General features: G+C 38.1%; 4 protein-coding genes across 7 annotated transcripts; 3 read left to right on the forward strand and 1 right to left on the reverse strand.

The window, feature by feature from the left end:
- Positions 1-33880: 33880 nt before the first annotated feature.
- Positions 33881-61412, forward strand: LOC127434961 (prickle-like protein 1). 3 transcript variants are annotated; one of them, XM_051688025.1, is made up of 9 exons: positions 33881-34113; positions 34571-34728; positions 54201-54383; positions 56406-56519; positions 57311-57445; positions 58397-58600; positions 58734-58920; positions 59011-59856; positions 59954-61412. In XM_051688025.1, the coding sequence occupies exons 3-9, from the start codon at positions 54213-54215 to the stop codon at positions 60835-60837; spliced, it is 2541 nt and encodes an 846-aa protein (XP_051543985.1). In that variant the 5' UTR covers positions 33881-34113; positions 34571-34728; positions 54201-54212; the 3' UTR covers positions 60838-61412. The 3 variants fall into 3 exon arrangements, with proteins under 3 accessions (XP_051543985.1, XP_051543984.1, XP_051543983.1); XM_051688024.1 differs by lacking the exon at positions 34571-34728; XM_051688023.1 differs by lacking the exons at positions 33881-34113; positions 34571-34728 and adding an exon at positions 51618-51824.
- Positions 61413-61605: 193 nt separating this feature from the next.
- On the reverse strand, positions 61606-86187 carry LOC127434977 (periphilin-1-like). 2 transcript variants are annotated; one of them, XM_051688051.1, is made up of 12 exons: positions 86015-86187; positions 85777-85911; positions 85512-85564; positions 85168-85232; positions 84843-85034; positions 84679-84743; positions 75671-75805; positions 75373-75548; positions 74045-74080; positions 70557-70633; positions 68550-68681; positions 61606-62551 (listed from the first exon to the last, which is right to left on the reverse strand). In XM_051688051.1, coding segments are annotated over exons 3-12 (1074 nt in total). In that variant the 5' UTR covers positions 85513-85564; positions 85777-85911; positions 86015-86187; the 3' UTR covers positions 61606-62356. The 2 variants fall into 2 exon arrangements, with proteins under 2 accessions (XP_051544011.1, XP_051544010.1); XM_051688050.1 differs by having other exon boundaries at positions 61608-62551; positions 84679-84746; positions 86015-86186.
- Positions 86188-86837: 650 nt separating this feature from the next.
- LOC127434986 (zinc finger CCHC-type and RNA-binding motif-containing protein 1) lies at positions 86838-92921 on the forward strand. The gene is made up of 8 exons (XM_051688078.1): positions 86838-86973; positions 87078-87176; positions 87307-87335; positions 90129-90240; positions 90327-90434; positions 91365-91474; positions 91606-91678; positions 92397-92921. Exons 2-8 carry the CDS (start codon positions 87093-87095, stop codon positions 92535-92537), a joined length of 657 nt encoding a protein of 218 aa, XP_051544038.1. The 5' UTR covers positions 86838-86973; positions 87078-87092; the 3' UTR covers positions 92538-92921.
- A 1917-nt stretch (positions 92922-94838) lies between these two features.
- On the forward strand, positions 94839-121314 carry LOC127434991 (YY1-associated factor 2-like). The gene is made up of 4 exons (XM_051688082.1): positions 94839-94979; positions 95274-95399; positions 115000-115152; positions 120182-121314. The coding sequence occupies exons 1-4, from the start codon at positions 94954-94956 to the stop codon at positions 120423-120425; spliced, it is 549 nt and encodes a 182-aa protein (XP_051544042.1). The 5' UTR covers positions 94839-94953; the 3' UTR covers positions 120426-121314.
- Positions 121315-131928: the final 10614 nt, after the last annotated feature.

The following is a 131928-nucleotide window of genomic DNA, read 5'->3' on the forward strand; positions in this document are numbered from 1 at the left end:
TGAGTGACAGACAGGTAACTTGTTTCTCTACAGATTCCTTGTTCCTCTTGGATGAGTTGACTCATCTCCAGTAATCCAGCTCTAATAAAGACAGGACAATTATGTTCATTAATGCAGAGAGTTTTATTCTTCCTAAATTGTCTGTTAGACCAATACTAATGCATCATTGATAATTGTATCAATGATGTCTGTACACTCATAAACATTCTGTAACATGGATATTATTTATTTCTTTTACAGTTAAATGTATGCACACTAATAATATAGTTTCAAAAGGCCTCTTTGTTAAAGAGACCAACATCTTTTCTGATAGAAGTATGGAAATAGCTGAAATGTGAAAATCTTCTCACCCCAATGGCTTTGGCAAAATCTGTGGTCATGGTTAACAGTGTTGGTGATTTGAAATCCATATCCAAAACAACTTGTGGCATCAATGCAACAGAATCCTTAAAGAGAAGAAGGGTGAAGAAATGCAATTAATTACAGCAATTAAAACATTGTTCTGAATGTCTTCAACATAAACGCATCGCAACAAACATGCCTAAAGGTGAAGGCCCCAGTCTTTGTTCATAAATAACTTCTCCACTAGGAATGCTGTGCATGAATCATTTCAGGGGCAAAGAAAGATCAGAGTGCTACTTGAAAAATGTGATGTTGTAAAGCACAGACGTACAGATCTTGACAGGAGTGGGCTGCACCACAAGTGTCTGCCAAGGGACTTACTGTAAAGTGCCTGCACACACGCACATACAGTCACAAAAAGTTCACTATGTGAATATGAGAAACCCCCTTCAAAATCTGAATGATGTACCGGTATATGAAAATCGCATGTCTAATCTACTTGCATGCTTATTTAAAAGTGACAAGTTACAAAGGAGAGAATATTTAGACTAACGAAACACTTTGGTTTGGATAAGAATAAGTTCAAGAGAAACATCGTGCAGGGCCTGTGTAGCTCAGCGAGTAAAGACGCTGACTACCACCGCTGGAGTCGCGAGTTCATATCTTCCAGGTCGCGAGTTCGAATCAGCCAGGTCTCCTAAGCAACCAAATTGGCCCGGTTGCTAGGGAGGGTAGAGTCACATGGGGTCACTATAATGTGGTTCGCTCTTGGTGGGGCGTGTGGTGAGTTGTGCATGGTGCTGCAGAGAATAGTGTGAAGCCTCCACATGCGCTATGTCTCCATGGTAACGCGCTCAACAAGCCACATGATAAGATGCATGGATTGACGGTCTCAGACGCGGAGGTAACTGAGATTCGTCCTCTGCCACCCGGATTGAGGTGAGTCACTACACCACCACGAGGAATTAGAGCGCACTGGGAATTGGGCATTCCAAATAGGGGAGGAAAAGGGGAGGAAAAAAAAGAAGAGAAACACCCTAACCAAACTAGAATGATCAAGTGCCCACACTTGCACAGAAAGAAAAAGAGAGAGGTGTCAGTTAAGCCTATTTTGCCCTCCTTGAGCACTGAATTAGTATTTAATATTCAGTAACTTCAGAATCCTGTGGTATTTGGTTAGCCTGCAGATAGTTATTAGTGGGCACGTGTCCTCTATACTGGGGGTCTGACCTAACTCCAGCTGTAAATCAATACAGTGACTGAGAGAGAGGTTCAATACTGCCTCATCATGGTGGTTTCAAGTTCATATTGATCTGTAGCCACCCAGATGCTCTGTGGTGAGAGTTTAAGCCCCATGTCATCTCTTATAACAAACTTGCCACAAGACTAACTGCCCTACCCGTGTTAGGTCGTCCAAAATTAGTATGGAAAATCAGACAGGCATTGTGCAGTAACAAGGAACTTTCCCAGGGCTGCCTCACCATTAAATTACACATTTTCCTTGATACAATAGAATACCAAAGTTGACCTGAAAATAACAAAGCCCATTTAACAAGACACACATTCCTTGTATACAAGAAATAATACTGAATTAAAATGTAAATAATGGGACAATAAATGCTGGTTTAATCCTTTAAATTTCAATTGTACATTAAGCTGCCCATAGAATAACGTGGCAATATTTGGGCATACAACAGATTTGCATTCACCCTGCATCACGGGCACTCCTTATTTAGAGCAGTTGAGTCCTGGCACAGATAGGTCCAAAGACCCTTCCATGATTAATCAAGCAAATGAGGTTAATTGCACCCATTGTTTAGTGACGCTGTGGTCCTGTTATTGTATTGTTGTTGAGCTTAATAATAATGTCCCCCTTATTTGACATGTTGATCCCACAACAGGATAAAAACTAATTCAACCCCCATCCCTCCCAAGACACTTATACACACAGAGGTACCACTGTGAATGGTCCTTTTGGAACAACACATAAACACACAGTTAGTGGTGCCACACTGGTAAGGTCAGGTTGACAGCAACACTCTTTGTGAATCAATGATTTGTTAGTAATAGCTGTAGTGTCTTTATATAAGCCTGAGGCTTACATTATCCATGAACCAAAGTGTAACCAAATTACCAGGGCTTGGGAGTGGGTGAGAGGGGGTTACCTGGGTCTTCTCTGGGGCTGCGCCTAAATATGGAGGACAGCAGAACAATGTTTGTAAATGTGATAATGGTGCAAATGTTTAGGCCAGTTTAGTCAGTTGTGTAGATTATTTATTAGCTAAATTCAGAGTAAATAGATTATTACATAGAAAAATAGCTAATAAAGAAATAAATGATAATTTATTATTAACTAATTATTTATTAGTTTTAAGATAAAAAATTTAAATAAATCACTTTACAAATGGGAATTTTTTTTTAAATGTTTAAACATTTTTAAACATAAATTCCTGTTTAAATATGTTAAATGCAACATCAAAATAAAACATTAGAAAATAAATTTTAAATGTATTTTAAAAAATGCATTTGTGAATTGCTTTTCATAATCCATACTAAAGAAATAATACACATTCTTCATATTTAGTTGTCAATCTTTGTCTTATACAGGGATGCAAACTCTTGAGAGGTGAAAGAGGTGAGAAAATCAAAGCAGGTGTTCCAGCTGTATATTTTCAGTTGATTTGTTTTGTTATATTTAAAGCTTTTTGTTGTATTTAAAGATTTGGTAACACTTTTAGGGATCAGAAATTAGACAGTAATTAATGACTAATAATTTGACTTGTTAAGGACTAGTCATGGACTTGTTTAGAATTATAAGGTATTAATTAAGCCTTCGTTCGCTGATTTCTTACCCTTGACTAATAGCCTCTTTACATTTCTTTTTTCTTAACAATTAACTTATTAGGTAAAAACATTAGATACCAGTAGCTAATAAGGTGTAAAATAAATCCTTTATAGGTTCTCAATACACTTTGTGAATGTGCAGCTTAAATAAATATAGAAGGCAGAGACTTTTGTTGCTTAGTGTAAATAGCTACAAAAAGCATCTTCTTTGCACAAAGTGCAAATAACCCCTAATTAAATACTACCATACAGTATAGTGGCATCAACATGTTTATTGTGTTTATTTGGAGTCCCACAGACATTTTACACCAACTCCTAACCCTAAACCTAACCCTAACCTTCCCTGCTTTGTTGAAATACTATATGCATTATACATGTATTTTATAAGGCGCATATTCACAGTACTATGAACCTATAAAGGATGTCATTTGCATCATACTAGCTACTGATATGTTTTGTTTTAGCTAATAAATTAATTGTATGACAAAAGCAAATGTAAAGGGGCTATGAAGCAAGAATAAGAAATCAGTCAATAAAGGCTTAATAAATACTTTATAATGCCAAACAAGTCCATAGCTCGTGTAATTATTAAATGTAATTATTAGTTATGAATTACAACTGTATTAATTTCTGATCCATAAAATAAAGTGTTATTAAAGCTTTTTTTTTTCTTTTAAGTTCAAAGTAACCCTTTTTAAGGTAAATGTAGAAAATTTGACCCAAAACTTGGGAAAATTACCTTCAGAAAACGTGACTAGCTGATAGGTAAATAGTTTGCATCCCTGCTTATAGTAGCTGAATCCAATGCTTTTCTATGCACTCTCAAATCTCAAGAAAATAAATTCATTTGAATGTGAACTTACAGCTCGTTACTACATATAGATGCTTTTGTCCTTATTGCTCGCCTTATAACAACTGTGTATTTTGTTTTATTTTTTATTTTATTTGTATTTATTTTTTTATGGTTTATTTAGGAAAACAACACTCTCAATTCCTATTAGAAGTTACTCATGGTGAAAAATGATTCTATGCACCACATCAAGAGTTCCATGTGATTATCACACCAACATATTTTGCTATTTACTAAAGTTTACTTAACGTAGACAAAGCAACCAAATTTCCAATATGTGAAATGTGATTAAAGTCTTAAATGCAATTACTCTAAATACTTTAAACAGAAGAATTGACGATGTAGGCTTGTGATATTGTGGTCCCTGTGGTCACACATTTGGTTACTTTGGCCATGATTTGGCCACTGAGCAGGCAAAATTGAGGCTAATAGATGATGTATGTTGGTGTGTCAGATGGAAAGGCGTCCTGTTGGAAATGTTCATCCATCATGGTGCCCAGCCATCCATTTAGCCTCTCACACTACACAAACCAAACAGCCTAATCCAATTGCTTGACATAGCGGGACAAGTTTAGTGGGTTGACTGTTCTTAAGGAGGAATTGTGGGTATCTTCAACTTAATACAGTGCTTTCCTTGCAACAGGGTTATATAACACTAAAGGCATAGTTCAGAATTTAGGACAGAGAGTCACAAAATTTTACCCTTACCACAATGTCTTACAACTGTCTCATTTCCCAAGTTTCCCATTGTTTCTTGATGTGTATGTAGATATTCATGTAATGTGAATGAATGAAGGAAATATGTAAGGGATAATGTGCCAGTCAATATCACAAAAACAAAACAAAACAAAAAAAAAAACAAAAACAAAACAGGATTGGATCACCCTAACTCTTTATTATCCCTTTTATTACATGGCTACTTACAAAACAAAAAAATAAACATATTAAATAAACATCTACAAGAATATTTGACCGCAGAAAGACATGATTGACCAATAAGAATCAAGTATTCCAGAAAGCTGTGTAATAATCCTTTATATAAGATGCATATCTCCAATGGATTTTTGATTTGTTTCAGTCAAACTTGAGCAGACCTGAAAGATTTGCAGTAAAGCATTGTGTATCTTCCTAATCCCGATTTGTTGGTGTGTATAATGATAACAGCCACCTCCTTAATGATGAAGTCAGACACCATTAGTCTACTGAACGCCTCATGCTCCTTAGCCACTGGGGTGTCGCCACTGTTTCCCTCTGGGACCGTAAACCTCTGGCCTTAGCAGCGTAAAGGTCGTCTCCGTGGGGACCCCTGCAGTTTTGAGGGCATGTTGCTGCTGAGAGAAAGAAAAAGCATGTAAACACACAGTTGGAGACCTCCAAAAAATGCTCAAATGAGACAGTGAGAGTGTTCAGTCCAATAAAGAGCCAATCCCAGTCAACCCACACCCACCTCAGTGATGTCTGTCTGAGTGGATTGTTTGGTTTTACAATATGTTTTGGTTTTCCACAGTCTCTGCATTGTCGGATTATGAACCTATCATGTTCAAAGCATCCTTGATGTCTTTCTTCATTAAAATACCTTGCATCACCTTTAATAACCATGATTTGAAACAATGGTAACACTTTATATGAAGCCTATATTTATAATGTGTTGTAAAGGCATTATAATGCATTCATCATTTCTCACAATACACCTTATAATTTGTTATAACTTCTCATAAATAACTGTAACTAGTAATAATTCATTGCAACGCCTAACCTATTCATGGTTACACCTTAAAGATTATAATGCATTATAACACAATCGACATCCAATTTTATCCTCGGAATATATATTAATGTAATATGTATATTAGGTATCGTATAAGTGCTGTCATACGGCTTTATGACATGATCATATACCATTAAGTGGTCTTGGCCAGCAGTAAGCAAAGTTACGAAAGCAATGCCATATTGTAAACAGCCATGACACAACCTTGTAAAATACAATGCAAGTCAAGATTTTATAATGGAAGTTATATAAAAATACACATAATACAAAGGAACACACATATTTTTTTAGAGCTATTGGCATGTTTTAACCTTGTAGCTTTATACGTTTTTTTTTTTTTTTTTTTTAATGGCTCAACATTTACATTAAATTTGTGTTCCTTTGTATTCTGTGCATTAGTATATAACTTATACACTAATGAAGGGAGAAGGGAGGTTCTGCATACAGAAGGGAGGTTGAACAGCTGGCTGTCTGATGCAGTCAACCAGTGTTGGTGGGTCACCCCAACACTGACACCCCCCTCACCATTCTAAACAGCACTGTGGCAGCAGTGGAGTCATTCAGGTCCCTGGGCACTACCATCTCACAGGACCTGAAATGGGAAACCCACATTGACTCCATTGTGAAAAAGGCCCAGCAGAGGTTGTACTTCCTTCGCCAGCTGAGGAAGTTCAACCTGCCACAGGTGCTGTTGACACAGTTCAACTCAGCAGTCATTGAGTCTGTCCTCTGCACTTCAGTAACTGTCTGGTTTGGTTCAGCTACGAAATCAGACATCAGAAGACTACAAAGGACAGTTTGGATTGCTGAGAGGATTATTGGTTGCCCCCTGCCCCCCCTTCAAGAACTATACACTTCCAGATTGAGGAAAAAGGCTGGAAAAATCACTCTGGGCCCCACTCACCTTGCCCACTACCTTTTTGAACTGTTGCCTTCTGGCCGACGCTTCAGAGCTCTGAGCACCAGAACCGTCAGGCACAGGAACAGTTTTTTCCCCTCAGGCTATCCATCTCATGAACAGTTAAATTGCCCCATTGAGCAATAACTATGTGCAATACAGAGTTTAGTCTTTTATATATTTATCCAACACATCCAACCTCTTCTGCCATTTCATTCCTCTAAAAAAAACAAAAAAACATTTGCACTGTACATAACAGATTTGTATTTTGCACTGTACATAACAGATAACAGATTTGTATTAGATTGCACTACATATGTGTATGTGTGTATGTATGTATGTGTGTGTCTGTGTGTGTATGTACGTATTTGTATAATTATTTTTTATTTTTTATTATTATCTATGTCTTGCTGCTGTTTTTGTATTTTTTTTGTATTGTTGTACACTGGAAGCTCCTGTCACCAAGACAAATCCCTTGTATGTGTAAGCATACTTGGCAATAAAGCTGATTCTGATTCTGATATTGTCTTATAACCACTTAAAAATATCTTATGGGAGTTTATAAGAAAACATTGCTTTTGCTACTTTATTTAAAGCATACCTAATACAAATATACAACACATTTTAACTTGCAGGTATAATTTGATAACGTTTATGCTATAATGCATTATAGTCTAAGTCAGTGGTTCCCAAACTGGTTGATGGCAGGACTTGCTAGGGGTGCTGCAAAATTTCAGCTCAGTTTAATATTTTGGGTGCATTCCATTCCAAAGGGCTCATCCCTATGCCCTAATCCCTTCAGAGGGTTTACCTTGCACAGTGAGAGCTTCGGAGGGTTGAAGTGTGTAGGGATAAAAAATAACGGTAATTCGGAACGCACTTTAGTGTCATCTATCCAAGCCAAAGGAGCCGCTGCCATCATACAAAAGCTGATGCTAATGAACATCACCTGCACCTAATCAGAAATATTTACACATGATTTTGCATCAACTGCTTTCAGTTTTTTTTTTTTTTTTAAATCTTCATGTTTAAAAAGTTGTGTTTTATTTATTTTTTATAAAAAACATAAACCAATAAACAAATGTACAGTGCATTTATTAAATAAATAAAATGCTACTGTGAATTATTATTTTATTTAAACTCCTTTAGAATAAGTGATCCTGCGAATTTACAGTAAAATAATACAAGCATTAACCAGTTTCAAACAAAAAGCCAGGGGTTTAAAATAATTTGTAAAAGTCCATTACAATAATTAAAAGCATTTATAGACTATGAGATGAAGGGGTGTTACATGTTTTTGTTTATAGAAAGAGATTGCAGTTGCAGCTGGTTTATTTTACACTAAATTATACTTTGCAAAACTCCAGATTTGTGACGTACGCTCCGATTCCGTTCTGTTTGGCACACGAAGTGTCTATCTGTTGAACCCTATGGGAACGCCCGTTTCGAAGGGCCCTTCAAAGCTGCTATTTATGAGCCCTTCGGTTTGGAACGACCCTTCAACATGGCGGCCAAAACCGTTCCCCCTTTGAAGTACCCTTTCCAGGCGGATTGAAGCTGTGTTCACACTGCCAGCGACTTTGTGGCTTGGTGTCGCTAGACTCTGTGATCTGTGTCGCTAGTGGGCGTTCCTACTGTTTGTTGCTGTAACGTTATTGGAGGACTGCATGTCTGGCAATAAGGTTTAAAAATTTGATCATGGATGAGACCTAATACTGGTTAAATTAAGATATCATTACAGTTTGACAAGGAATCAGTTCTCTTGTCTCTAAAATTATACATTCTGCAGTGTAGAGTGTTTTATAAAATGTGCAGCAGTGTTCAGTGTATTAAATCATTAATAAGACAATCAATCTATCATGAATGAATTAATCAAACTCACTCGGAATGCAGACCGTTTCTGACACGCTTTTCCACACATCATTGTTTTATTATATCCATGCATGTGGTTACAGACAAATCATAAATAACAGTAAAAATCCCTCACAACGCTGAAAACTCTCCTCTGTCTTGCATACACTTGTCCCCAGTCTGCCAGGAGACAGATGACGTGAGCTCTGCTGTCTTCACTCTCATTGGCTGTCGCTCGTGAATGACGCTCGTCATTTCCATAAAGTTTACATTTTCTCAACTTATGTTGTCACTCTCAATGGCGATCTCTGTCGCCAATGGCCGCAGCAGTTCTGCACAGTAAAGATTCGGTCAATAATTTAAGTAGTTCTATTTTTCAATAGATTACTTTTTTTAATGTTTTACATCACAATATTTTCAATTGTTGCATTTACTGAAAACTAAAAGCACTGTTTACTCTGTTCTCTATTTTATAGCTCTTGAATAATTAATTACTTGAAAAAACTTGAAGCAAAGTGGAGAAATACTTGAATGCTACATTATTTTAATGTTATTTTTTTATGAGATATGAGACGAGCCCTTCAATATGACCTGTCCCTACTTCTTGATCAATAAGAAAGGCATCAACACTGAACAGGAAAATGCGCTTGCCAAACGATGTAATGAGGTATTTAAGTGTTGCTATGGAACTCTGAGTCAAAGAATGTCTATTTTAGTTTCTCTTTAAGAACAATCTTGAATTCTATTGATTTCATATTGGCACTCCCTTTTCATTGTCCAACACAAGCGTTTTTAGAGCTACCCGAAAGTCTGAGAGTCTTGTCAAAGCCTTATTAATTACAGTAACCAGTAACACATGATTTATGATGTATTCCTTAGCTGTCAAGCTAAGTGCAGAGAAACACATACAATGCTGTTATATGGCAGCCATGATGAAGTCTTCCATTTCAAACTGGTAGGAGAGACCTGGAGGCCCAGAGATGTTTATCCTTTGTTTAAAACCCTCTCTCACATTTGTTCAGCTGGGTTGCTTTTCTTGGCACTAAACTATGAGGGCCTGCCACTGCAAAATCCAAATCCCCCTTATCCAGGTCCTCTCTTGGCTCCATTGATGGTCTGCACCTCGCCAAGAGTAGATGAGGTAAAATATATATTGTAATGTGAAAAACATATCATAGTTCAAGCTTTGGCACTAAGAGGTTGTCTCAGTGCTTATTTGTTCTGCTCAGGCACTCATAACGACCTCTGTGTTAAACCAAGATGCTGTTTTAGTCCCCATAATGCGTTGCAACATCAGGGGAGTCCATGAGCCCACGGCAAAATTTTTGTGGTTACTTATAGGCTTATTATTCCCTGTGGAATGTGTATCTCTTTGTTTCAAGGGCATCTAGTTTGTGATTCAGGAATGGAGGGGCGTGTTGGACATGGCTGTAGTCATTAAGTCTAAGTAAACAATGACTCTGAAGTACATTGAAAATAATGACTCTTCTGTTCATATGATAAGAGGATGTTTATGCAGTATTCATCAGGCAAGATAATGTGGAAAATGTTGATGGCAGATAAACATCTTTGTGGTCCTGGCTCTTTTGTCTTTCATTTTCTCTTGCTCTCTCATTTTTTCCTTGTTCTTCCATATCTACTATAAATGCATTATTCAGCAAACTCATGTTTGACTCATGTCTCAGGGAGATTGGAAACATATCCACTCCGTTTACACACTCGTATGACGTGGAGCCGCTAATGAAACCCAAAGGGTTTTCTGTCCTCTGGGCCATTTTGTTGCTCACAGCTAAGACTTTTAAAAGTAGATTAGATTTAAACTGATCCAGACCTCTGAGGATCCTCTGTTGATTCACCATTTTGTGAAGAGTCTATTTCAAGCTGAGCCACAGCTCATTGTATTCATTACATACAGTAGCTCCTAAAAGCTTTGTCTTTCCAAGTATTCCTAAATGTGCAATTCTTTCTGCAGAATCCACATTATCCACATAGTCGCTTCTTTATTTCCAAATGTCACACGATGATTGCTAGTCCATTTGGCGTGACCCAGACTGTTGGGATTTATTTCACAGGGGCATCCTGACACTTGATTTGTGATGACACATGCAGTCAGAGATTGTGGTATGAGAGAAGGCTGTTATTTTGGATAGCAGATGTATGTGTCCAAATGTTTAGCTGTATGTGTATGTATACATATGACAAAGCTACATACCACTTATTATTAACTCTAGACGTCATTTTGAAAGTACAGCAGGAAAGGTTGCATATGTAAATCATGCAAACATGAGCTAACATTCTGCATTTTGTTTTGAATCAGACACGAAACAAGCCCAAGATTGAAACCTGCCATTTTAAACATGACTAGTAAACACCCATGGCAGGTCAAAGACAGGTCAGCGCAGTATACAAAAAGAGCTCATATTACATTTTAATTATGAGTCATTGCATGTTATTTTGCTACATTGAGTCATTGACTCACTGTTCTGCTTAAGCTCTACAAGCATAAAAGACATGGCACTGTCAAGTCCACCCACATAAAACCTTAATATCAAATTTAAGGGTTTAAGATGAAACCCTTAAAAAGGCGGAAATCATTTTACACTGTGGGATTTTGTTTGTAGATTTTTTTGTAATCAACAAACCCTTCTTCAAACATCAGGAAATGAAGGAAATTATGGCTCAGGGGTTTCAGTCCGGCTGCATCTGGTATTTTTTAACAGCTTGGCATCAAGACTAAGGTTACTAATGGATCAATATCTATCAATCATAGAAAGTAAAGACTCCCAGACAAGATTAAGTTAGGTTCAGGACCAAATTACAGTTTTTGCTGTGTCCATTGTAAATTCTTACAAGGTGAAGCTGCAAAGGTAGTGAAAGCAAACTTCCCAATTGTTTTCAAAAACCATAGTGAATTTTTTTATGGCAAAGATGTAAGGAATGTTAATGTACAGAAGTTTTTCCCATTGTCGGGTGAAACGGACCTGTTGCTAAGCCACGCCTTAAAAATGTTACTGACCAATCCTATTTTAGCAACTGTAGCAACCATTTCTCTGAAAAGCGCTTTTCTCTTTTCAAGTGACTGTGATAATCGTTTGCCTCAATTCTGAGTCTTCACAGTGTTTAACCACATTACTGTGTAATTTAACAAATTGTTTTTTTTTTTTTTTACAAAAAAACATCAAGAAAATATGCTTTAAAATGTCACTCTTCATTCCAGATCACGTAAGAATATTATCAGTTCCATTTATGAGAATATTTTCCCAAAAAGAGCGGTGTTCAAAGCAATCTCCCATTCATTCCTATGGGAACTTCTAGAGCAAGCAACGGTAGCCAATGGGGGCGGAGCTTAGTGAAGGGTCAATTACTAAACAGTTGCACCACTTTTGTGTGCAGTATTTCAGCGCAAAAACCTGCGTCTTATTCACTAAGCACCCACAATCCAGCTTAACCAGGCGTTAAATGTGCTAAAATAGCACTGCACTGTATTTCAAGTCATTATCATTCTTTTCAATGCAACACGACATCTTTCTATGCAGATAATATTATTATAGAATACGCCTTATTCACAAAACTCTAAATTGGTAATTCACTAAAATGAATTGGGTGAATTCACTAAACAGCTGCGCCACTTTAAAGAGACGATTCAGGTGTCTGGATCACAGTATTCACTGATGCTGTTCAGTGCTCCCAAAGTGTGTGTGATAACGGTGGGCTGCTGCATCCTCCAATATACTGTGTATCACTAAGCATCAGCCCACAAGATCGGAATTGCATGTTCAAATTGCGTTCAGAAGCGCTTTTGTGTGCGTGTTTGCATTGTAATATCTTTAGTGAATCGGGCGCTAAACCAGCAAAGAAAGTGCATGAAAATAACCAGCACTTTTACCAGGTGCAATTTATTCTTAGTGAATTCCCCCCTGAGACTTCAAAGGTCTTGTTTCATATTGCAGAACTGGATGCCACATCTCAAAATCAGACAGGAGCTCTTTTGCATTTGGTGTCTATTTGTCTTAAAGAAGGTGAAGTTCCCCACAAGAGATTTTTGAAAAAATGAATCAAAAGTTTTGTGTTTGGGGAATTTCCCACAGTGCCCTAGTCACCGAAATAAAAAATGCAGGCAGTGAATTGAACAATTTGCAATTCAGAAATGCATCTGCAATGGTTTTCCAGTGCACACCTATCTTCTAGGATAGTTTGCGAGCAGCGGAGTGGTGTGAAGGAACAAGTTATATTCTGCACACTTTCAGCTGTTTTCTCTGGCAGAGGTCTGTGTAGTTGTGAGAACTGTGAGAAATGCTGTGCTTTGTTGTGGAAATCCACCGTGATTGTGGAGACAGAAAAGCAGCTTACCTCTACTTTCAAACTGGCTAACATAGATTAAAGCCAAACATCTCAAACACAGATCTGCCTCTGGCTTCTTCTCATTGCAGTGAAGTTTGTTTCCACTTAATCTGCGAGATGATACCATGAAGATCATATTAAAAGGTTAGTTCTCCCAGAAATTAAAATTGTTGTAATTTATTGTCCACCAAGTTGTTCCAAATGAATTTCTTCCTTCAGTGGAACACAAAAGGAGATGTTAGGAAGAATGTTATGGACTGATACTCTCAGTCACCATTCACTGTCATTGTATTTTTTGGTGAACTATCCCTTATACAAATGAGTGCCTTATGCGGTCAAAATGATTTAAATATACAGGAAAGATGCTATGGGTATTCATAGTGCTATGTTAAGTTGAGATTCTACGAGTGTGTTTTAAGTAAGAGCTAAAAAGCCATCTGACAGGCCAGAAAGAGAGAGAGAGAGGAAGAGAAAGTAGGGTGGAGAAGGTCCTCTGTGATTAATTAGAGATCCTGATGGCAAGGACAGGTGCAGTCTGAACAGAGAGCAACAGTCCCTTGGGAACAAAACACACACTCTCTCTCTCTCTCTCTCTCTCACACACACACACACACACACATGTTGGTGCGGCTATCCTTATGAGGACTCTTCATAGACATAATGATTTGTATACTGTATGAACTATATATTCTATCCCCTAACCCTAACCCTACCCCTAAACCTAACCCTCACAAAAAACTTGCTGCATTTTTACATTTTCAAAAAAAACATAGTTTAGTATGTTTTTAAGCAATTTGAATTATGGGGACACTAGAAATGTCCTCATAAACCACATTTATAGCATAATACCCTTGTAATTACCAGTTTGTAACCTAAAAAAATTTCCTCATAAACCTCATAAACTTAATTCTATCTGAGCACATAGAAAGGGCCCCTCACTTTAAGAGCAGACACTTTTAGATACACAAATATACTCATTTATCATAATGCCACATCATATTTTGTTCTGATATTCTCTGTTAAAGGAAGGTTGTTTCAGGTTGTTCAGTTTTACTTAAAGCAACACAATTCTAGAACATTTAGTCACAGTTTGATTTCATTGCATTCTATCCAGTTAAATTAGTAAAATTGAAGTTTACTTAATCCATTTAAGATTGGACTACATTAATACATTTTGTAGCATCGATGAAACTGGTTTGAATGGGACTCTATAAAATGAACCAATGTCGAAAGCAAGTGTTATTTAATGCATTTTTGCACAAGATGAGAAGAGAAGGAGATTTGTTCATGTTTAATGTTCTGTTATATTGGTATTTAAAAAGAATGTCTGTTATGCTGGAGTTTTGGAGGTTAACGTTGTGTTGAAGATTGGCGCTTCTGCTTAGGTTGAGGATGGGCTTTCACTTTCAAGTGATGTTTGATTCGAGTGCTGCTTAGCTCTATAATCAAACTGATAGTGCAACAGTTTCACTGTCCTTATACTTGCTCACCTGGCATATAATAATTATTAATAAAATAAATTAAGTTGGACCAACATAAGAAAATTAATTAAATTAAACATTAGTAAAATTTAGTTTGACGAACCTAAGAAAGTTGAGTTAAAACTACTATAGTACATTGATTTGACCTAATCAAACTAAATTCTGTTGGCTGAATGAAACTGACTTTAGGGTTAGGGTTAGGTTGTGTTAGGGTTAGGGTTTTTAAATTGAAAGAAATTAAATTACTTGTAAAAACTCTCAAATTAATTTAAGTAAGGCTTATCAATTACTTCATTTTTTGAGTGTAGTCACTTTAGGGGAGAATAAACTGAACCAGGTTTGTGACTGATGGTCATAATTTTGCTTTTGCCATTTTTTGAAGGAATATTCAAGGTTCAATACAAGTTAAGCTTAATTGGCAGCATTTGTGGCATATTTTTGATTACCACAAATTAATTTCGACTTGTTCCTTCTTTTCTTAAAGAAAAAAGAAAAATCACAGTTACAGTGAGACAAACGGAAGTGAATGGGGCCAGTCTGTAAACAGTAAAATCCACATTGTTTCCACAAGACGTAAACATTATGCATGTTAACATGATTTTAGTGTGATAAAATTGCTAACTAACCTTTTCTGTGTAAAGTTATATCGAACTTCTTTGCCATAACAAAGCAAAGCTGTAAACCCTTAAACCCTAAAACAACCATAAAAACTACGATTTAAACAACTTTAAAGCTCAAATAATACACAAGTTTTAAAAAAGGAACTAAAATAAGTGCTTTTATAAAACTATTAATCTTCACATTCTGTCTTTAAACCCTAAAAAAATGGGCCCTATTCACTTCCATTATAAGTGCCTCATTGCAACATTGATTTTTGCTTATTTTATTTAAAAAAAGAGAAATAAGTTCAAATCATTTTTTTGTGGTAATTAACATTATGGTACAAATGCAAAGTCCTTTAAAGTGGTCATATAATGAGAAATAGTCTTCTCCTTGAACTTTTGAAATAATTGCACAACATACTATAACGTTTTTTTTTTTGTGTGTGTTTTTTTTTTTTTTTGCATCCTTTAAGTCTTCAATCACAGCAAAGAAAAAAAAAACATCTGCTTAATGTGAGGATCAGAGAGAGAGTGGAAAATGGTCATGATAAACTAAATGGCAGAACAATTAGTTCTGTTTTTGCCATGTCACACATAAGAAGCAAACAAGCTAAAACGGCCATATAAACTATATCTAAACTGTAAGTTCCCCAATATTAACTTCTTGTTTAAAAAACTGTTGTATAAAAGCAATATTACTTTTGTAATTGTGCTGATTTACTGAATATAAGCATGGCTGTGATTTGGCCGCAGGTAATCACACTTGGGAAGGAGTGTGTTTTTGGATTGAGTCACTTGCCCATGCTAAGTTTCAGGGGTGGACTGTCCATCGGGAGCACAGGGCATTTTCCCAGTGGGCCGCTGGGTAATTTGGGCCAGCCCGCTACTGCGCAAGTACCAGCCCATCCTACAGGCGATATAGGTGGCCGCCCTGGGCTCCAACATGGCCATGAGGAACCCGTAACAGAGCAAGAATTCAGTAAACTTAGTAAGGTCAAAATAATACAATACATTTTATTTTGAAATCATATAATGACTTTTATTTTGAAATTGCTTATACAACGAAGCAGTTTCTGTAGGCACATGTTTACTCTGTAACTCGCCTTGACATACAAATCTCAATAATGGTGACAACCAAAAACAACATATGAAGTACAAGACGAGCTCTGAATAATCACAAAATGACAAATAACTGCAAGTTTCAACAAATACAATAACAGCAGCATATATCTGCAAATAGTAAAGCTACAGTATGAGCAGTACATAGTCATTTGCATAATGCATTCATACCGCAGGGAGCTGAAGTGCAGCTTGCTGAATAATGCTCACGCCTGATAAAAATGCAGAAAATAAGTCATAAAAAATATTACTTTGTGGCTATTTGAGTCTTTAAGGCTCACTTTGTTTAAAGGATAGCAGAAACAGTGCTTGTCAAAGGATAGGGTTTTTCACTTTTTCTCAAGAATAATCTGGGGAAGGAATTAAAACACTGCAGATATAAAAATGCAACAAACTCACATAGAGTGAAAATATGAGCAATTAATCTGCAAAATATTAATTTAAAAGGTATATTTATTTTGTTTTACATATACATATATTTGTTTATATTTATATATGTACATATTCTGGCCAACTTGTTTTCATCGATTTTTTTCAAATAAACATTTCCACATAGTTATGTGGGTAATTGATGTGAAATTTTAAGCACTGTCATCAGTGTCCTGCTGTGTGACACTTTCTTCATCTATTTTAAACAACAACATTTTATGATCTTATAGCTGTATATACATATATAATATATTATTGTACTTGTTGTTTCCACAACCTCATATTAACTAAGACAATAGTTTATTTGCACTTCTAGAAAAAAGTTGAAAGGTGAATAAAATCTCTAAAATCTTTGAAGAAATGCTGACTTGCCACAGCACCTAAAATACACACTTTCCTTTGTACTTTCATGTACATTTTAATCTAACATCTGTATGTTGGGACAAAAAGTGCTTATTTTTAGTGCTTTCTCTAAAAAAAAAAATCCACTTGTCAAATTTACAGTTGTTTTATATGTATGTGTAACGCACTTCACAACAGGAGGGGAAGGAGGACACAGGGAACTGGGTTTTCCACTTACAGGTAAGTCTTTAATTTTAATAATCTAAAAAATGGCTTTACAGCTTAACACTTGTCACAGCACATTTCAGTCTGTAAATCTGGAACTCTCTCTCCCCTCTTGCTGCTGGCGTTGTCCCTTATATACTGCTCTCCCCAAGCTCACTGCAATTAGAAACAGGTGTTATTCATAATCTGGCTCAGGTGTATGCACCCTTACCGCTTTCTCTCTCTCCGGACGGACACTCGACCACACCACCGCTGCCACAGTATTAAAGTTATGACAATTTTTGCACTGGTGGGGCCCGTTGTCATGACTAGCAGTCAAAAAAATCTGAAATTGAGCCAGAAAATGAAATCAATGAGCCAGTGTGTTGTGGTGTGTGGTGTGTTAAGGGCCGGGTTTGGTGGGCCGCTCTGGGCCAGAAAGTCCAGGGCCATTTATTAGTCCCAGTCCGCCCCTGCTAAAGTTTATTCAAATCCACTTCTGAGATGAAGAGCGAGAAGGAAAATTTTTGGGTGAATGAGAGTGTCTGATACGTAAATGTGTGCTTGTGATTGCTAAACTCATGACTGTGAACAGCACAGGCGTTCTTTTCCGGTATAATTTAGAACAGTGAATCATAACACTGACTGTCACAGTTCTGTATGCATACAATCGCCTCTGGCCTGGCTACACTTCAGTCAACAGTTAGAGTCCTGATTTTACGTAAGTTCCAACAGGTTTGTGTGTGTGGTAGGGAGAAAGCCAGTGAAAGATAGATAAGGGATAAGTGCACGTCTGAACAGATTGATGCCTGCAGATAAAGATCAACTTCTGTTAGACCTACTATAGAGAACTGTGCATGCTGTTTGGTAATGGGAATGCAAAAATTTATGGTGAAAACTTGTATAGAGGACCAGACGAACAGAACAAAAGAGAGAGAAAGAGAGAGAGAGTGGTTGTGTAAATAAATAAGGGAGGTACAAGAGTGACATTACAAGCTTTTGGTTTGAGTTTGCAGGAAGAATGTATTTATGAAACAAATGGGTGATGTTTGTGTCACAAATAATCTGATTTTGGGGTTAAAATTTTAAAAGTGCATGGAAGAAAAGTACTACTTTATTTCATATACATTTATGGATAAATGTATTATTCTTTTATATGTATATAAATATATACATACATTTTATGGCTGTGAAATATAACAAGTTAATTTCTGTTTTCATCGTTTCACAACCCTAATACATTTATGCATGTACACTGATGAGCCAAAACATTATGACCATCTGTCTAATATGCTGTTGGTCCTCCGCGTGCTGCCAAAACAGCACCGATCCGCCAAGGCATGGACTCTACAAGACCACTAAAGGTGTCCTGTGGTATCTGACGCCAAGACATTAGCAGCAGATTCTTCAAGTCCTGAAAGTTGCGAGGTGGAGCCACTGTGGATCGAACTTGTTGGTCCAGCACATCCCACAGATACTCAGTCAGATTGAGATCTGGGGAATTTGGAGGCCAAGGCAACACCTTGAACTCTTCATCATGTTCCTCAAACCATTCCAGAACAATGTGTGCAGTGTGTCAGGTCGCATTATCCTGTTGAAAGAGGTCACTTCCATCAGGGAATACCATTGCCATGAAGGGGCGCACCTGGTCTGCAATGATGTTTAGGAAGGTGGCACGTGTCAAATTGACATCCACATGAATGGCCGGACTCAGGGTTTCCCAGCAGGACATTGCCCAGAGCATCGCACTCCCTCCACCGGCTTGTCGTCTTCCCACAGTGCATCCCGGTGCCATCACTTCCCCAGGTAAACGGTGCACACGTATACGGCCATCCACGTGATTTAAAAAAAAACTGGACTCATCGGACCAGACGACCTTCTTCCACTGCTCCAAGGTCCAGTTCCGATGCTCGTGAGCCCATTGTAGGTGCTTTCGATGGTGGAAAGGGGTCATCATGGGCACTCTGACCGGTCTGCAGCTACACAGTACCATATGTAGCACAGTACGATGCACTGTGTGCTGTGACACATTCCTCCCATGACCATCATTAAAATTTTCTGTGACTTGTGCCACAGTAGATCTTCTGTCGGTTTGGATCAGACAGGATAGCATTTGTTGCACTCACGCACCGAGGAGCTTTGGGCGCCCAACACCCTGTCGCCAGTCTGTAGTTTGTCCCTCCTCGGACCACTGTCGGTAGGTACTCACCAATGCTAACCTGGAGCACCCCACAAGCCTTGCCGTTTCAGAGATGCTCTGCCCCAGTCATCTGGCCATAGCAATTTGGCACTTTTCAAAATCGCTCAGGTCTTTACTCCTGCCCATTTCTCCTGCATTCAACACGTTGACTACGAAAACTGATTGTTCGGTTACCATCTAATCTACCCAGACCTTGACAAGAGGCCTTGTTAGGAAATGATCAACATTATTCGCGTCACCTGTGAGTGGTCATAATATTTTGGCTCATCAGTGTATATGTAGGGGACCCTGGGGCAAGTTGTCACATACGAAAGTTGTAAAATAAACAAACAAAAAAATGTTTGATGTTGGACCCCTGGCTAAGCGGATAAAGCTCATATTTCAACACATTAAGATGTGGTGCACATGCGGGCAAGACAAGTTCAAATCTGGCTCGCAATATTATTATTTTTTTTATCCTGGTCCCCCTCTTCTCCTTATCATTTTTTGTCTTCTGTCCACCACACTCAAAAAAGTTTTGGTTGAGTAAAGAAAATGAGAAAAGACTGAATTTGGAGAAATGTAGTGAACGACAAACAAAAGAATGATAGATGTGTGGGAAAAGAGACTTCCAAGATAAAACTCTACAAATTCCACAGAAAGGCAGACACAGTTTGTAAGAAAGATTACAGAATGGTTATCACATAGTCAGAATGAGGGACAGACAAAAACAGAGCGAGAAACACGGAAGCCTGGGCTAGATCTGTTTCAGGGACATGGGGAAAAGGGCTGGTCTCAGCAAGGCCCATGTATAGTGTTTTCCCTGAGCAGTCATTTCTCAATGCCTCTCCTTGAGGTGAAGACAGAGTCCGTCTGGCACATGCTCAACAGATGTCTCTCCAGGAACTGGCTTTTAACTAAACAGGAACAAAACTCTGTACACTGCCAGACAGTCCTTACCTGGACCATTAGAATAAAAAACACTCTGTAAGTAAGGGCAGTTACCATGGAAGACAAATGGATGGATCAGATGTGTTTAAGTTCAAACATACTTAGAAATTAAAATCAGTTGCACTACATAAGCTTAACCAAACAGAATTGATTCAAGCTAAGAGAGTATTATTTTATGTTTGGAAAGTCTGTTTTCTTTTACTTGTCATTAGAAGCTCAACTATTTGCACAAGCCCTGATTACCGTTTACTTCAAACATCTATGTGTTCATTGCTCCTGGCTTGCATCAATGTGTTCACGGACAGTGAGCGGTCTTCTCACTGTGGAATCTTTGATTGAGCCTTGTAATGCATCCAGTATGGCCCACTGAAATATATAATACAGGTTTCAACATCAGGTTCAGACATGTGCGTGAATGAGGTCTCTACTGTGTTGTCACACTATCCTTAAAGGAATAGATGACCCAAAAATAAAAATGCTCATCATTTGCTCACCCTCATATCATTCCAAACCTGTATGACCATACGATGAATTTGATGGTCGTCAGTATTCCAAACGACTTGTGTGCTATATTCTGAGTCTTCTGTAGCAATACAATAGCTTTGTGTGAGAAATAAAGAAAGTTGTTATTCGCTGAAAATCCTTCAGTGTATTCAGTGTTCATTTTGTTGTTGTTGTTTGTGTGTGTGTGTGTGTGTGTGTGTGTGTGTGTGTGTGTGTGTGTGTGTGTGTGTGTGTGTGTGTTTAAGCTTGCGAGTGAGCGAGAAAGAAAGAAAGATAGAAAGAAAGATCTACTGGTTGCGGGTGGTCATAAGTAAAGGAGGTGGATAGAGGTTCAGGGTTTCCTAATTTCATAGCTGCCAACTTTCACACTGAGAGAAAAGCCCTCTTAAGAGTGTCCTGTGACCGCTGGGTCAAAGAGGGATCAGGGTGGCGGAGGGGCAGAAACCCAGAGAGACTGAATGGGGAGAGCTAGATTTCCTCCTGGTCTTCAACTCAGCCTGGTGCAGACAGCCTATTAGAGGCAGTCACAGTCACACAGGCTGACTTATCTCAGAAACATGAGAGAAGCTGTTTGTCAGGGGAGAGGGGTGTGATCCTCCCAAAATCTGCTTTGGATTTTGGTTACAGCTTTCAGTTTAATTTAGCTTTGAGTTCTTGCAAAAGTTTTCATATAATTACTGCTGTATGCTTTGCTTAATCTGTTGATAGTACAATTTCTTTCTATTTTATCTACATACTAAAACTAAATATTTTTCTAAATTAAATATGAAATCACTTATGAACAACAAAAGTTCCTCCACTTGAGGACACAACAAGTCTGATTGTGTTACTGATTGTGCAATGTAGATTTGGCTGTTCTTACTGCGACTGTGGGGTTTTTGATATATGCTTTATCTCCACAGTCAAATACCGTAAAATGCTTGTTGGCTGAGTTCCCCAGATGCATAGTTGACTGAAGAGCTTCGGCAGATCACTTGCAGGCACTGGGATGTTTATCAAAAGTTACGTCGTAATTTCATTAAAAAAACATCACTATGGTGGAATATAATGCAGAACTGAAGAACTTCACCCTGTTTAAAATAGACCCTTTTGACATTTTCATGTTTGGAACATGTAGCAGGGTAAACCTCTATAACAGTGAATGGGAGATCACAGAAAACAATATTTTTATATAAACAATGTATTCAGAAAGTATTCATACCCCTTCATTTTTTTCACATGTTGTTATGTTGCAGCCTTATGCTAAAATCTTTAAATAAAAAAATAATTTACATCAATCTACACTCCATACCCCATAATGACAAAGCAAAAACCTGATTTTTATAAAAAATAAAAAAAATACAAAAAAAAATAAAAAAAAATTTAAATATCACATTGACATAAGTATTCAGACCCTTTGCTATGGCACTTGAAATTTAGCTCAGGTGATTCCCATTTCTCTGGATCATCTTTGAGATATTTCTACACTTAGATTAGAGCCCACCTGTGGCAAATTCAATTGATTGGACATGATTTGGAAAGGCACACACCTGTCTATATAAGGTCTCACAGCTGAACATCCTTCTGTATGGCAGCATGGTTTGGTCAATTGAACCATTGCAACCGACTCAGACTCGTGAAACTGGTTAAAATAGCTAGTAAAATTACAGGGGCGTGTCAGACAAAGCTGATAGACATTTTTGAGACACAGGTTATCAGGAAGGCGAATGCCATTGTCACCCCCTATAAGAAGAGTTTGAACTTATGCCCTCTGGTCACCGTTTTAGGTCACTAAAGTTAAGGACCATGAGGGCAGGAGATACTTTTATCCCCTCAGCAATTAGAATGTTGAACTCTATAAGAAAAAGACAGTAGAGAAGTTTAGGGAGGATTGTGAAACCATGAATTAAGTGTATTCAGAAATATTGTACTTTTATTTAATTATTGTTTTATAGGGCATTATGTGTTTTTTTATGTATGTTTGTATCTTTTCGTATCTTTTTGTATGTATTCTATCGCTGCGTGCAAACAAAGTTTCCTTCGGGATACCGATAAACTTGAAACTTTTTGAAAATTCATATCAGAGCAAAAACCAAGCCATGAGGTCAAAGGAATTGCCTGCAGAGCTCAGAGACAGGATTGTGTCAAGGCACAGATCTCGGGAAGGCTTTAAAAATATTTCAGCTACATTGAAAGTTCCCAAGAGCACAGTTGCCTCCATAATTCTTAAATGGAATAAGTTTGGAACAACCAGGACTCTTCCTAGAGCTGTCTGCCCGGCCAAATTGAGCAATCAGGGGAGAAGGGCCTTGGTAAGAGAGTTGACCAAGAACCCAATGGTCACTCTGGTTGAGCTCCAGAGATCATGTGTGACGATGAGAGAAACTTGTGGAAGGACAGCCATCACTGCAACACTCCACCGATCTGGGCTTTATGGCAGAGTGGTCAGACGGAAGCCTCTCCTCAATGCAAGACACATGAAAGCCCTCTTGGAATTTGCAAAAAAAAAAAAAAAAAAAAAAGCACCTAAAGGACTCTCAGACTGTGAGAAACTAGATTCTTTGGTCTGATGAAATGAAGATTGAACTGTCATGTCTGGAGGAAACCAGGCACCGCTCATCACATGTGCAATACCACAATGGTGAAGCATCATGCTGTGGGGATGTTTTCAGCGGCAGGGACTGGGGGACTGGTCAGGGTTGAAGGAAAGCTAAATGCAGCAAAATACAGAGACGTCCTTAATGAAAACCTGGTCCAGAGCGCTCAGGACCTCAGGCTGGACCAAATGTTCACCTTCCAACAGGCCAATGACCCTAAGCACACAGCCAAGACAATGCAAGAGTGGCTTAGGGACAACTCTATGAACGTCCTTGAGTGGCCCAGCCCGAGCGTGGACTTGAACCCAATCGAACATCTCTGGAGAGACCTGAAAATGGCTGTCCACTAACGGTCCCCATCCAACCTGACAGAGCTTGTGAGGATCTGCAGAGAAGAATGGCAGAAAATCCCCAAATCCAGGTGTGCAATGCTTGTCACATCATACCCAAAAAGACTTGAGGCTGTAATCACTGCCAAAGGTGCTTCAACTAAGTACTGAATTAAGGGTCTGAATACTTATGGCAGTGTGATATTTCAGTTTTTTTTTTCTTTTTAATAAATTTGCAAAGTTAAGAAAAATCTGGGTTTTTCTTTGTCATTATGGGGTATGGAGTGTAAATTGATGAGAAAAAAAAATTTAAGCATTTTAGAATAAGGCTGCAACATAACAAAATGTGAAAAAAATTAAGTGGTCTGTTAGAAACACCTGTACACCTACTTAGAAATGTGATTATCTAATCATACAATTGTGTGGCAGCAGTGCAATGCAAATCATGCAGATATGGGTCAGGAGCTTCAGTTAATGTTCATAACAACCATCGGAATGAGGACAAAAATTTGATCTCAGTGATTTCGACCGTGGCATGATTGTTGGTGCCAGACGGGCTGGTTTGAGTATTCCTGAAACTGCTGATCTCCTAGGATTTTCATGCACAACAGTCTCTAGAGTTTACTCAGAATAGTACCAAAAACAAAAAACATCAAGTGAGTGGCAGTTCTGTGGACTGAAATGCCTTATTGATAAGAGAGGTCAACGGAGAAAAGCCAGACTGGTTTGAGCTAGCAGAAAGGCTATGGTAACTCAGATAACCACTCTGTAAAGTTGTAGTGAGCAGAATAGCATCTCAGAATGCACAACATGTCGAACCTTGAGGTGGATGGGCTACAACAGCAGAAGTCTACGTCGGGCACTTTATTAGGACCATAGTGTTCCTATGGAGTGTATATTTGCCCCATTTGCTCCAACAGCAATATAAACAAAAAAATCACTTTTACATTTTCACAAATTTTTAAAAAAGGAAAAAATAGAGCGATATGGATTACGACAGTGAGAAGAGAGAAAGACAGCAAATTTATTGTCACTCCCTCAGCAACTGTGTTGTATCAGTGCTGGCTCTATTTATTTTAATACAAAGGTAATTTGCACAAAGAATGATGCTATAAATGTGCAAAACATAATTAAAAAAAATTAAAATATAAAAAGTTAGCTAGTTTTATGGTGCTAAATAAGGCAGAAACACACAAAATAGCAGTCTTTCCAACAAAAGTAGTCAAGGCTGTTTCTGATTGTCAAAATGATCCAAGTCCCCCGTATTTCCATTCACCCAATTACCTTCCTCCCATCCCTGACTCTCTGGCCTCAGCTTTGCCCTTGGCTCTCTTATATGACTGTGACATTCCACAGGACAACTTGGAGCTCTGTGACATCCTTCACTTCCTCCCTGCTGAGATGGGAAAACAACCTTCACTCTCTGAAGCATTCAGGTCCAAAGCGAGAAAGCCTATATCAACCTACACATGCTGCCGATTAGAACAAGCTGCTATTCCAAGAAATATAAAGACTAATAACCAACAAGTGTTTGTGTTTTTGGTCATTTTGGAATATTAAATGTCATTTTTTGAAGAAATTAATCCTTCTGAAACAAAAGGAGATGTTAAGTAAAATGTTAGCCTGAGTCACCATTTACTTTCATTGCATCTTTTCATCGAAAGTGAATTGTGACTGAGGCTGTCGTTCAGCCTAACATCTCCTTTTGTGTTCGATAGAAGAAAGAAAGTCATATACGTAGGTTTGTTGCCACTGTGTGTTTCTCAGTTTTCCTCAGTAAACATCAACCCAGAAGACGAGCCCTGCCCTACCCCTAACCTATCCAACCAAGCTACTCTACCACCCAAGGCCAAGCAAGAAACAAATTAGATATTAGATACACAACCACCCACAATTTGCTTTACATTCCAATCAATGATCTCACACAGTTCCGGTCAGTCCTCCAAGTATCAATGATAGTCTTACCCTGGGTTTGTTTGTTTAGCTGGCTTCATAAGTACTGAACTAAAATCCAGTGAGTTAATATTGGTTTAAAGAATGTCAAGAGAGATAATGATTTTATTGAGAGTTCTAGCATTAACAGCCTGAGTTGAGGTGAGGCTATGGTTTTACAGTGAACTGTAAAGAAGTGTAGCAGAAGCCATGCCAGCAAGAAACACCTGAAGAACCCAGTTCAGGTGTAAAACTGCCCTTATCAACGTGCCAAATGTTTCCATACCAATGAAAGACTGGAAGCGATGTGTGACCATCAGCTATAGAGCTTCACATGTCTGAAACAAACATTTCCAGCAGCACTTGGCCTCTGAGTTCACTGGAAATGAAAACTTAGTTTGCACTCATTATATAAAAAACTCTCAAACCTCATCATGCACACTCACTTTTGCAAGTCTATATACAATCATAATCAGTTTGTTTAAACAAGTAGTTTTCTCATAAATAAGGTGTAGTTTTAGAGAAATATATGTTGCAATGTGTCTAATATTTGACCCTGAAACCTTAAAGCTGAAGTTTGGAGTTTCCGTGCAACTAGCATCATTGGAAAATTATGTTTTCAAACAGGTTTCCCGAACACTCCCCCAACCTGCCACGGGTTGACAAACAGATAGTCCCACCCAAAACTCACACCATTGGTTGGGATGCACAAACAAACAAAACAATGTTTTGATAGTGTCACGGAGAGAAAAAGTTGTCTCTGCATATTAATCTTGGATATGAGAAGTATTTTAACATCTAAAAAATTACATCAGCTTTAAACAAAGGAAAATAAAAAACAAACAGCTGCAGTACTAAGAACTACCTCAGCAGACTGTCCATTTACAAAAAGGATAATCTGACCTACTTGAGGGAAGTTCACAAAACCTCGGCTCAGTTCTTAGTCATTGACGATAAGTCCCGTGAATCATCTGCATCCGGACCTCAAAAGAGCAGCTGACTTGAGTAAGTGCTGCAAACTTCCGCCCTGTCAATTATGTCCAGAGAACAACGCTAATTAAACCCTCACTAATAGGGCATAGGAGAGACCGGATTGACTCTATGTGATGGGCAGACCAGGCGGTGGAGTATTTAAGTGTGCTTGACCTGTTTTGAGAGTAAGTCTGTATCCTGCACCAAGAGTCTAATTAACGTTAGATTGGAAGTGGACTCAGTAGGGATAAAGGAACAAGACTCCTAAAAAGGATTAAGGAGAAACAAGAATATGTTGACTTTCCATCACAGGGCTGACAAAAATAACAGATGGCAGGAGGAAGCCAATCAGTCCATGTTTGTGTGTATGCATGTGTGTGTGTTTTTCAAAATCACTAACCCTAGGAAAGGACCTGAGCCATACCTAGGGATGAGAAAATCACAGAGACTTGAGGCTGGGCTTGTTTGACTTGGTCCAGTAAGTAACCAACTAGCAACCACTCAAAGGACCTTAGCAATCACCTAGCAACACCATAGCAACCACGCAAAGCACCCTTGAAATCATATAGCAGTGCACTTACAGCCTCTCAGAACCCCTTAGCAAGACATTGCATCGTTGCAAGCATCGCTCACATTTCATCGCTAGTTTATTTGATTATTTCACAAATGCTGTTGATTGAGCTTAACTTTTACTGAACCCAGAATATTCCTTTAATAGTTTGCTGGTAAAGGATAGTGGGACATTTTAGCTGACTCATATTGCATACACAGAAGGGCAATGTTTTTTACCCAGCCCAGAGAAATAAGAGACCCTCTCCACTCAATATCAACAGGCTCTTTAATTTGGTCAAAGGGCAGAGTTTAAGTGTGTTGGGTCCACAGAAAGCCGGGTGCATAACTGGCGCTGGACTATGACTTAACACTCCCTCCCACCCGCTTAGTGAAACATGACTAACTTCTTGTCATACATTCTTGCCAGGGGTAGATTATGCAGGAATGAGAAATGAACAGAATCCATTGGGTTTGGTTTCACAAAGACATGCATCATCTGAAAAGTCTATAAACCTACTGACCCTCTCACATGCTACAACATTAATTATGGGTCACAACCCCTTACTTATATTATCGATACAGCAACAGTGTGAAGTGAGCTACCTTAAATGCTCATACAAAAGTATACCTAAATATGTTACATGACACATCATGTGTATTAGAATAGAGTCGTTTCAGGCATCCTCACACTCTGAATGTAATTAGATCACCTGCTACCTTTGGCAGGGCTCAGATTCTTAGTTAGACTGATTAAGCATCTAGTGTGGTAATAGCCTACTGGTGGTTCTGGTGGATTATTGTGGACAAACCCCTATTAGATTTCAGCATGTAACTCATCCCACAATGTTTGCGATTCTGACATGAATGATATCTCAAAAAGATGTGTGATTACTCTTCTAAGCAAGCGGACTTACAATTTTTACCTGACAGATGATAATATCCTATAGACTTACATTGAAGAAGTGACCCGAGCAATCGAGGAACCAGGGCTGGATTCATGATACATTCTTAAGAATAAAATTCTTCTTAACTACTATATATATATATATATAAACAAAGTTAGAAAATAAGAAGACAATAGTAGTTAAGAAGAAAATAATATATTTTTTAAGAAATATATATATATATATTTGTATTTAAGAATGATATATTTTCTTTTAAACTGTCAACATTTATAGCTAGGTACCTTCTTATGAACTTCTTATAATTATTCCAAATAACTTTCTGTATTTTCTTCTTAAGAAGATTTTCATGAATCCAGCCCCAAAATACTGGGGTGGAACCAGAGTTCTGGAACTGGTGGTGGGCTCTTTTTTACCTGGCCAGTAAGCAATTACCTCACGACTACCCGGAACCCACTAGCAACCTCTAAGAACACCCTAGAAGTGGTTAGAAGTGGATTTGTTTTTAAAGCAATCGCTGACCTGCTGCATTTGGAAAACAAACCTGAGATTTGATCTACCCTAACTTTGTTTTGACTATGAAGGTATCATGTTGGGTTCGACAGCGTCATGCAAACATCTGCTAATCAGGGTTGGGAGGGTTACTTTTTTAATGTAATCCATTACAAATACTGATTACTTGGTAAAAAATATAATTCATAATGTGTTCTAGTTACCTCAATAAGAAAATAATGTAATCAGATTACTTTTATTTACTTTTTTGATTGCATCAAGATCGGATATGTGAATAAAGTCAAGAGAAAAGCAATATGTTCTCGAAGGCTTTTAATCATGCCTTCTGAATGCAAACAAACCGTGTTTGAGTAGTGTAGCTATTATTATATATAAGAAAAAAAACATGAAAAACAGAGACAGTGCCTCCTTATTAGGAAAACAACTCAGCATTTTTAACCAAATCAGGTGAGTCCTCTATCTGTTATAGAAAATGGTTTATTTTCTCATCAAGCAAATACAGTTAGAACAGACGCACTGAATTATGTCTTGGTTAACATTAAAAAAAATCTGACAGGATATACCTCAGATTCAAAAACACTACCAAGTTAAATTCTGCCACGTATTGCAGTTAGCATTTAGACTAATTGGCACTGACCATTTATTAACTTCCGACTGCAATGAGTAGATCACAGGCTGTCTTTTTCATCTTCATTATTATTATTATTAATGCAGTGCCTCCAGTGTCTGTCCTCTGCCTGCTCACGATCCACAGTCAAACATCACCAGCTAACGTTTATGGGTGATTCTATGTTTATGTTTGAGGAGGTTTTTAATGACAAAAAAAAATCATAATAAATAAATAAATAAATAAAATCTTGTTTTAAAGAATAGATCGAAATAGATTTAAACCTTTTTAGTGTCTTGATTTATTTATTCCTACTTTCTATGAGTTTTACAATGTTACATTTGCCAGTATTTCTCCCTCACCCATACTTTTGAGCTGTTCTTAACAATACATTTATAATATGTATTAAAATCAGATAAATTATCCATTGCACTTTTCCCCTAAGAACTTAATAGCATTTTCAATTAATTCGGTATTCATGTGTAAAATCTGGATTTTTTTTAACAGTAAAAAATAATAAAAGAAATGCTGTCCCAATTACAGTTGTCATTACAACATGAACACATTTCAGAGAACAATTTTAGAGTTTCAAGTGATGTTAAGATGGAAATGAGGAGTCACAAAGTTTTGACAGTAGGTGTCCCGTGTACCGGAATACTGGCCGTTCACCAGGGGGAGTGGTCGTTTCACCCAGTAGCGGTTCTAGCTTGTATGGAGCACTGGGCGAAAGCCGCTTCAACACAGTCCTAATGTTGTTGACGAGGGGGGTGGGGTGGTATTGTATGGGGCCTTGGGCGAAACCCACTTCAACACGCCTCCAAAGTTGTGTGGGTGCCTCGTGCCGCCCCCCCGCAAGATGCCGCCCTGGGCAACTGCCCATGTCGCCCATGCCTAAATCTGCCACTGGTTTCACCACTTCTATTCCTGCTCCCATGAAAACGACTGACAGATGGTCGGATGGACGGCGAAATTAGGGAACACTTATGACTAATTTTTGCTATCCTAGCTAACGTGATTTTCGTATGGGTCTTACCTTTAAATGCTTCTTTAAATGACATGTTGGGTCCTTGGAAAATCACTGTATCTTCACAGCTGGAAGGAAGCCTCTAAATTGCACTGAACTGTAATGTTGTTTCCCTTTTCTCCATTGAAGAGACAAGAATGTCGGAATTTCTACAAAAATAATCATATGCCATAAAACAGCCCTTAATGGTTTGACCTTGTTTGCCTTGAGAGCAGTGTTTATGTGAGACAGATGTTATTCGCGCATGCGACAGTAAGTGGCGCCAGATTCATGTGAATCATGAGAGAGAACCAGAAGAGATCTGGAGCTCGCATCTGATCATATCTGTATTCTGTACTAAAGCAAGCAGCGGTCTTTATAATTTTGTCAGGAGGATCTTTTGTATTGTTTTTGTTATAAATTAAAAATTGTAATCCTGCTAGTAATCCCAGTTTTTACCTAATGTAACTGTAGTCTGAATACGTTGGTTTTTTATGTAACTAACGGATTACAGTAAAAAAAAAATTGTATCCTGATTACGTAACGCCATTACAAGTATTCCGTTACCCCCCAAGCCTGCTGCTAATGAAGCACAACATGGGAGTTGAGGATGGCCAGACCACTTTCTCTCAGTCAGATGTGTGCTCTGCCAAGATAATCTACACTTCCCTTCTCTCCCAGCATGTGCATAGTCTTACCTTTTATGCCTCACTGTAAATAGGATTAGTATTTCAGTTGTCTGTGGGATACATAAAGGCCTGAAGCACTGTTAGGGGTCCTTGTCTGTGAAGAGCAGGTGGAGAGAGGAGAGAGAGAAAATGATTTAGTAGCTGACTCTACATTTCCAATTGTTAGAGGTGTGTGTATGTATGTGTGTGTCAGTGTGTGTGCAGACTTAAAGAGAATAGGGGAGATAAGCCCCTGAGATTAAAATGTATGGTAGAAAGGGGTTTCTGCTGTCATTGTGTCTGTGGGTTGGGGGCAGATTGTGGCAGACCCAATGAATTAGGTCAGGGGCCCAGGCTGTCTGCGACAGAGTGCTGCGGAGCCGGTTCTGTCAAGGTGTCAAGAAAAGATGTTTCTGCTCTTTAAACTTGTAAGATTTACGTCTAAGTGCAAACACACACAGTTACAAGCTCTTGATGGACAGGCCAGACAGTCGATGACTGAAGTAACTCAGCTGTGTAATATTAACCCAAAATCAAGTTCTTGACTTGAGTCATAGAATAGGAATTCTGGTTATGCAATTACTTTTTGATTGATGTGAGTCATAGTTATGCCTTTTAATGTAAACCTTGACTAAAACATAGTAAAGATGGACGGCAAGTGCCCTTGAGCGAGCCACTTCACTTCAGGGTGTCTCAAGGGTGCAGTAAATCATTTATCTGTCTCCCTGTCCATCACAGACTCTCAGTTCCAAACAACTGGGGCTTCTGTTGCCTTGAAAAAAGGGTGCAAGGTTTGATGTCAATGAGATCAATCAAACATTATTAGTTCTCACGCATCTCATCGACATTAAACCTGAGGTTGATGGGACCTATTATAAAAAAAAAGATTTTCCAGTTTAGGTCTCTTCCCCACGCAAAGCAATCGTATGACTTCAGAAGACTTAGATCACTTTTATTGTATTTTATGGTGCTTTTGTTTTGTCAAAGTTGGGGCTGGAAAGACCCAGTACCCATTCACTTTCATTGCATGCAGCACCCAGGACATTTTACTAAGCTTATCCTTTTTGTGTTCAACAGGAGAAAGACGGTCGTATAGGTTAAGGGTGGGAGTTTGAGGGTTTTTAAGTTTTGAGGAGAACTATTTCAGCTTATATTGTAATTGCATCATAATTTATTATTAAAGCACATAAATTAACAAAAGAACCTTTAAAATAAGGCTCATTTGTTAACATTAGCTAATGCATTAGGTATCATGAACTAACAATGAACAATATATTTTACAGCATTTATTTTATTTTGGTTAATGTTAGTTTATAAAAATACAGTTATTTATTGTTAGTTCATGTTAGTTCATAATGCATCGACCATATGTTACAGTATACAACTTTTAATTTAAAAACTGTATTAGTATATGTTCAAATTAACATTAACCAAAATTAATAAATGCTGTAAAAATATTGTCCATTGTTAGTTCATGTTTACTAAAGTAGTTAACTAATGTTAAAGGAGAAAAATCCATGCTCAATACAAGTTAAGTTCAACTAACAGCATTTGTAGTTAAATGTTGATTACCACAGAAACATTTTTCGACACATCCCTTGTTCATTTAAAAATCGCTGTTACAATGGAAATGAATGGGGCCAGTCCATAAACATTAAAATACACACTGTTTCAGAACTATAACATGACTCTAGTATGACAAGATCTGTTTTACATGACTTTAGTGTGATAAAATCGCTGATAGGGTTTTTGGTGTAGCGTTGTCATGTCAGCGAAATTGTAATGTTGGATTTAACCTCGCACTGATGAGGTTAGTAAACACATTTTTCACACTCAAATCATGTTAACATGTAAAATGCTTACATCTTGTGGTTATACTTTTGAAACAATGTGTATTTTAATATTTATGGACTGGCCCCATTCCCTACCATTGTTCACAGACCACATTGCATGGACTGCCCGATCTTGCAGATTTGCTTTGTACAACATTAGAAAGATCAGACCCTTCCTATATGAGCATGCTACACATCTTCTTGTCCAAGCTCTTGTCATATCTAGACTGGACTACTGCAATGCTCTTCTGGCAGGCCTTCCTGCATGTACAGTCAAACCTCTGCAATTGATCCAGAACGCAGCGGTGCGACTGGTCTTCAATGAGCCCAAGAAAGAGCACGTCACGCCGCTCTTCACTGAACTACACTGGCTGCCAATGGTTGCTCGCATTATGTTCAAGGCATTGATGCTTGCTCACACAACAGCCACTGGCTCCGCACCCCTCTATCTACACTTACTACTTCAGGTCTATGTGCCTCCAGAAGCTTACGTTCTGTGGATGAACGGCACCTCATAGAAACACAAAATCACTTTCCCGAGCTTTCACTTCGTCTTTGCCCTGCTGGTGGAATGACCTGCCGAGTTCCACCCAAGCAGCTGTTTCTCTAGCCTCTTTCAAAATACACCTAAATACACAGGTCTTTTGCGAACCCTTGACCCTATCCTACTAATGCACACTCTTTAAAAAAAAAAAAAAAATCTATCTATTCTTCTACCTCTGTCTTTCACATTCCTCACTATTTATAGCAATTTTGAAACTTGTATTACAGCACCTTGGTTCCTTCTGTCTCCTATTGGATGAATCGCTTCTACTGTTCTCCTCATTTGTAAGTCGCTTTGGATAAAAGCATCTGCTAAATGAATACATGTAATAGTAAATGTAAGTGCCTCAATATTTTGCCACAAATGCTGCCAGTTGAGCCTAACTTGTATTGAACCCGAAATATCCCTTTAATAAATGGAACCTTATAGTAAAGTGTTAGCGAATATCCTTTATATAAAGTGTCTTATCCCCCTTCAATATTTTCCAAACAATAGGGTAATCACTACTAATCGGACGCTTAGATCAAATGCGTACCGTTGTGATTTCTCAGTATATCCCCCTAACCAATGTGCACTTTTGCTCATTCATCCATCCGCTGATGTACAGTTTACTTAGGACCGCTAGGAAAGTGAGAGCGGAGAAGCAAGAATGTCAGTCTGTGAAGGGGTTGGTGGGGGTTGCGCGTCTAAGCCAATCGGAGGAGAGTAACGTTAATGTCATTTCAGCGCAGTGAACACACAGGGTCTTTAACTGGTGGGGCTACAGCACGGACTGCTTGTTTACTCATCGCAGCTGGGATTGAAACTCGCTTTCTGCGTCTCCGTTCGCGTTATTTGGATACTGAACCCCAAAGCGTTCCAAGAACATTGGTTTAATTTCTGTCTGTTGGACTCGAGCAAATGACCCCAGTTGAGAATAATTTCTAACAACTACGGGAATAATCAGATCAACACTTTGCGTCCAATTTTTTCATCCATGTAAGTATAGTCTAATGTTGTGCATTCAGTTTTATATAGCACTTTACTATTTATATTCGAATAAGTAGAAGAAACAGGAACAACAGAGGGGAAAAAATTTAGAAATGTTTTTATTTATTTATTTATTTGTGTGTAGACGTGAATTTAAGGTACGATAATGGAAAGCAAACTTTCCATATGCACTTTCATAATGCATGCACGAGATCAATTAAAAAATAGTTTACTTCAAACTCATAATTATATTATATGGTCACCTCTTAGGCTCTCAGTACATTCATACATATGTAACGGCACTTTAAACTGTACAAATAAAGTACTTTGCCTACCAAACTCAAGGCAACTTCGCGCTGTCACAGAGAAGTAACCGTAAAAGCTAATATTGAAATTATCCTTAACGACGGTTATTTAACAAGTCATTTCTTTCTCTCTCTCTCTCTGTGTGTGTGTGTGTCTGGAGGAGAAAGTGGCAGCAACGGTTAGGATAGTTTTATTATGGAAAAGGTGGGGTCTTTGGGTGACTGAGCTACACATCAGGCGACAAACGTTACTGTGAATGACAGGAAAGAGAGAGACTGTAATGCCAGCCGTGACCTGAGTGACAAGGAACAGCTGAGTGTGTGTACACACAGTCACACACATCTGGAGACCCGAAGGGCTTTCACACTGTTACTGCATGCAGTGGTTCCCCGTGCGTTTTTACGCACTATTTCTCAGTTACGCGCTTTTTGCCTCCGCGTGACTTTTTTGAACGTTGTATTTTCTATTTTTAAAAAAATAAAATAAATGGTTTGAAATTCCTTACTAACCTTACTTGTGCCACCTACATTTTATCTAGTGCTGTTTTGCAGCAGTATCTCATATTTTGAGCGAGAATTAGGAGTGGTCGCTGTACATCAGGTGTTGGTGTCACCTAGCGGTTGCTTGTGTAGAATTTGGCCTGACGGGTGTTTTCAGGACACTACGACACCGTCAGGCCAAATTTTAAACTAGATGACGAACCGTTTTACTGATCAACTTTATACTATTTTATGACGTCTCCATGTCATAATTAACAAACCTAGTCCACCCCAGATATATATTTTGTCATACACTTTAGAAATGCCAGGCATTTTGAAAATGACTCTGTGTGGGAGTCAATGATAAACCAGTTAACTAGACCCAAGGGGGGCTCTCAGGTGACTTGAGAAGAAATGAGTGGCAGGTTTCCAAATGTGGCACAGAAAGAAGATCTGAGATTGTTATATAAAGACTCGGTTAATAGATGAGCTATTAGGACCACATGTGAAGATTCGTTTTAGCTGACTGGAATATTTAGTGTTGTGGTGTTTCCTCCTGAGTTGATGTGTTTGAAGTTGGTCAACATTTGTTGTTCTGTTGTGCAAATGAGTCTTATGGCACTGTGTTAAAAGTATATTCAGGGTTCAATAGTTAAGGGGTTAAAAGTTAAGCTCAATCGACAGCTTTTGTGACATAATGTTGATTACCTAACAAATTAATTTAGACTTTTCTCTCCTTTATAAAAGCAAAATAATGGCTTCCACTGAGGCACTTACAATAGAAGTGAATGCGGCCAATTCGTATATGCTAAAATACTCAATGTTTCAAAAAGTATAGCCACAACACGTAAACAATATGTGTGTTAACATGATTTTAGTGTGATAAAATTGCTTACTAACCTTTTCTGTGTAAAGTTATATCCAATTTTACAACTTCGTTGCCTTGACAAAGTAACGCCGCAAACCCTATAATCCTGCAAAAACGATCATTTAAACAATTTGCATCTCAAATAGTACACGAGTTTTAACAGAAGAATTAATGTAAGTGCTTTTATAAAATTATAAGCTTCACATTTCTGACTTTAAACCCCCCAAAGATCAACCCCATTCACATCCATTTTGTTAAAGAAAAGGAGGGATGGGTGGAAAGTAATATTTGTGGTAATCAACATCATGACAAAAGCGGTCAAATGAACTTAAAGGTGCTGTAAGTTATTTTTTTCATGGAAAGGTATGCAAAAAATTTGACGACTCCCTGAAAGATAGTAATGAAATAAGTGTCCTGAGATACACTATATTGCCAAAAGTATTCGCTCACCCATCCAAATAATTGAATTCAGGTGTTCCAATCACTTCCATGGCCACAGGTGTATAAAATGAAGCACCTAGGCATGTAGACTGCTTCTACAAACATTTGTGAAAGAATGGGCTGCTCTCAGGAGCTCAGTGAATTCCAGCGTGGTACTGTGATAGGATGCCACCTGTGCAACAAGTCCAGTCGTGAAATTTCCTTGCTACTAAATATTCCACAGTCAACTGTCAGTGGTATTATAACAAAGTGGAAGCGATTGGGAATGACAGCAACTCAGCCACGAAGTGGTAGGCCACGTAAAATGACAGAGTGGGGTCAGCGGATGCTGAGGCGCATAGTGCCAACTTTCTGCAGAGTCAATCACTACAGACCTCCAAAGTTCATGTGGCCTTCAGATTAGCTCAAGAACAGTGCGTAGAGAGCTTCATGGAATGGGTTTCCATGGCCGAGCAGCTGCATCCAAGCCATACATCACCAAGTGCAATGCAAAGCGTCGGATGCAGTGGTGTAAAGCATGCTGCCACTGGACTCTAGAGCAGTGGAGACGCGTTCTCTGGAGTGACGAATCACGCTTCTCCATCTGGCAATCTGATGGATGAGTCTGGGTTTGGCGGTTGCCAGGAGAACGGTACTTGTCTGACTGCATTGTGCCAACTGTGAAGTTTGGTGGAGGGGGATTATGGTGTGGGGTTGTTTTTCAGGAGCTGGGCTTGGCCCCTTAGTTCCAGTGAAAGGAACTCTGAATGCTTCAGCATACCAAGAGATTTTGGACAATTCCATGCTCCCAACTTTGTGGGAACAGTTTGGGGATGGCCCCTTCCTGTTCCAACATGACTGCGCACCAATGCACAAAGCAAGGTCCATAAAGACATGGATGAGCGAGTTTGGTGTGGAAGAACTTGACTGGCCTGCACAGAGTCCTGACCTCAACCCGATAGAGCACCTTTGGGATGAATTAGAGCGAAGACTGTGAGCCAGGCCTTCTCGTCCAACATCAGTGTCTAACCTCACAAATGCGCTTCTGGAAGAATGGTCAAAAATTCCCATAAACACACTCCTAAACCTTGTGGAAAGCCTTCCCAGAAGAGTTGAAGCTGTTATAGCTGCAAAGGGTGGGCCGACGTCATATTAATCCCTATGGATTAAGAATGGGATGTCACTTAAATTCATATGCGTCTAAAGGCAGATGAGCGAATACTTTTGGCAATATAGTGTATCTCACTGGTCTCAGGTACAGCTCTAGACTCTGTAAACAGCAAACAAAAATGTGTCTGCGGTCTGCGGACAATGACGCTATGTGCCTGTCAATCATTTTGCACGTTCTCTTAGTATTGTAGTTGCAGCGAATTATTGAGGCATAATGCCACTTTTATGCCATGTTGCTCATTACAGTTGTCAGTTGAGGGTGCTATTTTGCAGCTGTTGTTTTTGACAACCGTTTCTGCTCGTGTCAGTCTCAGTAAAGTTTATTTTGGGATCTTTGGAGTGCAGGGTTTTGGAAAAAGGGGGTGTGGCTAATCCAACGGCTCAGTTTGTGGAAATTCTAGAATAGCTAAAATTGCGTACAGAACCTTTAACTTGCACTGAACCTGGAATATTCCTTTAATCATGGATCACAGATGGTTCCAAAATAGATGGTTCTGACACTCAAACTGGAGTTCAAGACATCAGTATTGTATCAAAGAAAAGCTATAATAAATTTAATAATAGAGCTTTGGCTTTGCCTGTTGGGCATGTGTATTTGAACATGGTAAAGATGTGAATAGACAACATGTTTATTCTTAGAAAACATTCTGTTTTACATGTTAGCATGTCCAGAGAAAACGTAATCAAAATCAGAGTTATTAGGCATTCTGTCACTTCGAGGTGCTTACACCGGACCCGTGTTTGGAATTTATATGATAAATCAATTTGTCTAGGATGTGGAATAGAGGGTTATTTGTGTAAGAACAAGTCTGTGTGTGTACATGTAGCTAGGAGAAAGACAGAAAGAGTGATTCTTACCCCAAAACCTAGCCCACAGGACATGCTCTGAGGAGTGCTTGTATATGTATCTGTGTTGATTTACTAGTGGAGAGCAGAGAGGGTTCACAGTGCCTTATTTATGCTGGGAGGCCCTGACGTGTGCTCACCTATGCAAATCACCCCACACCTCAAACACATTTGGCAGTCTTCTATCTGCTCGGCCCATGAATGCTGTCAAGCATGTAGAGGGGACACAGACAAGCTGCCCTTCAACTGAGCTGAAGATGGAGTCAAACAGTCTGACTTTGATGCAGGCCCAGCTGGCATTCAGCCTAGCAACCACTCCAAACCACTACTTAGCTGGATTTGAACTTGCATCATCCACATTAGCACCACGGCTCAGTGTGTCAAAGTACTTGTGTTAGATGCCAGGCCATGACTCCATCATATTGTTTTCTATGTAGTAAAAATCACAAAATCCTCTCAATAGCAGACTACACTGCAAAATCAGGACTGCTAAGAAAGGTCGATCACATTTGATTACCAAAGAGCAGATACATGGAAATAACCCGCCATGACTGACAGCTTGTAGATCAACACACTTGTCTGGCTTGGTGTGGGAAATGCTTGAGTTGTGTCTAATTACTCAGAGCCTGGTTCCTCAGTGCTTGAAAATGAAATACAAATGTCTGGCCTTGGCTTACTGACAAACCTCATCCTGGTGAAGTTGTGGAACAGCGGGTTGATATTAAAACGCATCATATCCACACAATCCAAGTACAAAGAAAATGTATGGGAGGAACTAAAAACAGTGTAAGGTAAGCTGCCATATACACAGCCAAAACGCAAACTGAAACTGAGAACAATGATTTCAGAAGTTTATTGAATGTGGATTTTCTCTGAATCTGAGCATAGTTGAGCCAAACCCGTCTGTCACAGGACTAATCACCTAACATTATTTATGCAATTATAATTGCTATGTAAATGCATTTATGCCACCTCTGAGTAGCATTAAAAATTCTGTGTAAATACACCTTAATGCCACTTCAGATGCAGCTTCTGTGTCACTTCTGCAGTGTAAAGATGGCTTAAGAGACCCAATTTCAGTCATAACACAATTTTGAAAAATGTATAGTTACTGTGTTTCCTTTGCAGTGCAGTAAGCACAAGTCAAATATCTCTTACAAAGACAAGGGATCATAGCAATTATTTTGATGAGCACATTTCTTGTTTAGTTTTTTGTACATGCAAGTGAGAGTAAGTTGATTTGGCACCTCAGTAATTACCCATGACAGCCTGTATCAGAGCAGAGATTAAAGGCAGGTAATGATTTCGCTCAGTCAGGCAGACGGCTGTCAGCAGCTGCCTTATATTCAGTATGTAAGGATGAGACAGGGTAAACACGTTTGGCAGTCTTTCGGCCGCCGACTGCTTCAGAGAGTGTGAAGATAAGGGTGTTTCAACCGACACTGAGCTGATCGTACACTGGCGACATGATGCCAGAATTACGACTGTTTCGATTTAGATGTAACAAAAATCAATGCTATGGCTGAATGGATAACAGAGACTGGCTTTCATTGAGTTCAAAAATACGTAATTTATATTTATATTTATACTTATTTATATCATGCCATGCTCCAAATCACTGAGATCACATTTTTTCCCCATTCTGATGGTTGATGGGAACATTAACTGAAGCTCCTGGCCTGTATCTGCATGATTTTATGCATTGCGGCCACACAATTGGCTGATTAAATAATCACATGGATGATTGTTGGTGCCAGATGGGCTGGTTTGAGTATTTCTGTAACTGCTGATCTCCTGGGATTTTCACACACAACAGTCTCTAGAATTTACCCAGAATGGTGCCAAAAACATCCAGGGGCAGTTCTGTGGATGGAAATGCCTTGTTGATGAGAGAGGTCAACAGAGAATGGCCAGACTGGTTGAAGTCTACGGTAAATCAGATAACCGCTCTGTATTGTATCTGTTTTGGCAGCACGAGGGGGAACTACACAATATAAGGCAGGTGGTTTTAATGTTGTGGCTGATCAGTGTATATATGTATATATACAGTTGAAGTCAGAAGTTTACATAAACCATAGACAAATACATTTAAACTCAGTTTTTCACAATTCCTGACGTAGAAAACATTCCATGTCTTAGGTCAGTTAGGATCACTACTTTATTTTAAGAATGTGAAATGTCAGAATAATAGTAAAGAGAATGATTTATTTCAGCTTTTATTTCTTTCATCACATTCCCAGTGGGTCAGAAGTTTACATACACGTTGTTAGTATTTGGTAGCATTGCTTTTAAATTGTTTAACTTGGGACAAACTTTTTGGGTAGCCTTCCACAAGCTTCTCACAATAAGTTGCTGGAATTTTGGCCCAATCCTCCAGACAGAACTGGTGTAACTGAGTCAGGTTTTTAGGCCTCCTTGCTCGCACATGCTTTTTCAGTTCTGCCCACAGATTTTCTATCAGACTGAGGTCAGGGCTTTGTGATGGCCACTCCAATACCTTGACTTTGTTGTCCTTAAGCCATTTTGCCACAACTTTGGAGGTATGCTTGGGGTCATTGTCCATTTGGAAGACCCATTTGTGACCAAGCTTTAACTTCCTGGCTAATGTCTTGAGATGTTGCTTAAATATATTCACATAATTTTCCTTCCTCATGATGCCGTCTATTTTGTGAAGTGCACCAGTCCCTCCTGCAGCAAAGCACCCCCACAACATGATACTGCCACCCCCATGCTTCACAGTTGGGATGGTGTTCTTCGGCTTGCAAACCTCACCTTTTTCCTCCAAACATAACGATGGTCATTATGGCCAAACAGTTCAATTTTTGTTTCATCAGACCAGAGGACATTTCTTCAAAAACTAAGATCTTTGTCCCCATGTGCACTTGCAAACTGTAGTCTGGCTTTTTATGGTGGTTTTGGAGCAGTGGCTTCTTCCTTGCTGAGCAGCCTTTCAGGTTATGTTGAAATAGGACTCGTTTTACTGTGGATATAGATACTTGTCTACCTGTTTCTTCCAGCATCTTCACAAGGTCCTTTGCTGTTGTTCTGGGATTGATTTGCACTTTTCGCACCAAACTATGTTCATCTGTAGGAGATAGAATGCGTCACCTTCCTGAGTGGTATGATGGCTGCGTGGTCCCATGGGGTTTATACTCGCTAAATATTGCTTGTACAGATGAACTTGGTACCTTCAGGCGTTGTCAAACAAAGAGGGCACTAAATTTGAAGGTAGGCCTTAAAATACATCCACAGGTACACCCCAATTCAGTACACCTCCTATCAGAAGCTAACTGGCTAATTGTCTAAAGGCATGACATAATTTTCTGGAATTTTCCAAGTTACTTAAAGGCACAGTTAACTTAGTGTATGTAAACTTTTGACCCACTGGAATTGTGATATAGTATATAATTCAGATATAGTCAATTAAAAGTGAAACAATTTGTCTGTAAACAATTGTTGGAAAAATTACTTGTGTCATGCACAAAGTAGATGTCCTAAAAGACTTGCTAAAACTATAGTTTGCTAATATTAAGTCTTTGGACTTAATTTATTGGTGTCTGGTGTGGCAACTTTCAACCTAAGTGTATGTAAACTTCTGACTTCAACTGTGTGTGTGTATATGATATATATATATATATATATATATATATATATATATATATATATATATATATATATATAATACATCTATAATGTTGGCACATGCAGCCCACTGAAATTTGTAGTATGTTTCTTTAATACTTAAAATATTGTAATGGATTCATTCACATAGCGCGGGACAGAAGACATGCTTATAAATTTGCTGTGGTTTGCTAATTAATGCTTGGGGCTTTCCAGTAATGTGCAACCAAACAGAGATTTTATTGTGTGGCTGTTTGGCAAGTTCAGGTATGGGGGTTTAATCGCTTGCATTAGTAACAAGTTGTAAGAAGTCACCCTGTGTGCTAATATGAATGAACCCCCTGGAACCAGATCGTTTGCTTTTCTAGTGAAAAGGAAAACATCAGGACGCGATTCATTATCTTAACACGTTCAGCTGTGAAATGCAACATGCAAAGGCTTGTTTTGGTGTCTCATCCTTTTTTCTTCTGTTATTTTTATCCCATGCAGTTTCTGAAATTCACACATTATATATGTGTGTGCCTGGAGTTTACTTTGCTGAGAAACTCTGCATAATCCCCCAAGGGCCCTTGACATCTGTTTGGGGACTGAGAGCTTTAACTTTCAATAATACACTTACTACTCCACGGAGAGACTTAATAAAGATCATAATACGTTACACTCCCATGACATATTTCTCCTCTGCCTAATGAACTGAAATTTCTCTCTCCGTGTCTCATTTCCTCTCTCATGTATCTGCAGACCCATAGGAAGTATAATATAAAAACAAAATAACAAATGAGATCTTTTTAGTGTTGCAATTCTTTCGCCAAGAAAGCAGTGAGATTAAAGTCTAAACAATATCACATACTTTGCTCAGATTTGCCAAGACACCAAATTCTGCAATCAAAAGACAGAGATTTCAATATCAACTCAAACATTTCTCATCAAATTCTTCCAAGATTAAGTATGCCAAAAATTGCCTTGTTTGTTTCTATTTTTATTTCTCCTAAGGAATTGTAGGAAAAACATCTGAGACAAAGTTGATACATGAGACATAACAGAGAACTCCATAAAGTCTCTTAAGCTGTGAAAGAGCAACCACTGACCAATAAAACTTTACCCTGGAGAGGATTAACACATTTATTTAAGTAGATCTTGTAGCATATCATAAAATAAATGCATGTCTTTCTGCACATACAGACATTTTTATGACTAAGGACAACAAATTCTGGCATCTGTATCTCTGCTAAGGGACCACAAACTAAAATGCATATTGCCAAATAGATACTGGGCTCTATTTTCATGAGTGCGCAAAGCGCAGCGCTATGCGCAATGACCGTGTGCTGCGTCTTATCCGATTTTCGTGAGAGCGCTTATTCTAAGCTAAATTTTCGTGCCGGTGGCAAGTGCAAGTAGGCACGGGTGGGAGTGTTTGTGCTATCTGTGTGTGTATGCGCATAAACTGGGGGTGTAATGTCTGTTAATGTAGTGGCGCAAAACAAAATTTGCTGTTTTCCTAAGAAACAGGTCATTGCGTTAAGACGTTTCAAAAGCACGTCTGTTTTCAGCACAAAGTCTAAATTTAGTTCCTGCATTTGCAGTTAGGAGATTCCCCCAGCAGATGGTAATAAAGTTTATGTCCAAACTCTGAAAATATAGTGGAACATTAAAATTTTGTATTAAGATTTGTATTAAATCTATCTCTATAAGTCATGGTTTATTTTTCAATTAATATTATTATGTTTTTTTGTTTTTTTATATTATATTTACAATTTTATTTATGATCTAATTTGTATTGGTATTTGGCCACCTGTTGTTGTAGAGTGATTTTTAAGTCACTGCAAAAGGGGCCGGTGGAAGAAGTTGGAGAGGGTAAAATTTTTGGATTTGGATTTTTTTTTGACCACTTAGTTTTTAAAAAAATTACATTTCTGTTTCGTTTGAAGTGTAATTTGAATTTAGAAATATTTTTGTTTAAATTCTTTTGGTGTTTTAATAAATGAATTTAATTTTTCAAAATCAAAATCGACCGGTAGAAGTGAAGTGCGTGCCGATACAATCACTGGTAATACTAGCCATGATTAACTTCTAATTAACCAATTAACTTCTTATGAATGTGCTGTCTTTGTTTATAACACTGGTGCTTGAGGGAATGGACTACTGTATATAATAGGACGCTGACAGTGCAATAACCGGAGAAAAACCTCCGCATTAAATTGCACTTGACCAAACCCATCTGCGCTTTGCATGTGTGATTTCGCCAAACCCACTTGTGCCTAGACTTAGCGCATTCTTAAACGAAAATAGAGAAACTTCATGGCCATGCCAATTGACTTTGAGATTATGTCTTAAAGCATAGCGCTGCGCTTAGCACTAGTGCTCTTAAAATAGGGCCTACTGCGTCACTTCACACTGGCAACATACCAGCAAAAAGAAATTAGTCAAAATCTAAAGGGAAAAAAATGAAGCTGCATTAAGCAGCAGAGGAAGTAACACTTCAGCCCAGACACAGAGAGGCATTATGGGCGAATTACTATATCAACTCATAGTGTTGAATTACATGTCATCGCCGCCACCCCAAAGCAGCACTATCCCAACAGCCTCCCAGTGAAAGTATAGTTATGTTTATCCAAAAGCAAGCAGAATACAAAGTTGGTGATTAGCTCCCTGATTGTCATACTTGTGGCTTATGAATTATGGGAAAGAGGCTGGATTGTATATAGAAGGGCATTGTTTGACATTTGTGTGTATGTGGGTTTTAAACCCAAATAATCAACTTGCCCTAGGTGTCTAGTGTCATTACTGTTGCATACTCCCCCCTCTGTGTACTGGCTTACATTTCCCTGCTGGGAGAGGAGTAATTACCCTCCAAATGGGGATGATGCAAGATAGCATTCAGAGTTGCACGATTTATCATCAGTATGGCTGAGGTCTGTTTTTAGCGCTCTTAGAATGGAGTGTAGGTGGACTCCATAATGTCCCCAGATCGCTTATTAACACTTTTTAACTGCTTATTAACCAAAACTGCCAGATGACTGACGAAAGTGATTATTTAAGTTCATTTATTCTACTAACCAGCTTTGCAAGCTGTGCTTTTCTGTTTTTGTCACAGCCCCAATGTTATTATTGTTAATGAAAACTATTACAATGACAAAAACTAGCAGTGACATTTTTTTTTTTTTACTACATTAAAAAGTGATTTCGCAAGAATACAAAAATTAACTGAAAATATAACTACAATATGTGCACTACAATATGAACCAAAACTAAATAGAATTACAGAGAAAATGACTTGTCATATTTTCAATCAATATTGGATGTTCTGTTAAAACATTTCTAGGGTGGTCCTTTATAAATCATAAAGCCACATTGATATGTAAAGCAACCAATCACAGTAAACTTGTTGCATTTTCTGATAAAGTGCCATGAGTGTCATAGACTGATGGAACAATTTGTAATGCTGGGTTAAGAAAGAGGTGAAAACTAAAACTAATACTGAAACGCAATGTTAAAGAAACTAAAACTAGTCATTTTCCAAAGATACAAATGAAATAAAACTATATGAACAATTTAAATGAACTAAAACTCAACTAAAATTGAGAATCAAGACTCAAAACGAAATAAAAACTAATGACATTTTCAAAAAAAAACAAAAAAAAAAAAAAAAAAAAACAGCCCAGTGCAGTTCACATCAATGTTACCTTTAATAGGTGGTGAAGTTCATCGACCACATTAAGTCAATGATCTTTTCATCACCACATGGTTAAACTGCATGCCAGGATTCGGTGCTAGGAAGAAAAACAACTAATCAATTAGCTAAATATACTGGCCTCATTGCTTCAACATGTTGCAGTGTATCCTTGCTAATAAAAACAAATCGTATGGACTTGTACCTCTCCTTGTTATTCCTGTCTGTTGTGCTTCCTCTGTGTGTCAGCCTGGGAGTAAAATCTCTTTAATAATCACAGTCACTAGCATTGGGAGCAGATGTTCGGTGTTCGTTTTGTTTGAGGCAAATTATTGTAATTAGGAGATGGAGAGGTAAGGGGTCGTTGCGCTCTGTAAAAGCCCAGCCGAGTTTGAGGAGGGTTGTTGTTGGGCTGGGTGGTCTTTAGTGCTCTATATAAGGCCCTCAAGACATTTTTCAGACCACCACGAATTATACTTGAGTTTGTGGTTGAGGAAATTTAAATGACTAACATTAAAATGTCTTGTTTCTCATTAAGATATACAGATATACACAAAATACGTGTATTCATTTGCACATTATAAATTGCCAACTGCTATGTACTGTCTTTAAATGATGCTAATTTAAATAAAAAGTAATTGTAATATAGTATTTTAACAATTACAATTTTCAAATGTAAATTTTTACTGTAATGTAAAGATGTTATGTAATTTCTACAGGAAAAAGTACTGTATCACAGTAATGAGGATCTAATGAAAATCATCACTGAAAATAATAGAAATTGCAAAAAACAATGAACAGTATATATTTTTACAGCATTTATGAATCTTTGTTAGTTAATAAAAATACAATTGTTCATTGTTAGTGCATGCTAATTCATAGTGCATTAACTAATGTTATTATACAACTTTTGATTTTAAAAATGTATTACTATATGTTGAAATTAACATTAACCAAGATTAATAAATGCTGTGAAAATAGCGTTCACTGTAAGTTCATGTTAACAAATGGAAAGGAGAATTTAGGGGAAAATGTTGCTCAAATGCCATGAAAATCTGGTAAGAAAAATCTAAATGGCATCATTAATGAGTAAATCTTAAAATAGGCTTCATTTTTCTTATGCTGAATGTATTTATTTATTTATTTTGTCTTATGGGGTAAAATGAGAACCCCTTCCATTTATAATAAATTAACAATAATTAAATATGATTAATAATTTGTAATATTATTTATTTTATTAATTAAACACGTTTTAAATAGTAAATAATTTATCCACGATAATACAAAAAACAAAAACAAAACAAAAAAACACCTGTCTCTTGAGAGGTTTGTGTGATGTGACCTCCCTACTCCTTTAAAATGTATTGTATCAGTTAACAATATTAAATTAAGCAGGTAGGAGAGGGCACAGGGACTGATAAAAAAAAAAGCACCCATTATGAACAAAACGCACACACATGCATACACACAGCTAGACTCACTCTTAACAGTTGCTTGACACGCACTGCAGGTCCATTTATCCTCATTACTATAATCTTCTCCACTTTATATCTTATATCTTAACAGCACAATCACACGTATATGCAATAACAGTACATTGCAGTCTTAATTACAGTATATTACAGACAACATAGGTTCAGTTCAGGTTTCCAAACTGAATGGAGATTTATCCACCCACAAGAGGACAGAATACAAGTGTCTACAGGACTCTTTCTTTTCAAGTCTATTGTGATACATTTAATTTGTGTGGAATACTGTTGTGCTACGGCATGAGAGATATCAATAGTGGATTATATAACACAATATACTATAAACCCTTATGGGGTTAATTGAGGAAGAAGATAACGTTTAAATTCCTGAACCTTTATTTACAAGAATTTCACATGATTGTCTTTCAGTTTGAAACTGGTTTCATGTTCAAAGGTTACAATCTAACTTGTGTGGAAACTGTAAAATAGCTCTTTATAATACAACGTGTCTCTACACATAACAGCAAAGTGATAATGCCAGCAAATCTGACCTTTTTCAACTTGAAAACCATTGAGGGTCATTATTACAGCGGAACGTCAGCCTTTTTATTAGGCTTTACAGCCCTGTTCTATTGTGAAGGTGTCTTGAAAAGACCCGTTGGCAGGCTATTTCACTTTGGCACACACTTTGCAGTTTTCATTTATGACCTGATATCTCACACCATTTTGTGTCTTTTTTAGTGAGTCAGAACATTAACACACCACTGCAAAAGCTCTAAAGCAGATCTTTAAGCATTTATCTCTAAAGACTCCTGATGGATATACTACTTTGCTAGGAATGGTTGAGTCTTTAATCAGTGTCTGAAGGCCTGTTTCCAGGTGTCAATAGGCATTTCAATTCAAACTTAACAAGAGAGTTCAGTAGGTAGTACACTGCATAGGAATGGATTGATAATGGTGTGAAGTAGGACTTTGTGAATTGCAGGGGGAATGAATGCTTGCTGATCTGCACTGTATGGACAATGGATGGGCAATGGCAAAACTGACAGCTGTTGTGCTTAGGCTTATCTAAGATCAATGTTATTGTTACACTTGTAAAGGCTGAGCAAATAATTTAGATTTTGGGTGATTCTAGATCAGTGTGGAGAGGATGTCTGTTACCATGAACATATTTAATATCACAGAAAGGTGGTAACACAAAAGCATAACTCAACATGTTCCATACATGTTGAGTTGTGCTTTTGTTTTACCACATTTTTGGCAGGCAATGTCATGGTTTGACAGTTTTAGAGACTCTGTTCAATGTAATTGTTTTTCGAAATGTGAAGTGTATTTATATTGACCTAATTTAACAGAGACACAGAAGTCTAATGCAATGGAATTACATTACAAAAATGCTCATGCAGGCGGTAAAAAATATGTCAGAACAAGTCTGTCAGTGTTCTGTAAAGCCCTCAAAGTATATTCATTAGCGCCACTGATGCATTGCTTTCTCTGTAATCCTCAGTGTTGTTAAAAGAAAAATCTGCAAAACCCTACAAACTGACTGTGGTTATCAGGTGTAAACCATTGTATGTACATCAGTGACTCTCAGATATGTTGTACTGACAGTGTGAATTAGAACACAAACAGTGTGAGACATTGTGATTTAGTCATTATCAAATCAATAGATCAATCAGCGCCCTGCAGAGGCTGTGATAAGGGACATGAATTATCAAAGCCTGAATGCAGAGAATATAGGAAATTGTTTGAAGTTGGAGACACTAGCTGGACAACATTCTGCATCTTCTTTTACACAAACACAACCTTCTTTGTTTACAAATGTGTTGTTCTTTTTAATAGGAGCAGATGGATGCAACCAATTGTGCCACAATCCATTAATCTGACGCCTTGTCATTACCACGGGAAGGAAGGAGCAAATCTTAAGATTAAGAGAGATGAGCACAGGGTGTGTTCACGGATCAAAGGTCACTGAAAAAGCATCATTAGTTAGGTAGCACTGACATGTGAATGCAGCAGGACAGCACCCATTCTTAAACACTTGTCAGTTGGTGTGGCAAAGAGGTGAAATATGCGTTATCGCATATAATGGCTTGCCAGAGGAAGGTCGCATTATTTTACTATGCGAAGAAGAGGATGTGAAATTTAGGTGTTTCGCACGTAGCTTCCCTTTCCTTTAAGGGTTTGGGGTAATAGACTGCAACTTAAGTTTTCTGAGGAAGCAGGAAGGGTTGTGCTGTTCCACCCTTTACACACGCACATTGAAGAACTTGCTCGAGGAAATAATGGGGAGGTTGTCTGCTAATTGCTGTTGCTTTCTCTCTTTGTCTGTGCAAACATCTGCAATAACATATACAGTGCCCAATGAAAGTATTTGGACTCTTATGTCTTAAAAATATACAAAGGTCATTGCATTGGATACAAAATATAAAACCACATGGCAACTTTTCTTTGCCATTTTTTTCAATTGTTTAACCAACGGCAGCCAAGGTATTTATTTTTTGTTTGGATGTAAACAGTGGTTAATCACATTAATTTTGGACTTGTTGCATTAACATTTGACAACCATAAAGTGTCCAAATAATGTTGTCTTGATTTGAAACAGTATATATTATATAATACTTACAAAGTTATTTCTGAGAAAAGTTTTGCTTAACAAGAACTGCTTAAAAGCTGTGCAATTTTCTTATTCTGAATGTTAAGTGGTTTTTAAAAGTTGCTGCCAAAAACTCTAGAGGAATCAGTTTTGTTTGGCTTTCTTTCTTTGCTATCTTATCTTGCTGTCTAAAATGATCCCTCCAAATCTATAAGACACTTGAACTCGAGTTTACGAAAATACGTCAGCTTTAAGAAGTCTAACTGGGATGATTTAGCGATTGTTCAGTCTAGCAATTTCACAGGCTTTATTCAGACTCATTTGACATTTAGAGGGTAATGTGATGAAGTACTCCGCATTGGTCTGTGTAGCTATGACTAAACAGAGCTGCTCGTCCAGCTGTTGTGTCAAGCATAATGACTAAAAACACAATTATCATTTGAATCTACACATAGCCAGAGTGGTGTCTTGGAACTCACTCTACAATCATAAAACAGCCTGAACATTCGTTTTATGAAATTTAATGGAACTCAACAATGTTATAGATTATGCTCTTTTACAATACAGCCATATTTCTTAAATTTTATAGAAAGAGGAAACTCATGCCCCTGTGACTTCTCCTTTGTAAGATTCTCTAGAATTGGCAAGGAATCAACACAATAAGTTCATTGTATTCGGCTAAAGTGTGGAGGTGAGAGATGACCATTAGGGCCATCTTCACTATCAACACACTGAGCCCTGTCTGAAGGACAGAAGGGGAGGGTGTGGTATTGAGCTTATTGAAATTCCTTAGAACTTGTGAGAACTGCCTATATCTCTGTTTTGACCACAATACACAAGTGTAAAGCACTGTGACTTGTAATATTAGCGTCAATGACTTGTGGATTAACAGCACTGAATCAGTCATTGTCATCATTTTCTAATTACGGTCCACATTCTGGTTAATACTTTATTCTGAAAAAGAGTTATTGGGATATTCCTGTATACAAGCAATCAGCATATTCTGAATAAACTAAGACACGTGTTCTTTTCCTGCTATTCTCTTTTGGAAATAGTTGAGATGCATTTGCCATTTATTATACTGAATTGTATTAATTTTGGACAGTTATTTAATCAGCTCATTGATTTGATTTATTCATGTTGACACAATAATAGACATGGGTGCGATAAATTGTAAAATGCTGGTCATGAGATTTCTTTTAATGGTTCCAAAAATGTGTTTCTTCAATAGCTTGCCTTTTCACAACTGTCTCTAATATCCTATGTAAGCTGGATTCCAGCACAGAATAAAAAAAATGTCTCGCTATTGCGAGATATAAAGTCGCAATTGTTGCAAATGAAGTCATAATTTTGAGATATAAAGTCAGAATTACATTTATTTATTTTTTATCCAAGTGGGATCAAGGCACCATAGTAAATATCACCCAGAATGACCTTTGTTTGAACATGTACAAATCATTTTGCAGTTATTAGATTTTCCGAATAAGGCGTTTACATGACCTACATTTTAAATTACATCAGATTTTAAGCTATGGCAGGTTAATGAGAATATGTGACACTTGCATAACCATATGATCATATTCTGATTAATATCGGAATATTCTTGTGCATGTAAACTGAATCAAAATAAATATTTATGCATTGAGGGAAAGGCTGCTTTTCGGAATGGTTACATAATTCATTGGGCCATTCTCGTATCTTAATCTGAGTTGTGAACAAAAATTTGTTCCTGAGCACTTTCTGTTTTTCCTTGTCATGACAAGTGCTGCTGAAATAACAGGAACTCTTGGACCATTGGTGGAAAACAACAGGCTAACTTATGCAACCGAAATCCTGCAACACATATTCAGTATTGAATGAACTTCTCCAGGATGTACTTGACTTTGTTTAGAGACAAAACAAATGGCTCTGTCGATTGAAGAGGCTTTGCCATGGGTTCTGGAGGAATGTGGATGAGTGTTGTTTTGGGGTGGGGGTGGATGGCAGGGGGCTTGAATCTATAGTGTGCTTGAAGTGCAGGGGGAGGGCCTGAGTGCAAAGGGGGCTGGACCGGGGGTCTGACTACAGGGGGACATGCCACTTGGCACACACACTGATAGTAAAGTGTTTATGGGTGGTAGACTGTTGCTGCTGAGACAAACTTCCAGTTGCGTTACGACAGAATTCAGTCTATACATAACTCCATATCATTGTGGACATGCTTGCTGGACTCTTCCTTGGATACTAGCACAAATTGGAGGCTTTTTCTAAATGCTGCAGGATGCATTACACAGAGGTAAGATGTTTCTTAAAATGGGCTCTAGTCAGTAGAATCAAGTCTGAACTAGTCTCACACTGTAAATATGAAACTCTATAGAGTTGTTGCTTGACTTCTCACATTAGCAGGGCATAGAGTCACACAGCCAAACTAGTTGTGTGTGATAACTAGGCTGTTTAATGAACTAACACTTTAATGCCAAAGTTGTTTGAAATCTGTTGAAATAATTGGGTCTTTGGAATATTAAGCCAAATATTACATGGTTAATAATCAGTCACGGAAAAAGCAATATTGATCATCCTTAAGTCTGAATAATGCTGGGACGTATCCCCTAAATGTCTATAGAGGTTATGGCCTTGCATAATCAAAACTAGGAAATGATTTATATCAATATGTCTTAGTGGGTTGCAGCGGGTTACATTCAGCTCAATATTTGATCTCTGCACTGAATGTATCAATACTTGACTAAATTTACACTTAACGTAGCATGTCAGACTCACTCGGCTGTAATAGAGCAGTTTCCTTTGGTAAGCTTTTATACCTCAGACTTGACCAAATTGGCGCTGTTAGTCCCAGGTTTGTTAAATCACAGCCTCAGTTGGAAAGGTTGCAATTTAACCTTCTGTTGAGTCAAGCTCCACTCTGTGTTTATTTCTAAAGTGTTTCATATTTGACTTAGTAATTCCTGGCCTGTGCTAAGAGCTCACTCTCCTCTCTGAGGTGCCAGTCAGATCAGTGGCATACATCTGGAGCGTGTTTACCTTTCTCTGCTGTTGTGACTTTTTTTTAAATGACCTAGCTTGAAATGTTACTTTCCTTCAACGAATGCTCCTTTGAAAACTGTGCAGGGTAGGTCCACTCTGTTTTAGTTTTTGCCACAAAACCACACATTGTGTCTGTGCCAGAGAGTGACAAGGTGTAATGTGAGTGGTTGTGTATGTTGGCTTAGGAATTCACAGCAGCCATTTCCTACTTTAAAAGACAGAGTTTTGACGGAGAGAGCTAGCAGAGAAAGTAGTGCGTGTGGGGTTGATACGTTTAAAAGTTTTCAGATTATTTAGAGAAAGTGTCAACCTCTTCCATACAATAACAACATAGGCCAAATAAACTGCATTTTAATTTTTCACCTGTACTGGTCTACAGTAGAGTATGCTAAACACTGAATGTCAGAGTCAAACAGGAACAAAATATTGTCAAGCTCTGCAGAATACTGCTATATTTCATTTGACTGCTACAGTATGTTCATTTAGATTAGCAGGTGCCTTTTACAGAGCAACAGAAATTGTTACATATAATTTCAGCATTAGAGAGCCTTGATTTTAGATATCAGTATTTCTTCTGGGGCATTCATATTTATTTAAAGGTGGTCTACTCCTTTGACAAGCCTTTCTCATTGCTGCTTTCAGAGGTCTTTTAAAGGTTTCCAATGGTTCATTCTCATTCAGGTGTCTTAATAGTGTTAGGTTATTGGGCACTGATGTGGGAAATGAATTTGCATTTCCATTTGACTGGTGTCACAGGAGGTCAGTAGAATTGTGGTCAAGGTAAGGATCTAATAACATTTATCCTTAAGAGGATAGGGAAAATGTTATCAGCTCCAAGAAATCCTATCATATACATTTATGTTTGACCAAAAGATCTAAAAACTTACAGTATATTTGGAAACAAACACCAATTATAAAAAAGAAAATAAATCAAACTGTAATGTATCACGTAATGGGCTAAGGTGTATTTGGACATTCCCTATGACTTGGGGCAAGCTGAGAGGGGACTTGTGAAGCTAAAAATTCAACTCAAACAAGGGTGTTAACACACTATATCAGTGTCATTTGCAAGTCAAAAGACTGGAATGAGGTAGGAGTGCTCTTTTCAACACCTTGGGACCAAAGGCATTTTATCAGAGAGTGCTCTGAAGAGCTTAAGCATCAAGATAAAGAAGGCCTGGAGAAAGAGATACAAGTGTCTAATCATGTTTCATGTACACTATGACATATTACTAAGCTGACCTTTCAAAGTGCTATTTCCCCTGGCCATTCTCTATCTCAAGGCCCAGATAGATATAGGAATCCTTCTTGTGGAAGTATCCCAAACCCCACACAGTATCAGTACAGGACAATACCTACCATGAGTAGATGTTCTGAGTAGAACATTCTTCCACAAGAGAAAACATGAAACGACAATGAAAAACTATCAGAAATTGTCCCACTTTACCTGTACTCACTTTATAACTCATTAAACTTTTAGTAAATAGTTAAAAGAAATCGAAATCGTCACCAGAACAAATATGACAAACAACTTTGAAAGAATACTAATGATGGACCATGCTAATGTTTGATTGCACCAAATTTTACATGAAAAGAGACTGAAACTCTCTTTCTCTCTCAACACGAACAGCATCAACATCTGATGAGTCTTGAGACTACATCAGGGATCCGGCCCATTACTCGGGCACCAGACATGGACTCCAGAGGAGCCAAAGTGGCACTTGGTTTTCAGAGGAGTTCTACCTCTGATGACGACTCTGGATGCGTTCTGGAGGAGTACAGCTGGGTTCCTCCTGGATTACGACCCGAGCAGGTAAGCCCTGAGCCTGTATCAGACTTTCTCATACATATGTGTAGATGTCCTACTAAAATATCATAACTAGAGAAGACAACCATAGCGAAAAATATAGATGGGCATATCTCATGTTCTTGATACTTCTAATTAACTGCAGACAACCCAAAATTTTGGGAAGAAGCTGTTTAGAATCTGTCCCAAAAAACTAAAATTGTCTTTCCCTTTTTTGACTCCACATTATTTAAAGTAAATTGTGTACATTTCACACCAGACATAAGCAAAAATGCTGACATTAAACTCAACCACTTTGCAGTGATTCAAACATTTCCTCATAATTACAAAACTCTTCATTTCTCACGGTTTTCAAAAGTGGTTTTTACCTCAAGTTAAGTTCTCAGACAATTTAGGTTACTGATATGAAACCAGCCAGTCAACTTGTGAAGTTTGATGGCTGACAATGCACTGCCTTAACACATGGGTATGAGATTTTTGAGAGGAATCTGAACACCAAAAGAGTTCATCCAAGGTTTAGGGAATGCATGGATCCCTGGAATCTAGGCATTTTCTGTGCTATGACAGAGCAGCAAATGCCCTTGCACAGGGGCAAACAGCTCTTAATGAATCTACACACTGACATGGGCAAATTCTGGCAAGATCTATGATTACTCTCAGACTGGACCTCTCAACCTTGACATTGAGCACATCTATATCTAACTGACAGGGTGTTAATGGGCAGCATAAATGCAGGCTGCTGATTTACAGAGAAGGAAAGCACATGTGTCACTTGTCACAAGGGAGACTTTGTGTATGCCATTCATGCACAAAAAAGCAAACCAGCTTACTATATGGAGACTGCAAAGTTTCAAAGATAAGGCCAAAGAAACCAGTCAGAATCTCCAGAGAGTACTAATGTGAGCACAAGGACAATTAGGGAGAAGAAATATTTACATTTTGAAAATTTGCCATATTGTCTTGAAATAGAATCACCAGGGTGAGCAATGAGAATTTGTGCTAATTGCGTTGAATCCTTCCTGCAGTGTACAAACTGTTGCAGGCATTTTATTTCACCACAGAGACTAGTCACGGCAAGTGAAGTCATTAATGGGAAAATGCTTAAACAACTGTTATATACTTTCCAAATTATATTACAATTGAATTTCCATGCTTTTAATTTGTATGCTGAATCTTCAAGAATGTCTGGTAGAAACTTTTCCTCCATGTTGATATCTGAAACTATTCAACTTTCCCTGAATGGTTTAAAAACAAAATATCACTGCTGTCAAAGCTAGTGTTACAGTTTAATGTGTTGGCTTAAACTGCCAGAACTTTACTTGTGTGGTTCAAGCACTAGTCCCAACAACACGGCCATTTAATAAACCTGTTTTTCCCCCCTGCTGTGTGCAGTAAGCAAACAGAACTGAGCCTGTGTCTTGGGGCTAGTTGGCACTTTCCTGAAACAATGCAATACACAAACACACATGCAGGACCTACGGGGTGGAGGAGGGTCTAAAGTGAGAGAGGGTCTTAAATTATGTTAAAATCTGTTTTTCTAACCCCCACCTTCTCCTCATTTTTCAAAACGTGGAGTAGGGGGTCTAATGTCCTCATGAAGGCTTTGGTAGCACTGGTAGGGGTTTAAAGGGAATTCAGGGCAATTTGTATGACAGCTTTCCGTATCAAATCCCACTCACACTACATATACACCCAACCCCAATGCAACAGAAATAATGGTCCACATTCATCTGCACAGTAACACTCAACACAAGGGGCATTCCAGCAGCCATCTATCTTTGTGTCTTTAATAGTGAACTGCCCCGTAAATATCCTTCATGGTCGCCACTGACAGACACTGCTGTTTAAATGCTTTGTCCCTGTCAATATTATACCTGCTTCCCCCTTGTTGGGGAGACAATTGGGAGAAGTCTGTATGACACGCTGAATGATGTAGCACCAATTGAGGCTGGTGTCTCATTTCAGCTTTCAGCTGTTGAAAACATATCCTAATCCTCTTTCTATCTGTTTGCCTTCTGTCCCCAACAGGTCCAGATCTACTTTTCCTGCCTGCCAGAGGAGAAGGTGCCATATGTCAACAGTCCTGGAGAGAAACACAGGATCAGACAACTCCTCTATCAGCTGCCACCACATGACAATGAGGTATAAGCCAAAAAAACAAAACAAACAAAAAAAAAACAATAAAAGTGATGGAGATGACACTTCTATGCTGCTAGAATACAAAATGGTTCTACTAGAGAAGTGGCTCTTAATCCTGGTCCTGGAGTAACCCAGTGCTGGGCACATTTGGAATGTCTGCCTTATCTGAAACAAACAGTTCATGGAGCCTCAACTAATAAGCTAATGAGTGGAATCCACTGCATATCTAAAATGTGCAGTGCTGGGGTACTTCAACAGCAGGATTGAGAACTACTGGACAAGAGGACTTTACAATATAACAGATAAAAAGTGGTTGAAGTGTGGATACAAATGTGCATAAAAATTCCTGTGGAGTTTGAATACAAAGCTCTTAAGTGGTTTCACAGAGGGGTATTTTGTTCCTTACTGCTATCAGCAATAAAATACTCCTCTGTGATTTTTATGTCAGACCTAGAACTGTGCTTTTGCAAATTCCAGGCATAACTGTGGGTTATAGATCTACAAGGCTCTTAATATATGGCATCGTTTACCCCCCGCCATGACAAACAGAGCCAATTGTTTATCTCTTGTCTTTTTGTATGAGTTCCCCAAGTCAATTGTAAACTCTGAGGCTGATTTGTGTACTTTAACTTAGCACCACAAATATGGGAAACTGAATTTCACAACATTCGCTTCAAAAGCTTGTCTGTTCCTGCCCATTAGCAAGACGATAAAGCCTTTTATGAAATAGACTTCTCTTATTTGTCTGTTCTTTAAGCAAATAAACATTTTTTAATTTCGCTCCTTTAACACAGATCCGATACTGCCAGACCCTCAGTGAGGAGGAGAGGCGAGAACTCCACATGTTCAGCATTCAGAGGAAGAAGGAGGCACTCGGCAGGGGAACCCCAAAACTGCTTCCCAGAGCCCTGCAGCACATTTGCAAACATGTATGTAGAAACACAATGGCTCCTTTTCTTACCATCCATAGAAATATTAGCCAGATAGAACTTGCATACAGATATTCATTGCCCTATTAAAACTCCTAAAGGTGATTTTGTGAATGTATACTAGCCTTCAAGGTACTCTCTTAGAAACAGACCTTGTTGTTATACTTGAAGTAAGTGGCTTGAGACAGCCTATAGTTATTTATGTGACCTTTAATTCCAGCCCTATTAAATCTACTTACGATGAAAATGAAGTTCCTGCTTCATGCTACATTCTCTTGGAAGCAGTGTTGATAGTTTTCATGGCGAATCAGACAACTTGGAATCAGGCAAATGGAACAATTATGGCCTAAAGTCATCCAAGGCACACAGACAATTCATAGAAAACACTTACAACACACAATCTTTGGATGAAGACCATCTCCTTCAGGGCCAGACCTAGCAAATGTGAGCCAATGCAGAGCTTGTTTCCTGTTGTGAAGACTTATAAACACAAACCGAAAAAAAAGAGAGATTATAATACCTCTGAAAAACAGATGTATCCCTTCACCACAAGTTGCCACACAAGACATAGCCGAACAACGCTGATCTTGGGTCTCTGGTTTCCATTGCCGAAAAAAATTTCTGGGACACTCAACACCCCTTTTTCCAAGGCCATTGGCCATATAGTAATAATGGGAAACAGCTGTGAAATGAATACTTTGGCAATAGTATTTATAAAAAGACTTGTGATCATGCATTTGGTCGTGCTCAGTTGGTATTTGGAAGGCCATTTCAACAGAGGTGGGGGTCCATTTTAATTAAAACGGAATGTCTGTGTCCAAACAAGAATGAGAATTAAATAGAGTTAAAATCAATACAATGCAATCCTGTCTGTCTTACCAAAGCAGCCAAAATTCACTAAAGAGATTTGCAACCAATTGACTTTAATAAAGGTTTTGCTTTGAATTTCAGTGTAAAGAGAACATCAAGGGCGGAGAGATGGCTGTGTTTGCTTCAAGAGCAGGCCCTGGGCCATGCTGGCATGCAGCATGCTTTACTTGCTCTACCTGTCAAGAGCTTCTGGTAGACCTAATCTATTTCTACCACAATGGCAAAATCTACTGCGGTAGACATCATGCAGAGCTTCTGAAGCCACGGTGTTCAGCATGTGACGAGGTAAACATTAAAATGCCAAAATTATTCCCTTTGGAAAGGGTCCCTTCTTGACCCTTTTCAAAAAGTCAAAACAAAAAGCAACTAAATGTACACGGTTAAAAAGGAATTTCGTAATTCTTCCGTTTCTTCTCAGATAATCTTTGCTGACGAATGTACCGAAGCTGAGGGTCGTCACTGGCACATGAAGCATTTCTCTTGCTTTGAATGCGAGACAATTTTAGGTGGACAGAGGTACATCATGAAGGATGGACGATCCTTCTGCTGTGGATGCTTTGAGTCATTGTATGCAGAGTATTGTGAGGCCTGTGGGGAGAATATTGGTGAGTCAACTCTAGAACAATGTATCTACCATTATAAGTTTATTGCAAAAGTAAGGTGTTTCCAAATTGATTAATCTTGTCTTTATTCAGGAGTGGACCATGCTCAGATGACGTATGAGGGTGTACACTGGCATGCCACTGACAACTGCTTCTGTTGTGCCCAATGCAAAACTTCCCTTCTGGGCTGCCCCTTTCTTCCAAAAGAGGGTCGGATTTACTGCTCTAAAGCCTGTAGCCTTGGTGAGGATGTCCATACCTCAGACTCTTCGGACTCAGCCTTTCAGTCCGCCAGATCACGGGAATCTCGGCGTAGTGTACGAATGGGCAAGAGTAGTCGCCCTACAGAGCAGTGTAAGCAGACACAACTCTATTCAGCAACAGAATACAGGACCTCCAGTCTCTGTGGTGACAAAACTGAGACCATATGCCATCAGTTGGAGAGATTGAACTTTGCAGAGGAAAAGTACTGGAGAGACAGGGATGAGCAGGAAGCCCCCGAGGACAGTGTAGAAGATTGGGCTGAACATGAGGACTACATGACCCAGCTGCTCCTGAAATTTGGAGACCGTGGAGTCATCCAAACAGAGGACACCAGGCAGGCTGAGGCATGGATGATAAAAGACTCTGAGAACAATAGGACCAAACCAGAGATGAAGATGAGTCGCCACAATTTGGCAAATAAGAAAAACCACACAGATATGTACTGGGCCCAATCACAGGATGGACTCGGAGACTCTGCCTACGGAAGTCACCCTGGCCCAGCTAGTGCTAGAAAGATTCAAGAGCTGGAGATGGATCAGGCAGCAGGACCTGGTTTCTGGTCTGAGCCTAGGCAATGGTACGAAGACTCTTTGGAGTGCATTGCGAGTGAACTCCGAAAGGCTGAGCACAACATTGGAGATTCTATGGATTCTCTAGCTCTCTCAAACATTACAGGTAGGAATATCATCTCCACCCTGCTATCTCTGTATCTTTCATATCTTGCTTCTTAAATAAGTCTTTGTTTACTCATAACATCTCTTTTATTTCTAAGGAGCTTCAGTGGATGGAGATGGCAAAAACAGACAGACCATCTACTCATTCCAAAACATGGAAGAGCAGGAAATAGAGATGGAAGGCTGTGATAACATCAGTAACATGGGCACACTAAACTCCTCAATGCTCCACAGGAGTGCTAATTCCCTGAAGAGTCTAAACTCAGAGCTGGACCACGAGGGGGCACTGGAGGCAGAGGAGGAAGAGAAAATAATTCCTACTTATTTTGGAGAAGAAACACCCTCTCCGCTGCATCTTCCTGTGCTAAGAAGGACCAAGTCTCAATCTCAGCCCCAATCCAGACCTCAACAAGTTAAGTTTTCTGATGATGTTGTGGATAAGGGATATTATGTTGAAATGGGCTTGAGGCACCCACCAATGAGTGAGAGGACTCGCAGACGGACCTATCACATGGAGGAGCCGCCGAAATGTCCTACCAACAGACATCACAAACGCAGACAGGGCCAGAAAACACTTTCAGAAAATGCCTTGCATCTTCCTTCTAAGGAGAGGGCAAAGTTGCATGATGTGCCTCAGGTAACTGGCTCAAGCATACCTGAACCCAGGAACGGTATTCTTCTGAATCCTTCGGCACACAAAACCAATTCAGACTATGCTCAGCAGGGTATGGTCCGAGTTGACCACTTACAAGACTTTTGTGATGATGATGATGAATGGTGTTCAACATGCTCCTCTTCATCCTCAGAGTCTGAGGAAGAGGGGTTCTTCCTTGGCCAGCCAATCCCCAAACCCAGATCCCAAAGCTTTCATTATTACACAGAGGACTATCCAACCCGGGTCACAGCTTTAACATCCCCTTACGGCTCACGGACCAAACAGAAAAGGAAAGGGCACAAGGGAAAGAACTGCATAATTTCTTAGACTTTAGACTAAATATATCCAGCCTGCCTCTGTTGCAGTTGGAACATAAACATGCCTGACTCTAAAGGAGCTGGAAAACAAAACTTCTTTAATGAGATTTAAGTTTGTGTCTTTACAAGTATGGCGTGCCAGTTGTGTTGATGTTGTATGAACAATGGAAAGTAACTTGCAATCTTTCCTTGTACATTGTATAGCAAAAGCATTATTCCCAAAAGCAAAATTACTGAATAGCATGTAGACTAACTAAATAATTATTTAATAGTGCAAGCAATGTACATTTGTTAAATTAAGATTGGAATACTGATATTTTTTATATTCAAATATGTCAAATGATTAATTACCACAATTTTCTATCCTCAAATGGAGTTTTGATTATTACTGAACAAAATTAACCAGGGTTTTGTAAAGGCAAAGATAAAATATATGAACTATCCACATGTTTAATATCCTTATGTTACTTTGTGGGTGTAATAACTGCACCCTTAAACATTTGTGTCCACAATATGCTTATGTGCTTAAACAGTGTTGGGGGAGATCTACCCTCAATCATGTACATTTAACTACAGGTAACCATACTATCCCTTTTTAACTAAGATGTCAATAAAACAATTTAAGAGAGATTTAAAACATTTTCTTGCTACTTGATATTTCTTGTGTGTTCAATGGCTAAGTCTGGCTCTGACACCAGAAAAATATATTTGGATGCTAAATAATCAACTTTTTTTTAATTACAAATGTTAAAAATCACAAAAACTGTTTATTTAAATCAAAAAGAAAATACATGCGTTTATACGGCAGGTTCAAGACTCTTTATAATACTATACAAAGTAAAATCTACACAAATACTTGTTTTTTTTTTATAATATCATGACTGGAAAAATTCATAAAAAAAAAAGAAATAAAAAATAAAGACAAAAACGTATTATTGTCAGATGCACAGCTTTATAGTATTACAGATACTAGCAATTAGCTGAACCATAAATATTACCATCATTTGTAAAACATTTGTCATTGGTCTGAAAGTATGTATGTGAATGTAAGTGACTTCATTGGCAACAACATAGAACACTTTCAGTTTATACAGACCTGATCAGGACAACCAACATCTAGTAAATGCAAGTACTCAGGGGTTAATAAATCTCTTAAACCTTCGCAGTAATTCAGGAACAGAGCAAACCCTCCATTCTAGGATTGCTTTCCTTGTCTTCATTATTTAATTTCTTTATTAATCATAATTTTAAATGGATACAAAAGGGATTTTAAAGTAAATCCAGATTCATCAACTAGTATTAATGGTTAATTGGACTGCATAAACAACAAATAGAGAATATACAAAACACAGAAATCTTCCATGTCCCACATCCTTTCAGACCTGGATGATTTATTTTAGGTAGACACAGAGTACACAACGTACGAAGTCCGGGGTCTTCATGTAAGACATCAGCAACAATGAGGAGCTCTTGTGTAGGTTCAGAGATTTCAAAAACCAAAACTGCTGGTGGAGTGAAATTGCATCACCTTAGACAGCAGGTTCAGGCTGTCGTACGACCTCATCGAGTTCAGCAATGAAGTGTTGCAAGTCCTCGAGGCATCGCTCACGGATCTCGGTGAGGTTCTCTTTTAGTGGGTTCTGCAGGTGCTTCTCTAAGCTGGGTTCTTTGGCCACCAGCATCTTCACCACCATGCCGAACGTCTCACAGTCCTGACGGTACACCTGCCCAAAACACAGCCCAATGATCAGAATTATAACATTGTAAAATTATGCAGAGTCATTCAAGAAAATTCAAATGATTCCTAGGTTTTTTTTTTTTTTTTTTTTTTTGATACAGTGATTTAATAAGATTAAACAGTTATTAAGTTAACTGTTCTTACATGTGCATTGAAAAAGAATGACAAGAGACATGTCTCATTCTGGGCAGATGTGTGAATGGCTTTCAGCTGCAGATGGCTCATGAGTGTAGCAAGATTTCAAACAACCGAGTGAATGGGCACTTTTGTGTATTTAAGTTAATTTGATTCCTTTTGTAGACTAATTAAACAAAAATGATGTGGCCGGTATGAAGTTTTCCTGAAAGTTCGTACTGGGCAAGCTGTTACAAACCACCGAAAAAAACTCAAAACACAGATTTAGTTTGAAATGATGTCAGACCCATTCAATCTTCGATTTTTAATTAAGTATCCCAGGGCCTTAATGAGCCAGTTCTTCTGAATCTGCAGCATGAAACACAGCAAGTCCAGTGTAGTCTGTTTCCCAAACAAATAACTCTGAGCCGTTTTTTGAATCTACAGCGCAGAAAACAACATTATTGCCACATAGCACAGTCTAAACTGACTCTGGAACTGTTACTGTGTTTATTTAAATGTTGTACTTCAGAACTGTGAGACTTCAATTAGGCAGTGCAGTTACTGACTGGCTGTTCATGACAATGTATAGTTAAAGATACACAAGTTTTGTTGTTATCAGTGACATTTTATAAAAGAATAAATTAATGAATTAAATGTCATATATAATTACATAAATGTTACATTTAGAACTGTAATTCAATAAATGGTTAGAATCAATTATTGGATTGCATTTAAGTCTCAAATGTATGCAAACATGCCTTTTACAAGAATTGTATAAAATGTGTTTCTTATTTGTTATATCTGCCCTGTAAAAATCTGAAATAATCTCATAATTTGGCAACAGTCTGCTGAGGGCAGTAAATGCAATAAGAATTGCACTTCATATTTCAAAATAATTCTACCTCAAAAGTATTGTAAGATTCGTTAATCGGAACCAGAATCATTAACAGGTATCGGAATAGTTAAATTCCTTACGATTCCCATCCCTAACGATTCCTCAACAGGGCTGCTTAATAAAGCAAAATGACATTATACTCCAACTATATTAAAGTGTAATTTATCCAAGCCTATTCATTGTACAAGGGCCACAACTACAGGGGACAGTCAGGTTTGGAAAGCAAAAGTGTTACAATTCACAAGTCTATTTGATTCTCCATACTAGCATCATACACACAAGCATAGTTAAGCACAGACAATTTCCTGATGTAAAACATTTCCATTCATGCCAAATATTTAAAATCAATACTGAATCACTTAGGCCTACTTCCCCTCTGACTAGGAAATACACATGTTCCATCAAAGGTTTCAAAGATCTCATCGAACATATTCATGAAGCCATCTTTCATCTAATGATCTAAAAGTTTCTCTTTTCACTCGAGGTCACATAAGATGATGGCTGGACAGTGGTTTTGTTGCATGTTTGGAACAATGCTGTGTCTTCAGCCAAACGAAAGAACACAGCCCCAAACCAAAACTCTTGGTTGGATAATCAAACACTTCTGGCCATCAAAGCAATGCTTCAGACCCTGGGGAGTCTGCATAACCTCTGCAATTACCTTCAGTCAAACACAAGCCCTTAGGACATGCAACGTTTTGCTGTAAATCATTTCTGAATTTTACTCTACAATTTACACGAGGAGACAGTGATAAAAATCAGACAGTGCTGTGCTGTTGTGACTTTATGATGGTACGAACCAATGCAACATGCCTGACTGATTAAAAAAAAATGGAAAAAAAACAGGGTACCAACAAAGTCTCTCCAACATGGCTATAACATTACATAACCCATCCACAACATTTGCAAGCACTTAAAATATAACAGGAACTGAGAAGTTGGGTCATTATCAAAAAAGGCCATCAATATCCACAGTGGCTCATACTACCTGCCCCTACAAGCTCTGGAAAGGGTCTGGAAAGAAATTTGCCAACCCAACTAATTGTGCTGACTAATAATTTTGCAGTGAGCTCCTCATTAGCCGTTCACATAAGGGCTCTTTCCCATGGCTGAGTCAGGTTCTAGTAAAATGAGATCACCTGGTTCCAGGAATCACCAGGGCCCACACGCAAAGCCCCCAAGGTCTTGTGTGAGAACTCTCTCTAATAGTCATTAAGTAAAAGTAAGATCTTCTATGCTAACATACTAACAGGGAGTCAATTAGAACATTCCAGAATAGAATGGATAAATGACTTAGAGGGAGAGAGAGAGAGAGGAAGTCCTCAGAAGCCTGAGGATCCCAGTTAAAACAGACTGTGTGTTAGTGAGTCAATCTGTGTGACTGTTTGATTTCATTAAACACCTGGCTAACCACTCGCAGCGAAGTCTCCATTCTCCGTACAGTAAATATGCTCCCTTGTTTATTATGCAAGGGACATGCGTCCACTGCAGTTTCTGTGCTAGGATGTGCAGTCGAGCATGTACCTCTTGAAAATGTATACATGCCAATTTTAGCCACAGGAAGTGTGGAAAACATTGGTGGTTTCAGGAAGTTAATTTTTTTTAATGCATTAAACAGTCAACTATTAATCGCATAAATGAACGCAATAAATTTCCCAGCCCTAATTTATACCATTTTAATGGTGCAAGTCGTTATTCATTAATATATTTCTGGGGGAAAATGTCTGAGAAGCCATTACTGTATCCTATTATGAGATGTTTTATAACCCTGTACATACACACACAAAAATAGCCATGCTGAGATTAAACGATTCATTACAATGTCAAGAATGCTGGGAAAAGATTTCTTCGAGCATGCTCTACTTCATACACTTCCTTTGAACTCCACCTCTGTTACCCAATCAAACAGGAAGGCTGCACTAGACCTCAAATGTGTGTGTTCATGCTTTCATGTGTCATTTTTGTACTGTGGGAGGCAGATTCCTGATTCTCGGTAAAGATAACAGGGAATTATTTAGGAAGGGTGGTAGAAAAAAGGATGGAAAGGGGGAGAGTCTATCTCGACTCTCGAGAAGTTCACAGAAAGTTCAGTTTTATTTTAATATCCAACACCAAACCACCAAGTGTTCTGTTTCGGTGCTGAAAAATTCAATAGGTTCAGCTGTGTTCCCAGTAGTATGCACTAATAATAAACATTATGAATGTGTTTCAGAGGCTACAGCTAGCTTTAACTAACTACAATGTATGCGCTGTCAGTTCCAAACAATAATCATTTAATTTACATTTAATAACAACACAAAGGCAAAAGAATGCCTGTGATATGTGAAAGAAGAAAACTGGGCACAATAGTTATCACTCCATCATTTGCCAAACACATTAGTCCTCACGTTTTCAGATCAGAAACAAACATGATTAGAGACTGACGGAATTGAAAATGCCTGTCTGCACAACCCCAAGACCACTGATTAAAACTCAGATTAAGCCTCAATTTAAGACTGCAGAACTATCACAACAAAGCTGCCCTACTTGCAGTACTGTAGCATTAAGGCATTTAGTCTAATTAGAATCACAGCAGCTCATCACTAAAATAAATGTCTTAAGCATAAAATTAAAAAAAAAGCACTTACAGTAATTCTTCCGTTAAAACGTGTGTATTATTTGAGCTGTAAAGTTGTTTAACTTACTACAGTACTGTTCTTGGTGGATTACAGGGTTTATGGCATTATGTCATCATGGCAACGAAGTTGAAAAATTAGATATAACTTTACACAGAAAAGGCTAGCAAGCGATTTTATCACACTAAAATCTAGTTAACATGCATAATGTTTACGTCTTGTGGCAATACTTTTGACAAATGTGTATTTTCAAGTTTACCAATTGGCCCCATTCACTTCAGTTGCAAGTGTCTGTGGCGGTGGGGGCGTGGCCGAGCGTTCATCTGGAGAGAAAGCAGTAAGGGTGCACACACCTGAGCGCACTATAATGTCTTGCACCTGTTTCTAATTGCAGTAAGCACTGGGGAGAGCGATAAAAAGGGACCACGTCAGAGATGAGGGAGAGAGAGCTACCCGTCAGAAAGAGACTGTGTTGAGTTTGATCTTAAGAGTGTTATGCTGAAAAGCTATTTTTAGTTTGTTTATTAAAGTCATACCTTTGAGTTGAAGTTCTAAGTTCCCTGTGTCCTCCTTTCCCTCCCATCACTGAAATGTTACAGTGTCTAACCTCAATTTTTGTTTTTTATTTTTTAAGGAGGGACGAGCGGAAATAATTTTTTGTGGTAATCAACATCATGCCATACGAGACACAAATGATGTCGACTGAGCTGAAATTGTATTGAACCGGCAATTTTCCTTTAACGGTTTACCAATCATTAAAATGCATTTCACAGATCAACCGGAGCATGTTGTTTGTAGGACATGCTCACTACCACAAACTAATAAACTATATAACATAATACTGTATATACCTTATATAACATAACTTATAAACAGCAGAAACGCTGACAAAAATAAACCACTTCTTTCTAATCATTTACCTAAGAAAAAAAAAAAAAAAAACACTAAAATTTAGATACTTTTTGGTACAAGTCAAACATAATGTGAATAAAAACCTAAGACAGGTCAAGTATTGGTGCAGAGGTTAGTTAACATATTCCAGACACGTCGAGCCTAGGTGCTCAACCGGGTGACAAAGGTTTGAGTCAAGCCTGCAACACATCCAGATCCAATTCCCCTTCTCTAGCAACAAAAGTTGTCTGTACCTATCCACTAATGAAATATAAATACATTTATAAGACAGCAGTGATGTGTCCTATATCGGTATGAAACCAGCTTTTAATTAATGCCACTCAGTCACAGGTAGTTACTGGAGACATTCACCTGGCTCTGGTAAATACAAGTGAGCCGACTTTGGCAATATATATTTCACTCAAGCACACTGCAGCTGTCAGCTAAATGTTTGTCAAAATAAGGTAAAGAGTGTAGAGATGTCTAGACCAGATTGAAAGAGAAGCTAAACATCGGGTGGACAGCGAAACAACACATACACACACATACACTTTATGAAATAGCAGGCTTTGCATTATAGGCATTCACACAATGTCACTGAAGTATGTGTATTCAGGGCAACTCAAAGCAAACTTTGATTCATCTTAAGTGCAGAAAGAAATATGAACTCTTGAACAAATTAAAGAAAAGCAAAGATGTTGTCACAGAGAATTCAGTCATTTATGTACAGAAAAATGTATCATCCGAGAGGACAGAGTTATTCAAATACTAAAAATAACTGATTCAAAGGTCTTCCTGTGCATTAAGGGGAAAAACTTGGCCCTACATGCAAAATGCGTTATTGCTTAAAAATGCAAATAACACTATAAAAGCCCAGAGCTGAGTCAAGAGCCAACATTTATAATCCTGCAGCGGCAGCAACTATCGAGCTGGGCTGAAGGCTGGTGCTTGGTAAAAGGGGTAAGGCTTCGCTCCTGGGGTTTCCAACTCTCGTTTAATAGGGCCAGTAAAAGAAGAGTAGAGGGCAGACACTTTATTACGAGCGCTCTGAACTTGTACAGGGAGCTGAAACAGCGGGTGTTTCACCCTTGCCTCTCCTCGTCGTAGTGAATGTACATTTTTCAGCTAATACATCTGGCGCAAAGCTCTAGTCTAGAGCATAATCTTGATTTGATTTACAAATAAATTTGCTGTCGAGACTGCCTTTCTCCATTATTTACAAATAAACAAGTGTATGGTAAATGCACTGCGTTAAATATAATGGCTTTACTCATATTTAATAATCTCTTAAAATAATGCATTAACTTTAGCAGCCCTACTAATTATAAAATGCATCCTAAACTGGATGCACTAAAATGAGTGCATGGCCCAAAAAACTAAACAAAAAACACCCAAAACACTCTTCGCAACTACTCTACATGCCCTTCAATTAACTGAAATAAAAGGTACTGGGACATGTTTCAAACCTTCTCAATTTCTCGAGCCTTGGCGGAAATAGCTTGAGCTCGTCGCTCCTGAAAGTCGTCCATGACGGAGGTGGCTACATCTGCAGCAGGCAGAGCTTCCTCTATGGGCCCTTCCACTGTTGTCATGTCCTCCTGCAACACACAGAACCAGGAGTTATTTAAGACTGAATTAACTTGATTAACGTTCAAGCAAAAGGTCAGCACCTCAACAAACAGAGGAGGTAAGAGCAACATCTGAGATTTACAAACTGAGAGGTAAGAGCAACATCATTCAGGAAAGTAATGAAAAGGTGTTATTTATTCTAAAGCAGAAAAGAGGCAAAGCAGCCCCAAGTAAGTGTGTGACAGAACAGAAACAAGGCACTTAAAAAAAAAAAAAAAAAAAGAGAGCCTAATAACTGGGCTCAGTCTATTTAGATCTGTGACTGACATGAAGACACTGTCTCAAAAAATGAGGGCCAGACTGAACTATACCACATTTGCTTTACCTATGGAACTGGAATTGAAAATGACTCACAGGATCAACTCAAAATAAGTCAACATGAAATCAAAAAGGACCCAATTTTCATTCATAATACATGTTCAAGGTCTTATTGTGCATATTTCATCCATACTAATTATTTGAAAGAAAAACATGTTTGGCTTTGTTACGTTTATTCAAATTGTAACGTAAACTTGGTCAGCCTCTGAAATGACTCTGATCTTTGACATCACTTATTCCTCACAAATATGTCAGTCAACCCCTCCCCTCCAAACCTGGTTACATCCTGCAATGTGACACCCACTTTTCATGGTCCAAACAATTTCCTTTTGAATGACCAAGTCCTGCCCTACATTTTTTCCTGTTGAGTATCCTGACTCAAAAATACGTCAGATTACTGAAGTAAAATGGTTTACAAATTATTTTATGCTGACTTTAAATAAGAGACATCACATTAATTTGACCTAAACAAGACTGTAAAAGTAAACATCACATTCAGCCCAAAGGTTTTGACAGATATTGTTCATGACTGCTGAGAGACTATTCTAAGAAGCAAAAGAGGAGAGTGATAGAGAGAAAAGTAAAACAACAAATTTATTTTAGGCTCAGAGTGCTCCCTAGAGTATCAAATTTGCTCTGAGCCTTCGATAAGATCTCGTGATAAATCCGAGAGTTGAGCTAATGGATTTCACCCTGCTTTCTCAGCCTTGCTGCGGCCTGGGTGGCCCACATCTCATGGTGTACAAAAACGTTCATTCTGTGTTTCACTGCATTTTGTGTCAGAATCGTGCTTACAGTTAAAATAAACATGACATGGATCGCTTGTCTTTCATGCACCAAAAAGGACCCTTTAAGACACACTTTCATATATGAGAGTAAAGCGTAAGTCAGGGATACAGAGTCGGAGCAGGGACCCCTGTTACATATCATCTCAAACTGAGTATTTCATTTTAAGCCTGTAACATCCATATAGTACCATATTAATGCATTTACGTACTTTATGATGCAACCATTAAATAATCATTATCGATGGACAAAGTCATATATTAGTACATTAAATTTAGCTTTGCGAAAATCATTTTAACTTGAGATGGACTATGAAACATTTAGTTGAAATTTAGCTTGCTAACTTTAGCATTGGTTGACGTTAACTTAATTTCGTATTTGTAACTTTTTCACCATTTTTTTTTTTTTTTTTTTTTGAGAACAAACAATAATTGGCTGTGGCCCCTACAATACCAACACAGTACCCCCTGTTGAAGATCCCTGGCATAAGTTTGTTTGTGCCAGCTATGAACATTTTCATGGTAAAATCTGGGTCAAAATATAATAATAGGTAAAAGGTAAAAATAAAACCTATATAAGAGGTCTAAGGCTCCTGGCACAAGCAAACAGCTTTTGAAAAGGGGGAAAATGCTGGCATGTTAAGCTTATTATTATTTTAGTGGATGAAAGGGGGTGTTCCTGTAAGCACATCTGTTTGAGAGCGATGTGTGTGTGTGTGTGTTGCGCTGCGTGCGACTCACCTTAGAGGCTGATACGGAGCTATGAGGCGATCCGTCCTGTGATGCACTTACGGAAGGGCCGGGGGGCCTTTCCCTGTCTGTAAGAAGTTGAAAGAAATGCACAAAAGGCATCGGTTATAGGACACAAGCCAACAATGCAGCTATAGTTTGGACATGGACCAACATCCCCCAGAAAGCCAAGGAATATGCCCTTGCTTGAGTCATTTGGTGGTGTAAACGTTTTCACATGCTGGAACGGATCCTGCTCTCTTTCCGAATATTTAGCTGGTGTGCAGAACCAGGTGGCTCCTTCACTGAAGATCAGGGCTCTTTCCTGAAGGCAAACCACAGCCAGGTGCCTGCAGTGTCACCCCATGACCCACTCCGTGTGAGCTTTGTGCTCCACACCTTTGGATTTGTTCAGATAGAAATGGAAGAGTGCTTGCCAAATTGATTTGCAGCTGAGAGAATTCCACATCAGAAGTTTAGTGTAGATTTGATTGATTTATGAACTAGATTTTAGCTAAATAAGTGCTTCCACACATTTTTACCAATTAACTGACAAAAGTTTTTCAGTTTTTTTGATTACTAGATAAGGATTTTTTTTGTTGTTTTTTTAAGTTTTACAGACATCGCACTTTGAAATATTTCAGAGCAGAAGATAACTAGAAAATGTATATTCGCCATAGAGATTTTACTACTAATTTCCATGACTTTTTCAGGCCTGGAAATGACAGTATTGAAACCACTGATCATGTTTTAGCCAAAAACCTATTATCAAAAGTTAAATGTGCAAAATGTACTTCTTGCATGTACATTTGCTATAAAACAACTGTCATAGCAAGGTATAAGGGGGAACGGATAAAAGGTAGAGAAAAGAGACGGTAAGGTTTAGCAATCAGACACTCCAACAAATGCCTTTGGCCTTTTTATGATCACTGGCCAAAGGAAGTGAGAGGAGAGCAGACAAACAAAACTAGGCTCTACAATGGTGCGATTAGCAACGCTTTCTCTCAAGTTACTGTGACTGCGGGTTGACCTTTCACATACACCGATCAGCCACAAGATTAAAAACACCTGCCTAATATTGTGAAGGTCCCCCTCGTGCTGCCAAAACAGCGCCAACCCGCATCTCAGAATAGCATTCTGAGATGCTATGTTGCTCACCACAATTGTGCAGAGCGGTTATCTGAGTTACCGTTTACTTTGTCGGTTCAAACCAGTCTGGCCATTCCCTGTTGACCTCTCTTATTAACAAGGTGTTTCCGTCCACCGAACTGCCCCTCACTGAATGTTTTTTTGTTTTGGCAGCATTCAGAGTAAACTCTTGAGACTGTTGTGTGTGAAAATCCCAGGAGATCAGCAGTTACAGAAATACTCGTCTGGCACCAACATTCCTCCATGTGATTATCTAATCAGCCAATCATGTGGCAGCAGTGCATAAAATCATGCAGATACGGGTCAGGATCTTCAGTTAATGTTCATATCAACCATCAGAATTGGGAAAAAAAAGTGATCGCCATGATTTGGAGCGTGGCATGATTGTTGGTGCCAGATGGGCTGGTTTGAGTATTTCTGTAACTGCTGATCTCCTGGGATTTTCACGCACAACAGACTCTATAATTTACTCCGAATGGTGCCAAAAACAAAAAACATCCAGTGAGTGGCAGTTCTGTGGAAGGAAATGCCTTGTTGATGAGAGAGGTCAACAGAGAATAGCCAGACTGATGCGAAATGACAAAGTCTACAGTAAATCAGATAACCGCTCTGTACAATTGTGGTGAGAGGAATAGCATCTCAGAATACTATTCTGAGATGCGGGTTGGCGCTGTTTTGGCGGCACGAGGGGGACCTACACAATATTAGATAGGTGGTTTTAATGTTGTGGCTGATCGGTGTATTTAGTGAAGAGAAACAAAAACTCCTCATGAGCGGGCCATAAATTTTACATTTACATTTATGCATTTGGCAGACGTTTTTATCCAAAGCGACGTACAGTGCCCTTATCACAGGGACAATCCCCCTGGAGCAACCTGGAGTTAAGTGCCTTGCTCAAGGACACAATGGTGGTGGCTGTGGGGATTGAACCAGCAACCTTCTGCTTACCAGATCAGTGCTTTAGTCCACTACACCACCACCACTCATAAATTGCCCTTATCAGGATTCCAAAAGAGAACTCTTTTGCAGTAAATTTAAAATGACACGTTTTTGTTTCCAAAAACATTCACATTAAAAGAAATGTGAGGCGGCTGTAAAAGCTATTTCCTTAATGGGGTCTTGTCATATGGAATCAAATTTTCCTTGATATAACATATAAGGAGGTCTTTCTACTATAAAAACATACCAAAAATGTCAGAACTCAAAACTTAATCTCCAATGCAATCTAAAAGCATTTACAGAAACCAAGCTGCAAAAACGGCTCGTTCTCTACTTCTGCAACTTCCCTACATCATTTCAGGGCTCATTATTTCATGACAGCCTCTACAGCGAAAAAATAAAAAAATAAATCAACGACCGCTTTACGTCATTGCATCCTTGTTCGTAAATTGAGAGAGCAGGACAGACAGGTCTAGTGTGGCCTCACTATTCCTAAACACCAAAGGGGACCCACCTGGACTATTTTGAATTATTTTTGTGTATAAACATCCACTAGACAAATGTCTTTGACTGCTGTCATGTAATTGGAGCTGCTTTTAAATGATGCAGTGTCAAGTTACAAATCTAAAAACGAGAAGCCATTCGGTTTAATTTAGCTGCTGTGCCTCTTGTTGTTTTGAGCATAAACGTGTCCTAGAAGCGTTCTTTCACTCATCTGCGCTATTTTTTCATTTGCGCTTTGCAAAGGAATTGTTATTAAAGGATGGGGCAGATAAAAACACTTGGACCCAATCATGGTTTCATTCATGAACATTTCAAATGTTATGACTGTTTGATTGTTTATGGTGCTGAGTGTTAACAGTTGTGCTTGAGATGAACAGTGTATATTCTGATGCAATATGTTGGATGTGTGTTGTGTAAACCCCAAAATTTAGTTTTATAATGTTGTGGAGCTTGTTCATTCTCTTCCGACTGAGTTTCAAATATGGCTGTATTTGAGGGGCTGCACAATGTTAGCCAATCATAACAGTGGGCGTTTATGTTGAAGTTTTGAGTTTTAGACAGAGGGCCAGAGACAGGGTGGAAAATGATCATATATTACTAAATAAAAACCATTACTAACATTATCAGTGGATGAATAAAAAGGGAATTTCATGACCCCTTTAATTTACCCAAGCAAAACATGCAAACGCTCTTTACTAAAGTGAGCCACTGCAGTAGTTCATTTTCATGGAGTTTATTAACATTGCGCAACAATATATTACTCATGCTCACGCCCAGACTTTTTGGTAAACTTTGTGAATGCTTAAATTTGTGAAGACTATTTGAATTCTGAGAGATCTGTGTGGGCCTGATCATGCTCATAATGACCAAATAATCTATATCCCCTCAAAAGACAGTGTTTTACTCACCTGATATTCTGCCTGGCCCAAACGGCTCCTCAAGTCCTAAAAAGACATGAAAAAAATAGTTTTGCAAGTATACGAATTGCACTTCTGTGGTTTTCATGAGCATATAATTTAAGTGTGTTTGATGCATTTCTTTCATCAATATTAGAGATAAGAACATATGACCTCATGCAAGCCTACTTCCTTCTTTTTAAACCAGTATAAACTAAAAAGGTTTGCTTGGGGTACATTATCCCAAACACATGCATCCAATATTGGCAGTTCTATGCATCACTCTGGAGCTTATTACTGAGGATCTCAATATGGTAACAGAGCACAAGGAAACAAACACAGATGGGAGTCTATTAGGACAGGCTTCGAGTGACATCATCTGTAATCATGAATTGTAAGAGAAGGACTGTGGTGGATGTTTGGGTAAGTCATTTCGACCAAGACTGTCTAATTCCTAAAAAAAATATGATTCAAATTAAACATGGAAAGCACGTAGGCTGTTTATTAAGTGCATGAAGAATAAAGCAAGTGAGGAAAGCTTTGAAGTTTTTCCACTCTGCAGCTGAGCGTATTAAAAAGTGATCATGCAAATTAGTCAAGAAAGCCTTTCAATTAATTCCAATAAGTTAATCAATTAACAGGCTTTCAAACATTTCAGATAGTCAATTTCAGGTCAAAGACTACACTGCACGCTGCACAGTGCACTGACCCCTTGTACTGTCTGCGGTCTGTGTGTGGGGGAGACCCCACCAATGAGATTTCTCCAAAGGAAATGCAGGGAGGATTGGCATTCTGTCTATACCTGCAAACACCATTTTGTATAAAACATTTGTGTATATACATCGAGTAGAGGTGCGGATTGATACATTTTGTTGAGGGTAGAAGAAAAAGTTTTTGATAACTCCAGTTATCCAATGGCCCAGTTTTTTTTTTTTTTTTCAGGGACCAGTTGCAAGAAACCCCTTAAGTTAAAACCCTTAGTTATAACTGTAAGTACCTTGTGATTAAGGGCTTTCTTAAGAGATTTTTTTTGCAGCCGGCTTCAGATTGATACCTTTCACTGTGTTAAGCAGATATACAGGTGTGTTTTAGGTGAGACTGATAGAAAAGTTTAGGGGTCACATTTTTTTTTTTTTTTATAAGTAGGGCCATAAACTATAAATTGATACTCAGATTGACACTCCGCACCATATATTATTTTAAATATACAGTGGGTTCCAAACATCTGAGACCTCTAACGAAGATTGTTCTATTTTGCATTTTTCATGACAAACTATATTATCAGCATAAAAAAATTTAAATAACGGCAGGAGATTTCCAAAGTTAGAGATATTTCATACTTTTCGCCTGCTGGGGCGGGAAGGGGTGCGCTTTGCCCCGTTCTGGCGAGTAGCTACGACTGCTGATGCTGGACCCAGACCGACTATGTGGAGAAGGAGGGACGTCACGTCGCACTGGAGAACGCTCACGCACTGGAGGGAAAGGAGCCTTTCGTCTCAAGTTGTCTCGCTCCTCCCTGTGATGGAGATGACACACATCCAGTACATGTTCTCATAAGCATTTGTATAGTTCTCATGTAGGACATGAGTATAGAGCCTTATTTGTAGGAGATCTCAGATAATGTGCTTAAATACAAACCCCCGGTCCAGGTTCATTATGGCTTGCATTATGGTGTCATCTCCGGCCTCAGGGCCCAATGTAGACAGAGACCTGGGTGCTGGGTATGAACCCTGGGCTCGAGCATTTGGGGGAGGACCTGCTCGATTGCTCTGTCTGCGACAGGAAAAGAAAAAAAATAAGATATTTATGTTCACATTATGGATCAGTAAAGTCAGAAATGTCTGCATAAGATATTTTCATTGAACCCTCATTTAAAATATACTATACCAAAACAAACAAATTAAGATTAAAATAATAGATAAAAATCAAAGTCTAAGTATGTGTACTGGTCCACTGTCATTCTAAAGATTAAAAAGTCAAGTAATTTTTATTTCTAAAGCGTTTTAACAACACACATCATTTCAAAGCAGCATTACAGAAAATTATGCTATAACAGAAAATTAAGCTGTAATGTCTATTATGTCTTAAGTCATCATTGTGCAGTCTGATGAATAATGTATTATAAAAAAAATATATTTTAGCAATTAATTTAATGTCTAAAAAGGGTCTTAAAGATGCACAGTCAGTGACTGTTGTGTAGATGAGTAGGGCCCCTCTGGCCCTGTAGGGTCAGATGCCACTTGTGCTGGGCTGAAAGTTCAAGGGTGAAGAGACAGGGTACTTGCACCGGCTTTAGGATTGTGACGGTCATTTTGGATTTTGGACACAAGGTCCAGCAACTTGGAAACATGATGCCCAGAATCTCCCTCCTCCAATTCAAATCTCCCATAAAACCCATCTCTTTTCCTCAAAAGCTTTTCACACCTCTTTTTAATTCCTCATTTTAGGCAGAGAGAAGCAGATCACACACGTGGCAAACCCATTTGGCAAAGGCTTTGGGACAATAACAAAAAAAAAAAAAGAAGCATAAAAGAGCATTCACAACACATTTAAATTCTATACTGTTACAAGGTGAAACAGAACTTTTATCAAGAAATAATGTAGGGCGGGATTTGATTGGCTCATAAAAACACATCATATTAAGCAATGATTTTATTGGTTACTATTATTTTCCCTGCCCGTGCTTCCTTTGTCAGCAGAGGAAAAGTGAATTGCAAGTGAATGGTGACCAGAAATCCAAAAGCTCCAAAAGGATATAAAGTCAGCATAAAAGTAATCCATATGACTCCAGTGGTTTAATCAATGTATTCTGAAGCGATCCAGTTGGTTTTTGGTGAGAACAGACCAAAATGTAATTAATTTTTCACTGTGCACCAAGTGCAATCGAGCTTGAAATCTTGATCATACCTAGAGACTGCAATGACAAGATGTACAGTGAAATAGGAGTAATATTTTGGTACCAACACCAACTGGATCACTTCAGAATACATTGATTAAACCACTGGAGTCTTATGGATTACTTTTATGCTGACTTCATCTCCTTTTTGGAGCTTTTGGAGTTCTCGTCAACATTCACTAGCATTGTATGGACCTACAGAGCTGAGATATTCTTCCTAAAAATCTTTGTTTGTGTTCAGCAGAAGGAAGAAAGTCATACACATCTGGGATGGCATAAGTGTGTGTAAATGAGGAGAGAATTTTCATTTTTGGGTGAACTATCCCTTTAAGGAGAGCAACTTTAATAAGGGGGGGAATGACTGAGTGCACCTTTAAAATGTATTATTTTAATTTGCAATAAATAATAAAATATTAAACAAAGTAGCATCTTTAAACAAATGATACTAGAGCTTTTGCACATTTCTGAGCCTTTTTTGCCATTACTTTCCCAGTCCCAAGGTAATTTTAGTTGATGTATAAGGTCAGTTCCCCTCAAGTGTGGCTTGAGTGTTTTCATAAACAGACAATTTCCACCTTTTAAGGTGGAGAACAATTCTGTCCAGTTTGTTTACTTTACCATCTAAATACAGTACATTAAGACAGAAGGGTCAATTTTGATTTACTGTCTTTGAAGACTTTTTTAAAAATCTTGCTCTTGTATCTGTTGATTATGCAGGATAACCCTCACAGGAGATCCTCTTAAACTGGTCTGCATACTGAGATCTGCTTCATTTAAGACTTTTGCCTATTTGTGTAAGGATGATGCCAGAGGCTTCACATCCTGCTTGTAAAGTGCAACTCAATATAAACTGCACAAAGAAGAGGGCAAAATGAGCCTTGTAAAAAGATGCAATGCTGCCTAACAGAGCAGTACCGCTACCAAGACATTCATTAACACACATCTGTTCTAGCGGCAGTAAAACCCCCTTTAGTTTTCTCTGCCCCCTCTTAACTCAGTTTACCTGCCAGGGCCCTCCGGTCAAACAGGGCCAATTACGTGCCACTTCTACGGCCTGCCGCACAGGCGAGTGAGGGGACATAAAAGAATCAGAGGCACCTGGTTCGAGTGACCCTGGCCTGAACTCCAGTCGATTCTTCTCTCACAAACACACACGTAAATGCATCAGCACACAGTGACCTCGCAAAACATTAATGACCCTCACATCTGTTTGAAGTGCAGGTGACCCTGTCTGCCATGGACTAACAGAGCAAATTACCTCAAGTCTGTCTTTACTACCAATATGAGGCCAAGATATTACCCTGAGCCAAAGAAAGGTTAACCTCGCAGTCCCAATCACAAACCATCACAACAGATTAAAGCAATGAAAAGGTAAAAACTAAAAAGGTAAATGTAAAGAGCATGCTTGATTTGCACGATCATTCTAATTACCAGGGAAATCATTTATATGACCAAATAAAGGACATGGATGTAAAACATTGTACCTTTTTAAGTGAATCTAGGAAAACTCTGATTTTATTTAGTAGTATAGCCAAACAGTTGAGCGTGCGAGTGCTGCTCCGCCTGATATTTAAAGTGCCACCAAGTGGTGAGATTGGGCTGTGCACGTTAGCACTTAAAGAGATATAGATAGGTTAAAACATTTATTTAGACAGTGACAAAACTTTCATAATTTTGTCTCTGTAGGCCACCACAATGGATTTGAAATGAAGCAACGGTTTAGGAATTACAGCACTTTTATGCATTTGGACCTCATATTGAGAGTTCACAGCAACAGCGTCTAAATGCGAATACCAAATTTGCAATCAACTCTAGACCGTTTAATTACTTAACTTAATTAATCAAGAAATATCCTGGGAACAGCCCACACCTGGCCATGAAACAGTTTCTCAGTCAATTGTGCAAATACTTTAGGTCCTTTGAAAAGAAGGGAACTACATATAAAACAGGACTGTGAAACTGTGTTAAAAATGTATGTGTTAAAAATAACGCAATTAATGCAGTATCTGGGTTTTTTTTTTTAATTCATGAAAGTTCACTATTGTTTTTCTCCACTTCCTGTGGCTAAAATTGTTTTATACATTTCCAGGAGGAACAAGTTCGACTTGACTGCACATCCTAGCACAGAAACTTATTGTATGTAGCAATGCACGCTTATTCATTATGCGCAATACATGTCCCGGGCATAATAAACATGAGAGCGGATTTACTGTATGGAAAATGGAGACTTCACCCGCAAGTGGTGAGCCAGATGAATTGTTGGGTGTAATGCATTACCAAGTAATTAATTACTGTAATTAAATTATTTTTTCATTGAAAAAAGGGATTACTTTGAATTTTTCAGTAATTTAATTACAGTTACTTCTGATGAAATTTTGTTAAATACTGTATAGACTATAGAACAATTCTATATCAAATAATAGTGAATCTTATGTTAAAATATGTTTTCTAATTTAATGCTGCCCCCTTAAATTCTTTGGCCAGTTCATGGATAATTAATTTGATTTTATACAATTTATTTGAAAGAATTAAAAGAACAGTTTCATGTCTATAATTGTATTTTTCATCTGGTTGAGGTTGAGCAAGGTTTTAGAAAGTAATTAGTAATAACTAATGCAATTACTTTTCAGACAGAGTAATTAGTACAGTAATCTAAATACACTGTAGAAGTTGTAATTAGTTAGTAATTAATTACTTTTATAGAGTAACTTATCCAACATGGCCAGGTGTGGGAGAGATTAGGGCAAGCTGCCGTATCCCTTCGCATCACCCAAAAATGCTCACTCATTTTCATCTGACCTACTATCCAAAACGAAATTGCATGAGAGAGGCCAGTGTGTGCTGCAACAGAGACTGAGAAGTACCTGGTCATTTAGAAAGCTGCAGCCAGGTATACTTGTAGAGACTTAAACTTAAGCATTCCATTTGTTTTATATCTGAATGTATAGTGTCTAATAATGAATTGTCAACATACACTCAAGTTTCTCTTGCCAGTAAAGCTTCAAATTAATTGAATCTGCCCATTTGATTCTATTATTAAAAAGTCCACTGTAAAACAGCAGACTTTTAATTACTACATGTCCACTGATTTATAGCATGATTACATATACAGTGCAGTCAGAAAGTATTCAGACCCCTTCATTTTTTTTTTCACATTTTGTTATGTTGCAGCCTTATGCTAAAATGCTTAAACTAATTCACATCAATCTACACTCCATACCCCATGACAAAGCAAAAATTAGTTTATTGATAACTTTACAAATGTATTAAAAATAAAAATAAAAAAAATCACACTGACATACAGTGCATCCGGAAAGTATTCACAGCGCTTCACTTTTTCCACATTTTGTTATGTTACAGCCTTATTCCAAAATGTATTAAATTCATTATTTTCCTCAAAATTCTACAAATAATACCCCAAAATGCCAATGTGAAAAATTTGTTTGAAATCTTTGCAAATTTATAAAATAAAAAAAAAAAAAATCACATGTACATAAGTATTCACAGCCTTTGCCATGACACTCAAAATTCTGTTTCCACTGATCATCCTTGAGATGTTTCTACAACTTGATTGGAGTCCACCTGTGATAAATTAAGTTGATTGGACATGATTTGGAAAGGCACACACCTGTCTATATAAGGTCCCACAGTTAACAGTGCATGTCAGAGCACAAACCAAGCCATGAAGTCCAAGGAATTGTCTGTAGACCTCTGAGACAGGATTGCATCGAGGCACAGATCTGGGGAAGGGTACAGAAAAATTTCTGCAGCATTGAAGGTCCCAATGAGCACAGTGGCCTCCATCATCCGTAAATGGAAGAAGTTTGGAACCACCAGGACTCTTCTTAGAGCTGGCTGCCCAGCCAAACTGAGCGATCGGGGGAGAAGGGCCTTAGTCAGGGAAGTGACCAAGAACACAATGGTCACTCTGACAGAGCTCCAGCATTTCTCTGTGGAGAGAGGAGAAACTTCCAGAAGAACAACCATCTCTGCAGCACTCCACCAATCAGGCCTGTATGGTAGAGTGGCCAGACGGAAGCCACTCCTCAGTAAAAGGCACATGACAGCCCGCCTGGAGGACTCTCAGACCATGAGAAACAAAATTCTCTGGTCTGATGAAACAAAGATTGAACTGTTTGGCCTCAACTCTAAGCATCATGTCTGGAGGAAACCAGACACCACTCATCACCTGCACAATATCATCCCAACGGTGAAGCATGTTGGTGGTAGATCATGCTGTGGGGGTGTTTTTCAGCGGCAGGGACTGGTCAGTGTTGAAGGAAAGCTGAACGCAGCAAAATACAATGATATCCTCAATGAAAACCTGGTCCAGAGCACTCAGGACCACAGACTGGGCCGAAGGTTCAACTTCCAACAGGACAATGACCCTAAGCACACAGCCAAGACAACCCAAGAGTGGCTTAGGGACAACTCTGTGAATGTAGTTGTGTGGCCCAGCCAGAGCCCGAACTTGAACCCAATCAAACATCTCTGGAGAGACCTGAAAATGGCTATCCATCGACGGACCCCATCCAACCTGACAGAGCTTGAGAAGATCTCAAGAATCCTCAAATCCAGGTGTGCAACACTTGCCGCATCAAACCCAAAAATACTTGAGGCTGTAATCGCTGCCAAAGGAGCTTCAACTAAATACTGAGTTATGGATCTGAATATTATGTCCATGTGATATCAGTTTTTTCTTTTTAAGAAATTTGCAAAGTTATCGAAAATCTGTTTTTGCTTTGTCATTATGGGGTATGGACTGTAGATTGATCTGAAAAAATACAAATAATTTAAAGCATTTTAGCATAAGGACGCAACATAACAAAATGTGAAAAAATGAAGGGGTCTGAATACTTTCTGAATGCACTGTACTTATATCAAAGGTTTATACCTGTTAAAATGTGTAATTAACTATCTGCAAAAACAAATGGACATTTTAACATGCACAGTACATATGTTTGTTGTAATGTATCATATACCACGATTAATCACAGAAAACTATATGATTAATTAGTTAAACATTTTCATCGCTTCACAGCCCTAAAAGTGCTGTAATTCCTGCACCGTTCACACATTTGGATTTAAATATCCTAAAATTAAAGCTGACCGTCTGCACCTAAATCACATCCATTGTGGTGGCGTACAGAGCCAAAACTGTGAAAACCGGGTCACTGTCTAAATACATATGACCATCCTGTAGTTCACTCAAATTTAATTGTCAATATTTACTCTTCATGATGCTTAAAACCTGTATGACTTCCTTTCTTCTGTGGAACACAAAAGGAAATGTTAGCCTCAGTCACCAATCGCTTTTATTGCATCTTTTTTTCCATACAAATATAGTGAAATGGCAACTTAGTCTGCAAGTCCCTAATATTCTTCCAAATATAATTTATGTTGCAACAACATGACTAAGTATATAATGGCAGAATTTTCATTTTGTGAGAACTCTCTCTAAAAATGGGATCACTGAAAAAGCAATTTTACTCTACATAGGGACAGGTCGCCCCCTTATGGTGCCCCATGATAAAATGACATGACTAGCTGAACACTACTATCACTAAAGGTAGTGTTTGGAAGAGGGTCCTTGCGCACCTTGAAAATAATCAAATTAAGAAAACTTGTCTTGATGCAAGCATACGAAGGACACAGATTTGGTGATGCTCTTTCAGAGTAGATACTGCAACACTGGGTTCACTTGGCAACCCTCCAATCCCTACTGTGGACTGTTGCAATGAATTACCAGAGAGAGATGAAGAGATACAGAAACCTCTGGGAACCTTCCAGTGCTCACACAGATGGCAGAGCGTCTCCCTCTGAGTATTTTCATGGAAGCTGAACCACAAAAGCCATAACAGAGAATGTAGGGCAACTCGGAGTTTGATTTATGTTCCTTCTTAAAGTAGTTCACCCAAAAATGAAAAACATTGCTGATAGAATATGCTCTTCCATATACCTCTGTGACGTGCGCTCATGTGAGGGATGATGTAAGCTCGTTGGTAAGGTCACGCGTCACGTGGAGGAGTCAGGAAGCGCGTCATTGTTTACACTGTTTTTTGTATTATTATTTGGAAATTATTTTTTATTTTATTTTATATTGTTTTGGACTGTTTTGGTTTGTGAACGGGGCTTGGTCCAACGAGCTTACTTCATCCCTCTTATGAGCGCACGTCACAGAGATGTACAGAAGCGAACATTTGTAGTTAAAAAGTATATAAGTATTGTTTTGTTTCTCAAAATAATCAATCGTTTGGGTTCAGAAGAACTTTATTTGCTGACTGGAGTCGTGTGGATTATTTTGATGGACACTAAATATGCATTTTGGACCATCAAAAAATGGAGGATATAAACTTGCGTTGTTTAAAGGAGGAGGCCTGAAATGAAATCCTAAAAGTCTTAAATTCTGTTTTGATGAATAAAGAAACTCAGATATATCTTGGATGGCCTGAGGGTGAGTAAATTATCAGCAAATTTTCATTTTTGGGTGAACTATTCCTTTAAGAAACCTGACTTCTGTCTTTGTCTCTCCCTTCTTCTCTCAAACAATAAACAAAAGGCATTAAAGGGATAGTTGACCCAAAAATGAAAATTCTCTAATCATATTCTCACCCTCATGCCATCCCAGATGTGTATGACTTTCTTCGGCAGAACACAAATTAAGATTTTTAGAAGAATATTTCAGCTGAATGGTGAACAGAACTTTGAAGGTCCAAAAAGCACATAAAGGCAGCATAAAAGTAATCCAGTGGTTAAATCCATGTCTTCAGAAGTTATATGATAGTTGTGGGTGAGAAACAGATAAATATTTAAGTCCTTTTTTACTACAAATCTGCACTTTCACATTATTCATGCATATCGCCACCTACTGGGCTAGGAGGAGAATTTATAGCAAAAAAGGACTTAAATATTAATTTATTTCTCACCCACACCGATCATATCACTTCTGCCTATCATTATGCTGCCTTGAATTGTATGGACCTACAGAGCCGAGATATTCTTCTAAAAATCTTCATTTGTGTTCAGGAGAAGAAAGAAAGTCATACACATCTGGGATGGCATGAGGGTGTGTAAATGATGAGAGAATTTTTAATTTTGGGTTAACTATCCCTTTAAAGCTGGAGGGAACCCAACTGACTTTCAAAAGAAACAGTACCGCCATCTCCTGGAGAAATGATGTGGCCTTCAAAACACATGACAAACCTAGACTAATTGTTACAAATCTGTTCAAACGTTTAATAAAAAAGTGCATCTAGCAAGTGAATTTTGTAAAAACATTAGTTAGAGCACTATTTTTGAGAAAATCACATCACGAGACATGCACAAGAATATATGCAAAAGAGAGTATTACCAATATTTCCAGAATAGAGTAGTGGGGGGAGTTAATGTGCCTTAGTTAATTTGGAATATGCTGATTACTATTTATAAATAAATATTCCATTAGTTGTACTGTCTCGAGAGAATTTTCTCTTTTTTCTAATCTTCTCATTATTTATTTTTTGGAATAAAGGCATAAACTAAAAATGGACCATGGACAGTTGAGCATGGTTCTTGAGGCTTCTAGGAAGTAGCCTATTTTCTGGAACTGGCCTTTAATGGTACCTTTGCAATACAGCAGAGAGCAAATTAAACTAGCCGATCACCTACTGCAATTTGCATAGGCTACATATTCTTTTGCTTCTCTCCCTCCAACATCAAGGGATTAATAATGAACCTTTTCCCTGTGTAGCAGGATAAATGCATGTAATACCTAAAGTCCATTTGGCGGCCAGGATTGGGTTCCTCTCTGGGCCCTCTGTAGTATGGGAAGTCTTCCTGCTGAAATGCATACAAATGGATATGATGCAAATTTGAGTTATGCAACTTCAGTTGTGAGTTGCTGAATGTTTTCAATATATGACCTTTGATGCTTACCCTTCGAGCAGGTGGCCCACCCCTGTGATCGTTTGGAAATGAGTGATGCCTTTGATCTTCTCCATGGTAGTTACGAGGGGCGCCGTTCGGGTAAAACCGAGAGGCGTCATATTCGAAACCTCGGCCAAATTCCTCGTCCGGCCGCCCGAAGGGAGGTCTCCTTTCTCCTTGACCCCCTCTTGGATATGGACCCTAGAAATGATAGATTAATGCAGTGTTGTTGGATTCTAACAAGGTGATTTCTGACAGCCATTCTCATCTGGAAAAAATGTCAGATTGCGGCTGGAAAATCTACTACAGATAGTCATGCCAAATGAGTAATTACCCCTCTCTCTGAATGAAACCGTTCCTCGTAAATGTCTCTGATGTTTCGATCTCTCCTAAAAGCCACTGAGATAATACACACAAGACATATGAGCAACAGTAAAAACATTTTCAAGGCTGATATACAAACAAGATCACACCAGAAGAGGCTAATTTTATCATAAACAAGAATAAGTTTAATGTATTAAAAAAAGTTTTTTAAACTATATTGTATGACCTTGAGCATATTGAAGCAAATCAAGCAATGCTGAAAATCATGGTCTAATAAAAATTATTTCTTTACTTCTAAAGCTACATTTGAAATCTTACCATGTCAGTGTGTGACCTCCTTAAAAAATAACTTACTTTTTATTTCCTGAATTCAAAAGGAATGTCTTCAACTGTATGATGCAGGTAACCTAATAACAGGTGAGAGATGAAGGTAAATGTACAGAAATAGAGATGCAAATTGAACGTTTGGCAAATGTCAATAGGTGACACTATTTTATGTTGTGGCAGTGTTTGGTCTGTTTGTAAACATGAAAACCATTCACAGCAAGTGAAATCACAGAAACACAACAACATACAGTATAACTGTTTTGAGTAGTCAGGAAGCATGCACACATCTTACCCTTGTATTTGAGCAGTTCGAGCGTGCCAAGGTTTTTTTGTTGTCGTGAAACTCACAGTGAACGAGGAATCAGCTCCATGGTTCACAGGTTAATGTTCTTGCCCGTATGTGTATGTATCCAACGAAAACAATCTCCTGTTTACAGTAAACTGGTTTAAATAAGACACAGTAATAACGTTTTTCACAAGCACGTGCTGAGAACAAATAGACTCCATAATCCAAGCTACCGAATACATACCGTTCACATCCTGTGCTTGACATATCTGCTGTCAAAATAGCATAAACATATATTTCGTAGTCAATAACTTGATATACAACATGAAATTTAAAACGAAACGCGGTTTCACGCTCTTTTCGTTTTCCAAACAAAACCAGAGATCGTTTAGCAGAGACGGGCCACTTCAATTAAAATGAATGTGAGAAATTGGAACGCCCAACGGCAGCCAACGGTCAAGGGATGTAGAAAGGAAGTCCCGCCTTACAGGTAAAAGAGCCAATCACCTTTTAGATACATACATCGCTTGTCAATCAACTCTATAACGCGCATGCGCATTAGCTATACAAGCCGAGTAAATTGCGATTTTTGCGTTATCTGAGAAAAATAATTACAAATATGAAACTAGTGTTCTCATATTTTACTGATGTTTTGAAATATGTCCTTTGATCATAATCTTGACCAACCGTTTAGGGGATTTTGGTCTTTTCCCATTTTAAATAGATAGGAGCTGCACTGGCATGACTGGAAAAAAAGCCTCCAGAGAGCGTTCCAAAGATGGCCAACAGTGGACTGACTTGCTTAAAAGACTTGACAAAACTCCACAGCCACAATGAAACACAAAAACGCTCCCGGGTCCGGAACAATTTTTTTTTTTCAAAATAAAACAAAATTAGCATGTATCTGTTAATAAAGTGGTTGTTAAATTCACATTTACGCTGTTAACCAATTTTAATTAGTTTTTAAAGACTTGTTCTTGGTTTTCTTTTATTTAAAAGTTATTAGTTAATTATTTGTTTTATTCTGGAGGGTGTATTATTATGACATTGGTCGTTTTTTAGTTTCCGGTTCGCGCTGCACAGATCATTTGAATCAGGTTTATACGCTGGTTCGTCTACATTTTAATGAAGTTAAGTACGACAAACGCAGTTTTCGTCATTGACAGAAAGATGCTTTAAAATCAGTTGCAGTCTGTCAGTTTGGTAAGTCTGCTATTTGTTTTCTTGGTATGTACGTAGACTCTTTTCGCTTCATGTTTTGTTTATGAATCAGAATAATGTGATAAACATGTTTTCTTCTTTTTCAGATATCAGACATAAATATGAGTGGTGGTTTAGCCCCCAGCAAAAGCACAGTTTATGTGTCTAATATTCCGTTTTCCTTGACAAACAATGATTTGCACAAGGTGGGCTATTGCATAAAACAACCACATTTATGTTTACATTATGTTGTCATTACAGTCTTTGACTATAAATATTAATTAACTTATTTTTTAAAAATGGTCAACTTAAATATATGTTTCCATTTCCCCAAAGTTATGCACTAAATATGGCAAGGTGGTTAAGTAAGTATCCTTTATTTGGCTTGATTATTTGTATTACGTTATAGGGAAGACCAGGTTTGGTTGGCACACTTTTAATTCTTTGTTATATGTTTCTGGTGAAACAAAGTCTAAGATACCCCAACTAGGTACAAATTAATTCTTAAGTTCTTAGATAAATAAACAAACATGTTCAATGTGAACAAATATTGATTGACTTGTGTTAATTAATGGTTAAATTTATGTTGTGCATTTGTGCCAACCTACCCTATATTCCACAGGGTATGGGTTTGGTTGGCAGCGTTAAATTACTAGTTTCAAGTGAGTTCGCAAAACACTGAAATACAAGCAATAGTTTATTTTAAACCAAGGCAACAGAACAACACAGTTTTGTCTTATATCATTAATATGGGTAATGATCATGTAATTATTATGATAATATTAATATGATTGATTAATATATGGTTAGGAATTAATATGAACAATATGTAATTACATAAACATGTATAAATATTATAAATCCTAAATTATATGAACTAATTGTATCATTGGCTTGGCTTGAAACGTGTAAGTACAGCAATAATAATAACTGTTATATACAGTTGAAGTCAGATGTTTACATACACTTAGTTTGAAATCATTAAAACTCATTTTTTAACCACTCCACAGATTTAATATTAGCAAACTATAGTTTTGGAAAGTCGTTTAGGACATCTACTTTGTGCATTACACGAGTAATTTTTCCAACAATTGTCTATAGACTGATAGTATCGCTTTTAATTGACTAAATCACAATTCCAGTGGGTCAGAAGTTTACATACACTAAGTTAACTGTGCCTTTAAGCAGCTTGGAAAATTCCAGAAAATTATGTCATGCCTTCAGCCAATTGATTTATAATAATTATAATAATAATTTTCTTTATCACACATTAGCACATATACAGTGAAATTCTTCTTTTTTCCACATATCCCAGCTAAGCTGGGGTCAGAGTGCAGGGTAAGCCATGATACGGCGCCCCTGGAGCAGATAGGGTCAAGGGCCTTGCTCAAGGGCCCAACAGTGGCATCTTGGCGGTGCTGGGGCTTGAACTCCCGACCTTCTGATCAGTAACCCAGAGCCTTAACCGCTGAGCTACCACTGCCCAATTAGCTTCTGATAGGAGGTGTACTGAATTGGAGGTGTACCTGTGGATGTATTTTAAGGCCTACCTTCGCACTCAGTGCCTCTTTGCTTGACATCATGGGAAAATCAAAAGAAATCAGCCAGGACCTCAGAAAAAAATTGTGGACCTCCACATGTCTGGTTCATCCTTGGGAGCAATTTCCAAATGCCTGAAGGTACTATGTTCATCTGTACAAACAATAGTACGCAAGTATAAACATCATGGGACCACGCAGCCATCATACTGCTCAGGAAGGAGGCGCATTCTGTCTCCTACAGATGAACGTAGTTTGGTGCGAAAAGTGCAAATCAATCCCAGAACAACAGCAAAGGACCTTGTGAAGATGCTGGAAGAAACAGGTAGACAAGTATCTATATCCACAGTAAAACGAGTCCTATTTCAACATAACCTGAAAGGCTGCTCAGCAAGGAAGAATCCACTGCTCCAAAACCGCCATAAAAAAGCCAGACTACAGAAATGTCCTCTGGTCTAATGAAACAAATATTGAACTGTTTGGCCATAATGACAGTTGTTATGTATAGAGGAAAAAGGGTGAGGCTTGCAATCCGAAGAACACCATCCCAACCATGAAGCATGGGGGTGGCAGCATCGTGTTGTGGGGGTGTTTTGCTGCAGGAGGACTGGTGCACTTCACAAAATAGATGGCATCATGAGGAAGGAAAATTATGTGGATATATTGAAGCAACATCTCAAGACATTAGCCAGGAAGTTAAAGCTCTGTTGCAAATGGGTCTTCCAAATGGACAATGACCCCAAGCATACCTCCAAAGTTGTGGCAAAATGGCTTAAGGACAACAAAGTCAAGGTATTGGAGTGGCCATCACAAAGCCCTGACCTCAATCTGATTTAACGTTTGACCCAAGTTAAACAATTTAAAGGCAATGCTACCAAATACTAACAATGTGTATGTAAACTTCTGACCCACTGGGAATGTGATTAAAGAAATAAAAGCTGAAATAAATCATTCTCTCTACTATTATTCTGACATTTCACATTCTTAAAATAAAGTAGTGATCCTAACTGACCTAAGACAGGGAATGTTTTCTACGATTTAATGTCAGGAATTGTGGAAAAACTGGGTTTAAATGTATTTGGCTAAGGTGTATGTAAACTTCTGACTTCAGCTGTATGTGTGTGTGCATGTGTATGTAGAGGTTTAAGTTGGTAAACATTGTAAATTAAGGTTATGATTGTTAACTATTCTATTTACACACATACACAAAAAAAACAGTGCACCAACCAACCTCAAAATCAATGTGCTGACCAACCGCATTTTTTTTTATGTAAATGTTAGCCAGCATAGGTTATCACTGACTTAAATATAACTGATATCTGTTACTATTAACTTAAATTAATGCATTTAAAAAAAAATCTTTCTCTGTACTATTTTTGTAGAAAAATTTGCAGAGGGGTTTAATTTCTGTTTTAACATAGATACAATAAAGAAAAACATGTCTTCACCTTAACACATTTTAACATTCATATGCCCTGACAGAATCAATCAGTGTAGGTCAAGAAGATTTTTACACTTTTGTGTAACCAGCCCTGGTAGCCAACCAACCCCGGTCTCCCCTACTTGTTTAATTGTGTAATAGTTTGTCTTAATCATAGTTATTATATATTTTTTCTGAAGGGTGACTGTTGTCAAAGACAAGCAGACACGAATGAGCAAGGGAGTGGCATTTGTGCTGTTCCTAGACAGAGAGTCAGCTCATAACTGTGCCCGCTCATTGAACAACAAACAAGTATGCTGTTTGAACATAGTAATACGGTTTACTGATTCTTTTAAAAAGCACACTTGAAGTGTTTGATTGCTGTTCTCAACTTCCAGTTGTTTGGAAGAACAGTGAAAGCCAGCATAGCTATCGACAATGGGAGAGCTTCAGAATTCATCAGGAAGAGAAACTATACGGACAAGTCCAAGTGTTATGAGTGTGGTGTAAGTATTCTAAATGTGTGATATACGAATAGGTTGATGCCTGTTTTTCTAAACATCTAATCAGACTTCTGCATGTCAATACACAAATCTTATGTGTGTACCATACTGGTACAGACAACACATACAAACAGAATCAACATTTAACCCTCACAATTTCTGCCCCAACCCCAGCCAACCCCCAACAACACCCCAGTGGTCACACAACCGTAGGCACACAAACAAAAAAAAAAAAAGAAGACAAAACAAAAAATCTATATAATAAACACACACATCCACTACACCTCTCTCTCCACTGGCCCTCCCCGAGAGCCCTACAAAAAAGACAGATACTTGCCCCATTTCTCCACAAACAGGCCCAAACTCCCCAGTCTTCTTGATGCCCCCTCCTCAAAAGCTGCCACCCTGCCCATCTCTGAACACCACTCCTGAAATGGGGGCACTCCAGCCGACTTCCAACCCCTTAAAATTATCTGTCTGGCAATCATAATACTAGTTAGGACCCAGTTTTTTTATGTGCCAAATTAATGACCGCCTCATCTCCTAAAATACAGAGTCTGGGGCAAAATATAATTTGAGAGCCCAATACCTCACACATAGAACTCTGAATCCTCAACAAAAATTCTTGGATCTTAACACATTCCCAAAAAACATGGGCTGTGTCTCCATCTTCTGATTGACATCACCAGCAGGTGATTGTGTCTTTAAGACCAAGCCTATACAATCTATAGGGGGTCCAATAGACTCTATGTAAAATCTTGAATAGCATAAGGCGAACTCTGTAACTTTTTTTATTTGAATAATAAAGTGAATTGTATAGCTTGTTAGGTTTAGGGAATCCTTGTTTCATTAAAAAAAAAAAAAAAAATGAAATGTTAAATATTTTTGTGAGGTTGATATACACAGTTCTGTCATATTTTTTGCCTTCCCCAGGAGGAGGGGCACTTAAGTTACTGCTGTCCAAAAAATTTACTTGGAGAGCGAGAACCGCCACCTAAAAAAGAAAAGAAAAAGAAGAAAAAGGTCCAGCAGCCTGAAGAAGTGTAAGTACTGTGTAATAACATGATAATTTAAGAGTGAAATTGTATATTATATGTTGATATACAGTATGTAATTGATCTTTTATATGTACATAATTGCAAATGTGTATAACATGATTTTAATTTTTTTCCAGAGAACCAGAGGACAGTGAGGATGAGGGAGAGGATCCAGCACTGGACAGTTTAAGTCAGGCAATTGCTTTCCAGGTAAGTGCCTGGTCCCAAAATAAAAATAGGATATTTTCACTCTATCCTTATGACCATAGGTACAGTCTTCCCTGTTTACATAACCAATATAAAGTAATTTATATTGCCACACACACCATAGTGGCAAAAAGTGTGTTTATGACTGTATAAGCTGATTTTTGCATTGGTTGAAAATAGCTACAGTATATTGTTATTTATAACCATGGTTAAATCAAAATCAAAAATATTAAAATCAACAAAAAAATAGCTGTAAATAATGCACAAGATATAAAAATAATAAAGACACTGTTAACATATATTGTGTTTTCCAAACATTCTTTACTTCAAGTGTTTTCAGAGATTTGAATTGTTTTTCTCATCAAAAGTCAATTAATATTTATTATACAAAATTAACAACACTCGCCTCTGAGACCGAGAATACAGCTATCGGACAGATACATGTCACTGTGGTGTCTGCAGAAGCACTTAACCTATAACTATAAATAGGCCTGGAATACAATAGAATATAACATGTCATTATCAAATTTCACATGTTAAAAAAGAACAAAAAAGATTAATTCACAACAGGACCATTTTGCCCACACATTTTAAATATCTGGGCCATCTTTTGTCACTTTCAATGGCATTTTTGCCCCAAGCCCTGTCTCCAGTTCAGTAAATTTACAGTAATATTTCCAGTGAAATTGTTTCAAAAGGAATTTTCTGTTATCGTTATCAGCAAGCACGCATTGAAGAGGATGAAAGGAGACGAAAGCAGGTCACAGAGGAAGCGTTTCGAGCATCTACATCAGAGGACACCCACAAACCCAGGATCAAAAAGAGCGCCTACTTCAGTGACGAGGAGGAGCTCAGTGACTGATTCCTACTTTCATGTGTTCAAAACACATTTCCTCTGCTCAACCATTCTTACCCATTAAGGAGGCCACACATTGATCTAAATTTCCAATTTCATCAAAGTGTGTTTGTATCGAAATAAGTGTTGGCAATCAGGGCAGGAGAAAGCTGTAGTTATCTTGATCTGAGATACGAGTTATGAAAGCTCCTCACTCAGATAAATACTCTTCCAAATATTGGGTATATAGTGTTGTGATTTATAGATCATTCAGTGCACCTATGTAAAATTGTACTTCTTGTTGTAAATATAGTTTAGTTTTGTGGATTTCACAATTAGATTCTTCTGATTGTTTCAGGCAGAATAGAAAATAAAAACAGTTTTTAAAGCAACTTTAAAATCTTTTATCTTTGATCTGGAATATGGAGTTTTAAGTTATTGTTGGACCCAATAATCTTAGCCTAATTTAATTAGACATAGGCATATAAAACAAATTGCTTGACAGTAGTATAATGTGATTATCAAGGTAAAAAGTATCAATAAAAAAAACAGTATCTGCATTCTCAGCATGAAAGACATCAAACGATAACAAGAAACAAGAACATTAGAACTAATATAAATTATAATTTTAGGTTAGATTCAACTTTATAGTTATTGTGCAGAGTACAAATACAAACTCAATGAAATACAGGTAGCATCTAGCCAAAAGTGCAAATAGCAATATAGTATTTAAACATAATTAAGGTACAAGTGCCAATGATAATAAAGTTTAAAAGGCAATTTATGCAAATGTACATTACAGTGCAGATGACATGGAGTATTAGAGAAGGTGTAGTGTGGTTTAAAAAAAAACAAAAAAGCAGTAGTGTGTACTGATGATGATTAATTCTAATGTTGTTGCAGATATTTATTAAAACTACTGTATATTTGAAATATTTCAGGTGTTATAAGACAGACCAAGCTGAATTTATGTGTGGTTAACTTTGTGATTTTGAACAAATTAAATAGCCAGTGTTTAGAGAGAATAGCTGCTATAACACTTTAATTATCAAGCTTCAGAGACTCTTGTATTAAAGGTGCACTCAGTAATTTTTTTCCTCATTAAAATTGTTTAACTCCTAAAGACATTAATTGTAATTTTGCAATATTTGTAGGAAATCATGACCACTCACATTAAAATGAAGACTCCAGTCATATCAGTAACCTTATAAAAGCTGTTTTATTCTACATGGAGAGGGTCCCCTCATGGGGGCTGCCATGTTAGAATCACATGACCAGCCGAATACAACTCGCTTAATCTCAGTAACCGTCCTGTTATTTGATACTTTCACTCATTGATTACAGTAATCATGGCTGACTGTGAATACTAAACTTCAACAATGTCATCTGAAACTGAAAACTATTGATTTTAAATGATGCTACATCCAAGCCGCTAGGTGTCAGTGTAAGTCCAAGATGACACAAAGACAAAAAGTTACTGAGTGCACCTTTAAGCTGTTCTTTTGGTTAATGAAAAGAATATTCCGGGTTCGATACAAGTTGAGCTCAGTTGACAGCATTTGTGGCATAATGTTGATTATCACCACCAAAACAAAAAAGGCTACAGTGATACACATACAATGGAAGTGAATGGGGCCAATTTTTGGAGGGTTTAATGGCAGAAATATGAAGCTTATAATTTTATAAATGCACTTACATTAATTCTCTTGTTAAAACGTGTGTATTATTTGAGCTGTAAAGCTGTTTAAATCGTAATTGTTATGGTCCTTTTATTAACTGCATTACATCGTCTTGGCAACGAAGTTGTAAAATTGGATATAACTTTACACCGAAAAGTTAAGCGATTTTATCACAATTAAATAATGTGAACAGGCACATTGTTTACGTGTTATGGCTATACTTTTTAAACAGTGAGTATTTTAACGCTTACGGATTGGCCCCTTTCACTTTCATTGTAAGTGCCTAACTGTAACTTAGATTTAGCTCTTTTTTACAGTAAAGAAGGGACAAGTCAAAATACTTTTTTGTTGTAATCAACATTATGCAACAAATGCTGTCAATTGAGCTTAACTTGTAGTAAACCCGGAATATTCCTTTAAGGTCATATACAGAGCTATTTATCCGGGCTTGAAAATTCTACAAGCAGCTCGCGAAGCCTTTTCTAGTTTTAAAACCAAAATGCTACATTAAAAGACGTGGATAGTTATAAAGATGCTGAAGGGACTTCTAATTTGTCAACACACAATCACCCTGGGCTCGGTTGATCTGGGATGAACGGTGAAGCACGTTCCTTTTATGTACTCGACGACTCAGTCTGGATTGGGCGAGACAGCTCACGTGACCACCGCTGCGCAGGAGTTTCTACGACAGCTGGGAGTCGCGCGTGAGAGGACAGCGCGAGAGGCGGCGGTGCCTGCAACGTTTCTCATACATTTTCTGCAGCATGGGAGACAAGAGGAGTCCGACGAGGTAAAACCATAAACCACAAACTCCCCCAGCTGTGGCTTCAAGATACTCGAGGCGACCATCTCATGGCTTGAAACAGACCAATAGGCTGAGTGTGTGTGAATGAGAAAGACGCAACAGAGTGGCCACCATGGCGGACTGCCTGTTTTATGAACCTAAAGTGTCATATGATTAAAGACACCGCTTCGCGCGCACAGGGCTCGGGCTGACTTTGTGCATGGATAAGATCAGATGTTGTGTCGGAGATTCCCACGGTTCGAGATGTGATGTTCTCTGTGTTTGTTTTGCTTTTTGAAGGCCGAAACGGCAAGCGAAGCCCTCCTCTGACGACGGCTACTGGGACTGCAGCGTGTGTACGTTCAAGAACAGTGCCGAAGCGTTCAAATGCATGATGTGCGATGTCAGGAAGGGCACGTCAACGAGGTGAGTGCATTACGATGTTTGCATGGGATACCTGGCTTGGGAGAACTGTGTTTATAAGTTGTGACAAAACCTAGCGAGCTTAACAGCATTTTGCGTGTTGATTTACACTTTAGAACGTGCCTTTTGATGACCAAAATGCTGTCTAGATAGGGAACTCACTGGGTTTTGAGACATAGCCATCGAGTTATTTTGCTTTTTCTTATTTGTGCATGTATAATTATTCAATTTATGTAACGTTTGCAATGTCAGGAACAAATGTGAGCAATCAGTATAACATTAATAGAGAGATGTGCTGTAAACGTCCAGTTTACCCTATATAATGGTATAATATACATGTGTATAATACATATGCACATATAACATATATGTATACATGCATGTGTGTTATATGCTTATATTACATTATATATGTGTAATTGAAGAGTAATTGGGGTTTGATTCAGTTGCATTGTTGCATGCTTTTAAAGTATATTAGTTGTTTTAAGTCATTTATTGAATCATACAGCCCATAAGCAAGAACTGCACTTTACTGTCACTGTGGGGATTATGCACATAACTAAGTGGGCTGCAAAATTATTTTAGTAAATTATATCATAGCTTGGCTTTGGAAGCAGCACCGATTAGATTTTCAGAAGTAAATTAGATGTTTAAATGAGCAATCTCAAAACAGTTGCAGCATCTGTTAAATGCTAAACATTACATTTAGCCTAAACTCCAAGTTCAAGTCATAAATGTAGTACTTATCACATAATCTCGATGATTTGCATGTAAAAAAAGAAAATGTGGCATTCAAATTAGCATTAGGTATAGATGTTCTCCCTGTTTTGATCTAAATGGAGCCATCCTGTGGCAGTGATCCAAGAGAAACCACTAATGACCTCATCAGAAAAAGGCATGTAATGGGCTGGTATTTTCTCACCCTTATCTCATTCATCATAAAAATCCGCTTTCACTGCTTTGGAACAGTAAGGGACTGAGTCGGCAGTCTGTTATTTCCCTTATGTCATTAAGATGAGATCAAGCCAGGAAGTAAAACATTCCTTGTCGTTTAAAAGCAGTTGATGATGACAGATCTCGGTTCTCAACAGTACGAGATAATGATCATTTTTATAGTGGAGTGTTTATAAAGGCTTAATTATCATTCAGCACTTGTATTGTGAATGATAGATAACATTACCGCTGCTAAATAAGGCATTCTAACAGATATTTGGAGCCAACAAATTTTCATTGCAAAAGTGTGTGTGGGATGGTGGAGGACTGCAAGGTTTGATGTGGGGGTGGGGAGCTGTCACTCCTCCAGGCCACCACAGCAGCTGGCATCCAGACGGCCTGAACTCATTTGCATTCAACGGCTTAATCAAGAACACTGTCATCAGAGGAGGCATCATCACATCAGCATGCACACACACACACAGATGCGTACTCATACCCATAAATAAACCCATGATTGCGCATCTGCCCTGTTATAATGCCTTCGAGATGGCCGCGAATGATGGGTTTTAATGATGATGTCCCCTCGACTGTGTGATAGTTATAGTTCATTAATTTACGAGTGACTGCATCAGAAAGAAAGGCTTTGTGACACACCCTTAAAGGAATAGTTCACCCAAAAATTGCAATTTTGAAATGTTGTTCCCAACCTGTGTGACATAATTTTTTTCCATGGAACACAAAATGAGGTCATAATGTCAGCCTCAGTCACATTCACTGTATGGAGAAAAAGCAATGAAAGTGAATGATGCCATCTCCATTTTTGGGTGAAATCCCTTTAAACACCAAAAATGTTGCATTTTTCTCTAGGCTATATTTCAGCATAACAGCTAGACTGCTATATTTCCTCTTTTATGCTACATTTACTGAGCATTTGTTTGCTTAAACGCATAGAACATAATATTAGTGCTGACTGGTGCTATCATCTCTGTTTTTCTCCTGAGCAAGCAACAAGAGTTTTCGTTTAGATTGCGACTGTGTGCAGCGGATGGCAAATGAATGTTTTATGAGGTTGATGTAGCTGAGCGTGACTGATGCGTGGTGAATGATTCAGGGGTTAATTTAGATCACGTTTGCAGGGCATCTCATCAAATATGTCATTTTGGTTAAATGAAATCAGTAAAGCGTGTATCTTAGGTGTTTTCCATTAGTACTGTATGAGAAGAGCTGAATTTTCCAGTCAACAAGCTCCAAAGAGAACAGGTTTTTAATGTTACTATGGCATTGGTGGATATTTGCTCCTGTTCAAAGAGTGATTTGTTTACCTGGTTGTTACCTTGTGCTGACAGACTGACAGTTAATTGATGAAGCTTCATGTGGAGCCTTTTAGGCCACTGCATCGCCGACCCCGAACCAGATGGAAAAGTTCTAATTTCAATGTACTGACACACTCTGCCCCCAGCAAAAACAGTCACTCTGCAGGAGAGAGTGTTACATCATTCAGTTACCACAAACACGGAGAGAATGTCCTCTTCAGACCAGGCCGGTTTTTACTCAAACCCTCTCATGATGAAAGATTGAGCAAAGGAAGGTTGCATTATGTTTTTTTTTTCACCAGGCGAGCATGAGAGTTCTATTTGACTTGACATTAATGTATATTTGTGTTGTCACAACAAATTTAAGGCCATCAGTTATAATTTGTTGACTTAACCTGTGCGCTCTATAAGGGTATCGCAGAGAGATTTGGACTATCATCCTTCATAGATGTCACTATCAGTTAGGTGATGACAAATGAAAGATTTAGATCGTGAATGATACTGAGCAAAGCATAAATCTAACCAGGACCCAGCAGTTTCTCTTTTTGTTTTTGCGGTAGCAGTGACATTTCTTTATTGTCAAGGTGTGATTAGGTGTGCATTGTGCTAAAAATCAACTAGTCGGTGGGTTGCCTGAACGATTAGTCAAATAATCAGTCCTAAGAAAGCACTGAATAATTAGGTTGGTTTTGGGTTCACCTGACACCAGTCGGACGATTTTCTTACGGTTTTTTTATTTTTATAAAAGATGCGTCCATGTGTTTGAAAACAGCTAGATGGAGCACAATAGAGTGGTTCAGACTACAGGAATCTCAAGACTAATGTGTCACGGTGGTCAATTAATCGAGTCGTCCAACAACTGATTAGTCGAATAGTGGGGTTGACTACTAACATTAATATTCTAGAGGTGGTAGTTTTAATGGGAGACACAATTCTCATATTAATTGAGAGACACAACTTCTTGACCCTGTTTACACCTGGTATTAAGATGCGTTTCGGGTGATCCGATCACATGTGGTCGGCACTAAATACAGGTCTAAATGGGGTCTAAAACATTTTGTGATTGGATGACAAAAACTACATACGAATGTAGTCAAAAACACATGTGACCACATCACATTTGAGGTGTAAACGCTAATCCATCCTGTAAGCATCCCGGCAGCAGTGAAGCACCTCACCTGTCAATCAACCGCTGCGCTAAAACGAGTTCAAACTTTGCCAGTTACAAGCGTCTTTAAAAGGAAATAACCATCCGATTGGAAAACGTAAAAAAGCGGATACATACACAATCACAAGGATCTTCGTCAGTGTGTCTGATACCAATAAATTTGAGCAACCAGGTGTAAACAGCGATGTGTCTCACCTGACTACATGTGATCGGACCACCCGAGACGCATCGTAATACCAGGTGTAAACGGGGTCCTTGGATGGAGTTTTTGCGTGATTATAGCTTGCTGTGATTAATAGTCAGCACAGTAAAACCCTCTGCAAGAACTTTCATCTCTTTAATGCTTTAAGGTTTGTCCATTTATGCACCGCTGCTGTTACAGTCATCAAAGCGCTGCATCAGCATCACATTACAAGATGATCACTGACATTTAAATCCTTTGTTATGAGTAATGTTCCAGTACTTGAGGTGCTTTGGAAGTCTTTTGCATACTGTAAATAAATAGTTTCAATAAAATGTTTAAACTGCTTGATGTCATGAACAAGTGTATTGGCAGTTCTGCACTTTTAAGTGCGCAGCGAGGAACGCCTAGAGACTCCCAAGCTCTCTGTTTACATTGAAGCACGTCATTCTGCATTCAGGATGCACATAAGTGGTTTTGTGCCACTCTGTATTGAAGCCTTTCTTATTTTTTACTTTTCTTACTTTGATAGTTTTGAGTAATAAGATGTTATAGTTATTTAGCCTATTTATTTGTTGCATTATCGTTAGTTACAGTTGTAGTCAGAAGTTTACATACACTTAGGTTGAAGTCATTAAAACTAATTTTTTAACCAATCCACAGATTTCATATTAGCAAACTATAGTTTAGGACATCTACTTTGTGCATGACACAAGTAATTTTTCCAACAATTGTTTACAGACAGATTGTTTCACTTTTAATTGACTATATTACAATTCCAGTGGGTCAGAAGTTTACATACACTAGCAGCTTGGAAAATTCCAGAAAATGCTTCTGATAGGCTAATTGGAGTTATGGGAGGTGTACATGTGGATGTATTTTAAGGCCTACCTTCAAACTCAGTGCCTCTTTGCTTGACATCATGGGAAAATTAAAAGAAATCAGCCAAGACCTCAGAAAAAAAAAATTGTGGACCTCCACAATTCTGGTTCATCATTGGGAGCAATTTCCAAACACCTGAAGGTACCACATTCATCTGTACAAACAATAGTACATATGTATAAACACCATGGGACCACGCAGCCATCATACCGCTCAGGAAGGAGATGCATTCTGTCTCCTAGAGATGAACGTAGTTTGGTATGAAAAGTGCAAATCAATCCCAGAACAACAGTAAAGGACCTTGTGAAGATGCTGGAAGAAACAGGTAGACAAGTATCTATATCCACAGTAAAACAAATCCTATTTCGACATAAACTGAAGGGCTGCTCAGCCACTGTTCCAAAACCACCATAAAAAAGCTAGACTACAGTTTGCAAGTGCACATGGGGACAAAGATCTTACTTTTTGGAGAAATGTCCTCTGGTCTGATGAAAAAAAATCGAACTGTTTGGCCATAATGACCATCGTTATGTTTGGAGGAGAAAGGCTGAGGCTTGCAAGCCGAAGAACACCATCCCATCCGTGAAGCATGGGGGTGGCAGCATCATGTTGTGGGGGTGCTTTGCTGCAGGAGGGACTGGTGCACTTCACAAAATAGATGGCATCACGAGAAATAAAAATTATGTGGATATATTGAAGCAACATCTCAAGACATCAGCCAGGAAGTTAAAGCACGGTCACAAATGGACAATGACACCAAGCATTAGAGCCCAACTGATATGGGATTTTTGAGACTGATACCAATTTTAGAGGGGGGAAATTCACCGATTACCGATATGGTGGCCAAAATAGAGCTGGAATGAAAACGGACCTTTTCTATGTGGATTGTGCACCGATTTTGTACTGATATGACTATGCAAAGTTACTGAGAAGGCTGCTTTCTTCAATTTTTTTATCAAAGAATATTTGACATTAATATTATTTTTTTTCTCCCTAATTTGAAATGCCCAATTCCCAATGCACTCTACGTCCTCATGGTGGCATAGTGACGCCTCAATCCGGGTGGCGGAGGATGAATCTCAGTTACCTCCGCGTCTGAGACCGTCAACCCGTGCATCTTATCATGTGGCTTGTTAAGCGTGTTACCGCGGAGACATAGTGCGTGTGGAGGCTTCGCGGCATCCACGCACAACTCACCACGCGCCCCACTGAGAGCGAACCACATTATAGCAATCATGAGGAGGTTACCCCATGTGACCCTACCCTCCCTAGCAGCTGGGCCAATTTGGTTGCTTTGGAGACCTGGCTGGAGTCAGAATCTTTAATTGCTGAGCTACCCAGGCCCCTATTTGACATTATAATTATACATTGTCAACAAATTCTAGAAATGAACACTGAGAAAATAAAGAATAAATAAAAATACAATAAATAGCTAAATAAACATCAGTACTATATGTTCAGTATCAGTCAGTTGCTGACCATTTAAACAAAGAATAAATAAAAATAAAATAAATAGCTAAATAACATCAGTAGTACTGTTTAGTATCAGTCAAATGCTGACTATTTTAATACTTCCAGTCAGTTAGGGGTAGGTTGTAAAACAAGAAGAATTTACACCTGCCAAGTCAAGAGATAAAGAGCAGCAGCGGTGTTACACTGTATTCTGTTATACAAGTTCAGGGGAAACTTTCAACAGTGGAAAACCAGACTTTTAAATATTACATTGTGTAAATGCAACGACTGGAATTGTTCGGTTGAAGGGGGTACCAAACTGTGAATCCTGAACAAAACAGTTTGGTGAATACATGTTTATACATTAGCTTCCAATCTGCTGATAAGCAATGAAAGTAGCTACGTGGTTAGCTATAAGCTCGTTGTCACGGAGAGCAAAAGATGGACTTTATTTACTTTCCAGCATTGTCTCACTAACTAGGTAACAACGTAGCATGAAATCAACACTCAACAGACACAATCCACCACCGCACCGTTGTCTGCTGAGCTTCAAAAAGATGCTCTGACAAACTATAGCTGGCTAACAGCAAACAGATGTGATAAACATGAGTGAAGTTTGTCAGGGACAGGATTAATGTTATATTAGTTATATTGAAAAGGGAAAATGATGGGGTTATTGTTTATTAACTTTCCTGTATGTATTTCACAAACTAGTTAGCAACTTACCACGAAGACACCGCTTAACTCCGCACTGTCTGCAGAATCGGCAGACCAATAAATCGGTCGGGCACTACCAAGCATACCTCCAAAGTTGTGGCAAAATGGCTTAAGGACAACAAAGTCAAGGTATTGGAGTACAACACTATGCCAGTATTCCCCACATTCCGTGATGCCATTACAGTGTTGCTGAAGTCTTAAAGGAGCTGCGCGTCTTTTGCAACATGAGCGATCGTAGGGCGTGGGCGTTATACCAGTAGACATGATAAACTGGTAGAAATTTTCCAACTGGTATACATTTTGGATTATCATCTCTATCGCAGTAACGCCACATGGGAAATGTGTACAGCACATAACACGTACGCATTACACACTAAATGGAGGAAAGCGGAGTGCTCGTTCCTTAAATTCATTTGAATGAGAAGATGAGATGATTTCATTTTTATGAATGAAAGAGTGCGTCCTCCATGGTGTGGAATTGGTTTGGCTTTAGAAAATGCGATAAAGAGCAGAAAACAGCGATTTGCAAGGTTTGTACATTGTGTATGTCGATATATCCATGTGCATGTTTATATCAGTAGTCAGGGCTTCACGTGAGACTGATAGAAATAATGAAATGCAGTTTTTCACTGACAGCTGCACGTGACATTAGATGAAAAGCTTGTCTAGAAGCGAGAAAAAAAAATGACACTGTATCTGCGGCATGAAATCTCACTTGAGCCGCCGTCAAACCAAATTCAATGACATTCATCCTGCGCTCCAAACATGCCTCCCATCCAAACACGCACATCTGTGTTTTGTGCAAGTGTTGTGCACACAGTCTAAAACACGCAAGTGTGCGCGAGTCTTGAAGTCATCCCAGTCCCTTCATTTGTGCTCCTGTGACAGAAAAAGCGCAGATCAAACCCGTTACTCATTCTGGTTTCTCTCGATGTCAAGTGAGTTTTTAAAATACACATCAAAACCCTTTCTAAAATTCTGTTCAAATGATGTTTGATATCAGGAAACAAACCAGCTATATTTATATTTTCTTTATAGAGATTACTAAAAACACAAAGAGCCTAATTAATTGTTTTATTAATGGGTAATGTTTTTATTTATGTTATTCTACTTTTTGCATTGCTTTGAGAAGATGTTAAGTTTCTTGAGGAAAGTTGAAAATTAGTGCACATCATCAGGCTGAAATGTGACATTTAGTTTTACTTTGTTTTTCAAGTTTAAAATAAAAATAAATTATATAAGATGAAGTTTTCATTTATAAAGTATTTAATTCACTGACTGTATTACACAACTCATTACACATTGCGACATGGCTTAATATATAATACAATTTTATTGATTTTACATAAAAATGTAACTATATTGTGACATATATCGTTATCATTATATAAAATTACTCGTATCGTGATATAGGATTTTGGTCATATCGCCCACCCCTAAGCAACTGGTTTACCTTTTCGGCCAAATTACCGATTACCGATTGAGTCACAACACATGAATATCGGCCGATGCCGATCGATCGGAGCATCCCTACTAATTAGTGCAAACAACTTCAGGCACATGTACATACGCAATCTGCGCGTTCAAAGACACGTGGTTAGAAAATTCGGGCTGCCCGTGTTCAGCGAAGCATAATTTGGGCTTTAAGTGCATGTAAACATGGTCAATGGTGGATATGTGCAGCGCTGCAAGTTTTAATAATTTTTTGAGCATTATATAATGTAATATGTTAATAGAAGTTATTATAAAGGGATATGCAGTATACGGTTTACAGTAAAGAAATATATATAGGTACTTTCTGAACTAATCGGCAAAACAAGTTTTGACCAAAAATGCCTCCCTATTTCCGAACATTACATTATAGTAAACTTGGCCATGACATATTAGAGGCCAGAGCAAACCCTATGAATGATAAAACATATTTGTGTTGCTGATAAAACAGTCTTGTTGATAGGGGTTGCACGACTACTGATATTTCATAGTCGACTAATCGAGCCGAATTCGACAAGTCATGACTTAGGCTAGTTGTGCATGTAAGACGTCGATGAATACACATCCTCACACATTTAATACACTTCTAAAGTCTGAGAAATGTGGCATATAAAAACAAACTACCATCAGACATGCAATATGCATCTTTACTGCTCAAATTATTGGTCCACATACTGTAAATAATATTTGACTTGCGTATCATCATATTCAATATTCAAACTTAATAACAGCTGGTTTTGATTTAATAAGTTACTGCACTCAAAATAATTGCAAAGACATAATTTTAGAAGTATTACATTATTTTTTATTTGCATTCCTTTTCACAAAGAGTATGTGCTGCGGCAGTGGAGAGGGGTCTGGTTCGGCCCATTACATTTTACATGGTGTTATAAGATCATTGTTAGATCATATTTGGCCTCATATCTGTCACAGCTATTGCACTCTGGAAATTAAAGACAGACAGTTTTCAAAAAATACCCTATTGCTTAATTACTCAATTTTCCTTAGGAAAAAAATATCCTCTGCAATTTTCTTTTATAGTAACACGTCAGTGTTAGCTATAACATCAATTAGAGTCAATCACAGTCACCCAAAGGCCTCTTCTCTTACATAAATGCTTGGGTATGGAAGCCTATTGCAAGAACGAAATGATCTTCATTGTAAAATTACTGTGCTAAAGAGAAGGACACAAGGGCTACATTCTTCTTAGCAAAGAGTTACTCAGATGTGTTCATATCTGCATGTTTGTAAAATGGCGTAATGACTGAACTGGGGAGGGTTGTGTACTCGTGGGCTTGACTGATGGGAGGGGACACCATGATTAATGTGCTACACTGTGTGAACATTCAGTCTCCATGCATCGCTCAACTGCCAAGCCTCCCTGTTTGACAGCTGGCCTGTTGCCTCCCACCTCTCTTCTCTTTTCTGCTGTTCTTTCCAAGCATTCACTTTTCTGGTAACACTTTACAATACGGTTGCATCCATTAACATTATTTAAAGGAATAGTTCACCCCAAAATGTTAATTTTGTAACTCTTTACTCACTGTTATTCTGTTACAAACCTACTTCTGTGGAACACAAAATTATTTGTTAAGCAGGATGACAGCATCAGTCAGCAATCATTTTCATTGTACAGAAATGGTAATTAAAACTAAAATCTCCTTTTGTGTTCCATGAAAAAGAAAGTCGTATGGATTTGGAACATCATGAGGAAGTAAAAGAATACAATTTTCATTTTTTAACTAATGTTAAGGTATGCAACTTTACGGTAAAGTGTTAGTGCTTTTCCTTTAGTTTCTCTTCAAATCCGACCCTGCAGATCCACAATGACTTTCTCTGGCTTCAGTTTCCAGCTTTCCCTTCTTTCATCAACGGCCCAGAACTGTATCTGAATCAAAATGAGGTCAACCTGTTTCAGACGGTCCACGCAGAATATGCGCCTTTGCATGTTTTGCAAATTATATGCAGAAATATCTCTAATAAATGAAAACAGGCTCTTGAAATTACCAGGTAACGTGGCTGTTTTATGTGGCTTTTGGTTTATTTGGGAGAGGCGTGCTGGGAATATTTTCTCTGACTGCATTAGTTTCGCCTTTTTGGACAAAGAAACGAGAGCTCACAGAGATGCGCTCAGGGGATCTGCACACATGCAATTAGAGAGGATTTCACGTGCTGCTTTGCTACTTCAAATGCCACAGTGTAGGAATGGTCGGCTAATCATCTAATAACCAAGTACTTGATTAGTGAGGTTGAATAGTTGATCTAAAAAAAAAAAATCTGGAAAAGTTTGGAGTTTTTCTATAGGGTTGTTTAAATTAGTGTGCTTTGCATAAGCTGTTAGACAGTTTGCATGGTTAAAACTCTCTCGAAAAGTAGCATCTTTTAATTGAAGCACCATTGCCACAGCCATACACATTCTGACGAAAGCGTAAAACTTTTTTTGTTGAACGACTAGTCGTGTTAAAGATAATAATGTATAAAATAGGCTCTGTTATTATCACGTGACCCCGATCAGACACTTTTCAAAAGGATATATGGACATGTTAAGCACAGCATTTCAACATGGTACAGTTGAAGTCAGAACTTTACATACACCTTAGCCAAATACAAATTTACAATTCCTGACATTTAATCATTGAAAACATTCCCTGTCTTAGGTCAGATAGGAAATCTATATTTTATGATTGTGAAATGTCAGAATAATTGTAGAGAGAATTATTTCAGCTTTTATTTCTTTCATCACATTCCTAGTAGGTCAGAAGTTTACATACACTTTGTTAGTATTTGGTAGCATTGCCTTTAAATTGTTTAACTTGGGTCAAATGTTTTGGGTAGTCTTCCACAAGCTTCTCACAATAAATTGCTGGAATTTTGGTCCATTCCTCCAGACAGAACTGGTGCAACTGAGTCAAGTTTGTAGGCCTCCTTGCTCCCACACACTTTTTCAGTTCTTGAAGTCAGGGCTTTGTGAAACATGATTCAGCAGGTAAGAACGATGCAGTGGGAGAGGTATGGCGAATATGAAAAGTTTGTGTACTGTACTGTTAATGTGGTGTTTCACACGTGACAAGCAAAGGGAAAACAGCCAGAGCTGTGAAACGGTCCTTATCGTTCATGGTAGCAGCTTCTCAGTCTCCGCCGGGCATAGGCATCTCAGTAATAACATGAGTTACATGATTTGGTGTAATTCAAACATCTTTATTAAATATCTCCCAATTAAACAATAGTAGCACCTGTTGAGTCCAGAAACATGCGCTCTTTCTCCGCTTTCCTGTAATCTCTTGCCCTCATGAGAGAGCGCGTTTCCCTCATTAAATGTGCAGTATGTAAGGTTCAGAAACCCTTGTTATTAATGACACCTGTGGCCGTTAAGTGAACTGCAGCCAGCTACCTGTTGCTCGTGCTCGTGCACACACTCAATAGGGATGCATCGACCAAAACAATGACGTAACGTACAAAAAGACAACGTGATTTACCGACATCATGCTGACAGATGAGGTAGCATAATTAAAATACTGGAACAGGGCTAAAACACAGTGGATATAGGTCAGACTATGTGAGACTAGTTTGAAGTAATCACTTTTCTTTGCATGATACATTGACTGCATTTATACGATAGCCTATGTTGGCGTTAGCTAGCTAGCCAGCTTTATCAATAGCTGTTAGCTAAATTTGGTGGATGATGACAGTAGCTGTTTATAAAATAGACTGTACATTATAAATATGTTGACACAATTCAGTATTGATGTGATTCCATCACAACTGTCATTTTGATACATCGATCCGCTGTTGTTTTATAATAGATTGTATATATTTTCTGTATAACCAAGTTACATTACACCAATGAATGGAGCTTTTTGCATTATCTTGAACATTGTCTAGCAAAATCATTTCATGTGTTATTGTAGTTTACCTTGCTGAATAATTACAGATTACCATTGTATATGACAGTTACTGTGAATCAGCATACCTGAATTTTAGGAATTTTAAGGAATTTCTAAATTTGATAATACTTCATACAATATCCATATTCATAACCATAACATAATGTATTAAATATAATGCAAAATTGAAAAAAAGAAATACAATAAGGAATAATAAGAATTATACGAAATAATGGCAATGAATCAACAACCAAAAATGTCACATCAAGTTTAATTGCACCTATGGGTTATCAGTTTGTCTTCAGTTTGACACTAAGCTTCATTTTTTTATAGGGCTATCTATCTTAATATAGAGAATATTTTATTAGCTTATACTTGCTTTAAAGTCTTATTAAAAAAGGCTTTTTAAATAAGCCTTTTAAACTTTTTTTGTCAGCAAAAACTAGTCAAAGTGATATTACTGGGAAGAGGAAAATTCAGTTAATATTGACAGTGTGCAGAAAGCTTACATATAGCCAGTTATTACAAAGATCCTGATAGAAGGTGAAATGATCAGGATCGGTATTGGCCAATCAGGTGACAAGAAAATCGGTATTGGTTGTAAAAATTCTGATCGGTGCATCCCTACTAATTAGTGGATCCACAAGGTGGCAACACTCACATTTGAGCCATTGCTGTTACAAAGAAGCGTGAAGATGATGTAATCACTACTAAACATCAGGAGATGAAGGTAAAAACAACAACAGTGGAAGTCAAGAGCATGTGTGTGTGTGTGTGTGTGTTAGGAGGTCTGGAGATACCTGCATTTGTATAACTTGAATCTGAAGGAATATAAAGACATCTTTATGGGTCTAAACTCTTGAAGAGAAAGTCCGGTGTCTCAGAACATTCATAGTGTGCATGCCCCAAACTGCTGTGAATGGGCAGTCATATAGAGTATACTTTGACAGGCTCGCATTCTACTGTATGCAGACGCTGAGTGTTCGTGTCAGAATGGAAGTATACCCAGGGTTAAAGAAAAAGATTTATTCCAGGGTTTTTGAAGAAAGTTGCGTTCTGAAACGTCACGTAAATGAGAACGCCGATTTCCTTACGCTGTTTAAGGGATTAAGAGAAAGCGGTTTAACACACCTAAGTTTCTCCCGGAAAACGTGGCTTAATGTGATTATGTAAACACATAAGCGGCGTTCTAACAGGTAGAGTGCGCATGTACGTGGAACAGACTGGAGAACAAACATCATAGGATGGTCTGGGTCTGCAAAGACAGAAGCTGTGTCTCGTTTCGAAGGCTGCACGCTAGGTAAGAAGCTTCCTTTGAAGGCTGCAGTATACAGTTTAAACAGGCTTTATTGAAACGAGATGGCCTTCGTTGGACAAACGGAAACAGAACGTAACATGGTTGCTCTGACAGCACGTAGAACTGGCTCTCAACCTGTGCAAGCACTCTTAAGTGAGAGGGGAATCTGAGGTAAACTTTGAGAGTTAAAATGATGTAGAGGGAAAAGAAAAAGGATATTTACTGTATAATACTTCATTTAGCATTATATTTGATCATTATTTACATATTATACATATTTACACACATCTACTGAGGTACATCAACTTACTAACTGGGAGGTCAGTTTTTGACTACCCGCATGCTCTAAGGTAAGAATCTCTTACAGTAAACCTGAATTGCCTTATTTGATGATATGTCAAGCTTGCGACTGTAAATTAGTCTGATATGGTTGAATTGTTTTGACTTGGCAAACGCTAGCCATCACAATTTGGATGTAACGTTAGGTGTTAACGTTATTTCTATGGAGTCTAACGTTAGCTAGCATACTTGTTATTCCAAATTCCACTAGTATAACGTTACTGACATTAGGGCTTTGGGACTACTCGTTTAACATTACTAACGTTACCATTTTGCCGACGATTACAACCTAAGTTGAGCTCCTCATGCCAATGTGCCAACTTAACGTTAGCCCCTGATGGTTTCTTTATGCTAAGTTAATATTAGCAAGGCTAATACTGTCATAACCACGACGTAATTAAACAATGTGCTTTTGGATTTGTTTTTGGAAAATGAGACTAATTCATGAGACAACGGTGTGGACATTTTGCTTAAATGAACCTATGTTACTTATGATGTAATTAAATGGAACGCTTGTTACAGTAGCGTAATTATGTCACTTGAAAAGGGGGCAAATGCCAAGCTCATTGAAAACAACAGAATCTGAATTGAAATTACCTTGTGACAGTTTTTCTTTTACTTGTAGTGGTTGTGAAATCAGATTTGTTTTGTTTGTGAGTTTTTCCCTATATCTTCATGCTAAAATCGACTGTAAATCCACAGTTTAAAGCTGATATTTAAAAACAAAAATTCCTATGGGGCATGCCCCTGGACCTCCCTAGGGGGTTCGCATCTTAGTTACCTTTTTCACCCCTGATGAGTTTGCATCCTGGAAGCGTGGTTGTCTGCTGTGTGACGTCACAGTAATGTCATCTAAACGGTGTATTATATCACAGCTGGAACGCTGTATTGACCAAATAGAGCAGTATATTTTATTAAACTGTTCTTTAGTATATTGTATTCCTATTTGTTAATCACGGTATTCTCGTATAATGACCGCTAAACTGTATATTTAACAGTTGTTCTAGGCAATCAATTTACTTCATATAGTATAATTTCAACTCAAATCAATATATCATTTATGTATTTATTTGGTAAGTAGCCAAGTGGGAAAATGTACTGTCAACCAGTCATTATTTCAACATATACACAATATTGATCAGCTGAGTGAATGTGCATTATCTTTTATTATATTTAAAGCATTGAAAGTTACAATAGCAAAATAAGCAAATTAATAGCTGGGATTATGTAGATCTTTGTTGCTACAGTATGTGTGGGAGTAAAAATTTGTAATTTCACAAAATCTCTCTCCCTTATGAGAAGGCTTCAGAAGTAGGCAGGATCAGCAGCTATTAATGCTGGTTATGGTACTCTCTCTGGCAAAGAGGAAATGTAACAACACAAAAAGAAATCTATTGATTTCCTCTGAATGGAGAGTCTAACAGCGCTAAGTGTGAAGGGTGCTAAGAGTCAAACAGCAAGCAGCCTGGTCTTGACATACAAAAGAGAGAGAAAGTCAGCCACCCCAACAACTAATAATGGCTGTTTTCACTTGCCTTGGGCTCAGGATCAATGCTAATGACAAGTTCTTGGCAGTTCTGCTTTAAGACTCTTGATGTCCTAATTTCACAATGTGTAACTTCATTAGCCATTCCCAACACCCGGGGGTTATGGCTGAAAGTGTAAACATTGCACCAGTGCTACAGGTACTGAGAGCCTGTTAAAATCTCTGTGTATGTTGGCAAAGCTGGCAGCAGCGATGTTAAAAATACAGTTCTCCTTTGGATGCTTTGGTTGGCCTTCATATTGCTCTGTTGTAGACTGTTTATGCGTTGCTTTTGGTTTAGCAGCTGTTCTTGACATTAAAGCAATAGTCACAGTTCTCTGCACCAATCTATTGACAGGAGTTCCCCTTGTGCACCGATCTGAAATCAGTGTGTTTGTTGCTCCGATAGGATCTGTAATTGCTGCAGCTGTCAGGTCATTAATTGAAAGTGCAACCAATGGATCAAATGATAACAGTAGTACAATATCCTAACAGACATTCGTTATTAGGATAAAGGGTTGTTTGAGTGGTTTCAAATTGGTCATTTACACACACAACTCGAGTGTCCGAATACTCGGAAGTGACAGCAATGATCGATCATGAAAACGATGATCGATAATGAAAATGCGTGACGTGACTTTTCACTTAATTTTTAATTAATTGACAGCAACCTCACAACTATACACAAACATGTCAAATAGGGGCCTTATTATTAATTTTGATGTTGATAATGTGTGATTTTCAGCAATACCTTGATTGTCAACAGAGACGTCTCATAGCATCCAAACTGATAAACAATGCTGCAATGCTAGAGTTTGTTCTGCAGGTTTACGATAATCAAAAGAAAGTTTAATCCGCTATGTTTTGAACATCTGTCTCTGCACACGTTTGCTAAACAAGTTTTATTGTCATATAATGTAGAAACTTTGACTCATTAACGTGTGTGTGTCTGTGTGTGTATGCATATGTGTGTGTGTGTGTGTATATATATATATATATATAAATATATATATATATAAATATATATATATATAAATTTCTCCCCTTTTCTCCCCAATTTGCAATGCCCAATTCCCAATGTGCTCTAAGTCCTCGTGGTGGCGTAGTGACTCGCCTCAATCCGGGTGGCAGAGGACGAATATCAGTTGCCTCCACGTCTGAGACCATCAATCCGCACATCTCATCACGTGGCTGGCCGAGCACGTTACCGCAGAGGCATAGCGCATGTGGAGGCTTCACGCTATTCTCCATGGCATCCATGCACAGCTCACCACACGCCCCACCGAGAGGGAGAACCACATTATAGCGACCACGAGGAGGTTACCCCATGTGACTCTACCCTCCTTAGCAACCGGGCCAATTTGGTTGCTTAGGAGACCTGGCTGGAGTCACTCAGCACACCCTGGATTCGAACTCGTGACTCCAGGGGTGGTAGTCAGCATCTTTACTCGCTGAGCTACCCAGGCCCCCAATGTATATTTTTTTAATAAAAGTGAAGGTTTATTATCATTGAATGTAAATCTCCCTCGTTGCCGACATGTTTGCGTGATGTCGCATCTCAGCGAAATCAGAGCTGAAGATTTCCGCACGAGTTGTAAGTCCAACATAAAGTGGCATTCCATTGCAGTTTTCCCAGTATGAAGTTTAAAATTCCGTGTTAAATGGGAGGAAGCATGAATCATCACAGCAACAAACTCCAACAGAGCGCAGCATGACTTTCTGTCCTGGGCAAAGACGGCGCTCCAAACTCAAAAGAAGCGCGCGTACACACAAGGCGAAATCTTTCATTCAGACATCATCTTTTGGTTTAATGGCGGTTCACATACTTGTAAGTGCATTACCGCCACCTACTGCACATCTGTTCAAACATCTAGATGTAGTACAGCTGAATGTAACAGAACACAGGGTCTTCAAAACTAGGGCTGCCCCCAACCAAAGATTTTCCTAGTCAACTAGTAGTCGTTAGTTTAAGCCATTAGTCGACTAGTTGTCGCACGTTTATGATATTAATTTAATTACTTAAATACATGTTTTTTGGGGGGCATCAGAAAATGGTTTGAGTTCCAGGGCTGAGAATGAATGTTTTAAGTAACATTGCTAACACTGTTCTACATTACAGAGAAATACTAAACTGTAATAATAAGCCTTTAAAATATAAATTTTACAAGCGCACACGAAGCGAGCTGCAGCAACACCAGCAAAAGCGGTGATGATTCTAAATGTGTCAGAAAAACCAGCAAGGAGACTGTCTGAACATTTTGTTAATTTATAGAGAGAAATGCACATTAGGGTTGTGCCGACAGACGATGATCTCGGGGATCGACGATGGTCAGAGTGATCACCAATAGCTGATGCCTTTGATGATGTCAAGACGATATTCGCTTTCCCATTAACGTATTAAATTATTATTAGGCTATTATTATTATTATCAAATTAATATTACAAATAATTTGTCCGTAGACACACAGACACGCGATTGAAGAAACACTTTATTATATTATTAAGAACAGATGACAGAAAAGCGTCTATGCGCATGTATGACACGTTGTTTGTACGGAGGCGTGCAGTCTCGTGGAAGACGTGCATGTAAAAGGTTCTCACTCTTTCTTTGCTTCTGACTTCTGAATTTTTTTGCAAGAACAGTATCGTCTATGAGTGCTGCAAATGACCTCAGACATCTCAGCTGAGGAGGTGCTTTGAGTTCAGTTCGCTTTATTTCCACGGAGCAGTTCACTGTGAACACAACTCTGCAGCCTATACATCTGTGATTAAAACATAAAATAATACAAAAAAACTTTCAACTTGAACCATGATTTATATTTCAGTGATTATTATCATCATTATAATTATTATTTTTACATTTATAATTGTTTTTATGTCTTAATTTGTGTATGTAATTTTCCGCTTGCATGTTTAGACAGATACTTATTACTTACATATGTGTATATATATGAATAATTTTTTTTGATCACTTCATTATTTTAATTGCTTTTTCGTTTCGTTTGGAGTGCAATTTGAATTTAGAAATGTATTTGATTTAAGTTTTTCATTTTTTATATAAATTAATTTTCAATGCAAAATCACAAAAGCAAGAATATTCACCGATCCCTCAGCCGGGGGTTGCCGATGTAATAGGATATTGCGATATATATATATATATATATATATATATATATATATATATATATATATATATATATAAATATATCGTGAAGGAGGGAACAAAACGAATTTATTCACACACATGATGTATTTTCCCGGACAGCGAAATACACGACTGGTAGAGAATGCACAGATAAAGTACGTTAGTTTCCAGAGAGATGGTGCCCTTCACAACTGTTGTAAAGCCATCTTTCAAAAAGTTGAACACCACACATATTAATTGCACTTAATTATTTTTCCAGTTTCATTTCATTAGATTTTTTTTTTTTTTTTTTTTTTTTTTAATAAAAAATAAAGTTCAAAATTTGAAATCAAGGTGTCTTGCTTTATTGTGTAGGCTTAACCCTAACCCTGCTTAATGAAAATTACCCCATAGTACCACCTAGCGTCCAACCAGTGGTAATACCGGTCGTCGGTTCGTCGAAGGTTATGGCGTCTCCAGTCACACCAACCGCGGTTTGCAGATACACGGTTCAGAAACAGAGATGCACACTTCCTAAGTTTATTACGGTAACCTGAAGGAAGAACAGAGACGCGCATTCTGAGCATTGTTTCAATGAACTGGTCAGCGAGTCTTCACATAATGACAAAATATCATGCAGTATATTTTGATTATGCCCTCTTTTGTACTTATTGTAACAGACTACATTATAACAACCTATAATAATGAATAGACACTGGAACAACGACACGCAATGAAGTAGCCAAAGACGTATAACATATATGTACATACTGTATACAGTATGTACATGTCTAACCCCTCCACCCCTGAGTACTCGATGAGTACTCAAGTAATCACTTTGAGTACTCCAGTAGACAAAATGACCAAAATGCCCATCCCTACAAGTTATGCAAAATACTGAAGGTTAGGGTTTTGTTAAGATCACTAGCCATAATTATGAGCATTAAAAAGCACCATTAATAAATAAATTGCATTTTGAAACATAAAGCCAATTGTTATGCATTGTCTTTCTCTTTGAATTCCCAGTGTTTTATCTCCCTGCTGTCTAAGGGAAAACAGATTAATGAATTTGCTGCTGTTTCTCAACTGCTGAGAAAACACATTCTTCTCAGATTACTCTATGTAGGCAAGATTTCTCAACTGGCTTCCACACTTGCGTGTTTTAACTTGCTGTTTCCCACACAGTCATTTTCAACAGGCCCTACTGAGCTAGGATCATGTCATCTCGATTTGAAATGTCTTCCTTTCTTGCCTCTTATCCTTGCCTATTTTCTTCTCTCTTTTTTTTCCACAGGAAACCTCGTCCTGTTTCCCAGCTGGTAGCCCAGCAAGTCCCTCAGCAGTTTGCTTCACCCACACAGCCCAAGAAAGAGAAAAAGGAAAAGACAGAGAAAGACAAGAATGAGAGAGAACCATTGCAGAAAAAGAATAATCACAAGAAAATGAGGTGATACATTTTCCTGTGTTCTGGAATTTACTGCATAGTTCCTTCTCCCTAAATAAATTAAGTGGCTGTGGGTTCTGTGTTTTATACAGCATGTATCTTACTCAATGGATTATCATTTACTGTATGTTTGCCATCCTTCTGGAAATTTGTATATATATTTTATGTCTGCAACTACTAGTGATAATTAATGAGAAAAAGGTATAATGCATTCTGTGACTGTTGGTTACTAGGGCTGCACGATTTGGACAAAAAGTAATTATTTTGAAAAAGATTGCGATTGCGATTTGTTTTTCATATGTTCAACTGCCAAAAGGCTACTGTGCTTTTCACACTCAAGTCTTCTTAAAACGAACCAAACTGAGACCTTTATTTCAATTCACCCACAAACATGTACTGTAAATACAGTTGAAGTCAGAAGTTTACGTACACCTTAGCCAAATACATTTAAACTCAGTTTTTTAAAATTCCTGACATTTAATCTTAGAAAACATTCCCTGTCTTAGGTCAGTTAGGATCACTACTTTATTTTAAGAATGTGAAATACTGGGGGGCCTGGGTAGCTCAGCAAGTAAAGACGCTGATTACCACACCTGGAGTCGCAAATTCAAATCTAGGGCGTGCTCTAGCCAGGTCTGCTAAGCAACCAAATTGGCCCGGTTGCTAGGGTGGGTAGAGTCACGTTGGGTTAACCTCCTCGTGGTCGCTTTAATGTGGTTCTCGCTCTCGGTGGGGCATGTGGTGAGTTGTGCGTGGATGCCACGGAGAATAGCGTGAAGCCTCCACACGCGCTAGATCTCCGCAGTAATGAGCTCAACAAGCCACGTGATAAGTTGCGCGGATTGACTGTCTCGGACGCGGAGGCAACTGAGATTCATCCTCCGCCACCCGGATTGAGGTTGAGTCACTACGCCACCACGAGGACTTAGAGCGCATTGGGAACTGGGCATTCCAAATTGGGGAGAAAAGGTGAGGAAAAAAAAAAGTGAAATGTCAGAATAATAGTAGAGAGAATTATTTATTTCAGCTTTTCTTTCTTTCATCACATTCTCAGTGGGTCAGAAGTACCCACTTGGTAGCATTGCCTTTAAATTGTTTAACTTTAAATTGTCAAACATTTTGGGTAGCCTTCCACAAGCTTCTCACAATTAGTTGCTGGTATTCTGGCCCATTCCTCCAGACAGAACTGGTGTAACTCAGTCAGGTTTGTAGGCCTCCTTGCTCGCAAATGCTTTTTCAGTTCTGCCCACAAATTTTCTATCGGATTGATAGTCAGGGCTTTGTGATGGCCACTCCAATACCTTGACTTTGTTGTCCTTAGGCCATTTTGCCACAACTTTGGAGGTATGCTTGGGGTCATTGTCCATTTTGAAGACCCATTTGCGACCCAGTTTTAACTTCCTAGCTGATGTCTTGAGATGTTGCTTCACTGTATCCACATAATTTTCCTTCCTCGTGATGCCATCTAAGTGCACCAGTCCCTCCTGCAGCAAAGCATCCCCACAACACGATGCTGCCACCCCCATGATTCACGGTTGGGATGGTGTTCTTCAGCTTGCAAACCTCACCTTTTTCCTCCAAACATAACGATGGTCATTATGGCCAAATAGTTCAATTTTTGTTTCATCAGACCAGAGGACATTTCTCCAAAAACTAAGATCTTTGTCCCCATGTGCACTTGCAAACTGTAGTCTGGCTTTTTTATGGTGGTTTTGGAGCAGTGGCTTCTTCCTTGCTGAGCAGCCTTTCAGGTTATGTCAATATAGGACTCGTTTTACAGTGGATATAGACAATTGTCTACCTGTTTCCTCCATCTTCACAAGGTCCTTTGCTGTTGTTCTGGCATTGATTTGCACTTTTCGCACCAAACTACGTTCATCTCTAGGAGACAGAATGTGTCTCCTTCCTGAGTGGTACGATGGCTGTGTGGTCCCATGGTGTTTATACTTGCATACTATTGTTTGTACAGATGAACATGGTAACTTCAGGCATTTGGAAATTGTTCCCAAAGATGAACAAGACTTGTGGAGGTCCATTATTTTTTGGTGTCAAGCAAAGAGGCACTGGGTTTGAAGGTAGGCCTTAAAATACATCCACAGGTACACCTCCTATCAGAAGCTAACTGGCTAATTTCCTAAAGGCTTGACATAATTTTCTGGAATTGTCCAAGCTGCTTAAAGCCACAGTTAACTTAGTGTATGTAAAATTTTGATCCACTGGAATCGTGATATAGTCAATTAAAAGTGAAACATGCACAAAGTAGATATCCTAAACGACTTGCCAAAACTATAGTTTGCTAATATGAAATCTGTGGAGTTGTTTAATAATGATTTTTAATTACTTCAATCTTACATAAAATTCTGACTTCAGCTGTATATAAACAGTGAAACAAAGAAAAAACACTTAATATTCAAATTGTGCCCATCCACTGTGTACATGTTTTTATCCATTTTGTGATAGTCTCAGCCCACTATTCATCATCATTAGTTTTTGAAACCCAGGCAACTTGAATATTAGGGATGCTCCAATCAGGATTTTAACATCCGATACCAATCTCCGATTTTCTGTTCATCTAATCGTCCGATGCTGATCATTTAATTTTTTATCAGCAGCTCTGTCAAAACTGGTTATATGTAAGCTTTCTGCTCAATGTCACTGTTAACTGAATTTCCCTTGTGGTAATACCATAGTTGTTGCCTAGTTTTTGCTGTCAAAAATGGGGTTAGGGTCAACCAACTGTTGGTTGGTTGAATAATTAAATTAACACAAAATATTCCATTTTACTCTTTACTCTAGGCTTATGCAAACTGTTCTCTACTGTATATAAGATAGTACTAACGAACGAGGCTTAATGTCAAACTGAAGTTGAACTGGTAACTCATTGATATAATTCTTAAAGTGAAAGTTTTCTTTAGTTTGTCACCATTTCATTGAATTTTTATTCATTATTTTATCATATATCATTTAACAATGTATTATATTATAGTATTTAAATATTTTATGTAATTATATGCACATTCCTTCCTTTTCATTTTGTTGTATGTTGGTAATATTCACTTATTGCCGCTGGGAGTGTAATAAGGGCGACACGCTCTTTCATGAGGTAAACAAATGACAGGAGAATGGAGGAAGAGTGCATGTTTCTGGACTCTACAGGTGCTACTGTTAATGCTGTTTGCTCAGCAGCCATTTAATAAATATGTTTGAATTATACCCCATCTTGTATTCCACATTATTATTCTGATACCTGTGCCTTACGGAGATTGAGATGCTGCTGCCGCAGATGATAATAAAAACTGCTTCATACAGGACACGCTGGTTTAGTGTAAAGCAAACGGAACCGAACTCTGAGCACTTGTTACTTCAAGCATGAGATGGAGTTGTGGAGCTCTGAAAACACTGTAATAATGCTCTAACTTAATATAGACTGGACAGAGCAGCGCAAATAAACTTTGAAGCGAGCAGACTTAAAATAAATAATTTATTTAATTAAATCACAGCCTTGTGCAATTTAATAATCGCATGAGGTCATATCGTGCTTTCGATTTTATTTCGATTAATTGTGCAAGCCTGTTGGTTACTGCACATTTTAAAAGCCAACTGAAAATCAAGTATCATTACTCTTATCAAGTCATTTTTTCATTGGTCTCTGATCACTCTGCATTTTCTAAAAGTGGCCCCTGATTTACATAATTTGGATATTGCTTCTTGTAGTTTGCATGGCTCAATATTTTAAAGACATATTCCAGGTTCAATACAAGTTAAAGGAGAATAGTTCACCCAAAAATGAAAATACTCCCATCATTTACTCATCCTTATCCCATCCCAGATGTGTATGACTTTCTTCTGCAGGACACAAATTTAGATTTTTAGAAGAATATTTCAGCTCTGTAGGTCCATACAATGCAAGTGAATGGGTGCCAAAATTGTAACACTCCAAATAAGCACATCAGGGAGGATAAAAAGCAGGGAGGAGAATTTATAGTAAAAATGAACTAAAATATTGATCTGTTTCTCACCCACAGTTATCATATAGCTTCTGAAGACATATAATTAACCACTGGAGTCATGTGGATTACTTTTATGCTGACCTATGTGATTTTTGGAGCTTCAAAATTTTGGCACCCATTCACTTGCATTGTATGAACCTACAGAGCGGAGAAATTCTTCTAAAAATCATAATTTGTGTTCTGCTGAAGAAAGTCGTACACATCTGGGATGGCATAAGGGTGAGTAAATGATGAGAGAATTTCCATTTTTGGGTGAACTAACCCTTTAAGCTCAGTCAACAGCATTCATGCCATAATGTTAATTACCACATTAAATTTGACTTGTCCCTCCTTTTCTTTAAAAAAAAAAGAAGAAAAAAAGCAAAAATCTGGGTTCCAGTGAGGCACATGCAATTAAAATACCTTGTTGTGAAAGTATAGCCACAAGACAAACAGTATACATGTTAACATGATTTTAGTGTGATAAAATCGCTTACTAACCTTTTCTGTGTAAAGTTGTATTCAATTTTACAACTTTGTTGCCATGATGACGTAACACTGTAAACACTAAAACGACTGTAAAAACAATTTAAACAACTTTACTGCTCAAATAATACATACATTTGAACAGAAGTTATATAAGTTAATTAATGCAGAATTTGTGAAGTACAATCCCTTAAAAGAAACACCAGATCTTGCAAAATATAAATACAAATTTCTCTTTTAGTGATAAACAGGTAAGTGTTAGCAAATGTATCCAAATATCTGTGATCAATAATATATGCATTTCTTGAATTTCAAATCTATTACTGTATAAAGTATTGTTGTCTTGTTTTCAAGTAAAGAAATATCTAAACCAACAATTTACTTGAGAAACAATGTCTTTTTTTTTTTTTTTTTTTTGAGAAAGCTTACCAAATTTAGTGAGGTATATGCTTAAAACAACAAAATTTATTTGCCAGTGGGGTAAAACAAATAAACTTCGGCTGAAAAAAAGTTAGATTTTTTTTCTGATCTGTGTTCCGTTGCTCCCTATCTTGCAGGCCCAGGTTAAAAAATGTGGACCGGAGCAGCGCTCAGCATCTGGAAGTGACAGTGGGAGATCTTACGGTTATCATAACAGACTTTAAGGAGAAAACTAAGCCCTCTTCCAGTTCTTCCTCCAGCGCAGCATCTGGAGAACACCATTGCCAGAGCGGATCCAACTCTGACAACACAGAAAGGGGGATCTCCAGATCCTCATCCCCACGAGGGGAGGGGTCCTCACTCAACGGGGAGTCTCACTAGGAACGCTTGGATTATGAACGTTACTTCTAGCCTCCTGAACCTAATAATCCATTTTACATGAACAGACACAGGAGCGAGATTATGTATGCCAAGATTTACCAAGACACAGACTTAACTCAGCAATACAGGCCATCTCTCACTACCACAAATATAGAATCTGAAAATAGGATTTCTCAGGATATGGTTTTCCTGGTTTGTTACAATGCCCTATAGGTCAGCTTGTGATAAATTGTTTTTAAGCAACTTTGAGTACAGAAAAAAATAGAAGAAATTTTGACAATTCTAAATTATTTCTGTATAGCACCAACATGATGTGGTAGTATTATGAATCAGATCAGTGTTGTCTGTTTGGATTTAGACACTGACATCAAGTCTTGTTCTCTTTACTGTCATGGCATAATTTTGTAAACTTCTTTTAAACAGCAATCTGTAAACACTGCGACAGCACCTGTTATGTTCCAGAAATTAGCCCTAAGGTTAAAAAAGCTTTGTGGTTAAAAACACATTGAGTCAGCTGTTGTTGTGCTTCAACATTAATAATGTCAATTGCAGCAGTTACATATTGTAACATTAATATACATCAAAATGCATTATGGGGTGAGCGTTAGGCCATCTATGAGTAACTGTGACAAAACAGGACTTCCTTTCTCAATTTTTAATTGCACCTGCTGGTACTTGGTATGTTTTATTAGAAAACGTTTCAAAGCAGAAATTCATTGTTTGCTTATTTGTTCATGTCATTTTGGACACTTGTTATGGTAGATCGCATCTCTTGTGCGGCTAGTTGTTCTACCAGCTCTTTTGTGTGAGAATGTCTTGATAAAATTCTGTTAATTCCACAAGAAACAACATTTATGATACAAATAAATTTTTAAAGATGTTGACTACATACCCTACTTTATGATGAACAGTGGTATACAAATATATTGCAGTATAGGAGATATCTCTTAATAAAATGTAAGATTTAAACTCCTGTTGTCAACTAAACAAATTTATTTCAGGGGAAAATTCAGGGATTGTGTGGCACCAGTTTTCAGTTCTCTGTGAAACTCATGACATGAGGTTAATATTCACTGCTGGCCCTGCAAGTGTTTCAATTTAACTTTGCCATGGGAGTGATGCAATATATTGCATATGAATACAGTAAAACAATGAAATGCCTTGTTCCTTACTTTACAATACTTAACAAATAACAGCAGTGTCTAACACAATTTGGCCTTTGAAAATAAATGGCCTTGTGCAGCAGAATGAAGTTTTTATGGTCCAAATCTACATCAGATTTAGCCATCAAAACTTACTAGTAAATATTTTAAATATACTCATACTTGTTTAGTTTCTGGCAACAATTTTAGTAACTTCAGATTTTTACTTGACATTTATCATGAGTACTCCAAATGGCTACTTGATGAATAGATCAAAAGTCTTAATATAACTAGCACTCTTACAACTGGTAACAATTGATGCAAATATTTGAAATCAGCCACAGAGCCCCATAGGCCTATAATTTAATCGCATAATGCAGGAAATTATTAACATCATGAATAAAGTAGATGATAGAAACTATTGTAGTAACCCTAAAAAGGTACTAGTAACATTAAGGATGGCTACTAATAAGTATTGTATAAATTTGAATAAATCTTAATATAGCTACAAGCAGCGATGATGGGCCCAAGCACCATGGGTCCTTTTATTACCTGGTGGCTTTCGGAAAACAATGCAAGGTGGACACATGCATTTGGCATTTGACATTATTCTAAACAATTTTGAAGCAATCTGGGTAAATATAAGAAGAATATTTTAAAGTCTATTGTAAGAGCCACACTTCCTGCTACCAGGTGGTGGTGCCATGACCGTGAACCAAAATAGTCATATCCATGTGATTAGCCCCCAAGACTAAACATACATCTCAATTTTGATCTAAATCACACATTGCATAGAAGATATGTGACACTTCCTGTTTCCCATTTTACGCCATTCATTTAATGCCTCGCCATGGCAACATCTTTCGATATATCAAAAATCTGTTCTCAATTTAGCATATTCAATGTCTTTGCATAATGTTGTCTAAACGTGGTGACAGTCTCATGAATCCCCTAGGAGGAGTATTTAAAAGTTCAGAGACTGCAATATTCAAAAAATCCAAAATGGCAGACTTCTTGTTGGGCAGAGCTAATAAGTTTAATTATGAAAGTTGTCTGGCTTGATGAGAAATATATACTGTATGTACCAATTTTGGTGACTGTAGGTGAAAATGGGGGTGCTTCAGAGGCCGTCTTACATGCCCATTTTAAAGGGGGCACTACAGAGTCCCCCCACACGCCCATGTGTGAACTTTTGCCCAGTCCTAATGGCCGATGACTCTGATGTGTGTGCAAAATTTCATGAAATTTTAAGCATGCCAAGTGGTTCAAAACACCCAAATATAGGAAGAAAGGAATAATAACAATGTGTTGCCATGGCAACAGTATTTAAGATATCAAATATCCCTTTACAATTTTACAACAGCAGTGTCTTGACATTATTCTAAAGAATTTTGATGCAATCATGTAAACACAAGAGGGCTAATTCAAAGTCTGTTGAAAGTGCCATACTTCCTGCTGCAAGTTGGTGGCGCTATGACCGTGACCCATAATAGCAGCATCAATGTGATCAGCCCCATTACCAAACATACATCTGAATTTTTATCATAATTACACAATGCACACTGAAGATATAAGCCACTTCCTGTCTCCCATTTTTTGCCATAAACTTATTGCTACACCATGGCGACACCGTTCAAAATATAAAAAATCAGTTTGTAGTTTAGCATCTACAATGTCTTGGCATGATGTTGCACAAATTTGGTGCCAGTCACATGAATCCCCTAGGAGGAGTATTTAAAAGTTCAGAGACTGCAGTTTTCAGACAATCCAAAATGGCAGACTTCCTGTTGTATTTAAAGTTCGAATTCCAGTTAATGAAGCGTTCTATCTGTGACAACACTGAAATAATTCATTACGTAATCACAATGCATTGAAATATGACATTCGATTTCAGCTTATGATGCAGCTGTAGCATTTAAAAAAAAAAAAAAAAAAAAAAAACAGAATTCTGAATGTTTGGCATCATTATATCCAAAAATGTCCAGGACTCGTAGAATCCACAGAAAAGGAAACAACGCACATGACAACAGCTGGTGTAATTCCACACTGACTTGAGAAACTCTTTATGGTGGAAGGTGTTCACACCTACTTCTACTGTTTTGTTGAATGTGTTGAGGGAGAGTGCTGCTGGCAACAGATCACAAATGGCCAAATCATGCCTTTCTCATGCACATCTGCGTTTCGGGTGACATGTAGAGCTTTGAGCTAAAAAGTGTTATGAAATGTCAGTCAACCAATATAAACTTCATAGACATGACTGAATGTGACAGTCAACAAGAATCTAAAACACAACCAGGGTTCAGCACATATTTTCTGCTGATTTTTGCTTGCCTTATCTACATTTTCACTTCCCCTAGTACTAAAAAAAGATCTATTTATTTTTTGCAAAATGTGTGTCAGAAAAGGTATATTTAAGTTCACTGTCACAAGTCATCATCACAAATTTGACAAGACCTCATATTAGCCAGCAAGATTATGTTACAGGTTATATATTTGTATCAGCAGAATTCACAACGACAGTTGAAATGTTTGAGCCGTGCCAGCATACAGAATACTGTACCCTCCATCTGACTAATAAATGAAAAGGATCAAATCATGGAGTACTGTTGGTCTGCATTTATCAATTATCACATACAGTATATATGTATTGTTACATTAAAAACAGAATGCAATACAGTTTAATGTTTTATTTAATCAAGTCCTAAAAGGAATATTCCGGATTCAATACAAGTTAAGCTCAATCGACAGCATTTGTGGCATAATGCTGATGCTACCACAAAAATTTATTTTGACTTGCCCCTCATTTTCTTAAAAAAAAAAAAAAAAACAAAAAGCAAAAATTGAGGTTACAGTCAGGCACTTACAATGGAAGTGAATGGGGCCAATTTTTGGAGGGTTTACAGGCAGAAATGCATATATTATAATTTTATAAAAGCACTTACATTAATTCTTCTGTTAAAACTCATGTGTTATTTGTGCTGTAAAGTTGTTTAAATCTTCATTTTTACAGTTGTTTTAGGGTTTAAGGGTTTGTTGACATGACATCGTCAGATATAACTGGAACATATAACTTTACACAGGAAAGGTTAGAAAGTGATTTTATCACACTAAAATAATGTTAAAAGGGTCATAAAATGCTCTTCCCAAGGTCCACTGATGATGTTAGTAAGGTTTTTTTGCATATAATTTAGAATTATATGATCAGGTTCCACCCTGTCTCTGGCCCTCTGGCTGAAACGCTTGGTTTTGGCCTAAGCGATTCCTTAAAACAATTTCAACATAAACGCCCACTGTTATGATTGGCTAACAGTGTGCAGCCTCTCATATACAGCCATATTTGAAACTCAGTTGGAAGAGAATGAACAAGCTCCACAATATCATAAAACAACATTTCAGGGTTTACACAATGAACATCCAACACATTGCATCGGAATATATTACACTCTTCATCTCAAGCACAACTGTTAACACTCAGCACCATAAACTATCAAACAGTCATGACATTTGAAATAATCATGAATGGAACTGTACTGTTTTGCAATCGGGTCGAAGTGTTTTTAACTGCCCCATCCTTCAACAACAGTTCCTTTGCAAAGCTTGAATCATATTATGACTGGTTCACAAGCAATCCACGCTGATATGAGACAAAAAAAAAAAAAAAGAAAACATACAATCCACGCTGATATGAGACAAAAAAAAAAAAAAAGAAAACATACAATCCACGCTGATATGAGCAGAAAAAAAAAAAATCAAGTGATACATCATACATCAAAGATCTGTGAATAGATGCACACACATGTAGTATCACATCACTGAAAATGCGTAAAAACAGTCAAAGACATCCATCTAGTACATGTTTACATACACCAACAATTAAAAATAGCACAGAAGGGCGAAAGAATATTTTGTTGAGGAGTTTGTGCTGAAAACAGCAAGAGGCAGAGCAGCTGATGAAACAGAACGGGGTCTCCTTTTCAGAGATGTAACCTGACACAGCGTCTTTTAAAAGTGGCACGAGATACATGACAGCAAACAAAGACATCTGTCTAGTGCATGTTTATATACAAAAATAATTCAAAATAGTCCAGATGGGTCCCCTTTGGTGTTCAGGAATAGTTAGGCCACACTAAGCCTGTCTGTTCTGCTCTCTCTCTCTCTCTGTTTACAACTAAAGCGCCAGTGGGCAGGGCCAAGGATGTGATGACGAAAAGTAGGCATTTAAGTTTTTTGCTGTAGGGGCTGTAATGAATTAAAGGGGCCCAAATGACGTAGGGAAGTTGCGGAAGAAGAGAACGAGGCGTTTTGGAATCCTGGTTTATTGCATTTGGGATTACGTTTTGAGTTCTGAAATTTACAGTATGTTGACCTCTTATATGTCAGAATATCAAGGAAAATTTTATTCCTCATGACATGACCCCTATAACATGCATATTATTGACGTCTTATGGTTATACTTTTGAAATAGTGAGTATTTGAATGTTTACGGAATGGCCCCATTCACTTCTATTGTAAGTGAATTCTATTGTAAGTGTAAATTTAAAATATTCTTTTTTTTTAATTATCTAAAGGGTTGATTTTTTTCTTCTTTTTCTTGATTATGTGATTTGGCATTTAAAATGTCAGAAAATGTTATAGTGATTACACTTTAAAATGGATTTTTCACCAAAAAACAAAATTGTCAAAACGTACAAAATTGATGTGACATTTGCCCTTGAAACTGTATTACAGGGGCATATTTTCTTTTACTTGTAAGAGTAAACTATTTGCAATACATGATTTCCATTACTCTCTTTTCCTCTCTACAGATGATCCTGAAGGAAGTTGACTCCTTACTCTATGTGGACACTGATGTCCTCTTCCTGCAGCCTGTAGAGCTAATCTGGGACATGTTGGCACATTTTAACCCCACTCAGTTGGTAGCCATGGCACCAGAGCACAGGGAGCCTCGGATTGCCTGGTACAGTCACTTCTCTCAGCATCCAAACTATGGAAAAACTGGCATTCATCATGCTGATGAATATGGCCCATATGTGAATGGCACAATTCAAGGTGAGAGTAGAAGGCCGAACCCCAAACGTTCTTCCTTTATGTATTTGCAAGGAGGTCTTATATACCTGGAAAGAGATATCTGTTCCAGGTATATCTCAATGACAGCTGTTCGGCTGGTTAGTGTATATACAGTATATATCATCTGAATACACAGCTACTTTTCAATGGCCATCAATGGAGAAACACGCTTTTTTGTATCTACTGTCAGGGGCTAACTGCTAAAGCTAACCAGCCCAAACATTGACCTTGTGTATCTGGGCTCACTGGAGTGTTTTAAACATTTTGTAATACCATTTTAGTCCAGAAGAGGGTGACAAAGCTCTCTTATTAATTTTTACTTGCCTGCTTGAGTAAAACCATTACAAACTGTTCTGCCCTTTTGGCATAATCAGTGTTTTAATTGTTTAACCCTATTTTTTTGTTTAATAAAATTATTATTTTTTCTCTGCTGACTATATGAACAGAATGACATGACAACGGTTGGTCTTCACTGGGAAGAGCTTCTGATGCCACATCTACAGAAAACAGAGGAGTGTTTCACAGTGACTAACAGCCTGCCTTCACACTGAACAGGACCACACACTCATAGTGTGGGAAAGTTAGTAATTTCTTTACCAGAGAGACTCTAAGGGGGATCCAGAGAAAGACTCTGCCAGGTGGCTGAGCTGTGATACTGTGACTTTATAGATTTTCTGAGACTGGATAACAGTGCCCATGGTGTTCCAGTATATATATATACACACACAGGGTTGGGGAGTAACGGAATACATGTAACGGGATTACGTATTTAAAATACAAAATATAAGTAACTGTATTCCACTACAGTTACAATTTAAATCATTGGTAATTAGAATACAATTACATTCAAAAAGTATTTTAATTACTGAAGAGATTACTTTGCATTTTATTGTCATTTGTTTCATTTAATATTTAATTCTTTCAGATGGAAAACATTTATACATGTAAATGATGTGATCCAAAGTGCATTTGAACAGCGGTGAAACACTTTCTTATGATGTGTTACATTCATACGAGCAGATATCTAAAAATATCTAAAATATCTAAAAATCCTTAAAACAAGATCAATTAGATTTATTTTGTTTTAGAAACAACACTGCATAAGATATTTAGGTTTTTCAGAGAACGTATATTTAACGTGTATTTTGTCTTACTGTTCTGGCAGAGTTTTTATAGTCAAAACAAGTGAAAAAATCTACCAGTGCTGAAGAAGTATTCCAAAGTATTTAGAATACGTTACTGACCTTGAGTAATCTAATGGAATACGTTACAAATTACATTTTACAGCATGTATTCTGTAATCTGTAGTGGAATACATTTCAAAAGTAACCCTCCCAACCCTGGGAGTATATATATATATATATATATTATACCAAGACAAAATAAATAGAAGTGTAAAAGTTACAGTACAGCCAGAAGTTACAGTAACTCCCACTAGAGTGCAGCATTGTTTCAGCTCAATATGAACATCTTTAAGTGTGGCGTTGCTCTGTGACCACACAACAAATTTTCTCAACCTTTTAGCAAGTTCAGACAGAACGTGTGGACTTTATATGCATTATTTCCATTAAATATATGGGTAAATCTGTGGAATGGATTTAAGCATGGTAATGTGTAAAACAGACCTAAGGATACTGCATTCGTACTGGCAGTTGAAAGCATAATCCAAAAGGATGACATAGCAAGCAACCACTCAGATTAAATTCTAGTGCACAAGTAGGCCTTTATATGGTTCATTACAAGCTTCGTCAACCTTTGCTTGGGAAGGTCAAGATGACTTCACAAACTACAGGTCACAATGAGGATACTAATGTGTCCTTTCGTGGCACAATGTAGGAGCAAATAATCCATCTAGACCACCTGAGGCTCTGGAGTTGATTTACAAGGATGAGCAGGTCATAGGCTGGACCTGATACAGCATTAAGGAGGACCTGTAAGTGGTCTTCCTCTTGTATTTAAAAATAATCAGGATAATAAGGACACTACATTCCAGTATTGAGTTGTCTTGGAAATAAATTAGTGGGGATTTACTGTACTAAGTTTTGTTAATTGATGTGTTCTCATTGACTAAAATAAACCACACTAGAAAATGTTCAGAAGAGGGTTAAAAAACTTGAACACTTTATAATAAGTTTCTATTCATTAACTAATGAAGTTAACTAATGTTTACACTGAACAGTACTTTTACAGCACTAATTAATATTGGCTGATGTTAATTTTAACATATATTAATGATTTTTTTAAAATGAAAGTCGTATACATTAACATTAGCTAATGCATTATGAACTAACAATGAACAATTTTGTTTTTTATAAGTTAACATTAACCGAGATTAATAAATGTTGTTAAAAAAATGTTGTTCATTGTTTGTTCATGATACCTAATGCATTAACTAATGTAAATGTACAACCTAATACAATAATGTTTTTTTTTTTTTTTAAAGAAAACGTTTGCCCTATTACCATTCTGCTAACATTAATTCCCACAGTTCTTGTTTATTTACCATTGTAACTAGAATGTAATAAGCCCATAACCATACATTTTTTTAATCCTTTGTAGACTACTTTGTATAGAGTATATAAATGGTAAAAAAATAAGTAACAATGAGTGAGGAACCTGAAACATTAAAACAAATGTTTTTAAGTGATATGCTTATCAGCTAAACTTCTTTGTGTTTTGTGGCCTGAAAAATAAATATGAAAAATTCATATACATATTTTTTGTATTTATCAAAAAAAAATCTCCTTTCTTTGTTATCAATCTCTCTATATGGAGGCCAAAACAAAAAAATCCTTGGGTCTATTGTACATTCCCTCATCTGTACGTCCTCTATCAAACTGAGTCCGTCTGAATCAGCCCCTCATTTACAATGGATACCCTATCTCTGCTTTCCTTTACCTGATTTCTCCCTTGGACAATATTTACCTCAAGTGGCAACAAATAGATGCTTTTTTCTGGTCAACAGAAAAGCAGCCTGTGGTTTGGAGAAAGAGACCTTATCTCTCTCTCCTATTTCCCCCCAGCGAGCTTTTCAATTAGGTAATTACAGCCATGTGAATGGAGACTCAGCAGAGAGCGCCGCTGCATTGTGGGAGCACCTGTCCCCAACAGACGCCAATTACCTGGCACGCGAACAATCCCATTGTGTGGGCACTCAGAGGGGTCCAATACTGCAAGAAGTGTAAACCCAGCCAATGCAGCATCTAATCAACTGACAAGCAGTGTCTGTGTGAAGCAGAGGAATAAATGAGGGGGTTGCATCTTTTTTTCTGTTGCTTGTTTATGCATTTGTATTTAGATTGGCAGACTGGCTGAATGTGTAGCATAAAAATGTATTTTAGTACTGGAATGAACACTATGAGTGTATCACACTGATAAATCACTAACTCTCTTTGAAGGAGGAAGCAAGGGCTGGGTAAAATGTCCAACGCAAGTCTTTATTTTCCAACACTTTTCAGGGTAACAAAACATTTGCTTTTCAGCAGAAGATAAATGATGGCACACATGATCACTGCTGCATGCGTCTCTCTCTCTTCCCCTTTCAGCAGTCTGGATTGCCCTTTTATCTCTCTCCAGCTCTCACTGCAACACAAAACAGATCATTTCCCACAGGTGTCAATCCTAACCGCTCTTCCTCTCCTCGCTCGGCTACGCCCACATCACCACATACCCCCATCGCCAGACTCAGGCCGGGGAACCATCCGGCCTGTCCTTTACTCCTCCCCCCCCCCCCCCCAGTTTCTGGAGAGGAAATCCGCAACAGCCATCTGCGCCTCCGGCCTGTAGACCACCTCAAACTTAAAAGACTGGAGAGCTAGGGGGGCCTGGGTAGCTCAGTGAGTATTGACACTGACTACCACCCCAGGCGTCACGAGTTCGAATCCAGGGTGTGCAGAGTGACTCCAGCCAGGTCTCCTAAGCTCCAAATTGGCTCAGTTGCTAGGGAGGTTAGAGTCACATGGGGGTAACCTCCTCGTGGTCACGATTAGTGGTTCTCGCTCTCAGTGGGGTGCGTGGTAAGTTGTGCGTGGATTGCGGAAAGTAGCATGAGCCTCCGCATGCTTGGAGTCTCCACAGTGTCATGCACAATGAGCCATGTGATAAGATGTGTGGATTGAATGTCTTAGAAGTGGAGGTAAATTAGACTTGTCCTCCACCACCCAGATTGAGGTGAGTAACTGCGCCACCACGAGGACTTACTAAGTAGTGGGAATTGGGCATTCCAAATTGGGAGAAAAAGGGGATTTAAAAAATAAAAAAAAATGTTGGAGAGCTAGATACCAACGGGTGATCTACACGTTGGCATCCTTAATGCGATGGAGCCACTGGAGCGGGACATGGTCTGAACAGAGGGTGAAAGCATGCCCCAACAGATAGTACCAGAAGGGGAGGACTGCCCACTTGATGGCCAAACACTCCTTCTCTTTTGTGCTGTACCTAGTCTCCCTCCACCATTTGGGACAGTACCGCTCCCAACCCCCCGTCCGACGTGTCCATCTGCAAGATAAAAAGGAGAATGAAGTCAGGAGAGTGCAATAACGGCCTGCCTCAAAGTGCAGCCTTCACCTGCGTGAATGCCTGCTGACACAGCTCTGCCACTGGACTGGACCTGGTCAGATCTGTTAGCGGGCTGGTGACCAGTGTTGGGTAATTTTACTTTTAAAAGTAACTCGTTAGAATATTGCATTACTCCTTAAAAAATGTTACTTAAAAGGTTATTTTGTTTATGGAAAGTAAAGCATTACTTTTGCATTTATTGTTTTCTCACAGCCATTTTCACTTCTGCTATGCTATTCCTTCCATACAAATAAGCCATGCATTGCATACAAGAGACTTTACAGGTCATGCTAGCTACTGCACAACACTGATGTCAAAACAACATAGTAAACAAACAGATATTTAGAAAGAATCAATAACATGAATATGCATTATTTGTTTTTCCTTCAACATGGCAGCCAATATGAATAATGAAGAATAACCACTATTTTACCTAAAGAAGCAAAGTCCAACACTTGAACCTGCATCATATCTGTCATCATATAAAAGGTGCACATCGACAATGCCAGAGTCAATTTAAGATGTTCTACTGAAGTCAGAATAAAACTCAGTGTGGAATGCCAGTCTAACATGTTCAAGGAATAAGTCTGATGAATAAATAAATAAGTCATCTCAGTGCCGCTTGTTTTGAGTTGATCCACGGTGCGTACAGACGCCACAACTTCAAAGTCGTATGTTGATACAACTTGAATAGAATAGTTTTTAATGCTTCCAAAATGTCATAATAACGGTTTGTT

This window comes from Myxocyprinus asiaticus, chromosome 45 (assembly GCF_019703515.2).
Source record: "Myxocyprinus asiaticus isolate MX2 ecotype Aquarium Trade chromosome 45, UBuf_Myxa_2, whole genome shotgun sequence".
Classification (NCBI taxonomy): domain Eukaryota; kingdom Metazoa; phylum Chordata; class Actinopteri; order Cypriniformes; family Catostomidae; genus Myxocyprinus; species Myxocyprinus asiaticus.

Coding starts and splice junctions, on each gene's coding strand:
- LOC127434977 (XM_051688050.1), bottom strand. Junction 85,035..85,167: donor GGTTTCATTCAGAGAGAGGG/GTAATTACTCAT, acceptor TATCATTTCTAG/GGTCCATATCCAAGAGGGGG. Junction 75,549..75,670: donor ATAATGAACCTGGACCGGGG/GTTTGTATTTAA, acceptor TCTCCATCACAG/GGAGGAGCGAGACAACTTGA.
- LOC127434961 (XM_051688023.1), top strand. Junction 54,384..56,405: donor CTGGATTACGACCCGAGCAG/GTAAGCCCTGAG, acceptor TGTCCCCAACAG/GTCCAGATCTACTTTTCCTG. Junction 57,446..58,396: donor TGCAGCACATTTGCAAACAT/GTATGTAGAAAC, acceptor TTTGAATTTCAG/TGTAAAGAGAACATCAAGGG.
- LOC127434986 (XM_051688078.1), top strand. CDS start 87,093: ATGAGTGGTGGTTTAGCCCCCAGCAAAAGCACAGTTTATGTGTCTAAT. Junction 90,435..91,364: donor CCAAGTGTTATGAGTGTGGT/GTAAGTATTCTA, acceptor TGCCTTCCCCAG/GAGGAGGGGCACTTAAGTTA. Junction 91,679..92,396: donor GTCAGGCAATTGCTTTCCAG/GTAAGTGCCTGG, acceptor TATCGTTATCAG/CAAGCACGCATTGAAGAGGA.
- LOC127434991 (XM_051688082.1), top strand. CDS start 94,954: ATGGGAGACAAGAGGAGTCCGACGAG. Junction 94,980..95,273: donor GACAAGAGGAGTCCGACGAG/GTAAAACCATAA, acceptor TGCTTTTTGAAG/GCCGAAACGGCAAGCGAAGC. Junction 95,400..114,999: donor AGGAAGGGCACGTCAACGAG/GTGAGTGCATTA, acceptor TTTTTTCCACAG/GAAACCTCGTCCTGTTTCCC.